The 109,884-nt window shown below is 49.4% G+C and overlaps 6 protein-coding genes across 6 annotated transcripts; 2 read left to right on the top strand and 4 right to left on the bottom strand.

Moving 5' to 3' along the window:
- Positions 1-5,682: 5,682 nt before the first annotated feature.
- Positions 5,683-11,599, bottom strand: LOC102408540 (keratin, type II cuticular Hb1). The gene is made up of 9 exons (XM_025284228.3): positions 11,153-11,599; positions 9,742-9,950; positions 8,923-8,983; positions 8,068-8,163; positions 7,677-7,841; positions 7,292-7,417; positions 6,873-7,093; positions 6,584-6,615; positions 5,683-6,342 (listed from the first exon to the last, which is right to left on the bottom strand). The coding sequence occupies exons 1-9, from the start codon at positions 11,519-11,521 to the stop codon at positions 6,113-6,115; spliced, it is 1,509 nt and encodes a 502-aa protein (XP_025140013.1). The 5' UTR covers positions 11,522-11,599; the 3' UTR covers positions 5,683-6,112.
- An 8,760-nt stretch (positions 11,600-20,359) lies between these two features.
- On the top strand, positions 20,360-27,295 carry LOC102389994 (keratin, type II cuticular Hb1-like). The gene is made up of 9 exons (XM_006058471.4): positions 20,360-20,809; positions 21,553-21,761; positions 22,514-22,574; positions 23,353-23,448; positions 23,678-23,842; positions 24,093-24,218; positions 24,417-24,637; positions 26,383-26,414; positions 26,549-27,295. The coding sequence occupies exons 1-9, from the start codon at positions 20,441-20,443 to the stop codon at positions 26,728-26,730; spliced, it is 1,461 nt and encodes a 486-aa protein (XP_006058533.4). The 5' UTR covers positions 20,360-20,440; the 3' UTR covers positions 26,731-27,295.
- A 7,814-nt stretch (positions 27,296-35,109) lies between these two features.
- Positions 35,110-42,083, bottom strand: LOC102390320 (keratin, type II cuticular Hb3). The gene is made up of 9 exons (XM_006058472.4): positions 41,622-42,083; positions 39,813-40,021; positions 38,660-38,720; positions 38,443-38,538; positions 37,698-37,862; positions 37,299-37,424; positions 36,826-37,046; positions 36,097-36,128; positions 35,110-35,614 (listed from the first exon to the last, which is right to left on the bottom strand). Exons 1-9 carry the CDS (start codon positions 42,003-42,005, stop codon positions 35,427-35,429), a joined length of 1,482 nt encoding a protein of 493 aa, XP_006058534.4. The 5' UTR covers positions 42,006-42,083; the 3' UTR covers positions 35,110-35,426.
- A 14,935-nt stretch (positions 42,084-57,018) lies between these two features.
- On the top strand, positions 57,019-75,049 carry LOC123465693 (keratin, type II cuticular Hb5-like). Its single transcript, XM_045165481.1, has 9 exons — positions 57,019-57,545; positions 60,025-60,233; positions 61,918-61,978; positions 62,900-62,995; positions 63,911-64,075; positions 64,310-64,435; positions 70,230-70,450; positions 73,491-73,522; positions 74,236-75,049. The coding sequence occupies exons 1-9, from the start codon at positions 57,123-57,125 to the stop codon at positions 74,385-74,387; spliced, it is 1,485 nt and encodes a 494-aa protein (XP_045021416.1). The 5' UTR covers positions 57,019-57,122; the 3' UTR covers positions 74,388-75,049.
- Positions 75,050-79,954: 4,905 nt separating this feature from the next.
- On the bottom strand, positions 79,955-87,543 carry LOC123464565 (keratin, type II microfibrillar, component 5). The gene is made up of 9 exons (XM_045165480.1): positions 87,033-87,543; positions 85,102-85,310; positions 84,468-84,528; positions 84,229-84,324; positions 83,405-83,569; positions 83,017-83,142; positions 82,405-82,625; positions 81,645-81,676; positions 79,955-80,962 (listed from the first exon to the last, which is right to left on the bottom strand). The coding sequence occupies exons 1-9, from the start codon at positions 87,450-87,452 to the stop codon at positions 80,769-80,771; spliced, it is 1,524 nt and encodes a 507-aa protein (XP_045021415.1). The 5' UTR covers positions 87,453-87,543; the 3' UTR covers positions 79,955-80,768.
- Positions 87,544-98,235: 10,692 nt separating this feature from the next.
- KRT84 (keratin 84) lies at positions 98,236-105,913 on the bottom strand. Its single transcript, XM_006058468.4, has 9 exons — positions 105,312-105,913; positions 103,893-104,101; positions 103,230-103,290; positions 102,668-102,763; positions 101,596-101,760; positions 101,353-101,478; positions 100,633-100,853; positions 100,173-100,204; positions 98,236-99,384 (listed from the first exon to the last, which is right to left on the bottom strand). Exons 1-9 carry the CDS (start codon positions 105,831-105,833, stop codon positions 99,035-99,037), a joined length of 1,782 nt encoding a protein of 593 aa, XP_006058530.3. The 5' UTR covers positions 105,834-105,913; the 3' UTR covers positions 98,236-99,034.
- Positions 105,914-109,884: the final 3,971 nt, after the last annotated feature.

Genomic DNA, 109,884 nt, shown 5'->3' on the forward strand with positions numbered 1-109,884 from the left:
CTTTCTATTTCCCTGGGTGGAGCTAAGGTGAGTCACTGGCCAGAGGCCCCAGGTTTACCTTTTAAGGTTTGCTAGTGCCAAAGTGTCTGCTGTGTTTTCTGGGTTCCTGCCCAGAGAACAGGTACCCAAAATGCCTACCTCCTGGATAAACAGAGTAGTCTCATGCAAGAGGAATGGGACCAGAACTTGGCTGGCAGCCTGCCATCCACCTGAGGGACAGGGAACAGGGCCCCACTGGACTGATGCATCAGCCTCCTTGATCCTTTCTGACCGACACCAATGGTATAAACCTTTTGACCAACACCTTTTTCAGGTGGATTTTGTGTTCCCTGCATTTTGCTAGGAGGTGATGAGATTCTCTGATATTCAAAGTCAGGTTTTTCCACCTTCTGCCCTGCTGATCATGTCAATGAAGGAAGATTACGGGAAGTACAGAAGGAAGAGCTTTGCCCCTCCCTGCACCCCCCACCCACCCACCCCATGCGCCCTAGGAGCTGTAGGCAGGATTGATGGTGAGCATCCTGCAACCATTATCACTGAGGACTGGTTGCAGACCACAGGTTTTCTTTCCAAATCCCAAGCCTGATGTCAGGCTAGAGACGCCAAGGGCCATGGGGTCAGATTTTAGTCACTTGTTGGGCCCAGGCCAATGCTTGTGGTCTGGGGACCTATTTTCTGAGTGGCTTTCCTGGCCACAGGCCACATTCCAGTCTGGGGCATTTATGGAGAGTCAGTCCTCATCTATTTACAAAGCTTTGTGAGTCGAGTGACTTCTGAAGGGAGGAGGTGTCACCAGTTGCTTCTCATCGAAAGAGATCCTGAGGGGTCAGCCCCCATCTGCCCCCACCCCTGACTCACACTTGATAGCAGCACTTGGAGTGTTGCATGCAACTTCATAGCATCCCTTGAGGACCGTGACCTACCTCATCCATCCATCTCCAGAGTCTGCCATGTAGTAGATACGCATGGGCTGAAGCCCTGTGGTCCTGTGTGGCCCACTCTGTCCTTGGATAAATCGGGCCCTGTTCTCCCACTATTAACCCTAGGGACCTCCTTGGGAGTCTCCTGATGCATCTAAATGCAGCCCTTCCTGATGTGATTCTAGCTACAGTATATCAACCAGTCCAGCTTGGAATAAGAAGCAAGGGCCCAGATTCTCTTTCCAGTCTTGCTTTTACTGCTCTCCGTACACCTAATGAAGATTCATTTATCCCTTGTATTTTTCCTCCCTAATGAATCTCTCTACTGTTGATCTGTAAAATAAGAATAGTACCTAACACAGGGAGGTTTCAGAATTAAATATATTACTATATGTAAAGAGCTGAAAACATAGTAGGCATTCTATGAATATAATCAATATTTCACTTACTGGAGTTCTTGGGGAAAGTTTTGAGTACCTTTGAAGAAGGCTGTCCAACTTCAAGAAATCCAGCTGGTCTCCCTCTGCCCTGGCTGGAGCTGCAGTAATTACAGGGCAAGAGGGGTAGGAAGAGGAGCCCAAGTTAGAGCTAGGGTTCCCCAGTCAGAGGGTACCTCCCCAGCATGACCCCCAGCAGCACCTGCCTATCACCACTCTCGCCATAGTGCGGAGTCCAGTTCTTCATATGTGACCCCGTCTCACCCAAACCAGTCCACCTGTTCACTCACACTGCAGTCATACCCTCGTGCATCCACAAATGTCCTCTCTGCAGCACATATACACAGGTATACACATATTCACACACGTACATCTTTCCACACAGATGCCCAGACATGTACATGTACCTGGATGCGATCATTCTGCTCCACTCACAGACAGAAAGCTACAGACAGTGAGCTGTGAGGGATGAAGCACAGTGTATGGCACCACGGCTCCCTACTTCCCTCCAGCTCCTTGTCCCATCCCACGTCTACTAAAGAATAATAGAGCTTTCACTGATTACACGAGCCAAGACAAGGAAGCAACCTAAATGTCCATCGATAGATGGATTAAGAAGATGTGGCATATATATACTAGAGTATTACTCAGCCATAAAAGAATGAAGTAATGTCATTTGCAGCAACATAGATGGACCTAGAGATTATCATACTAAGCGAAGTAAGACAGAGAAAGACAAATATGATACCACATATATGTGGAGTCTAAAAAACTGATCCTAAGGTCCGTCTAGTCAAGGCTATCGTTTTTCCTGTGGTCATGTATAGATGTGAGAGTTGGACTGTGAAGAAAGCTGACTGCCGAAGAATGGATGCTTTTGAACTGTGGTGTTGGAAAAAACTCCTGAGAGTCCCTTGGACTGCAAGGAGATCTAACCAGTCCATTCTGGAGATCAGCCCTGGGATTTCTTTGGAAGGAATGATGCTAAAGCTGAAACTCCAGTACTTTGGCCACCTCATGCGAAGAGTTGACTGATTGGAAAAGACTCTGATGCTGGGAGGGATTGGGGGCAGGAGGAGAAGGGGACGGACGACAGAGGATGATACGGCTGGACGGCATCACCGACTTGATGGACCTGAGTCTGAGTGAACTCCGGGATTTGGTGATGGACAGGGAGGCCTGGCGTGCTGCGATTCATGGGGTTGCAAAGAGTCGGACATGACTGAGCGACTGAAGTGAACTGAATGAACTTATTTACAAAACAGAATTAGACTCATAGAGTTAGAAACAAACTTGCAGTTAGCCAAAGGGGAAAGATCAGGGGGAGGGATAAGTTAGGAGCTCGGGTTTAAGAGATTAAAACTACTATATATAAAATAAACAACAGGTCCTACTGTATAGCACAGGGAACTATATTAGACAACTTGTAATAACCTAAAATGTAAAAGAATCTGAAAAATAATATCTATCTATATATATACTGAATCACTTTGTTGTATACCTGAAATTAACACAACTTTGTAAATCAACTATATTTCAATTAAAAAAAATAGAACTTTAAATGGCTAAGGGACTTTAGCGTCTATCTGGTCCAATCATTTTTTTTTTTTTTTCCCACTAATGAATACACTGAAGCCCGGAAAGAAGTGACTTGCTGAACGTCACACAGCAAGATGTTTCATTTTCTTTACCATCCTGCATCATGGGCAACATGTATGTGATTCATTCATCCTTGTGCCTCTGCCTAAGCCTGTCCAGGACTGGGAACCTATAGGGAGGTGAGGATTGTGGAGCTGGAGTAGGTAAGAGGTCAGAGCCAGAGGGAGGGTGAGAGAGTGAAGTATGACAAGTCATCGAGGTCCAGCTGAGCTGATGAGACTAGGGAGATGCAGAGGGAGGGGTCAGTTGACGGAGCTGTCTCCCAGGACTGGTGGCTCCTGAACGGGGGTTGGGAGATGGAGCTGGTACTGGGGCCTTGGATCTGGACTCCAGACAAAGTCTACTTCTGAGCTGTATGTTGTCACAGCACAGAGGGCTGGTTAGAACAGTTGTGGATTCTGGAACTCTCCGAGGGCTCTGTCCTCAGAATTCCATTGGAGGGTGGAGGGGACACATTGGTGGTCAGAAGACCTAGGATTAATCCTGTCCTTTAAAAGAGCCTGTGTCCATGAAAAGATGCTCAACACCACTCATTATCAGAGAAATGCAAATCAAAACCACTATGAGGTACCATTTCACGCCAGTCAGAATGGCTGCGATCCAAAAGTCTACAAGCAATAAATGCTGGAGAGGGTGTGGAGAAAAGGGAACCCTCTTACACTGTTGGTGGGAATGCAAACTAGTACAGCCACTATGGAGAACAGTGTGGAGATTCCTTAAAAAACTGGAAATAGAACTGCCTTATGATCCAGTAATCCCACTGCTGGGCATACACACTGAGGAAACCAGAAGGGAAAGAGACACGTGTACCCCAATGTTCATCGCAGCACTGTTTATAATAGCCAGGACATGGAAGCAACCTAGATGCCCATCAGCAGATGAATGGATAAGAAAGCTGTGGTACATATTCACAATGGAGTATTACTCAGCCATTAAAAAGAATACATTTGAATCAGTTCTAATGAGGTGGATGAAACTGGATCCTATTATACAGAGTGAAGTAAGCCAGAAAGAAAAACACCAATACAGTATACTAACACATATATATGGAATTTAAAAAGATGGTAGCAATAACCCTGTGTACGAGACAGCAAAAGAGACATTGATGTATAGATCAGTCTTATGGACTCTGTGGGAGAGGGAGAGGGTGGGGAGATTTGGGAGAATGGCATTGAAACATGTATAATATCATGTATGAAACGAATCGCCAGTCCAGGTTCGATGCACGATACCGGATGCTTGGGGCTGGTGCACTGGGACGACCCAGAGGGAGGGTATGGGGAGGGAGGAGGGAGGAGGGTTCAGGATGGGGAGCACGGGTATACCTGTGGCGGATTCATTTCGATGTTTGGCAAAACTAATACAATATTGTAAAGCTTAAAAATAAAATAAAATTAAAAAAATAAAAATAAATAAATAAAAGAGCCTGTGTCTTTCCAGACCTCTCACTTCTGGTCTCAATTATTTCTATTGCCCTTAGTGATGGAATGGGGACTTCCATTTCTGTTAGCTTCCTGGGCCCGGGTCCAGAAGTTTTGAGATTCACTGTGCTGTATACGTGTACATTCAGGTACTCAGTTCGGTCTCTAATGAAGCTGAGGGGCCATCGTCCCACTCGCACCAGCACTTGTAATATCCTCATCAGTGCAGGGGGGACAGTTCACTGCAGGGAGGAGCTTGATGGCCCAGAAGATGTAGGGATTTCTCTCTATGCTTGCATCTCTGATCACAGATATAAGTGTAATGATAGGCAGGCCATGGCCCTTATCCCAGGAAGGATTTCTATTTTATACTCTGCAAAAGAATACCACTGACAATAAACACATGTTGTGGTGATTTTGTGGCAAGCACTAATTATTTTACATATATTAAATTCTTTCATCCTGCCAATAACCCTAGGAGGTGAAAGAGAGGTGCTCTTTTTATCATTTCACTTTAGATGTATGCAAACTGAGGCACAGAGAGGGTAAGTAAACTGCTCAAAGTCACTCAGCTATGAACAGAGCCCAGTTTTGGACCCATGCAGTCTGGATCCAGGGTCTGTGTACTCACCTCTGGGCCACATGGTCTTTTTGCTCCTTGCTGTTGTCTAGCTTTGAGGTAATTTATCAGTGATGGCAGGTCTCCAAACCCCAAAAGGACTCCATTAAAAAAAAAGGCAGTCATATCAAAGCCTTTTTGAAAGATTAAGTCATGTTCATATATTCACCCCTTAAAGAATTCTCGTGAATTACTCAGGCATGAGTCTTCTCCACCAAAGCCAAGATTGATGTTTCCTTAAGCTCTGAGTGACTGGTGAATCTATTCATAAGTTTACAGATGTGCACAGAGGGAGGCAGTTGTGGTTTAGTGACATGACCACTAAACAGGCACACGAGGTTCAAACCCCAGCTGTGTGCCACTGAACTCAGGGTAGAGGCTGGCCCTGCCTACTGTGGGTCCCTGAGCTCTAGTTTCTTCCTCTGCAAGACATAGCATGAAGGTGGTGTGGATAAAATTCCAGGATATAGTGGCCTAGCACCGTCCTTGGCTAAACCTGAGACTGCTGTGAGCCCAGGGACAGAGGACTCTAGTGGAGACCCCAGATCTGGGGCTTTCTCTGCTTCATGCTTGGGGACTCTCCCAAACCTCGACCCTGAGGAGGATAACATAAGTACAGACAAGGCTCAGGGTTGGCTACATTGGTTTATTGGAAACACAGATCTTGGAAGAGATGAACACAGCAGAGAAGGAAGGGAGATGCTGGGACAGGGTGGGGACTCTGGCCATTGGCCCCACGACAACCCAGAGTGGGGTCTTGGTTCTCCCTGCCCTGGGGTCCCTTCCTGTGGTGGCCAAGGGACTTTTTTCTAGGGTAGCCTTTCCCAGAGCGGGCGGCAGAACCCAGGAAGAGGGCATTACGCACAGACTTGAGAGGCCAGGAGTGGGACGGACCTTTTGAAGTACGAGAGAGGTTGCCTAGGGCTTGCTCCACCCAGAGCGGGGGGGGGGGGGGGGGGGGGGGGGCGGAATGCAGGGGAGGGGGCGGGGCCATGCAGGGAGGGCCCTGTCGGGCTGCGCGGGAGAGATGCGCGGGCGGGGCCTGAGTTGGGAGGCCTAACATTTGCGACAGACTCTGGCGCAGGAACCCACGCCGCAGGAGCCCACGCCGCCAGCGCCCAGGCCGCAAGACGTGACGGAATTGCAGGGGCCGCAGGGCGCGCACAGGCCAGTGCTCACCGCCAGGTTCCCGCTGCAGGGGGCGCTGCAGACGCTGCCCGTCACCGGCCGGGAGCCAGACACGCAGAGGTCCCCGGAGACGACCCCGCCGCGGGAGCTGCTGACACCTGCGAACCCCAAAGACTGAGTCAAAATTCTGGGGGACCGAGGGTGTCACGTCCCCGACTATGACCCTCTCCAAGCATCTTAAAAACTCTAGTCCAAAAGAAGCGGTCCTTCCTGCTGTCTGACCCCAAATCCCTCTTCCTGTGATGCCAGCCCACTCATATTTAGGTGTCAGAGAAAACACTGCTTCCATCCTTTACAGGAAGCGAGTAAACCCATCCACACAGGGCCTAGGATACTCACAGACATTCACGGACCCAACGCCTTCACACAGTCTGAGAGGGAGGAAGAAAAAGGCAACATTAGTGATTGAGCCAGAGCTGCAAACAGAGCTCCACAAATTCTTGGAGTGTGGTCCACGAGTGGTAAGAAGGAGCAGAGTGTCAGAAGGAAGAGTCTTCAGAATACCCCACTTCAAAGTGATAAGTGATAGGGTTGCCCCAGACCTGGCCATTGCTCAGCCAGAATCAAGGGAGGTATTTGTGTAAAGGGTGGGAATGGATAGTCAGGGCCAGGCTGGGATGGTCCTCACCTCTGCTCCTCGCCCTCCAGCAGGCGCCTGTAGGTGGCAATCTCGATGTCCAGGCCCAGCTTGGAGTTCATCACCTCCTGGTACTCCTTGAGCAGGCAGGCCATGTCCTGCTTGGCCTTCTGCAGGGCCTCCTCCAGCCCGGCCAGCTTGCTCTTGGCATCATTGAGGGCTGCCTCGCCCTGCTGCTCTGCCTGGGTCACTGCAGCCTCCAGCTTGGAGTTCTAAGGGCCCAGGAGAGAACAAGGTGGGTTATGGTCTCTCCACACAGCAGGAATCTCTCCCCTTCATTACCTGGATCACCCAGAGTGACCACAGCCTTGGTCTCAAGTCATGCAAATGGACTGCAGCATGAAAGGTGAGATCCAGCTGGGCACACATACTGCCTGTGGGAACCTGGGTGGGCCTCAAACAGCTCCTACCTGGCACTTGGCATTCTCGACCTCAGCCGTCAGCCTCTGGATCATGCGGTTCAGCTCATTGATCTCCTCCTTGGTGCGACGCAGGGTCTCCCCGTGCCGGATCACTGTGGCCTTGATCTCCTCACACTGGTGGGAAACAGAAAGGCTCATGTAACTCAGGATGGGATGTACCACCCACTCAGAACGACACGGATGATTTTCAGGTTGCCCAACACAGCCTGTGAAACCATAATGGCAACCCTGTTCTGCCACTATAACCTGAGAGCTGTCTGTACTTCTTTTACCACCTCTAGGAATCAGAATCCCCAGACAAAAGAAATCTTGTTAATGCATACCTCGCATCCCTTCCATCATGTCTAGAAGGCAGGTGTCCTGGACCACTCACCTTGCTGCGGTACCAGCTCTCAGCCTCAGCCCGGCTGCGGCTGGCGATGTCATCATAGTGAGCCTTGATCTCAGCCACAATGTTGTCCATGTTCAGGTCCCGGCTGTTGTCCATCTTGACGATGACCGAGGTGTCTGAGATGTGGGCTTGGAGAACTCGGATCTCCTGCAGATGGTGGGGCGGGAGGATGGAAGGGTCTTGTTTACACCTTGGCTTCCCCCACCACAGTGTGTACCCGCCTTCTCAGCCCTTCCTGGTCTCTAGCCCTGGCCCCCTCTGACAGCCTCCTGGACTGTAGCTCCTGCCCAAACCCCTATCCAACTCTGATCGCAGAGCAATGCCCTCTCTTCCGGGCCAGCTGCTGCTTTCTGCCTGGACCATAATCACTCACCTCCTCATACAGTCGCCGAAGGAAGTCGATCTCCTGAATCAAGGCCTCCACGTTGGCCTCAAGATCTGATTTGCGGAGGTAGGCACAGTCCACATCCTGGGAAGATGGGGAGTCTTTGAGCAAAGAGGACCCCTGGTGATCATCACCTGAATTCTTCTCTCTCCTCACACAGTACATGGAGGTGAGGAGGAAAGGATTCCCTGTGTTCCTCTTCCTGTCTTATCTCCATGCTGCCCTTCCCTGGAGGCATCTCACAACCTCCTCCCCTTCTAAGAACAAATGCCTTGTGCCTTGGAGGTGGACCACTAGCCTTTCACTCCACCTACCTGAGATCTCTTACCTCCCATGTCTCCTTCTTACCCTAAGCTTGCCAGACTGGCTCCTTTGCTCAACCACCTTGACCCTTCCCTGTTTCCCTGTAGTCCTTCAAAACTCCACCTGGCCACTGTTGGCTCTGCTCCATCCTCCCCCTAGACCCTGGGACTCTGCTCCTCCTCTTAACCAGACTCCTGAGACACTAGACAGGACACCATACCTCAAGAGAGAGACTGAAGCTTACAATGCCTCCATGGGACCCCAGCCACAGACTATCAACTCTGAAGCAGCACAGAACATCCAGAGATCAATTCAGTCATACCCCTGCATCAGGTCAGGGTGCTAGTGAATTTTACAAGGTTCCTGCCCTTGTCAAAGCCTTGAATGTGCCTTTGATGATCTGGTCTATGGGAATTTACCATCTTGACTCAGCAAGGTCACTGCACCCCACAGGGAGGTTGAGAACATAGATCTCCCCAACAAGAGTCTGTCATTCTGATATGCCCTCATGTCTGTGCTTCCCAATCCTGTGTTACTCACCTTCTTCAGAGCCACAAACTCATTCTCAGCTGTTGCTCTCAGAGCGACTTCCTCCTCATACCTGTGGAAAGAGGACAGAGGGAGGTCACCACCTTACAGGAATGAAGGAGACAACACTAAGGACCTCCCCACACAGCAAGATCCCTGGCAGCCCTGCTGGATCCTCCCTGGTTAGACTTGGGGTGTGTCTGTGATTCTCTCTCCACTTGGAATTGAGGGATCCAGGGGGTGACACTTCTGGAACCTCACAGCCCTGCTGCCCAAACTGCTCTGAGGTCACCTCTGGAGGAAAATAAGGACTCAGCACCAGCCAGGAGTGGACAGCAGCCCCTCTGGGGCACTGCAGCCCCAGCCGCTCCCTACCTGAGTGTCCAACCTAGCTCAGCTGGGGGAGGACCTATGAATCTCAGAGGCCATCAGCACTAGAGCAACCTAGACAGTGGAAAACCCAGAGACCTAGGACCTGGCAGCCCTGAGAGACACTGAGATTCATATCACATCCAGGTGCTACAGGTGGGTGCCTGAGGGGCCACACCTGGGAGAATGCAGAAGCCTCCTCCCCACAGAGCACAGGGCACTGTTGCTGGGTGATCAGGCTTCCAGAAGAGAAGCCTGAAGGAGCAGAGAAAGAGACCTCCTAGGGAATCATGGCCCTACTCATAGGCATCTGAGCAACGACTGCCTGATGGGAAGATCCTGCTGCATACCACCAACTTGCCCTGCATGGTCACATCCCCTTCTATGAAATGCTTCAGTCTCATCCAGTGGTTGAATCCATGTCCATTTCCTGTGCCCAACATCACCCCCAGCCACACTCACTTCTTCTTGTAGCCCTCCAGCACCTCCTGCAGGCTGTTGAGCTCTGAGGACAGCCTCCCACTGTCAGCCTCTACGCACTCAGCCTCCCGCCTCAGCGTCTCGATGTAGCCATTGAACAGGGGCTCGAGGTTGCTCTCGCAGCACTGGCGGTTCTGGTAGAACTGTAGCTTGGTCTCCAGCAGCTTGTTCTGCTGCTCCAGGAAGCGCACCTGCCATTTGGGGTGGGAGGAGGGGTCAGATGGCTCCTACTGCCCCAAAGCCTATTTGGGGGATGGAGGGGCCTGGGGAGGGTGCTGATTGCTTCAAGGTAAACTCCAAAACCATTACTTTTTCTGACAAAGGTCCATATAGTCAAAGCTAAGGTTTTTCCAGTTGTCATGTATGGATGTGAGAGTTGGACCTTAAAGAAGTCTAAGTGCCAAAGAATCGATGCTTTTGAACTCTGGAGATGGAGACTCTTGAGAGTCCCTTGGACTGCAAGGAGATCAAACCAGTTAATCCTAAAGGAAATCAACCCTGAATATTTATTAGAATGACTGATGCTGAAGCTGAAGCTCCAATACTTTGGCTACTTGTTGTGAAGAGTTGACTCATTGGAAAAGACCCTGATGCTGGAAAAGACTGAGGGCAAGAGGAGAAGGAGGAGACAAAAGATGAGATGGTCGGATTGTATCACTGACTCAATGGACATGAGTTTGAGCAAGCTCTGGGAGATGGTGAAGGATAGGGAAGCTGGTGAGCTGCAGTCCATGGGGTCGCAAAGAGTCGGACAGGACTGAGTGACTGAACAGCAACAACCCAAACCAAGAGCTCAGCAGAGATTAGACAGAGGGGATTGTGAAAGACAAGGCAACTTCTGAATTTCAAGATAGTGATCATGTTTGGATTTTCCATATTAGGGTGAGAGCAAGAGGTTGGGAAAGATCATTCACTTCTCAGGTCAACTGAGTTATCCTGACCTGCTGAGTCTAGATGGCATGTGGTTGGGAGCCAAGTAGAGCTCTTTTTGCATTTGACTGCCTCATCAGTCCCAGCCCAAGTTTAGTATGGGTGGGTGTGATCAAGGACACCCACTCAAAGGCTGAACTGTGGTCCTGTTCCCATATCTTGTGTGCATTTCTTGAGTCTTGTTTGCATGTATGCTTTCTTCTCTGACATGTGGTTCCAAGCCTTGTCCTTGTCTGTGGGGACTCTGCTTGTCTGGACAGAGGTTGTATATAGTACAGTGCTCTAATCAGGAGCCCCTGCTCTAGACTCATCTCTCTGGTCTGTCTGTGCCCTAGAAGTGTGTCCATCTCCTCCATCAGCCTGGGGGCTCACCTGGCCCACATCTCTCTTGCCCCCATGACTAACCCTTGAGTGCCCACCCAGGAAGGGAAGGTTCAGGAAGAGTGTGATCAAGGACACTCACCTTGTCGATGAAGGCAGCGAACCTGTTGTTGAGACACTTGATCTGCTCCTTCTCCTCTTGCTTCACGCACTGCGCATTGGGGTCGATCTCCAGGTTGAGGGGCGTGAGGAGGCTCTCATTGACTGACACGGTGGTGATGCAGGGAGGGCTGAGGCCGCCCACGCCGCCGGAGCGGTACCCGAAGCTGCGGCCGCAGTAGCCGGCACGGAAGCCCCCGCAGATGCTGCGGCTACCGAAGCCCCCGGTGAGGCCGCGGTAGCAGGAGATGCCGCGGTAGGGGGCGGCCGTAATGCAGCAGCGGCCGGGCCGGGGTCCGCAGGCGGAGATGCAGCTGAAGGCGCGGCCACGGAATCCTGATCCGCAGGTCATGATCCTTCTGGAGGTGTAGGTTGCAGAGTACAGGAGAGGTGAGCTGGAGTCTTGTGGAAACTCCAATGTCCTCCTCAAAGAGCCAGGGTCCTATTTATGCTCAGGTCGGAAGGGGCTTGGCTATGCAGATGCAGTTGTGGCAATTTGTGCTTTATGGGCTTGTGTGGCTAGCTGAGGTCAACGCCTCTCTAGAATGTGCTTTAATAGTGGCCCGCACCCTCCTCTGTGTAAAGGATGCCAGTCCCTGGGCTGTAAGGGACTCGGCATGTTTCATCTTCAAAGTGCCTTGCCAGCTGGGCATGCAGTCATCTGAGGAGACTGGAAAGAGAAGGGCAGGGCAGGAGAGTGGAGGGAGGAGAAGGGAAACCAGAAGTGGCAGAAGCAGGTGACCTGTGTGTGTGCAGGTGTGAGTGGGGGGCCTAGGAGAGACTGGGGTATTAGCAAATAACTTCTGGAAGTTTCCATCCCAGTAGTGGGTAAGGCCCTGCTGTTACATAAAGCTGTATTTTCCCAATCTCCAGTGAGTCGAGTTGGCTGCTGAAAAACTTCTGACTTTCCCTGCCATGACAGCAGTCAGCGGATTATTAAATATTTGTGTTTTATGTTTTCTTTCACTTTTATTATGAGAATTTTCAAAATTAGGAAAGTTGAAGAAATGGTACCTGTATAACAAACACCCTGATGTGTTCTACCCAGGTTCCCACATTCAAGAGTTATTAACATTGTGCCATACTTGCCTTCACATTTGCCCAGTTATTTGATGATTACAGAAAGCTTAGCATGGAACTCTTAAATACTTTAGCGTGCATTTCTTAAGGATAGAGACAGTACCATTTTTCACATGCAAGAAGAAGAATGATAATTCCAAAAAATCATTTCCTATCCATTCATATTAAAATTTCCTAACTGTCCTATGATTTTTAAAAATTGATTTTCTTGATTCAACGTATGGCTATCTCTCTTGTATTTTCTATACACTGAAAATTAACTCTTGAGCTGGGCTGTTCAACATGGTAGCCAATAGACACATGTGGCTATTTAAATTTAAATTAGTTAACATTAAATAAATAAAATATCTAGTTTTTCAGTCACATGCCACACATGACTAGCAGCTACATTATTGACAGCACAGAAACAGAACATTTCCACCATCACACCAGTTTCTTTCAGATAGTGCTGGTCTGGAGGCTTGATTGGGTTTAACTAAAACATTTTTGGGCAGCATAGATCATAAACAATGCTTTATAACTCTTACTGTATCACCCCAGAAAGCACAAGCAAGTTGTCCTATTACTGGTGATGCTAAATCAGATCACTTGAGTACGTTTTCCCCTTTACAATTAGAAAGATCTCTGTAGGGCAATATAGATTCTCTTTTTACTGGCCACCTACTCTGTTTCCAACACTATATGCCATAAATGATCTCTAATTCTCACATCCACCATATGAAGTAGGTATCATTATCCCTATTTTACAGATGAGGAAACTGAGGCTTGGAGAGGTTAAATAACTTGCCCCAAACCTCCCAGCTATTAAGAAGTGGAACTGAGGAGATGCCAAGCCTTCTCACCTATAGGTTATGACAACCCTTGGATTTCCTAGTCCTTGGAGATTTTCAAGAGGGTGGAGAAACTTATTGGGAGAGGGTTTCTGTGGATATAGGGCTCCTCTTGTGGCTCAGTGGTAAAGAATCCTCCTGCCAAGGCAGGAGACTTGGGTTCGATTCCTGAGTCAGGAAGATCCCCTGAAGAAGGAAATGGCAACTTACTCCAGTTTTCTTGTCTGCAAAATCCAATGAACAAAGGAGCCCTGACGAGTTACAGTTCATGGCATCACAAAAGAATTGAACATGACTTAGCAATTAAACAACAGCAGCAATCTGTGGATATGGGATTGAGGAGAGTCAGTCTAAGAAAAATGGGCAGAGTCAGGGGTTGTTGGAATGGTTGGAACCAGGAGGGCCAATGGGCATGCATGTGATACAGGGCAATGAGAGGCTGAGGAGAGGGGATCTGCAGGACCCCGTGGCTGAGAATTGAAGGAAAGGGATGGAGAAGAGCAGTTTTAGCTATTTGCTTGCATCTGGTATATTGTAAGTACCTTGATAAGATTATACTGTGTTCTACATACATGAAACACTCCATTCCAATAGAACAAGACTAGAAAAATGATCCCATAAAAGTACAGGGGTTTGTTTTAAATGGATGGGAAGAAAAGAGAAGAGAAACACTGTAGCTGGCAGCCCAACACTGCAGCTGGTAGCTGGTGTGCTGTAGGGGCAAAGGGCAGGCAAAGCAGCTTAGGGCAAGAGGTGAGGGGGTTGGTAAGAAAAGAGGAGGAAGGAGAAGAAGAGAATAGGATGTCCATGTAGAACATTCAGGAATGGGGACTTGCAATAGGATGGACATGCGGTCATGGACCATGTCAGCAATCTGGCCATCCCAGAGGAGGGTGTGGCTCCTAATGTCACTTTATGTGTTTGGGGACCTGGGCCAGCTCTTCTGAGGCCCTTTATGCCCTCATCCGCCACTCTGGGCACTGCCCACAATGGAGTTGTGGTGCTTCCAGCCAGCCAGCTGGCTGGGTATCCCAAGGAGAAGCCCTGTGAGTCAGAATGCAACTCACACACACTTTGCCTTTTCTACTAGTGTAACTCCCTATAAAAATGACACGCATAAACATAAGCTAATTACTAATGGCTGGTCTTTGCTAAGCAATTTGAAAGAAGCAATTTAAACCAGGATATAAAAAAATTCAAATGTGACACCATTTCATTTAATTCAGGTATTACTAATGGCCGCTAATTTTGAAGACCTAAAAAGACATTGTATCTGTAGGTTTTCTTGGAGTGAAAAAAGCTCTTGGTGAGGGAAGGGGAGTGGGGAGGGGGAAGGGTTGGCAGAATGACTACTGTGTGGTCTTGGCTCTGGCAACGGGAGCTTTATGGAAGTTAAGCCCCGTCAACTGTTCTCAGTCATGTCCAACTCTCTGTGACTTTTTGGACAGTAGTCCGCCAGGCTCCTCTGTCCATGGAATTTTTTCAGGCAAGAATACTGGAGTGGGTTGCCATTCCCTTCTTCAGGGGATCTCCCTGACCCAGGGATTGAACCCATATCTCCTGCATCTCCTGCATTGCAGACTGATTCTTCATCCACTGAGCCATCAGGAAAGTTAACATTGCTTTTATTGTGAAATATACCACCCCTACAAAAGAATGTATAGGTGGTATGCCTACCACTTGTGGGAAGAAATAGAACATATGTATAACTTAGGAACTTCCTCTGAACCTCATTGTCACTGCACCCCCTTCCTTCCTGAACCAGGATGCTTCTCTGGGATTTTGTGTTGAATGATTCCTTTGCTTTTCTTTAGTTTAAGGACCAAGGAATGCATCTCTAAACCATATATTCCAGTTTTTGAACTTCATATAAATGGAATCATATTGTGTGTATTCCTTTGTTCAAAGTTGCTTCCTGTAGCTGTCTTGTGTTCATGTTCACTGTGGATTGTACTCTCTGTAGGAATATGTCACAGTTTATTCATCTTTCCACCTCCAAGGCCTCGTGGCTGTTCCCAGAGTGTATTATGAACAGATCTGCCATGAACATTATTTCCCATGTCTTCTGGTATATCTGTACAAGAGTTTTTCTAGGGTATGTTGTTACTTAAAAAAATTATTCAGGTAGCATATGCTTAGTGTAGAAACCTATTTTATGAACAGTTTTCTAAACTTATAACAACATCTGTTGATGTTCATCTTATTTCATAGTAGATACTATACTGACTGCCCAACTTGCATTAATGCATTTAATTTTTACAAGTTGCCCTTTGATGCTGGTGTTATTATTCTTGTTTTACAGATGAGGACACTGAGGACTAGAGGGTCAAGAGATTTGCTTGGGTTGTAGTTAGAGGCAGAGCTGGCAGTCATAGCCTGGTGTATTTGATTGCAGTGGAAAAGCTTGATCATAGTCCTGTCCATCCACTGTCTTCCATCACTAAAGCATCACATTGTACATGGTACATTCACACACGCTCACTATTCCTCTCCCTCCCATACCTCTTCTGGGTCCTTCAGCATGCTCTCAGGGTGCAGGACCAGAGGGTGAGGAGAGCTCACTCTTATTTGTTGTGAGCTTCCAATTCCAAGGGAAAAGCTGTACATATACCCAGATCATGAACAAAAATGCAAACCCTGCAGCATACCAATGGGTACAAACATTTGATTCATGGCTATATTCCAAGGACTTGGCACACAGTAGGTGCTCAGCAAATATTTGTTGCATGAATGAAATAAATCCCAGATGCACATTAGGTGCTGAGTAATGGAGCCATCAAAGCTTGATGGTTAATTATGCAAAGCTTTTTTTGGTAAGATGGGGTGGGGACCAGATGAAGCAGACCGATGGCGGCCATTCCTAAGGGTGGGGGTGGGGTGGGGAGAGGTTCTTGGCTGGGGCCTGAAGGAAAGATGAAGTGAATGGATGTGTCCTTTACCAAAGCAAACTCCTCAACCTGAGTGATGATGGGAGTGGAAGGGAAAGGCAGACAACAAGGCAAGAATTCTGAAGGCCATGGGCCTTCAGTAGAGATGGGGTAGGGTTGAGGAAAGAGAAGTGGATGAAAGGTAGTTTTCTAGAGGAAAGGAAGAAGAAAGATGCTTGCTTTTAGATTACTACTCTCCAGGGCCACTTGGAAGAAAGATGGAGACTGACTGGGGTGAGGAGAATGGCATGGAATGGAGACTGGTGGAGACAGAGGGGAGAGGAAGGAAGTGGAGGACAGTGGAGGAAAAAGAAGGGCAAGACCCATGGGAGAATAGTGGGGGGGGACACTCCACGATGGAAGAGCAAAGGAGGTCCATGGAGGAAGGGGCACAGGTATAGACCTACTTAAAGGGTAGGCTCCAGCTCTAAATAAATGAGCCCTTATGGGGCAGGGACATAGGCTGGGGGAGGTGCAGGAGCTCAGCCTGGTTGGTGGGAATGGACCTCACCAAGGGTGGAGCTCCTGAGTCAGGCTTCCTCCTCTGCCAGATTCTCTAGGACTGCCTTTGGCCCTCCCTCCCCTGCTGAGTTCTCATGGACAATTGGTCCCTGTCCCAGGCTGTCTTGGCTGAGGGGCAGAGCTCTGGCACACCTCTTGGATACCTGCAAGCCTAGAGCTTTGGTATCTTCCAGATACAGAGTTCACAGGCTGCTTCCCAGTCTGCAGCCATGCAGCAGAATGACATGGGCCCTGCTTTGGAAGTCTCTGTCTCCACTGGCTCTCCACTGTCAAAGCATCTCATGATCCCTTCCTCTTCTGCAAGGAAGAAGAGATTGCCTCAGATTGCTCCCACTGTCTACTCTCTGAAATACCTCCATGCACATCTTTTTTTTTTTTTTACCAACACTGTCCCTCCTGCTGCTTTATGAAGCCTGTCCTCACCCTTTCTAGGGATCCATTCATACCTTTCTCATCAGACTAACTGTATTTCACACTGTCCTGGAATGGGCACTGTCAACAGGCATTGAGCTCCTGAGGATCTGATGGTATAGCTATAAACAAACTCTCTTCAGGCTTCTGCCCTTTCTCATGAACTTCTGAACTTCTGAGTCTGTCTTCCCTGTCAGATCAGGAGTTCCAGAATCCATATTTCCTTCCTTCTCTTAGTGCTTTCCTCTCTCCTTCCAAACTTAAGATAGGGTTCAGCATATTGCAGGGATACATCAATCGCAGAATTCTTGAATCTAGCAACAAGATGTTACCTTGTCTAACCCACGGTCCATCTTGGGGCATCTGCTTTGCAACATCCTTCACAGGAGCAGGATGGACTAGAGGGAGTCTTGAAAAAGAACTTCTCAATGTTAAAATGACCTGATTTACCCCTTCTCTCCAGGCAATCCTTGAAACAAGATGTGAAGAGGCTCTGATCTCCAGATATAAAGGTCTTTTGGTTCACCCTGTCTCCACAAACATGATGGCCACTCCAGAATAAAGAATGTTTCTCTTTTACATAAAGCTCCCCTAAATGGGAGACATAATGCTAGCTCCTTAGGAAGGCATGACTATTTGCCCTCCTGGCAAGTTTTTCTTCAAATCCAACTTCCATCTGTCCAGCCACAGTGGAATTCCTGCTCTCTTTAGAGTTCCATTATACTTGGATGGATTGTCAACCTCAACCCCATGATATCCCTGGGCTACTGATCAATCAGGAGATTTTAGAATTAGGCAAGAATAAATAAATAAACAAAAACTCACCATTAGGCAAGGTGAATGAGCATGTCATTAATTTGTGGCTAAAGATTTCTGATGGTCTGTTAAGGCCAAATAAGGAACACAAATTTATCAATTATAACAGATAACATACTTTTTGGACTGTACAAGCTTTTCTTTTCACCCAGTAGTGTAGTTACCTGAGGATTGGTGACACTTTCCCTTTGCCTAAGAAGAGAGATTTTCATTGGGCCTTCCCTCGGGTAGCTGGGCTTGAGGATGGACCTTTGATTTTGGGTTCTTTTTCAGGATAAAGGAAAGGTCTCCAGTTCTACTTGTCCCTAAGACTAACTCCATGGTAGAATAAGAGTTGATAACATTTATTGAGCACTTGCTATGTGCCAGCTGTTGTGTTAAGAATTATCCATGTATTTTAAAATTTAATCTGTCTATTCTGCCTGCAATGTGGGAGACCTGGGTTTGATCCCTGGAGTGGGAAGATCTCCTGGAGAAGGGAAAGGCTACCTACTCCAGTATTCTGGCCTGGAGAATTCCATGGACTGTATAGGCCATGGGGTCGCAAAGAGTAGGACATGACTGAACGACTTTCACTTCATTTCACTTCATTATTCCTTTAACATAGGCATCATTAGTGGGTATTCTACATATGTGGTTTAGTAATGTAGGTAGGTATATTCCATGAAACCTGCTGATATATCCACAGCAGCAGCAGTAGCAACAACAATAATAACACATATCTCTACCTCTCCATCAAACCTGACATTATAACTGCAGCAGCAGCGACACCTACCACTAATATGGTTACATCCTTAGGAGTGTGTCAGGCTCTATTGTAACTGCTTGACACGGATTAATTCTTTTAATCCTTACAAAAACTATATGAGGTAGGTAGCATTACCCCTATTTTACAAATCATGAAATGAGATAGGGAGAGGTTAAGAAATTTCCTGAAGTTACATAGCTAGAAACTGGCAGAGGTGGACTTTGAAACTAGGCAGTTTGGACCCTGGGTCTGTGTTCTTAACTGATAAGCCATGTATTTTAACTTTTTAGTTCCAATTATAGTAAGAAATAATTTTTCATAGTGATTAAGCACATACATATGTACATATCACATACTATTGAAATAAAAGATCCTGAAGTGTTTTTATTATGTATGCTACACTCTGATGTTTTCTACTATATTCTACTCTACTTGATTTTGTCCTAACCTGTTTCATTAAAATTCTGGTTGCTTCTATTTGTGGGTCATGATGTGAACTCTGAGAAAATGCAGTCCCAGAGCCTCTTGCTTCAATGATTACAACAAAGCACATCTGCACAGTGCTCTGGAGTTTGTTGAGTGCATGCACATCTCTGTAATTTTCCAAGGCAGCCCTGGGAAGAAGATGCTTAGTCCATTTCCAAGAGGAGTGTACTACCTTGCCCCCCTTGATCACATAGAGCTAGTCATGGAAGAGCCCTGGTTCCTACCCAGCCTTTTAGGGTTCAAGGACCAATCTAACTATGTTGGATGGATGGTACACACCAATATGGATTTGTTCTGACAATATGGATTAGCATCTTCTAATGCTACTGACAAATTGCTGTAAATGGAAGGATGTTGCAGGGTTGTTAGAACATGGAAAGCAATATAGGATCAGGGGGGTGATGGCAGGGGGCTGGATGCTCCCTCTATATGGCTCTATCTAGAAAGATTCTCTTGTATTCTGAGCCAAAAGCTATAAAAACTTATAAAAGTTGTGTCTACCCCAGTCCTTCTGTGCCCTGGGGAAATCATGGAGCCTGGAGGTGAAATATAGACAGGCTATCCTTGTTTGGGGCCTTGTTGGAAATGGCTGGGCATTCTGGAGACTGCTGAGCCAAGGTGTACCCCCTTAGGCCTTATGGAAGACTCTGTGGGAGGGAGTGCCTCCTCTCAGCGCAGGCTAACAAATAAGGTCTAAGAAGGGGACTTGTCAGGTGCAGGTGGAGGCAGATGTATGTGTGTATGAGCACGTATGAGTATCTGTGAGATTGTTGATGGGAAGTCCAGCATGTGAGTTCGCAGTGTGTATGTTTGTGTGTGTGTGTGTGTGAGAGAAAGAGAGACAGAAACAGAGAGAGAGACGAGATACAGAGAGTTGGCTGATGGGTGCAGGTGAGGAATCTGGGAGCAGGTGTGTGAGGCTTTGGTGCTGTAAAAACAGCCATCCCTGTGAGGGAAATCACGGAGCCCATCTGTTGATCTTACGCTCTCCCAGTGTTGCAGTGCCGATGTGACCAGCACCACGGACAGCGGCATGAGCACATCAAATGGGTGGTAGGAGAAGCCGCAGCCCCGCCTTCCTCCGCCCTCCTTTCCAACGTGAGTCACCGCTCCCCTATCCTCAAAAACCTTTCGCCAACTGTGTATGAGGAGGTTGGGGTGGGGTGAGGAGAGGTGAGCTGGCCCTTTGAGGACAAAAATTGTGCAGTTTAGGGTAAAAGGCCATAAACATCTGGCCTCATCTGGCACCCAATTAAGCACATTAAGGAAGGAGCAACAGCAGCTAAACAACCCAAGCCCATAAACGTGTCTAATTGCTCCTAACACGTGGATACATCAGGCTCCTCACATATATAAAAGGCCCGAGATGTTCAAGAACTGAACACCTCGTCCACTCGCCCTCCCTTAGGTCGTCTGCCTCCTGAGAGCCTCCCGTGCCCCAAAGAAGCACCATGACTTGTGGATCTTACCGTGCTCTCCCAGCATTCAGCTGCGTCTCCGCCTGCGGATCCCGGCCCGGCCGCTGCTGCATCACGGCCGCCCCCTACCGCGGCATCTCCTGCTACCGCGGCCTCACCGGGGGCTTCGGTAGCCGCAGCGTCTGCGGGGGCTTCCGTACTGGCTACTGCGGCCGCAGCTTCGGGTACCGCTCGGGAGGCGTGGGCGGCCTCAGCCCTCCTTGCATCACCACCGTGTCAGTCAATGAGAGCCTCCTCACGCCCCTCAACCTGGAGATCGACCCCAATGCGCAGTGCGTGAAGCAAGAGGAGAAGGAGCAGATCAAGTGTCTCAACAACAGGTTTGCTGCCTTCATCGACAAGGTGGGTGTCCTTGATCACACCCTTCCTGAACCTTCCCTTCCTGGGTGGGCACTCAAGGGTTAGTCAGGGGGGCAGGAGAGATGTGGGCCAGGTGAGCCCCCAGGCTGATGGAGGAGATGGACACACTTCCAGGGCACAAACAGACCAGAGAGATGAGTCTAGAGCAGGGGCTCCTGAATAGAGCACTGTTATTATATACAACCTCTGTCCAGACAGGCAGGGTCCCCACAGACAAGGACAAGGCTTGGAACCACATGTCAGAGAAGAAAGCATACATGCAAACAAGACTCAAGAAATGCACACAAGATATAGGAACAGGACCACAGTTCAGCCTTCAAGTATTTGTCCTTGATCACACCTGTTTTGAACCTCCTCCCCTCCTCCCATGCCTAAGTCCTGGCTGGGCACTGATGGGGCAGTCAAATGCAAAAAGAGCTCTACTTGGCTCCTGATCACATGCCATCTAGACTCAGCAGGTCAGGAAAACTCAGTTCACCTGAGAAGTGAATCATCTTTCCAAACACCTTGCTCTCACTCTAATATAGAAAATACAAACATGATCACTATCTTGAAATCCAGAAATTGCCTTGTCTCCCACTGCCCCCTCTGTCTAATTTCTGCTGAACTCCTGCTTTTGGAGTTTACCTTGAAGCAATCAGCACACTCCCCAAGCCCCTCCATCCCCCAAATAGGCTTTGGGGCCGTAGGAGCCATCTGACCCCTCCTCCCACCCCAAATGGCAGGTGCGCTTCCTGGAGCAGCAGAACAAGCTGCTGGAGACCAAGCTACAGTTCTACCAGAACCGCCAGTGCTGCGAGAGCAACCTTGAGCCCCTGTTCAATGGCTACATCGAGACGCTGAGGCGGGAGGCTGAGTGCGTAGAGGCTGACAGTGGGAGGCTGTCCTCAGAGCTCAACAGCCTGCAGGAGGTGCTGGAGGGCTACAAGAAGAAGTGAGTGTGGCTGTGGGGTGATGTTGGGCACAGGAAATGGACATGGATTCAACCACTGGATGAGACTGAAGCATTTCATAGAAGGGGATGTGACCATGCAGGGCAAGTTGGTGGTATGCAGCAGGATCTTCCCATCAGGCAGTCGTTGCTCAGATGCCTATGAGTAGGGCCATGATTCCCTAGGAGGTCTCTCTCTCCTCCTTCAGGCTTCTCTTCTGGAAGCCTGATTACCCAGCAACAGTGCCCTGTGCTCTGTGGGAGGAGGCTTCTGCATTCTCCCAGGCCTGGCCCTTCAGGCTCCCACCTGTAGCACTTGGATGTGATATGAATCTCAGTGTCTCTCAGGGCTGCCAGGTCCTAGGTCTCTGGGTTTTCCACTGTCTAGGTTGCTCTAAAGCTGATGGCCTCTGAGATTCATAGGTCCTCCCCCAGCTGAGCTAGGTTGGACACCCAGGTGGGGAGAGGCTGGGGCTGCAGTGCCCCAGAGGGGCTGCTGTCCACTCCTGGCTGGTGCTGAGTCCTTATTTTCCTCCAGAGGTGACCTCAGAGCAGTTTGGGCAGCAGGGCTGTGAGGTTCCAGAAGTGTCACCCCCTGGATCCCTCAATTCCAAGTGGAGAGAGAATCACAGACACACCCCATCTGGCTATGTGGGGAGGTCCTCCCTAGTGTTGTCCCATTCACTGGTAAAATGTGGAGGGGGTTCTGGGGAGACCTGCCCTGCCATGATTCCCCTCTCTGCCCTCTTCCCCAGGTACGAGGAGGAAGTTGCTCTGAGAGCAACAGCCGAGAATGAGTTTGTGGCTCTGAAGAAGGTGAGTAACATGGGATCAGGAAGCAGAGCCATGAAGGATCTCAGAATGACAGGCTCTCATTGTGGAGAACAATGGTTTCATCCTCTTTGGGGAGCAGTGACTTTGCCAAGTCAGGATGTGAAATTCCCATAGACCAGGTCATGAAAGGCACATCCAAGGCTTTGGCAAGGGCAGTAACCTTGGACAATCCACTAATGCCCTGAAGCTGGGGTATAGCTGAATTGACCTCTGGATGTTCTGTGGTGTTTCAGAAGTAGTCTGTGGCTGGGATTCCGTGGAGGCATGGTAGCTTCAGTCTCTCTGTAGCTCATGCCTCTCTCTGAGAGATGGTGTCCTGTCTAGTGTCTCAGAAGTCTGGTTAAGAGGAGGGGCACAGTCCCAGGATCTAGGGGAGGATGGAGCAGAGCCAACAGTGGCCACGTGGAGTCTTGGAGAACTATAGGCAAACAGGGAAAGGTCAAGGTGGTTGAGCAAGGGAGCCAGTCTGGCAGGCTTTTTGGTACAGGGAAGGGGAAAAGGAGAGCTGGAAAGTGAGAGATCTCAGGTAGGAAGGGTGAAAGGCTGGTGGTTCATCTCCAAGGCACAAGGCATTTGTTCTTAGAAGGGGAGGAGGTTATGAGATGCCTCCAGGGAAGGGCAGCATGGAGATGGGACAGGAAGAGGAACACAGGGAATCCTTTCCTCCTCACCTCCTTGTAATGGGTGAGAAGAAAGAGGAATTTGGGGTGATGATGATCACCAGGGGTCCTCTTTGCTCAAAGACTCCCCATCTTCCCAGGATGTGGACTGTGCCTACCTCCGCAAATCAGATCTTGAGGCCAACGTGGAGGCCTTGATTCAGGAGATCGACTTCCTTCGGCGACTGTATGAGGAGGTGAGTGATTGTAGCCCTGGCAGAATCCAGGATCTGGAAGAGAGGGTGTTGGTTTGGGTTCGGAGTTGGACAGGAGTTTGAGCAGGAGCTGCAGTCCATGAGGCTGTCAGAGGGGGACCTCTGGGAGGCCCAGGGAGATCAGGAGGGCTGAGAAGGCTTCTACACACTGTGGTGGGGGAAGCCAAGGTGTAAACAAGACCCTTCCACCCTCCTGCCCCACCATCTGCAGGAGATCCGAGTTCTCCAAGCCCACATCTCAGACACCTCGGTCATCGTCAAGATGGACAACAACCGGGACCTGAACATGGACAACATTGTGGCTGAGATCAAGGCTCACTATGATGACATCGCCAGCCGCAGCCGGGCTGAGGCTGAGAGCTGGTACCGCAGCAAGGTGAGTGGTCCAGGACACCTGCCTTCTAGACATGATGGAAGGGATGTGAGGTATACATTAACAAGGCTTCTTTTGTCTGCCAATTTGGATTTCTAGAGATGGTGACAGAAGTGCAGACAGCTCTCAGATTATAGTGGAAGGACAGGGCTGCCATATATGGTTTCACAGGCTGTGCACTGGGCATCTGTGGTGCCTTGAATGGGTGGAATGTCCTGTCCTGAGCTTCACAAGCCTCTCTGCTTCCCACCAGTGTGAGGAGATCAAGGCTACGGTGATCCGACACGGGGAGACCCTGCGTCGCACCAAGGAGGAGATCAATGAGCTGAACCGCATGATCCAGAGGCTGACGGCTGAGATCGAGAATGCCAAGTGCCAGGTAGGAGCTGTTTGAGGCCCACCCAGGTTCCCACAGGCAGTATGTGTGCCCAGCTGGATCTCACCTTTCATGCTGCAGTCCATTTGCATGACTTGAGACCAAGGCTGTGGTCACTCTGGGTGATCCAGGTAATGAAGGGGAGAGATTCCTGCTGTGTGGAGAGACCATAACCCACCTTGTTCTCTCCTGGGCCCTTAGAACTCCAAGCTGGAGGCTGCAGTGACCCAGGCAGAGCAGCAGGGCGAGGCAGCCCTCAATGATGCCAAGTACAAGCTGGCCGGGCTGGAGGAGGCCCTGCAGAAGGCCAAGCAGGACATGGCCTGCCTGCTCAAGGAGTACCAGGAGGTGATGAACTCGAAGCTGGGCCTGGACATCGAGATTGCCACCTACAGGCGCCTGCTGGAGGGCGAGGAGCAGAGGTGGGTACTGTAGCCAAATTTCTCTCCCAGCCCTGCCTGGGTTCTCATCATGCGGTGTACCTGACTTTCCTACTTGACAAAGCTCCCCATCCTGCAACTGGACAGGTAATTTGAGTAATTTCTTTAGGTATGTTTCTAGCCCCATTTCAGTTTCTCATGCCCACTTAGGTGCTGATCTGGGATTGGTGCTTTGCAAATCTGTTTCTCACAGCCCAGAGTCAAGGTCATAGTAATTGCTGTTCCTGAGTAGCCCTGTCTGGGCTAGGTCGCCTTCCCTCAATAGTGATTCTTCTCTCCTGGCCCTCACTGCACATGGCCCTCAGGGTTCCAACTCTATTCTCAAGCTTGGCCTTGGCTCCAGCCCTGGGAGTTCAGATTTTCTCCCAAATGACAGCTTCAATAGAGGATTTTATCAACACACACTTATATATTCTAACTATATAGTGCCTTTGCCTAAGTGTTCATTGCAGCAAGTGAAATGAAGGGTAGACAGATAACAGGGACTGGTCCCTTGAAGCAGCTGTAGCCTGCTCTGGGCATTTTTACTTGTTGCTTCTTTTGAGGGCGAAGGGAGACTCACTGGTCATTAGCCGTCTATGTTCAGGTGGAGGGCGGCTGAACCGCTTCTGTGAGGACAACAGTCACAGGCTGCACCCTTTGGTTCTTCCCCTGGAAACAGAAAGGTCCATCCCTCTGCCCCAAACACTCTTGGAATGAACTGAGAAGCTTTGCTGTGGATTCCCTAGGAAATGTGGGCCTGGGAAGGTAGATTGTGAGCTGCAGAATCTCCTCATTTCTGAAGCTGATTAAGACAACCCTTTGCTTTGGTCTCTCAGAGGGACTCTGTTTTCCTTAAGGAGACAGCATCGCGTAGGAAGGAAACCCAGGCTGGATGGAGTTAGGTGGCCGGAGTGGCATTGGTTATTTCCTCTTTCTGGGCCTCAGTTTACCCATTTGTTAAGTGAGGGACTAAATGTAGCTAATCTCTGAGTCTGCTCTCAATGTGTTCTAACATCCCATTCATTCATGCAAGTTATTTATTGAGCCAAGCATCATCTGGGGGCACTGTAGATTCTGCAGTGGGGAAAAAGGATAGACAAAAAAATTCTGTCCTCCGGAAGCCCATTCTTTAGTGATACCAGTCAGATCAGATTCAGGAATTTAAATCTGCTGCTCCTCAGATACATTTACAAGTCAATAAGAACGGAAAGAAACAGTAGGAGCTACCATACCCGAAGCACTACCGTTCCTGATGGCAGAAATCAGGCACTTACAGGCATTTTGAGTTCATCCTCGCAAAGTTCAGGGAGTAGATTTTCCCCAGGAGGCTGGCTGTATGTGTGCTAAGTTGCTTCAGTCCTGTCCGACTCTTTCCGACCCAATGGACTGTAGCCTGCCAGGCTTCTCTGTCCATGGGATTCTCCAGGCAAGAATACTGGAGTGGGTGGCCATGCCCTCCTTCAGGGCGTCTTCTCTACTTAGGGATCAAACCCGCATCTCTTATGTCTCTTGCATTGGGCAGGCAGGTAATTTACTACTAGCACCACCTGGGAAGCCCCTAAATCCGAGGTTGCTCAGCTAATAAAGGATAGAGAGAACCCATACATTGACCCAGGGCTAGCGCTTAATGGAGCCTTTCAGGGGCAAGTGCTCAGAATGAGGGCGGGGGACCTCACCCTTCGCCTTGGCTGTGTGGACCAGCTGCTTTTCAGGGCACTGACCTTTCTCTTTTCCTTTCCCCGCAGGCTGTGCGAGGGCGTCGGGTCTGTGAATGTCTGTAAGTAGCCCGCCCCTCCCCATTCTCCAGCCGGGTGGTCACAATGCCTTTAGGGAGGGGCACTTTCGCCGCTCCAAGCCGCCTGGCTGGGGCAGTGTCTGACCGCGTCTCTGCCTGTTCTCCACCCCGTTCAGGCGTCAGCAGCTCCCGCGGTGGCGTCGTCTGTGGCGATCTCTGCGCCTCCGGTGCTGCCCCTGCTGTCACCACCAGCGTCTGCAGCGCCCCCTGCAGCGGCAACGTGGTGGTGGGCACCTCCGACGCCTGCGGCCCCTGCTCTAGGGTGGGCGGCAGCATCCTGGGCTGTAAGAAGTGCTAAGGTTGCCTTCCGGCCCAGCCAGGACGTCTCGCCACCGGAACGCCCCTTCCGTTGCACCCCCGCCCCTCGCCCCCGGGCCGCCCGCTGGCCTGCACGGTCTGCCTTCCCTGCTCCCTCTCTGCTTCCTTTGCGTGCCATCCGCCAGGCACCTGAGCCCCGGGGAGGCTGGGGCGCACCCTGACCTCTTTCTGTAGCCTTTCCTAGTAGTCGTTTTGCTGTCTTGAGGATTCATGCCTTCTTCTGCCTTCTGGGTTTTGCTTGATTCATTGGTCCTGCCTGATCCCCTTCACCTAATCTTGGAGGAACGGGGAACAGGCCCCGGAATCTCCCTATCTGCACATCCTGGGGAATCTGCGAGTGTGCTGGTACCTGTGGCATGGACATGGGGAACGCTGATGGTGGTTTTCCTGTAACTCTTTGAGGGCCGTGCCCTGTGGGAGGGGAGACCATCACCTTTCAAGGATGCCCGCGGAGGCTTCTACAAAGCCAGTGAATCAACTGCCTGCAAGCTCTTTTGTCTTTGTTTCCCTCTTTGTTTCCAATAAACTAATTGTGGCTAATCAGACCTAGTGCCTCAGAGTCTCATAAATGCCAGGGCCCTCCTGAGATAGCTGCTCCCTGCCAGTGATGTCCTCAGGACCTCTCATGCACTCAGTTATTTTTCGTTAGGTGAAAATGATGTGGTAGAAGCTGCCCATCTGGCCTTGAGCCACCGGAGCCTTGAGAAAACGAGAGAAGACCATGGAGATGGGGAATCCCTCCCTGCCTTGTGTGGTCATGGGTTTCTCTAGACCAAGGATTCTCGACATCAACACTACTGACATTTTGGGCTAGAGACTTCCTTATTGGGGGGGCAAGTATCCTGTGCATTGTAGGATCAGGGATTTGCTCACAGTTACTGAACTAGTAAATGACTGACTCAACATTCAAACATAGGTTTAACCAACTCTTTAATACATAATTTTACTTAGGGAGTCAGAAGGGCAATAGACAGCTGAAACCTCCCTATAATCCAATAGGTATCATGATTCCACTTTACACATGAAGAAGCTAAACTTTAGTGAGGATCAGTGACTTGCCCACCGGCCTCTACCCACTGCACGGCCTCTACCCACTCCACCCTCCCCGAGTTGTGACAACCAAAGCTGTCCCTAGACATGGCCAGATGTGCCCTATGGCTTCTCAACCAGCGTGATCCTTCTGTCAACCTGCCAAGGACATTCCTGGAGGGGAAAAGTACATGGGTGAGGGTAAGAATGAAAGGAAGGCGTGAGGGACAACAGTGTGAGGGAGAGGAAGAGCTTCAGGTTGAGGGTCAGGAGAACCAGGCTTCTAATTCAGAGTCCTGACTCTGCCATTTCCTAACTGGGTACTTTGGGCAAGTCACTTCTGCCTTCTGAGCCTCAGTTTCTTTGGCTAGAGAATGAGGGATGGTGGACACTATTCCTAAGGGTCCTTCTGGCTCCCTAAGTGAGGTCTTAGGGAGGACTGTGTATTTAAAGGACTGTGTATTTAAAGGAGTATGTATTTAAAGGAGTTTGGTTAATACAAGCCTATGTTTGAATATTGGTTCAGCCGTTTCCTAGTTCTGTAATTGTGAGCAAGACACTGATTGTCACTGAGCGTCACTGAGCTTTACAGTTTATTCATCTGTAAAATGGAATAATGAGACCTACGGGGTTGTAGGGAGGTTTCAGGTATCTATTGCATATAACATACCACTCCAAAATTTAGAGGCTTGAACCATAATGCTTTATTTTTTCTAATAATTCAATAGGCTTACTGGGCAGTTCGTCTACTTTATGTGATGTTGTTTGGGATGCTAGGATGTCTGGAAGGTCCAAAATGGCCTCATTTCACATGGCTGGATTTGGTGCTGGATATCATGGACAGAGGAGCTTGGCAGGCTACAGTCCATGGGGTCACACAGAGTCGGACACTACTGAATAGCGACGAAGAACACACACTAGCTAGGAGTTCAGCTGGAGCTGTTGGCCAGGACATATCAGTCAGGAGACAATCATTTGAACAGATGAAGTTTAATATAAAGAATTATTAACTGTAATAGGTGATTGAGTCATGAGAGTTTGGCTAGTAAGAAGCAAGAAATCTAAGCATACAGGGACTGCAGTTATAAGGAACAGCCCCTACCTCTAGACCTAAGGGGGTGCACCCAAGGAAGTGGACCCCAATGCCAAGATCTGGACCTCAGATCCAGGGAAAACTAGGGAGACCTGTTCGTGAAGACATGTCTCCACCTCAATACCACCCAAGGGAGATACTGAAAACTGCTGGCCACAGTATACTGCTGACCACTGTGCTCGGCAGCAGTAAAGCCATGGCAACACAGGAGAAGTTCTGGAGAAACTGTGGGTGCTGCAGGAGTCTGCCAGGAGGAAGCTGGAGCCAGGAAGGAAAGCCCCTTCCTCTTGCGCTATCGCTCCATCACCCTCTACTGACAAAGCTCAATCTTGTTCCAGTAAACAAGGGAAAGTATTTAAAGGGCCCCTCTAACTGTTCACAGAGCAGGCCATGACAGGTGAATCTGGAGCTGACAGACAATGCATTGATAACTGGAGTCCAGGGACTTGGTTCTCCTCCATACGAGCCTTTCTCATATAGCTGCTTGGTGGCTGGGTTCTAAGAAGGATGGTAGGGAGCAGAAGCAGCCAGGCCTCTTTAGGCTTGAGCTCAGAAGCTCACTTCCACCATATTCTACTGGCCAGAGCAGTCACAGGGCCAGCTCAGGCTCAAGGGGAGGGGAAGCAGACTCCACCCTATGTTGGCTTATGTGTGAAGAGAAGAACAGAATGGCCAAGTCCTCTTGTGGACATCAGACCCCACAGTGTGCCCTCTGGTCACAACAATTCATGTCCCTCCCAAAAACAACATATGCTAACTCCTCCAAAGAACCCCCCCCCCTCCAAATTTCATCCCATTATTACATCGGCTGGAAATCAGGATCTCACTGGTTGGATTAGATCCATTAACACATGAGACTCTTGGGATATGGTTCTTTTGTTGTAGCTCCTCCATTATTATCTACCTCAGGCTGAAATCTTGTGAATCAAATGGCAATTATTTATGTCCACCACACCTGTAGGCATTCACCATTGCATTCAGTTATTACAGAATCCTAAGTCCCTGGGAAGGAGGTGTTACAATCCCAGAGCAGAGTCCAGAGTCACTTCCCCAAAAGGTCAGAACTGAAAAGGCCCTTTGTAGAACCTCTGGGGTAGGATAGCCACAATCTGCACTTCTGTTTAGAAAGAGGAAAAATTTGACACACAGAGAAATCCCTGATTCATAACAGTTCTAAGTACAGTCGGGCACCCATTGCTAATTCCTCCTGTTGCAGAGACTGGGAGTGTATCTGATTAGTGCCTAGTTCTGCTCCCTGAAATTGGTTCTCCTCTGCCCTTGTCTCTATCCTTTGGAATCTTGGCTTCACCTTCTGTATCATCCTTTCTTTTTCATGATAAACAGCCCATGTGTTCTTAGCCTGCTTCTTGTCTGTAGGAGGTTAGGAGCCCAGAGGCCTCTTTTCACTTTGAATGGTTTCTGTTCCTTGTAGTTAGATCTGCTATAATTCTTTAAACAATTTGTAAGGTGTGAGGTGGGGCTCAGGGCCTCAGGACATGAAGCTCTTACAGAAGTCGAGTGTACAATGCCAGTCCTGCTTGGTCCCTTGAGCTGGTAGCTGGAAGGCAGGTGCCTCACCTCCAGAGGCGTGGGGTGTCCCTGGGCTCCCCCAGGTGGCACCTGGACAACCTCCCAAGCTTATTACAGAATCCTTGCTAAGTCCTCGGGAAGGAGGTGTTACAATCCCAGAGCAGAGTCCAGAGTCACTTCCCCAAAAGGTCAGAACTCAAAAGGCCCTTGTAGAGCCTCTGGGCAGGCCTCAATTTTTAAATATTGATTTTTATGGCAGTATAGTTGTTTCACAATGTTGTATGAGCTTGTAGTGCAGAGGAAAATGAATCAGCCACACATAATACATACATATATGTCATCCCTCTTAGATTTCCCTCCCATTTAGGACATCACAATGCATGAAGTGGAGGTCCCTGTGCTATACAGCATGTTCCCATCAGTTGTCTATTTTATACATGGTATCAATAGTGTATATGTGTCAATCCAATCTTTCAGTTCCTCCCATCCAATCCCTTTCCCCCTTGGAAGCCATTCATTTGCTGTCTACATCTGTGTCTCTATTTCTGCTTTGCAAATAAGATTATCTATACCACTCTTTTAGATTCCACATGTATGCATTGATATACAATATTTGTTTTTCTCTTTTTTACTTACTTCACTCTGTATGACAGTCTTTAGGTCCATCCTAAAAGATGATGCTGTTAAGGTCCTACACTCAATATGCCAGCAAATTTGGAAAACTGAGCAGTGGCCACAGGTCTGGAAAAGGTCAGTTTTCATTCCAATCCCAAAGAAAGGCAATGCCAAAGAATGCTCAAACTACCGCACAGTTGCACTGATCTCACACGCCTGTGAAGTAATGCTCAAAATCCTCCAAGCTAGGCTTCAACAGTACATGAACTGTGAACTTCCAGATGTTCAAGTTTGATTTAGAAAAGGCAGAGGAACCAGAGATCAAATTGCCAACAGCCACTGGATCAGAGAAAAAGCAAAAGAATTTCAGAAAAACATCTACTTCTGCTCATTGACTATGCCAAAGCCTTTGACTACGTGGATCACAACAAACTATGGAAAATTCTTAAAGAGATGGGAATACCAGACAACCTTACCTGCCTCCTGAGAAATCTGTACGCAGGTCAAACAGCAACAGCTAGAACGGGACATGAAGCAATGGACTGCTTCCAAATCGGGAAAGGAATACATCAAGGTTGTATATTGTCACCCTGCTTATTTAACTACTATGCAAAGTACACCATGTGAAATTCTGGGCTGGATGAAGCCCAAGCTGGAATCAAGATTGTTGGGAGAAATATCAATAACCTCAGATATGCAGATGACACAACCCTTATGGCAGAAAGTGAAGAGGAACTAAGGAGCCTCTTGATAAAAGTGAAAGAGGAGAGTGAAAAAGTTGGCTTAAAACTCAGCATTCAAAAAATGAAGATCATGGCATCCAGTCCCACCACTTCATGGAAAACAGATGGGGAAACAATGGAAACAGTGACAGATTTTATTTTCTTGGGCTCCAAAATCCCTGCAGATGGTGACTGCAGCTATGAAATTAAAAGACACTTGCTCCTTGGAAGAAAAACTATGACTAACCTAGACAGCATATTAAAAAGCAGAGACATTACTTTGCCAACAAAGGTCTGTCTAGTCAAAGCTATGGTTTTTCCAGTAGTCATATATGGATGTGAGAGTTGGACCATAAAGAAAGCTGAGAGCCAAAGAATTGATGCTTTTGAACTGTGGTGTTGGAGAAGACTCTTGAGAGTCCCTTGGACTGCAAGGAGATAAAACCAGTCAATTCAAAAGGAATTCAGTCCTAAATATTCATTGGAAGGACTGATGCTTAAGTTGAAGCTCCGATACTTTGGCCACCTGATGCGAAGAACTGACTCATTGGAAAGACCCTGATGCTGAGGAAGATTGAAGGCAGGAGTAGAAGGGGAGAACAGAGGACGAGATAGTTGGATGGCATCACCGACTCGATGGACATGAGTTTGAGTGAACTCTGGGAGTTGGTGATGGACAGGGAGGCCTGGCATACTGCAGTCCATGGGGTTGCAAAGAGTCAGATATGCCTGAAAGACTGAACTGAAAGGTCCATCCATGCCTCTAGAAATGACCCAATTTTGTTTCTTTTTATGGCTGAGTAATATTCCGTGATATATTTGTACCGTATCTTTATCCATCTGTCTGTTGGTGGGCATTTAGATTGTCTCCATTTTATGGCTATTATAAACAGTGCTGCTATGGATATTGAGGTGCATGTGTCATTTTGAGTTACTGTTTTCTCTGGGTATAGGCCCAGTAGTGGGATTGCTAGGTCATGTGGTAGTTCTATTTTTAATTTTGTTAAGGGGTCTCCATATTGTTTTCTATAGTGTCTGTATCAACTTGCATTCCCACCAACAGTATAGGAGGGTTCCCTTTTCTCCACCTCCTGTCCAGCATTTATTGTTTGTAGATTTTTATTTATTTATTTTTTAATTTTATTTTTAAACTTTACATAATTGTATTAGTTTTGCCAAATATCAAAATGAATCCGCCACAGGTATACATGTGTTCCCCATCCTGAACCCTCCTCCCTCCTCCCTCCCTGTAGATTTTTTAATGATGGCCATTCTGACTGATTTGAGGTGATACCTCATTGCAGTTTTGATTTGCATTTCTCTAATGATTAGTAATGTTGAGCATTTTTCCATGTGTTTTTGTTGGCCATCTGTACGTCTTCTTTGGAGAAATGTCTATGTAGTTCTTCCACCCATTTTTTAATTGGGCTGTCTATTTTTTTTATATTGAACTGCATGGGCTGCTTATATGTTTTGGAGATTAATTCTTTGTTAGTACTTCGTCTACAAATATTTTCTCCTATTCTGAGGGTTGGCTTTTCATTTTGTTTATGGTTCCCTTTGCTGTGCAAAAGCCAGCTCTCATTTAAGAGGTGTTCAGGGCTCCCAAGTCAGAGCAGGGGAGGGATGAGAGACACTGAGAGATGGGTCACAGCCAGATACACAGGACTGGCACGTCATGGTCAAGAGTCTTGACTTCATCCACTGTCAGATCTGTGTTTTGGAAAGATGTCTCTGGATGCTGCTCAGTGTAGATTGGAAGGGGAGACCAGCAGGTCTCCAACCAAGACGGTGGTGGCCGAAATGTGGATGGTAGCAGCAGCAGAGAGAGGAAAAAGATGGATGAGAGGAATACTTAGGAGGTAAAAGGAGAGCACTTAGGGGTTATTTGGTTTTGAAGAGGAGAGTTCAGGCCTGGACAGATCATAGAGGCTCAGATTTGGGCAGCTGTGATGATGATCTTGACAGGTGAGGCAGGAGGAGACCTCAGTGGAGGGACTGAGGAATAGTGAGTTCAGCTGAAAGGTCTGTGGGTTGGAAGAGTCTCCAGGACAGCCAAGTGGAGAAGTCTTGGAGGAACTGGGGCGAGTGGGTCTGAAGCCGAGGAGTGAGGTCAGAGCAGCGGAGAGCCATGGGGACTCGAGCTGGAGGACTTGAACCTGAGAGGATGTTAACAGTGGAGGTAATTGTCCAGGGAGCATGCTCCGAGTGCTGAGGGAAGGGCTCTGGGGTATTTTCATGCTTGAGGTTTGCCTGGGTGAGGGAAGTGAGCCATGGAGGAGCTGAGAGCCTGGCCTGCAGAGCAAGGACGTGAAAGGCCAGAGACTCAGAGTTCAAGAGAGGCGAAGGGGGTGAGGGTGACGGGGAGCAAAGGGGCTTGGGTGAGGAGCCAGGGGGGAGTGAGGGAAGGTTCTGGGTCCTCCAGAGATAGTGTGGTGAGCTGGGTAGAAAGGTCAGGGCCTGAGGAAGGACCAGCACCAGGCTCTGGGATAAGGCGAGGCAAAGGCAGACAAGGAGAGGGCCAGTGGGAGGGAAATGGGCGACACAGAAGAGGGGTTACTACAGGCCTGGTTGCTTCCAGAGTGGGGCTGGGGCTCCTCAAGGTCTTCCTCCTAAGACCTCCCAGACACTTCCTGAACAGAGGACATGCACGGTCAGGCCACACCAGGGGCAGGGGAGCCATCTTAGCCTCCAGATTGAAGCTCTGAGGTATGTGGGGGTGAGGGCAGTGAGTGGGGCAGTTGGGAGAGTCAGTAGACAGTATCCCCTTACTAGTTACAGGGCTTTGCAGGGAGGCTGTTCCAGGTGCTGGGGGGGGGGGTGCGTATGGGGGAGGGGCCAGTGTCAAGGGTCTCATCTCCCCTTGTCTGATGGACAGCAGTGGGGATGAGGTGGGGTGGGGTCCAGGCTGACACAGGGTGGCCCCCTGAGGTGGCTGTTGGCACTTGTGATGGTTACTGCCGTGGTGCATTGTGCGGTGGAGGTGGGACAGCAGAGTGAAGGTGTGCCCAGAAAGCATGGTGGGTGGGAAGGGGGCTAAAAGTGTGCACACAAGTGTGCGCGCACACACACACGAACACTCACATACATAGCCTTCCAGCAGATTCCTGTGCCTTCCTTTGGGTCCCTTCAAAACCAGTCAGAGGAATAAGTCCTCAGCTACCCCAGACCCAGAGCAGCGACTGAGGAGGAAGGTCAGCACTGCCTGGCCAGGGGGAGGCTGGCAGCGTTCGGGGACAGGCCCTGCAGGAGCACAGGCTGAGGGCGGGCCCAAAGCACTCCAGTCCTCAGGCCTTCTCCCTGGGCTGGGGTGCTCACCAGTCAATGCATGGGGCTCATTCCCAGAAAGCCAGACATCACAGCACAGAAAGCGGGTGCCTCGGTTTATTGGAGAAATGGAGGGGGAACAAGAGGCCAGAGAGTTAGGGGACATGGGAAGGAGCGCTCTTCTTCCTGGGCGAGGCCAGAGGCCAAGACAGCCGAAGGGAGGAGTCCCTCCCCAGGCTGCATCCCCTTCAGGTGCGACTAGACGAGCAGAGCAGAGCAGAGGCTGATGGGAAGGAGGGCGTGGTGTATTCTCAGAACACGAAGGGGCCAGCTACCGAGGCGCTGCTGTTCTCAGGCAGCAGTGGGGGCGGTGGCACTTCTGGCAGGCCGAGGGGCCTCTCTGGCTCTCCCCGGGGCCGCCTAGCACCTCCCCAGGCTGCAGGAACCCCCTCCGCAGGTGGTGTTGAGCTGACCGCAGGGCGCGCACAGGCCGGTGCTCACCGCCAGGTTCCCGCTGCAGGGGGCGCTGCAGACGCTGCCCGTCACCGGCCGGGAGCCCGACACGCAGAGGTCTCCGCAGACGACCCCGCCGCGGGAGCTGCTGACACCTGCGGGGACGAGGGCGGTGTCAGGAGGCCTGCTAGTGGCCACCGCATCTGGCCACCTTCGTCTGGCCTCTCTTATCTGTTCAGCCCTCCCAGGAAGGACACAAAGATTCAGTTGGTGTTCTGAAGGTGTGGATGGAAACAGCCTGCAAATCAGGAGCCCTGGCTTCTGGCCCCGGATCTCCTTTGTGACCTTGGGCAAGTCCCTTCCTTGCTCTGGGCCTTAGTGTCCTCACTATACAAGGTGAGGGTTGTACTGTGCGACATCTGAGGTCCCTTCCTGCAGTGATCTTTTTCCAATCTCATTCATGCTGTGAGGGTCTTCCTGTTAGCTAATCTCAGTCTCTCCTACTGTATGACTAACCTACTCCCATTTACTGAGGGAATTATTTGAAACACTCCTCCTGGTATCCCTATACACTCATAGCCAGGACACTCTTATTGCCCAATCTAGAATTTTCCTTTTCATGGCTCAGAATACTTACAGACATTCACAGCTCCAACGCCTTCACACAGCCTGAGTGGGGAAAAGGTAAAAAAGGGAAAGAGAAAACAGGTTAGAATAAGATCCTCAAGTTTCCCCTGGGTGTCAGGATGGGTCAAATGGGCTATTTCTGGCTTATATTTATGCCCTTGTGTTAACTTTTATAAAGTGATGTTCTGGCAAGTTGCAGCAATGCCAGGGCACACTATTTAGCAAACAGAGTATATACTGAATTTCAGCCTCACTTGCCCCTCAGTTGGCTGCTTTTGTGCAGTGCACAGTCGGAGCAACAATACCTGGCATACCTGGCTGGGCTCAGCTTTAGGAAGAGGAAGTTTCCTTTGGGGAGTCACATGAGGCCAGGATCAGAGTTTGGCCAGCATCTCCACCCTAGGGCAGGATGACTGCCAAGAAACCTGGCAGGGAGTGGATCTTGCAAGAGCTGAGGATGGAATAATTTGAAGATGTTCTGAACTGGGAGGTAGGGCACCTCGGTTCTAAATCTAGGAAGGCCCCGGGCCCTCTGGGACCCTGGACGTTGCAGTGGCACTGGCCCTCACTTCCTCTCTGTATGTTATTGACCATGTTCCAGTCCTTTGAGATACGGGCCTCAAAGACCTCAGAGTCTAGCTTGGGACCACTTCTTAGGACTGAGACTAGAATGAGGAAAAATCAGAAGTGGGCAGACCTATGCAAGTGGAGTTCATGCGGCAACTGAGATGATCCTCACCTCTGCTCCTCGCCCTCCAGCAGGCGCCTGTAGGTGGCGATCTCGATGTCCAGGCCCAGCTTGGAGTTCATCACCTCCTGGTACTCCTTGAGCAGGCAGGCCATGTCCTGCTTGGCCTTCTGCAGGGCCTCCTCCAGCCCGGCCAGCTTGCAGCGGGCGTCGTTGAGGGCCACCTCGCCCTGCTGCTCTGCCTGGGTCACTGCAGCCTCCAGCTTGGAGTTCTAAGGGCCCAGGAGAGGATAAGGTGGGTTATGGCCTCTGGGTCTCTGTGTCCATTTCCTGGATGTGTCCAGTCTCTCCACCCAGATGAGATCACCCCAGAAACAGACCTCTCCCTTTTATCACCTAGGGCTCCCTGAGTGGCCATAACCTAGGACTCAAATCATCCAGATGGGCTGGAGAGTGAATGGTGAGATCCAGTTGGGCACACACACTGCCGATGGGACCCTGGGTGGGCCTCAAATACTCCTTACCTGGCACTTGGCATTCTCAACCTCAGCTGTCAACCTCTGGATCACGCGGTTCAGCTCGTTGATCTCCTCCTTGGTGCGGCTCAGGGTCTCCCCATGCCGGATCACCGTGGCCTTGATCTCCTCACACTGGAGGGAAGCAGAAAGGCTCATGAAGCTCAGCATATGACATTCCACCCACTCAGGACAACATGGATGATTCGCAGGCTGTACAGTGCTCAGCCTGTGTAACCATACACTGCAACTCTGTCCTGCCACTATAACTTGAGAACTGTCTGCCCTTCTGTTATCATCTCTAGGGATCAGAATCCCTGGGGAAAAAAAAAAAGGTTCTTCTAATTATATATACCTCAAGTCCCTACCACTGCTGTGTCTAGGAGGCAGGTGTCCTGGACCACTCACCTTGCTGCGGTACCAGCTCTCAGCCTCGGCCCGGCTGCGGCTGGCGATGTCATCATACTGGGCCTTGATCTCAGCGACAATGTTGTCCATGTTCAGGTCCCGGCTGTTGTCCATCTTGACGATGACCGAGGTGTCTGAGATGTGGGCTTGGAGAACTCGGATCTCCTGTGGATCGGGAGTCAGGAAAGAGAAAGTATAAGCAAATTATCTGAGCTTTTCCTCACCCGCCAATGGCTGTAATCTCTTTGGTCCATCTGGAGCCAAAGTCTCGTTTGGAGCAGACAGTTCCCTGATGAAATTGCATCACTTTCCATACAGATAAGAAATCCCATTTAGAAAAAAGTGTAATTACTTCTCAAATGTTTGCTTTGGGGATTTTTCAGGCCCCTGAAAATCTTGTCCCTGCAGCCAGCATGCTGGGGACACTTCCTTGGGGTCCAGGCCCCTGTGTGGAGACCCATTTCTTGTTCTCATGGACCAGCCACAGGCTTCTGGCTGCCAGAGAAAATCTGAGCTAGAGAAAGTGCGGTCAAGGTGTGTGCCTGGGCTTTGGTTTCTCAAGGCACAGCTGTCCTAGAGGTTGTCACCCTTACTAATTCCGTGCCCCTTGCTAATTCTGTCCCATTTTGCTTCTCTATTCCTCTGCCTAACCCTTCAATCTCAGCCTGTGTTCCCACATCAGCCGGCCAGTGGGAGGGCTGGACAGGGGCTCAGGGATGCCCACCAGGACCAAGAACCCTCTCACCTCCTCATACAACCGCCGCAGGAAATCGATCTCCTGGATCAGGGCCTCCGAGTTGGCCTCCAGGTCTGACTTGAGGACGTAGGCGCAGTCCACATCCTGTGTGGGGTTCAAGGGGCTGTGAGATTCAAGGTCACTCTGCGGGCTTGGCTGCAGCATCGCAGGACAGAGAGGACAGGGTGGCCAGGGGCTCAGGGAGGAGCTTAGCTCAGGCACTTACCTTCTTTAGAGCCACAAACTCGTTCTCCGCTGTGGCCCGAAGAGCAACTTCTTCTTCATACCTGAGGGGTATGGGGAAAACAGGGCCCCTTCTGAGCGACTCTAAACTTGACCATGAAGCATGCAAGCAAATAAGCCTGATTTCTAGCTCCCCACCTCCACTCATTTCCCCACCTCCAAAAGAAATGGGGTGGGACCAGGGTGGTTCAAGCCTCCTGGGATACATGGGACTATTGAAACACCCATCTTCACATCACCTCTGAGCTCCTCAGTGGGGTGGGCGTGGAAGGGGGGCCGGGGGCAGGATCTAGAAGCTGTGTGAGTGCGAGTGTGTGTGTGCACGTGTGCGTGTGTGTGTGGCTGGGGCTGGCAGGTGCCTTCTTTTCTCACCCAGGTCTGCATTTCCCTTTCCTCTGACTCCTCCCCTTGCCCCTGGCTTTGCTACAGGTGGTAGGATCTCCCCTCTGTCATCTTCCTCCTGGCTCAGCCAAGAGATGTGGAGCCTGCTGCTTCCTCCTGCTCTGTGGGCAGGCCTGCTCAGAGCTAGAGGCAGGGAGCATGGTGGCCTGGCAGTGCATGGCTAAGAGTATAACTGAAGGAAGGTGGCCAGCTCTGGAAACCAGATTCCTTTAGAGTACCCAGTGTGTGCTTTCGTGTTCTGTGTCACTCTTTGTCATCTGAGGTCTCTGTCTGTGACTCTGCCATCTCTGCCTACCAGGGGACTGTAAGCCCTACAGAAACACGAGCTGGGTCTATCATTTGCCCCTGGATTGCTATCACCCTGTCCGATCTGCCTGGTGCCTGATAGGTGCTCAAAAAGTGTTAGCTGAGTGAAGGGGTGAACTTCAAAAGAAGGTCCAGGACTTTGAAAGCTAGACTCAAAAGGATCAGCAATGTTAGTTTTTCTGGGGTCCTAAGAGAAGATCTATGGGTAGAAGAAAGGGAGAGAACATCATTTCCCTGACCTGCTGGTAGGAAGTCAGGCTGAGCTCTGTCCCCAGGGGGCCAGGACCCACCCATGTACCTCGAGGAGCAGCAGAGAGCACAGGCTGTTCCTGATCATCAGGCAGAGACCCAGCCATAAGTCTGGATGCTCCCCTGTGCTGGGAGCCACCTTCAAGCCCTTCCCGGAGCTGGCACCTTCCCACACTCACTTCTTCTTGTAGCCCTCCAGCACCTCCTGCACGTGGTTGAGCTCCGAGGACAGCCTTCCGCTGTCAGCCTCCACGCACTCGGCCTCCCGCCTCAATGTCTCGATGTAGCCCTCGAACAGGGGCTCGAGGTTGCTCTCGCAGCACTGGCGGTTCTGGTAGAACTGCAGCTTGGTCTCCAGTAGTTTGTTCTGCTGCTCCAGGAAGCGCACCTGCCGCACAGAGGCAGAGCCTGAGAACCTCTTCTTGTAGGACCAGAGGGCAAGAGTGGGGAGGGTCCCAGCACCAAGACCCAGGATCCCCAGCTCTCTGACCCAGAGTCCTCAGAAGCATTATGTCCCCTCTCTTTAAACCATGTTAGGGCCTCAGTGGCTCTCCTGGAAGTCCTTCCTTGGAGCTAATGTCAGTCTCTTCTAAGGCAGTGTACCTACTGTCATGGAAAGCACTAAAGCCATGCAGAATCCAGACCCTACTGCTCTTGTTAATAATGTGTCCTTGGGCCCAGCACTTAACCCTTGTCCTGAGTGCTTGCCTTGCTAAGAGTTTAATGAGCCCTGTTGCAGAAAAGCACCCGAATGCAGAATGTCTACTATTCCAAGACAGGTGTGACTGTCAGTGTGCAAATGAACAGGTCAACCTTTTTAGAAAGACCAACTGTAAAAGTTAACAAATAAAGTATGTGCCAATAATCAAAATCCTACGACAACAATGCAATTAGGATAATAGTCACCTGGACTATTAGTGCAGGGATGTGGTGTGTGCCAACTCCCTTGTTTTACAGATGAGGAAGTTTTATAGGATTGAGAGGTTCCCTAACTACCTGAGATCTCATAGTGGCAGAAGAATTCAAACTTTGATCTTCTGCCCTGCGGGGTGGGGGTGGGGTGGGGGGAGCCAGCTTCTCTTACTACAATAATTGCTGACAATTGTGCCCAAGAGAAATTTCACATCCATTCTTCCTCCATGAGGTTGGCCCACCACCCCATTCAGATCCTTTTGTGTAATAACTTTGTTACATCCCTGGTAAGTCCTTTCTTGTGCTACTCTTGGTCTCTCATGCTCTTAAGAGCTCCAGATCCTTTTGGCCCTTCCTGGTGGGTATCCCTGTAGCATGAATTCTCACAAGTTTGGCTCTAGATAACCTTCCCTGGCCCCAGAACTTCTTCCTCAATGAAGCCTTCTCCCCTGGCCCCTCGAACCACTGCCTCATGGCAGTTGCCTGGATTCAGTGGAGGAGGCTTGAGCTGGACACTGACATCTGCAGATGGTTTCAACCAGACCACATGCTACCTTCCTCTCCACATGGCCAAGGAGAGCGGGGACCGAGTCTGTTGCTCACCCCTGGATCCCAGGCACAGAGGCATGGACAAGTCACTCTGGGCCCTTCTCAGTGGCCAAGTAGCCACTGTTATATAAAGGGCTCTGTGTGAACCAGGAGATTCCTTCTGGGCAGTCTTCCAGTATTGCAGTCACCAGCCCTGCTTGGACATGGAGAGTACCTCCTTACCAAGTAAGCAGCTGCTGGTCCTCAAATGCATTGAACACCCACAGAGCAGCCCTTTGCTCACAAGATGTTATCTCTCAGCACTAGCGTTTCTGCCCCTAGTTCTGTTTCTGTGTTTTCAGTTTGTCTCCCCCATTAGACTAGGCAGCTTCTGAGCCTATTCTTGTCTTTCTGTGTTCAAGAGGTATGACTTCCTCTCCTTTTGGCCTGAGGGCTTCTGTGGGCATATCTCTGACTCCTTCCTCAGTGCCCAGCTGGGGTCCTGAGCATGGGTGGGATTCAGGAAAGGCATGATCAAGGAGACTTACCTTGTCGATGAAGGCAGCGAACCTGTTGTTGAGACACTTGATCTGCTCCTTCTCCTCTTGCTTCACGCACTGTGCATTGGGGTCGATCTCCAGGTTGAGGGGTGTGAGGAGGCTCTCATTGACTGACACGGTGGTGATGCAGGGAGGGCTGAGGCCGCCCACGCCGCCTGAGCGGTACCCGAAGCTGCGGCCGAAGGAGCCAGCACGGAAGCCCCCGCAGATGCTGCGGCTACCAAAGCCCCCGGTGAGGCCGCGGTAGCAGGAGATGCCGCGGTAGGGGGCGGCCGTGATGCAGCAGCGGCCGGGCCGGGGTCCGCAGGCGGAGACGCAGCTGAAGGCGCGACTGCCGAGTCCAGAGCCCACAGTGCTGAAGCCACAGGTCATGTTGGAGACAGGGAGGTGTCCGAACAGTGGAGAAGCTGGCAGAGGACTGAGCCAAAGGCCTGTGATCCCTGAGCTGTGGCAGGCCCTTTTATGCACCAGGGCAGCTGGCAGTAAAAGGGGCAGCAAAGAGAAAATAGCTGCATTTTATTGGCTTGGCATCACCCTGGCCTCTTAAGAGCCAACTGTTTGCCTATTCAGTAGAGCTGTGTCAACAATCTCGGCCTCAGGCCTGTTTCATCTTCAAAGCCGTTTATGAGCTTCCTCATGGCCTCTCCCCGTCCCATTGCTACTGGAAGTGGAGACCTCCTAGAAGTATCTAGCTGGACTCCATGCTCTGAGTGCAGGCAACAGTTGCAGTGAACTGGGGTAGAGCCTGCTCCCCAAATCCTTTCCTGGAAGGCACAGGGCTGGACTATGGGCCCTGGACCTATGACCTGGCTTTGGGGTAGAGTGGTTGGCCTGTCCCATGGAGGGGTTGGCTTGTCCCACACAACCTCTCGTTATGGGCCTCTTTGCCTTTATCTCTTAAAGTATGTCCCATTCTTCACCATCAAAATGAGCTTCTCTTAAGCTATTCCTACCCAGAGCCTATTCAGTGATCGGGGTTGGGGGAGAGATTTGGGAGAGAGCATGGCCCCTGCACTTTGGACATTCCTAGGAAGGCAGGAGCCATGGGGCATCCACTGGGACACAGGAGAACCTGAGTCAGAGAGTTCAGGAGAGAACCAAGGTTGTTCTTCGGAGTTCTAGGCATCACTACTGGTGGGCTTCCCAGGAGGCGCTAGTGGTAAAGAACCTGCCTGCCAATGCAGGAGACTTAAGAGATGCAGGTTTGATTCCTGGGTCAGGAAGATCCCCTGGAGAAGGGAATGACAGCCCACTCCAGTATTCTTCCCTGGAGAATCCCCATGGACAGAAGAACTTGGCAGGTCCATAGGGTCCAAAGGGTCACAAAGAGTCGGACACGACTGAAGCAGCTGAGCACACACTGGTGGGCCAGGGGGCAGGGGTGAGAGTAGAACACCCCAGAGCTGCAGGATTAATCCAGGGAGCATCCTTGGAGGTGTGTTGAAGGAGGACCAGGGTCGGGTAAGGCTAGGGTTGGTGGGAGACAAGGAAGGAGTTCAGTTCTGATTTGGAAACTGTGCCATCACTAATTCTTTCATTCATTTGGTACATTCTTATCCAGTGCCAACCATGCACCTTGCTAGGTCCTGGGAATCCAGCAGAGACTGGAGGTATTCGGAGGTAGGAGAGGGTTGGCGTGGACACAGGGATGCCAAGGCTTGTCCACTGTGGGAAGGGGAGAGGTCACAGGTAGGAGGAAGCCCCTAATGCCCAGGTTGAGCTGGGGTCAGATGTTGGTGGGGTGGAAGTCCTTCGGTTTCCTAGCAGGGAAGCTGAGTGATGACTGTTGGTATGTATGTGCCCACTCGGAAGAGTGAAAGGTGTTGGAAGTAGGGGAGGTCACCAGAGTTCTGAAATGGTGTCACTTCCTCCCTCAGAGGATCCTTGGGTGAGCAGAGGTGGGGGTTCATGTGGCTGTCCTGAAAGCCAAATTCCCTTATTTTGCCCCCCTCATTTTGAACCTGGACCACTGATGACTTTGATGGGTGGACTATGGGACTGAGCCAGGAGGTTTCCCTAATCTGAGACTTTAAGCCTATAAACCCTTCCAAGCGTATGTCTCTTGAGCACCTTTGTACTTGAGGATGACTCCTCTGATGAACCTGTTTCCTGACCCACTGCCACCAAATGCTGACCCAGTCTGGGCTAAAAATAGCCTTCCAAGCATCCTCCCAGAGCCTCACCTTTTGCCCTCCCTACCACCTCACAGGTGAGTGGTCAGTTATGTCCCAGGGAGGGGCCATCTTTTCTGGGAGGGCAGGGAATGGGTGGACTGTGGAGATCTGGCAGGGAGCTGGGCAACACACACATGGAGCTGAAAACAGACCTTCCCAGCCCCTCCTCTTGAGCCCTAGGCACAGATATCCACAGACTCCTGTGCCTGGAGTGGGCTCTGTGGGATAGGGGCGTCAGCTATGAGAGACACAGGAGGCAGCCTGGGAGTTTGGGGGTGACTGAGTCCAGCTGAATGGCCTGTGGGACTTTGGGGGCGCTTCTGTGGGAGGCATGCTGGTTGGTACTTTCTTGCTCAGCCCTTGCCGGCTCAAACATCTGCCAAGACAGAACCAGATATTTCTCTCCTCTTGTCTCAGCTGGAACTGGTGAGCTTCTGGAAGTTTCTCACTGTATGTCCAGTGGTTATGTGAGATTAATTCTTGGTCAAATGCTGTGGATCCTCCATCTGTCGCCGCACTCCTAATTACCTCTGTCCTCTGATCCTACTTACCTACCTGGATCTAGTGGGCTCGGTATCCAAATTGGACTCTTCACTGAGGGTCTCTGTGTAGACACACCCATCTCCTTGGGTTGGGGGAGCCATGAGTGTTCCCAGGTCCCGGTCCTGATGGGCACGTAGACTCTGGAGATGAAAAGCATGGTTGGAAGCTCGGCTCTGCCACTTACTAGCTTTGTGACCTGTGATAAGTTATGCTTCCCCAGATTCCTTATCTGTAAAATATGAATGCAATCCAGACCTTGCTGGAATGTTGGGAGGATGAGGAGCGTGCCCGGAGGCAGGAGGTGCTCTCCCCTACCCTGGAGGCAGGAGGTGCTCCCCCCTACACTGTATACTAACAGGGGCCAGCAGGACCTTGCAAAGGGTCAGTGAGCATTGGCTGTGAAGTGTCATCCTTGTGTGAGCAGAAAATAGCCAGGCAGCTTTATGAGGCAATCAAGGCCACCCCAGCAAGCTTTAATTAAAGCACTTATGTGTCAGTGGTCCAGAACAAAGAGAACTGAGCCCTGGTGATCCCCTTAGAGAGGAGGCTGACAAAGGGGACAGCAGAATCCTGCCAGGCTGCTTCCAGCTGGGCTCCAGGCTGGACTGGGCCCCGCCCTTACCCTGGGCTATAAAGGTTCTGGCCGAGTCCCAGGCTGGTTCAGTCGCCAAGGCTTGTGCCCTGTGTCTCCCCTTCACACAGCTGGCCTGGGTCCGCCTGGGGACTGATCTGCCTCTGCTGTCTGGAACTGCAGCTCACCCTGTAGCTCTGATTCCTGCCTACCACCCTGGGATGGCTAGCATCACCCAGCCTTATTTATAACTGTGCAGTTTTCTGGTGGTCACCTGCTTGTCTGCCTGGCCTTTGACCCATGGATGCCCTGACTTTGGTCATTTCTTCTTGCCTTTATACCCATGAGTCCTTTAATTCTTTTTACTTTAGGTAAAATCACTAGGCGCAAGAGGACCATCCTGGCTCGGGCTGTGCCTGTGTGCTGCCGGTCTGGAAGCGACGAGGCTGTTATGGTGAAGCTGAGGATGTGAGAGTCAGGAGATGTGGATACAAATCCCATCTCTGCCTCTGACTAGCTGTGTGACAAGTAAGTCCATCTGTGTGCCTTGTTTCTTCGTCTGTAAAGTGAGGATTGGAATGCTGGCCTCCTAGACCTCCCTGAGGATGAAACGAGATGGTCTCTGTGAAAGCCCCTGAGGCTAAGCCTGCATTGCCTGCGATCCAGGAGGGAACTGCGTCCCCTCCCCTTTGCCTGCTTTGTTCTCCAGTCTTGCCGCCTCCAGTTTTGCCTTCCGGCCTTGAATTTGCAATACACTGAGGCAGAGCGGCTGGAGCTGATAAATCGTGGCACCATCACAGACTCTACAACTGTTTATTCAGTGAGTACTGTGTCCTGTAAGAGATGAGGAGACATTTTCCGTACTTCCCTGTCTTCCAAAAGCTGACTGTTTAATCAGGTAGGTTTGGAAATAAGTACATGTTAAATGGATAGTAGATATAGTCCTTTTCCCAAGGCAGTTTGCAATCGATTATGATTGATTGTCAATTGCCTGATAAAGTGCGTCTGTTTCAGGGACTGAGCTCCCTGTAGGCTGGTGCAGTCAGGGCGGCTCTGTGGGAAAGGCCAGACTTGAGCTGGGTTTTGAAGGGTGGGTAGGGCTTGGGGCAGTCAGAATGGTAGAAAACGGCAGAAAAGCACAGAAATATTCAAAGAGCACTGGTGGATCTCAAAGGGTGTCATACCTAAAGGGTGAACTTTGGGCTCATTCCAATGAAGGTTGGGAACAAGACAAGGACACGGGCTCTCAAAGCCATGCTTACTTGACATACTGGAGTTCCTGGCCGAGAAAATAAATATATGCAATTAATGTAGAAGAGAAAGGACTGGTATTATCTGTAGACAGTGGGATCAGCTGTGTAAAAAACTCAACAAAAATCAACCAAAAAACTCTAGAAATGACAGGATGTGTTGAGCAGTGCTGCTGGTTTAACAAGATCAACTTACAAAAATTAAAAGTGTGTTTCTATATCAGTGTCACTAATGAGAAAATAAATAGAAATTAAAGACACCATTGTGAAGAGGGATAAAAACAGCGCAGTAGTTGCCATGTAACAATAAACTATTCATACAATCTTTATGGAAGAGGTTAGACTCTTATAAAAGAATACAAGAAAATCTAAGTAGAATTATATCATATTCAGAAATAATCTGACCTAATATTTTAAAGATATCAATTCTCTCTAATTTTAAGTATAATGCAATATAATTCCAGCTGAATTTCTTTTGAGGGGCTTGATAAAATCAATCTAATTTTTATGCAAAAGAATAAAGTCCATTTACAGTAAAGTTGGTTATGAAAAAAGGAAAGTAAAGAGAATATCTGAGGATAGAGAGTCACAGTAATTAAAAAGCCTAGTACCTGTGTAAGGGCAGGTAAATGAACCATTGGAACAGAAGAGAGAGCTCAAAACAGGCCCTTTAATGTAAGATAAATTTGGTATTTGATGATGGTGGCAACAAGAGTTATTTATTCAGCTGGTGAGATAAGTAAAAATAGACCCACTACAGGGAAAGCATAGAGCTGGTGTCCAGTTTGTAGTATATGCCATGGGAGACCTCATTGAATGTAAGGTCTGGACATGAAACATGCAAGTATAAAGCAAACAGAAGATATAAAAGAAAATCCTTGTAACTTAGGGGTGGGAAAAGACTTAAGCAAACTTTAAAAGTCAAAATCACACAAAAAAAGAAAAAATCAAAACAACAGGAAAAAGTTTGATATAATCACATCAAAATTAAGAATTCTACTTCAATGAAAGACTATAGAGAAAAAGTGGAGAGCCTGGGAAAAGCTTAATATCTGCAATATATAAGGAGCCCTACAGAACAACAAGTGAAGGACAGGAAATCCGATGGAAAGCTAGCCAGAGTCTGCACAGACAGCCCCCCAAAGGGAAAGACCAAATGACTTTGAGGATGCTCCTGCCAGTCCTTAGAGGATGCAGACCAGAAGCATGAGATATCCTTCTACCATCAGAATGGCAAGGGTTAAAAAGCAGGTACTACCAACAGTGAATGGAGAGTTGGGAGAATGGGGACCCTAGGGCACTGGGGGTGGAATAAGAGCTGGTGCAGGCATTCTGGAAAGCAGGGTAGCACTGTGCATGTATTTAGGCACGTGTAAAGCCTAGGACCCAGCAACCCCACTTCTGAGGGAAGTCCGACCCCACATCTGAGAACAGCCCCTCTGCCAGCACCAGACAATTCATGGTGGCCTTGCTTGTAGCAGAAGGAAGTGGGAGTCAGCCTAGATGACATAAAAGGTGATAAAGGTGTATTATGGAAGTTAGAAGCAACAGAACTGATGTACTTACAGACAACACAGTGTTGAGTTAAACAGTGTCAAAACCATACCATTTATGTAAATAAAATGTACACTGTCCAGAAGCACTGCTACTTACTTCACAATGTGTGTGTGTGTGCTTAGTTGCCCAGTCGTGTCCAACTCTTTGCGACCCCATGGATTGTAGCCCACCAGGCTCCTCTGTCCATGGGATTCTCCAGGCAAGAATACTGGAGTGGGTAGCCATTCCCTTCTCCAGGGGATCTTCCCAACTCAAGGAGCAAACCCAAGTCTCTGGCAACACAGGCAGATTCTTTATCATCTGAGCCACCAGGAAAGCCCCACTTTACACTAATAAGGCTATAATACTTTATACAATTTGGAGACATCATCACATGCATTACAGTGGGTGCCTTGGTGAGGAGAGTGAGAGGAGGGATAAGAAATGAGGGGGAACAGATGAGTAAAAGAGGGAAGAGCCTTTATGGGCTGGTGAAGACACTCTGCCAAGAACTGGGAAGTGTGATGGACTCAACTCTGGCCAAGAGGTCTAAAAGAAAAACCAGAAATGAGACAAAGAAAGCGGGAAAGACCTCGGAGATAAGAAAGAGAGCTTCCTTGCGGCCAACCTGAGCTGGGCTGAGGAGCCTTCAGACATCTTCTTCTGAGCCTTTGGTGCCTAGGCAGATGTGTCTTGGAAGCAGATTTTTAAGGAGCTGAAATTGACAAGGCATAGGAAGGACCAGAGGAAAGAGGCCTGGTACTCAAGATCTGTTCGAAAGTTAATATGTCAGGGTGATGACTGTGGGTTGTCCAAGGAGGTTACACCATGAGGTACTGAGCACTCAGAGGGAAGCTTCTGGGAGAGTGAAAAAATCCAGGCTGGGAAGAGTCAGGGAAGCTGCACTTTGTGTCCATCTACCTTTGAAGGCTTCATGGAGGAAAATGGCTTTTCCCCAATCATGGCATTGGGTGCCTTTGGTAGCCAGACTAGGATGCCCTCTAGTGGGGAAGCATGGCAATGCCGGCAGTCCAGAAGCATCTTCTCTAAGGCACCTCAGGTCCCAGGGTGGGACTCATGCATCTCTGTCGGATGGTCTGAACCACAGAACTCAGAGCTGTGAAATGGATTGCACATCAGGCTAATATGATGCAGCTGGATGAGAGGCTGGAACTAGATAGGAAAGGGCTAGTTATAAGTGTTTCTAGGCCAATTTTTTTTTTTTTTTTTTTTTTTTGCTCCTGAAATTTCTCCTCTGGGAAGCCTCCTGAGCTGTTGGGGTTGGGGAACTCCGGAGGACACTGAGTCCCACCACATCCTTCAGGCAGCTAGCTCCTCCCTGTCTCATGACCAGCTTGAGCAACCCTGGAAGCGACCCCTAAGTGGAACCCAAAGCTGGGTCCCCTGTCACTGCAGCCCCCTGGGTGTCCTCACCTCTTTGGGAACCAAAGCATCAGTCCTGTCCCCTAGTAGCCTGACAGCATCTGTGGGTACAGCTGCCTCTCATGTCCCCGTCAACTTTCCCTCACCCCAACACAGACACCAAACCTCTTCTTCTTCAGGACTCCTCAGTTGCCCTCGACCCCCATGGGCTGCTGTCTTGGCCACCACTGTTCCTCCAGAAGCAGCAAGGGGGCTGAGACTGGGCTCTCTTCCTCCTGTGTGGTCTGAGCAGCAGAGGGCAAGGATGGCTGCCACTTTGGGCTCAGAGCATCCGTGAGTGCTGCCTGAGAATTCGGGAGCTCCTTGAGACAGAGCGTGAGCTGACCCTGCTGATTACTGCCCAGACCACAGATTCATAAGTAAAACAAATTTTGGCTTTTAAAACTGCTGTGTGTTAGACCTACAGATTTTGTGAATAAGCTTATGGTTGCTGGGGGTGGGGAGGATGCAGGAAGGGATAGGTAGGGAGTTTGGGATGGACATGTACACACTGCTATGTTTAAAATGGATAACCAACAGGGACCTACTGTATAGCACGTGAACTTTGCTCAACATTAAGTGGCAGCCTGGATGGGAGGGGAGTTTTGGGGAGAATGGATATAGGTATTAATATAAGTAAGGCTGCATCCCTTTGCTGTTCAACTGAAACTATCACAGCATTGCTTGTTAATTGGCTATACCTCAATACAAAATAAAAAGTTTTTTTAAATGCTCCTATGTTTTGGGGTGATTTACTACACTGGCTGGATTCCATAATTTGCAACCACTCTTCATGATTAGAATCATCTCATTTCAGAATTTAAGATATTTTAAATTCATTTTAAGATTTCGGTTTTAAGCTCTGCTTAAACCTATTCTCTCACTCCACTTTTAAACCGCCTCCCCAGGGCCCAGCCAGTCTGCTTACAGCTATAACGGCTTGGCTTGGTGGGGCAGGTCTCTCATAACACACCTCCACCTCCTTCTTTGAGGAGATTTTCAATGTGTGTTGCATCAAGGGGAAGCACTGTTGAGCAGGCCTCTGCCTAGGTGACAGCTGGTGGGGTGCGGGCTCCATGGTCGCCTACAGTTGAGTAGCAGTCCCACAAGCTCGTTGAGGGTTGATTCCTGTGAGGTCCCCCAATACTGGTGGGAAAACATTTGGCCACACTTTGCCTTCCGTGCTGCTGGGCACTGGGAAGACTGTGGACTTTCCACCTCAGCTTCCTCCCAGAACATCTCTGGGGCCTGTGACCATGAGGAGTAAAGGGCAGGTCCAATATGCAGCTCTCTTAGACCTTGGGGACTAACATCCTTTGGTGCTGAGCTTTGGGACTTGGCTGCCATTCTGGGGTCTCTGGAAAAATCCCCTGGATCTCCATTCCTCATGCAAAACCATAATGGACAACTTAGTTTTTTGTACATCTGAATCATAGCTTTTTAGCAGCTATTTCGCCCCAGCCTGTTTCTCCCTCTGGCATCAGATTCAGGAGACTCAAAGCTGTTCCCCCAGGTCCCATCCTGTTTTCCCCAGTGATATGATGTTCTTCTGATAACCCCGCACCTCAGAAACACTGCTCCTGCCTTCCACCTGCCTAGGGCATGAGCGGGCCATGCCCTTCTTGTCCTGGCTCCAGGCTCTTATTCTGTGCCCGTCTGCCTGTCCTCTCCCTATCTCAGCAACATCTCATTTAGCTTGAAAGCCTCTTAGAAATAGGGATCTAATCCGCAAACAGGAACCTTCTGCTGACCTGGGATTGTGAGGGAAGGAGGTGTTACACTTAGTAAAACACTAAATACTTGAGGGTTGACCGAAAGCTTCTGCATGTATGGAAGGATTTCTAAATCTGTTACATTAAAGTCTATCTAGGGTGATGTGGGAGAAGGCAATGGCAGCCCACTCCAGTACTCTTGCCTGGCAAATCCCATGGACCGAGGAGCCTGGTAGGCTGCAGTCCATTGGGTCGCTAAGAGTCAGACACGACTGAGCGACTTCACTTTTACTTTTCACTTTTATGCATTGGAGAAGGAAATGGCAACCCACTCCAGTGTTCTTGCCTGGAGAATCCCAGGGACAGCGGAGCCTCGTGGGCTGCCGTCTGTGGGGTTGCACAGAATCGGACATGACTGAAGCGACTTAGCAAGGTGATGTGAGGTTGACCCAGCCCAAGGCCAAGATGGAATCGGAAATGCCCTCCAGGCTGTGAGGTCAGGCCACCTCATTTCACATCGGGCAGCAGGAGTGACTAGTGACTGTATTCCTTGGTGATTAATCCAGCATCCAACACCCACATGTCTCAGCCAGGCGAGAACTGCAACACTGATCAGAGCCTGGGTCTCTGAATTCCTGTGTGGAGGGCTATCCTACGGACCGGGTTACACCCTCCATGGTGCTAAGCGATCAAGGAATCAACTCTTACTGTATTTGAGCCACTTGGTGATGTATGGGGTGGGGTGAAGGATACAATGAGACTGATCTCCCCTGGGTGTAGGCCATAGGGGTGCATTTTTTGGTAAGGAATTAAAAAACCAATAGTAAAACTGACTAAAAATCAGCTTTTCTTATCATCACCAAGCACGAGCAATTCTAAACAATGTCAGTGACAAAATACTCTTCCCCACCAGAGTACACTGCTGCCACTCGCCGCCCACCTCTCACCTTGGGGATACATCACTGGCATGATTATACACATTTCCCTTCAGCCCCGGAAGCTAACCTTCTTTACAATACAGGATACAGGAATGCACCCAGTAATCCTGGAAGTTCTGCCTTCCCTGCCTTTAGGTCCTTCTGGGGCAAGAAGGATCATCTCCTGTGTCCTTTGGCTGCAAGATTAACGAGATTAGGTCAGAATTTGTAATTGGGCCAAAGGTATCATATATCAGGGAGCAAGCCAGGCTCCATAAGAAACTCCGCCCAAGGGATGCTCCATGTGAGATGCTGATGAACTAACCTAATCTTCTCTACCTTTGAGAGTAAACGCGTGAGGCCCCCAGAGAGAAGGCAGCAGGGACCACTTCTGAGATGCCATCATGCCTGGGTCACCACTGGTCCTGAACAGTGGGAAGCCTTCTGCCCCGAGTCCCTGCACACCCCAGAGCGACTCGGTGCCACTGCTGACGTGCAGCCTGTCCCCCTCTAACGTCCTCCTAGGAAGCCACCATCGCCCAGACCGCCGGGACACACATTTTCCTTAAATCCTGAACAAGCACAACAGATGCAGAGAATTAACTTAGAGGGAATGTTAACAAAAGGAGATAATTGTGAGTTCACCAATTGTTGGGATGGAACTAGGACTTAAAGGGCAGTGGAAGAAACAGCTTTATATGGAAGAAACAGCTTTAATGTAAAGGGAGGAAGTCACACTGTGCATAAAGCATTAAAAAACTCCTTGGAGTTAAGGAAGGATGTATTTCAGTGAAAAGGAAAGAGGAAAAGAAGCAAAGCTGGATGGAACCAGCCACTTCATCAGATGGTGGAGACGATGCTTTAAAAACACAGATGGAAGGATTTGAATATTGTTGAGTGAAAAATTTCATGTGTTGGACATCAGCCAGGTGCATGAACACAGATGCTAAGATGAGAGCGTCTGTGATTTTTGGGGTCCCTCCTCAACAGTTCTGTCTCCAGAGGGTAGAGGAAACCATAAGGCTTAGTTTTCTTGATCTGGGAAGCCCTGGTTGGTGTGTGAACAAAGCTAGCTGGAAGAGATCTTGTCCCTTGCCAGTCCATGATAGCAATGGAAGGACTTTTTTTTTAAAAACACACGCATCATTTAACAAGGATCTAGAAAAGTATATTGTAAAATTAAATTTCAAGAAATTATTGGTATGAATACATACTCAGAGCCCAAAGAAGGACTAGAAAATGAAATTCTGACAATATTGTCACGAATAATGTTAATGAAAAGAGACAGAGCTAGGCATTCAAAGAAATCAGTGTTGCTAAAGAGAGAGGTATTCTAACTCAGATTTTTTCATGTTTTTATTATTTATTTTTTGCATGAGATGAGCTGTTTTTCAAAAAAAACACTTTTTATTTTATATTGAGGTACAGCCGATTAACAAACAATATTGTGATCATTTCAGGTGAAACTTAGATTTTAAAAGATTAGCTTCACAAAGGTTTGAGGGCAGGTCACGTGGTTTCAATTCCAAAGACGACAAAGTAGGTTTGCTCTTGTTTCTCCCAAGCAATGCTTGGGGCCAGAAGCAGCTCAGGTGCACACAGGTAAGGGATGGGACACGGCAGAAACAGGCCTGTTGGCTGGAGAAGAAGCCTCTTCTTCTGCCAACAGACAGACAGATGATATCTATCTGTCTATCACCTAAGTATTCATTATCTATCTACTTATCTATCATCTATCCAGTGTACTTAGCATGGGCCCTGTGGAATGATGAACTCTAATGGATTCCCAACAAAACTGAGATCCCAAGGCTTCCCTAGGAAATGTTGAAGGCCATCCAGTCTGACCCTGGCATGCTCTGTTGGGAACACAGGGGACCAGATAGGGTGGGTGACTTGTGCCAGGCTATAGCGTCAGCAGAGCCAGGATGAGTGTCTGGGGCACTGATCTTGGCATTTTTCTCACTGCTTCACTGCTTTTCTTTGTTGTGGAGACAGGTTTGCGTGCACATGAGCTCAGTCACCTCAGTCGTGTCCGACTCTTTGTGAACCTATAGACTGTAGCCCGCCCAGTTCCTCTGTCCTTGGGATTCTCCAGGCAAGAATATAGGAGTGGGATGCCATGCCCTCCTCCAGAGGATCTTCCTGACAAAGGAATCAAATCCACGTCTCCTGCACTGTAGGCGGATTCTTTACTGCTGAGCCACTGGGGAAGCCCAGGAACAGGTTTACCCCACCTGAAAACATGGAGACATCTTTGACTCTTCCCTTTCTCTCACATCCTGAATCCAATCCGTCAAGAAATCTGCTTGGCTCTTTCTTCAGATTCCACCCAAAGCTGGCCACTTGCACACTCTCCGGGGCTTCCTCCCTGGCACGAGGCTCTGCTGTCTCCCAGGGGTCCCACTGACCCTTCCCCCTCCTTCCTCCATTGCCTCCCTCTGCAGTCTGCTTTCCAGGCTGCCATCATGTCATGGAGGTCATCTAACACTTCAGCTCATGTCCATCAAGCCCCCCGGCTCCACATTGCCCTCGATGGGAGCCCACCGGCTCCATGATTAGGGTGGAACCCTCCGCTCCCTGTATCTCCTAGGCTTGCCCACACTCAGAACTTGCTCCTGCCCCTCAAACCACACTGGTCTCCTTGTTCCTGGAGGGAACCAGCCAGGCCTGTTTGCGCCTTGAGCAGCTGCCCTGGCTCTTCTTCTGCCCTCGTGGCTTACCTCCTCAAAACCTTGGCTCAAAGTCACCTTCACAGTGCAGCCCACTCAGACCACCCTGCTGCGAACGGCCCTATCTTTCTCCCTACTCTCCTGATTCCTCTTGTTTTGTTCTGTTTATTCTTTCCATAAGACTTATCATCATCTAGGGTAGTCACTCAGTTGTGTCTGACTCTTTGCGACCCTATGAACTGTACCCCACCAGGCTCCTCTGTTTATGGAATTCTTCAGGTAAGATACTGGAGTGGGTTGCTATTCCCTTCTCCCGGGGATCTTCCCGACCCAGGGATCCAACCCGGGTCCCCCACATTGCAGGCAGATTCTTTACCATCTGAACCACCAAGTTTATTGCCAATCTCTTTCCACGGAATGGAAACTTAAAAAAAATACACGTTGTGGTGTGCTTTATTCACGGGTGTATCCCAAGTTCAAAGAATGGTGACTGGCACTGGTGCTCAATAAATTCTTGCTGAATGTGAGAAACATACAGAGACCAGCATGAGACCCTTCCACAGCATCCGTGTTATATTGCAGTTTCTATTTTGTTTCGCTTAATCGGCGAGTCCACATGGAGGAGCAGCCTGGCCTTCTGGCCCGGGCAAGTCTCCTCCCACCAGTCAGGGTTGGTGCGGGAACTGTGCAGCAAGTGGGGAGGGGGAGGCAGTCTTGTGGCCACAAGAGCAAAAGACTGGAGTCCGTTGTTTCTGTAGGAATTCAGTTTGTAGGGTCTCCTTATCCCATCACTGACTGGGTTCACCCTGGGGACTCTGCACCTTTGCTCCTGGGGCACGAACTGCTCCCTCTGGATATATCCCTGTGCTCCTCACATAGAGTAGGACTCTGCTTCCTGCTGTGCGGGGGGGTGGGGGTGGCGTGTGTGTGTGTGTGTGTGTGTGTGTGTGAGGGAGAGAAAGAGAGAGAGCAGAGAGGACTCCCCCCTTATTCTCCTTGTCCTGTTTCTCTTATGCCCCTTCCCCAGGCCTGCTTCCTGAAGGGGGTGTTCTGGAAGGTTAGTCCTTGTTCTTGGCTTTGTGCATAGGGATTTTTGCAATGAGTGTTTTACTCAAGACCCTGGTGAGCTGAGGGCTTTGGCATCATAGCAGTCGGGGCCGCCAATGGCACTTGATCCAAGAGGCAGGCACTTCCCCCCTGGGCCCATTTCCCCACTGTTCTTCTGGGAGGTGGCATCTTATGAGGTGGGGATGGGAGGCCAGGGCTGAAGGCCTTGGTTTGTCGAGGGGCCTCAAGTACTGGGCAATTTCTCTGGGTGTCTGGCTTGCCCAGTGCCTCTGCCTGGCACCCCTGCCTCTGTTCTCTCTGCCAAATCTTACTGTCTTCCAGGACCTGCCTTGGCTTCCACCTCCTTTGTGATTCCCCCACCCCACCCCAGCCTACCATAAGTATATGGCCCTCCTCAGAACGCCAGGAGCACCCCCTTTGCCTGATCGATCATCTTTCCCTCTCTTGCCATCCGTCTTTCCTGCCTCTCTCTGGTCTTCCCGTGAGAACGAGGTTCCTCAAGGCAAACTCTGTCTACTCTCCTTATGTCCCACAGCATCTAGACCGGGGTCCTGCTCTGGTGGGACATCAGCACTCACCCCCAAGAAGGAAGGCACCTCCTCCAGGCTGGCTCCCAGGCTTGGCACACGGTGGACTAGATGGAGGAGCTCTCCACACATTGGCCCTTCCCTCTTGTGTTCGGGCTATTCAAGCAATGCTTCCTGAGGAGCTAGTATGTGCTGGTTGCCATGAGGGCTATAAAAGTGGATAAGGCATGATTTCTGAATCGAGAGGCCACTATTAGCTTCAGTAACTCTAGTATAAGACGGGATGTGGTTGTGCACTGAATGACCTGCATGACCCCGCAGTTGTCTTCCTTATGCCAATGGAAGGGATTAGTGACTGGCCAGCCAGCAGCACCTAAGAAGAGAGGCCAGCACCTTCATCCATGCCGGGCTTCCCTGGTGGCTCAGCTGGTAAAGAATCCACCTGCAGTGCAGGAGACCTGGTTCGATCTCTCTAGGTTGGGAAGATCTGGAGGAGGGAATGGCTACCCACTCCAGTATTCTGGCCTGGAGGATTCCATGGACTGTATAGTCCATGGGGTCACAAAGATTCGGACATGACTGAGAGATTTTCACTTTCATCCATGCCAGGGAAAGGCTCGAAGATGAGCCCTCACCCGCGCTCACCCGGAAGGATGCTCCAGGCATCGCGTGCTCTGCTGGGAAGGACAGGCCCAGGGACCTTAGTGGGACGTGGGACCCTTCGAGTCTCAAGAATGCACTGGTACAGGCCTCCACTCGCCCATGTGGGATCATGATATCAGGTCTGATCCCAGGGCTGCAGGGGAATTAGGGGCTTCATGGATGTGTCTAGGCCTGTGGGGCTGAAAAGGCAGGGGCAGGTTTACTGTGATGCAGGGTCTCCTTGATACATCTATTAAGGGAGGCAAGTTTCAGCTTTCTTCTCAGCCTGCCTAGCGGGAGATTCCCACGCTCGTAAATGATGTTAATGACTTTCTCCTGACTTTTATGTTGTCTGGAGGCCTGCTGTCTGCCTGATAAAAGGCAGGAGGGGTAGCGGGTCCTGGCATCCTTGGATTCCCCCACTTCCCCATCCTGGCTCTGGCCTGGCAAGCAGAGGCATGGCGAGCCATTCCTACCGCAACAGCTCCAGCTACAGGGTCAGGGACTTCAGCTCCTGCTCAGCCGTTGTGCCCAAGCCTGGGGTGCATGGCTTTGCCAATGGCCTGGCCTTCCACGGGGGCAGCCCCGGGGGCCCGCACTACCGGCGTCTCGGGGGCTTCAGCAGCCGGAGCCTGTGTGCAGTGGGGTCCCCGTGGATCGCAGTGAGTTATGCATGGCCCCTCCGAGGAGGGGGCAGCTTTGGCTACCGGGCAGGGGGCCTCTGCGGGCCTACCCCACCCTGTATCACCACTGTGTCGGTCAACGAGAGTCTCCTCACGCCCCTCAACCTGGAGATCGACCCCAAGGCGCAGTGCGTGAAGCATGAGGAGAAGGAGCAGATCAAGTGTCTCAACAACAGGTTCGCTGCCTTCATCGACAAGGTGGGTGTCTGGGTTGTCCCCTGGGCTGCGGCTTAGGAAGGGAAAGGTACTTGGAACCTGGTGACAGACTGGGTTCAAATACCTGGGGACTGCCCTGTTCTGAATTAGCACATGACCCTGAGAACATGACTGAATCAGGGTCTCAGTTTTCAAATGTTGCCATGAGACTCCAACATAATCATGGATGTGAAATCACCAGACAGAAAAGGAAGGTTTATTGCTGCTGCTCACCTGGCCCAGCAGGAGCTGACTGTGTGTCTGGGGCCCCATCTTCTGGATCTCAGCCATCAAGGGGGCTGGGCGGGGTGGGCCTCTCTACTGAGGCTGGTGTCTCACCCTCTCCTAGAGGAGATGCTGCCATCTCCCTCGTGGACAGGGGAGCCACGACAGAGAGAGAGGCCAGAAGCTCCTGTCCTGCTCCTGTCTGGTGGGCACCTGGTGGGAAGCCTGGGAATTTCTAGGACTTCAGGCCCTGATGCACTCCCCTACTCAAAATATGCACAGATTAAAGACAGTGAGGTGAGAAACAGGAGATCCATGGGGGCCAGGTTGGGGCATGTAGCGTGGTGCTCTTCCGATGTTGCAGTCTCCAAGCCAGCCTTCTGGTTGGATATGTAGCTCTGGTTTCTCAGTGAAGCTCCCTCTGTGAGTCTGATGGCTCTGGGAAGGACAGCCACCCATGTCCATTGGAGGAAAGCCTCCCTTTCCAGGGTGATTCCTGTGCACATCTGCACCTTGGACTTTGTAGTAAGGTGCATTCCAAGGGGATGGGGGCGGGAGGGGTGGAAACTTTGTTCTTAGACAAATGCTCTCATCAGGAATAGGCATGCCTATAAGCAAAAGTGCTGGACACCCGTTCTTTACATGCTGTTGGCTGTCCAAACCATTCTTCCCTCACATTGGCAAAATGAAGGTGACGTTGGATCATGCAGGTCACTCTTTGCCCAAGGCCACCCACCAGGGGTTGGGCAAGGTTGAAATCCAGCTCATACCCAGCATTGTCCAAGTTTCACAGCTGTTAAGGTGAGGTAAAGCCAGATTCTTGCCCCAAATCACTCTCTTATTAGATGCTGGTGATGAATCGAATTTCTATAAAACAGTGTGAAGGCCAAATAAAACATGCCTCTGGGCCAGATCGCACCTGGGGGCTGCCAGTGTGCCATTGCTGATGTGTTCTCACTGCCTCAATTTAAAATGAGGCTCAGAGGACTTCCCTGGTGATCCAGTGGTTAAGAACCCGCCTGCGAGTCCTGGGGACAGAGGTTCGATCCCTGGTCCAGGAAAATTTCACATGTCTCAGCACAACTAAGCCCGTGTGCCACAACTACTGAGCTCAGACTGTGGAGCCCATGCTTTGCAACAAGAGAAGCCACTGCAAGGAGAAACCCACACACCGCAACTAGAAAGGAGCCTCTGCTCAGCACAACTAGAGAAAGTCCTCGAGCAGCAGCGAAGACTAAAGGCAGCCATAAATAAATAAATAAAAATAAAAAAAATGAATTGAGGCTCAGAAAAAATGAGGCACAATGACATGGTGAATGGCAGAGTTAGGCAATGAGAAATCTTCAAATTCCTGGTCCAGTCCCTCTGGACCCCTTGCCTTGGGGTCAGAATGAAGGAGAGTCATGGTGGTTGCATTTTTGAATCACTGCCATAAAAATGTCCACAAACTTAGCAGCTTAGAAGAACACAAACCTATTACCTAATGAGGCCAAAATCAAGGGGTCAGTAGGGTTGTACTTCCTCTGGAGGTCCTGGGAAAACTTCCTTTCAGGGCCATGCAGACGCTGTACAGAATTGAGGTCTGTGACTGGAGGACTGGGGTCCCTGTTCCTTGCTGGCTGACTGCCAGAGGTTGGTCTCAGTGTCTAGGGGCCGCCATATTCCTTGACTCAAGGCCTGATCTCTATCTTCAAAGATGATAGTGGTCCAGAGCTTCTCATGGTTCAAATCTCTCCTCTGCTTCCTTCTTTTGAGGGTATCTTTTACTCTTCTGCCTTCCCTTCCAGTTTAAAAGGCCTGTGTGACTATCTTGGGGCCACCTGGATAATTCAGGCTAATCTTTTGATCTTCAGTTTCATAACCTTAATTCCACCCACAAGGTCCTCTTGCATGTAATGTGACCTATTTATAGGTTCTGAGGATTGAGACATAAACATCTTTGAGGGGTTATTTTTGTCTTGCCACATGAGGTCTGGGATATTTTTGCAGGATGAGAAGTTATTTCATTCTGTGCAGAATAAATAAGTCACAAATAAATTGTGTATTCTTTCTGGAAGGAGGGATGGAGTGAAGGGAAGTTTTTTGGGGGAACAATTGTGTCTTGCATTTTCTGACTTGGCCAGATCATTTGGCCTCTGGGGGAAGGTCATGGGCTGCTGCGGGTCAGGGATCCATCCCCAAGGGCAGAGGGAGCTCTAGGGGACCAGTCACCTCCTGGGGCTCCTCCTGAGTCTCTTTCTACCACTCTGGATGGCAGGTGCGCTTCCTGGAGCAGCAGAACAAGCTGCTGGAGACCAAGCTACAGTTCTACCAGAATCGCCAGTGCTGTGAGAGCAACCTGGAGCCCCTGTTCAATGGCTACATCGAGACACTGAGGCGGGAGGCCGAGTGCATGGAGGCCAACAGCGGGAGGCTGGCCTCAGAGCTCAACCACGTGGAGGAAATTCTGGAGGGCTACAAGAAGAAGTGAGTGTGGCCAGGCTGGGAGTGGTTATAGGTGTGCAGTGGGTCTTGACTGAGTTCATACAACCTTCCCGGAGATGGCGGTGGCTAAAGATTAGGGTCATCCCAGCCTACTTACCAAGATGGTTCTGCTTTATTAGTCTGCTCTGTCTTGTCTCAGCTCTCAACACTTGCAGCCCCAATCTGGGAAAGGGGGAAAGCTTTGCAGGGAAGAAGAGCTCCCAGCCTGGGAGAGGTGGGCACACATCCAGAGCACAGACTGACCCAGAGAGGGAGAAGGTGACAGTGAAAGTGTTAGTCACTCAGTCGTGTCCAACTCTGTGTGACCCCTGGGCTGTAGCCTGCCAGGATTCTCTGTCCATGGAATTCTTCAAGCAAGAATCCTGGACTGGGTAGCCATTCCTTTCTCCAGGGGATCTTCCTGACCCAGGGATTGAACCCTGGCTTTCTGCATTGCAGACAGATTCCTTACCATCTGAGCCACCAGGGAAGCCCAAGAGAGATGGAGAGTGAGGAACAAAGGAAGCAGGAAGATGGAGAACAGACACTTGGGAGCAGTCAGTGCTAGGACGGGAGGAAAGGAGAGGTCTCTGGGGAGTTACCTTGAAGATGATTTGGCAGATACCGTTCAAGTGTCTGATGAGCTTGTATCATTCTTCTATTTATTCGGCAGATAAGTTATCAGCTTTTGTTCTGCCAGGCTCCACAATTCAAAGGTCCATGTAAATCTTTTGTTTTAATTCAATTTATTTAGTCCGGCCATTACCTTGTTTAAACTTACTGGGTCACTGTTAACTTGCTCTTCTTTACTTGGTAGCTATGGACAGAGTGATGAGTGATTTTGACATAATCGGTGCTGGTAATTTCACTGGGAAGTAATTGAAATTCTGGTCTTGGAAGATCAGGCTCTACCATCCAGATGGATCCAGCAATGGGTTTTTAAACTTTGCCTGGGGGGATGCAAATGCAGACACAATTGTGTTTGCAGGTGTCAGGGTCTGTCTCCCACTTTGGGGGTGTGAGGGCGGGTAATTATAGAGCTCAGAGTTTATAGCAGTCCCAATTACCCTGTCATTAAAAAGTTGTGAAAACCATATTCTGGGAACTCTGGTGCTCCTTGTCAGGTTGGGGCAGGACTGCTCCAGGGATAAAATCTCACAGGCAAGAGAGAGAGACTAGACCAGGCTGGCAGAGGAAGGCTGTGGAAATGCTCCCAACAATCTGGGCACCATAGGTGGCTTCTCTGATTTCAAGGTCTTGGATGGTGGGGAAGGCGGGAGAGAATGGCCTCCCAGGTTGCTACATTTTTTACAGTTTTAGAGTTGAAAGGCCACCTGGAGCATCTTTCATTCATTTGAAATGAACAAATAATTACTGAGTACCAGATCACACACCAGGCAATTTAACCCAAGACGCAGAGAGATTCAATGACTTGCCTGAGGTTTTGCAGCAACTTCAGCCCAAACTTGGACCAGAAATCAGGTATCTGGACTCCATATCCGGTGTCCTTTGGTGGGTTCTTTGTGGCTGAGAAACAAAAGTATAGAGAGGCCCAGACGCTTCTCCTAAGACACACAGAAAGTCCAGGGCAGGATCAGGGAGTTTTGATAACCTAGGACTTGGCTGGCTAGCCCGAGGCCCTTACCCCTTGGGTGGGGGCCTCTCTAACTGTGCTGTCTCTCCTCAGGTATGAAGAAGAGGTGGCTCTCAAGACTACAGCCGAGAATGAATTTGTGGTGCTGAAGAAGGTGAGTGACTGGTTGCACCTGGAGAGGAATTAAATATTGGATGCTGCATGCTTGGACACTGGGCGTCTTGCTAATTTCGAGTCAGTCCAGTTGTGGTGGTCAGACCAGGTTCCTCGGCAAACGGAGGCTTGTTGGTGGGTCAGGCTGCCAAAGCCATCTTGGTGCCGTGCAGGAACCCAGCCTGTGCTGATGGAAGCTTCTTAAAAAGAGACCTCATCATGCTGCTGTTTGGCTTTTTGTAAACTTCCCGAAAGCTGAAATGGTCGCTTTCTAATCAGTTTCACTCTCCTATGGCCTTTGCTTCCCAGATCGGGAGGTATTAGTTCTCAGCTTGCTAGTGACTATGGGAGCTGTGGTCCTCGTTCAGTGCAAGTGGAGATGGTGGAAAAACCAGGGGAGAAAACTATTAACGATTTCTCTTTGATTTCAAATTGGTGAGTTGAAGTGTATGCTAATGCTGTTCATAAATACTGTGCTTACCTTACGCACCTCATTTGTTAGTAATCACGGAATGGAGAGAGGGCTGGCAGAAAATCTGCCAGGACAGGTGTGGCCTTGGTTTCAGATGGGAGAGCCAGCTGCTTGGGTGTTGAGTGGTGCCTGACCTGGGCGCCAAGGACCACCCCTGGCTCTGTGCTCACCACACGGCCATGCTCTAGGGACCAGTTTGGCTTGGCGGCTGCAGCCTGACATGTTGGGTTGTCATCTTAGGCTACCTGCTTCTGCGGGATCCCTAGTTCCGGAGGAAGTGGAAAGAAGTCTCTAGGACTCTGACTCCTCCCCACTTCTATCCCAGGGGGTCCCACTGATGTTTGTGTGATGGGAAAGGGGTGGGCTGGGAGATGGCCTCAGGGCCTCCACAGAGGCTGACGGCTCCCCTGGGCCACTCTCCTGTCCCACCCTCCCGTGTGTCTCCACCAGGACATTGACTGTGCCTATCTGCGCAAGACTGACCTGGAGGCCAATGTGGAGGCCCTGAAGGAGGAGATGAGCTTCCTGCAGTTGCTGTACGATGAGGTGAGCCTCTTCCCATCTCCTGAAGGGCAAGGGAAGGAGAGAGCAGAGGAGGGTTTTCTAGGTTTTCTGTCGCGGTTCCTTGGTTCTAGGAAAAGCTATGCATTCCTTATTCTTCTAGGGCCTCAATATCCTTTCCTTTTATGACAAGAGATCTTTCTCTTGCTCAGATCTTTCAAAATAGAAATGAGTAGTGCCCTTCCTTTTTGGAGTGAACAGATATACACTACTATATCTAAAATAGATAACCAACAAAGACCTACCGTAGAGCACAGGGAACTAAACTCAACATTTTGTAATAACCTATAAGAAAAAAAAATCTGAAAAAAGATATATATGTATGTATAACTGAATCAGTTTGCTATACATATCAAGTGATCATAACATTGTAGATGAACTATACTGCAATTAAAAAAGACAAGAAACAAAAAATAATTTGAAAGACTGTGATTCATTGTTTATCTACACAGCATAACATGGAGATCTGACACTGTAAGTTTAGGTATATGAATATAATAATCATCTTATTAATTCAAATAGTGTGAAAGCCCAATTAGAAAATTCAGGACTCTGAACCTATCTGTAATCTGGTGGATTAGGTTTATATAGACAGTCACAGCTCATCTGGGTAGTTGGGGCCCCAAGTGGAGTGACCCAATTTGACGCTATCCACAGAAATCTACTTCTGTTGATCTAGGCATTAATGAAATTCCACCTTACTCACTGCCTTGATATTATGATTCAAATTTTAGCCTTTTATTCTTAAAGCAGCACTTAAAAAATTTTTCCTGACTTGTCAGAAGTTTCCTAATTAATTTTATAAAATTTCAGAGTTGGGGTTTGTGTTTTGAATTACCTGCAGAGAGGAGAATCGGTGAGGGCTTTGGAGATGAGGGCAATGGTTGTTGTCTCCTACAGGAAATCTACTTCCTTCAGTCGCAAATCTCTGACACCTCGGTGGTGGTCAAGATGGACAACAGCCGGGAGCTCAACATGGACTCGGTTGTGGCTGAGATCAAAGCTCAGTATGATGGCATCGCCAGCCGCAGCCGGGCCGAGGTTGAGTCCTGGTATCAAACCAAGGTGAGCTGAAGGGCAGACTTCCCCACTGGGCAGAGAGGACCACTGGAGCTGGAGCTTCCCTGGAAAATGCACCCATGCACTCAGAGGGGCTATGGTGGAGGTCCACACAGAGCAGGGCAGGAGGTGGGACAATCCCAGAAGAAATGTGGGTTGACTCTGAATGACAACATCTCAGTACCTGCAGCCACCTTGCAGTCATTGGTCCTTTCCTCCTGTCTGTCTCCCAACCTGCAGTGCGAGGAGATGAAGGTCACGGTAACACAGCAGGGTGAGAACCTCCGCAGAACCAAGGAGGAGATCAATGAGCTGAACCGCGTGATCCAGAGGCTGACAGCCGAGGTGGAGAACGCCAAGCAACAGGTCGGTGGGCTGCTGCTGGGATCTGCTCTCTGCTTTCCTCCCGCTGCTGCTAACTTTGGAGGGGCAAAGCCTATATACAGGCTTTCCAGGTGGCGCTAGTGGTAAAGAACTCACCTGCCAAAGCAGGAGATGTAAGAGATATGGCCTCGATCCCTGGGTTGTTAAGATCCCCTGGAGGAGGGCATGGAAACCCACTCCAGTATCCTTGCCTGGAGAATCCCATGGACAGAGGAGCCTGGCAGGCTATAGTCCATAGGGTCGCAAAAGAGTTGAACTGAAGCAATTTAGCTCACATGCACAAGCATATATATTTCATTTCCATTGTGGTTTATTAAAGGATATTGAGTATAACTTCCCGCACTATTCAGTAAGACCTTGGTGTTTATCTATTTGATACACAGTTGCTTATATCTGCTAATCCCAAACTTCTAATTTATCCCCTTCCCCATCCTCTTCCCTTTTTGGTAACCATAGTTTGTTCTCTATGTCTGTGACTCTTTTGTAGATAAGTTCACTTGTGTCATATCTTTGATTCCACATGTAAGTGATATCATATGGTATTTGTTTTTGTCTGACTGACTTCACTCAGTACATAGCCTCTAAGTCCATTCATGTTGCTACAGGTATTATTTTACTCTTTTTTTTATGGCTGAGTAATATCCCACCCCTCCCTTTGTATGTATGCCACATCTTTATCCACTCATCTGTCGACGGACATTGAGGTTGCTTCCATGTCTTGGCAATTGTAAATAGTGCTGCAATGAATATTGGGGTGCATGTATCTTTTCAAATTAGGGTTTTCTCCAGATATATACCCAGGACTGGGATTGCTGGATCACATGGTAACTCTATGTTTAGTTTCTTAAAGGCGTCTGCACACTATTTTTGGGCTTCCCTGGTGGCTCAGCTGGTAAAGAATCTTCCTGCAGTGCAGGAGTCCTGGGTTTGATCCCTCGGTTGGGAAGATCCCCTGGAGAAGGGAATGGCTACCCACTCCAGTATTCTGGCCAGGAGAATTCCATGGACTGTTTAGTCCATGGGTTGCAAAGAGCTGGACACAACTGAGCAACTTTCACTTTCCTTACTGTTTTCCATGATGGCTGCATCAACTTACATTCCCACCAACAGTGCAGGAGTGTTCTCTTTTGAAGAGGCTTGTGTTTTAACAACCTGCATCTGAATGACCAAGAGTGCCCAAGACATTCAAAGAGAGGATGCTTGGTCTCCCTTCTCTGAATTCTGTTCTCATTGCCCTCTATATCCCTTCACAGTTCCTCTCCTCTAAACACGTACCTTAGACAACACAGTCTAGTGCTGTGCTTGCCTCCTGCTTTTTCTGTCTCTCCCCACTTCTCTTGCTGGACTTGGGGTGCGCAGGCCTGAACTAGCGACACACCACTCTGTTCAAACGGAGCACTACCACCCTCTGCGCATTTCTCTCATTTAAAACTGTCCATCCTTTATCTTCAGTTCCGTTCCCCTTCATCCCAGCACTCATTCTCATGCATTTAATATAGTTCTTTATAGTCTCTCTTTCATCTATATATTTCATATGTATATTAGATTCATTTAAACCTCTTAGCATTTTAAGTTTACAAAATGATATTATACCATAAATCTCATTCAAATTCTGCCACTTGCCAGTTGGAAGTTTTTGAAATCCATGCACATCACTATAAATTGTCTGTTTCATTATTTCTGTCCTATTTATAAACCATGGTTTCCTATCCATTCCCTTATTGATGGATGCTTGCTGAGTTTGCCTCCAAGACTTTGCTGTTACATTCAGTTGTATCATGAACATTTATACATATCTCTACAGGTTTCCATGTGTAACCACATGAGGGATGTTTTGAAGGTATAAAGCAAGAAATGGAATTGTTGAGTTGTAAGATATTCACTAATTTACTTTCCATAAGTGCCCTCGGAGTTCTGGGCCAGAGTGTGCTCCCAGTATGGGCAAGCGAGGACTTCTGTTTCAGCATTTGCTGTTACCAGACTTTGGAACTCTTGTGGATCTAATAATGTGTAAATGGCATCTAACTGTCAATTTTCATTTCTGTCGTTAACTAGAATGACTGTCTCTTCATTTACTTACTACTCATTTGCATTTTCCTTCCTGAGAGCTGCCTGTTCAGATCATCTGCCCATTTTTTATTGTGATTTTTTTTCTTCTCAGTGATCTCCAGTATTTCCTTGCCCATTCTATGTAGATGTTACCCTTTATATTTATACATTTTCCAGTTAATCTTCCCTCAACCTGTCACTTGTCTGTTTTGCTCTGATTTCCTTCACTGAATAGAAACCTTTAAACTGGATGTAGCCATATCCATCACTTTTTGCTTTAACAGTTAATACTTAAAATGTTTGAGGTCATAGAGACCTCCTGTTACAGTTTTGTCTTCTACTGATTTTATACTTTTACTTCTCAGATTTAGTTCTTTAATCCATCTGACCTTTATTTTTGGTATATACAAGGAGTAGGTTTTTAATTAAATTTCTCTACATATACTAAGAAAATGTGTTCTGTAATCCATTTCTTACTCACTGGTTTGTGATACCACCTGTATCATAATACTGAGTTCCCACATATTCCTGGTTTAAATTCTGTCCTCTCCCCTTGGTTTAGCTGTTCTCAGCCACTGAGTAAGAGGTATCAGAAGTAATTTGTTACTATTAGTAGCCAAATAATGGAATATGAGAATGATTTACTTTCCAGAAGTGAAGTTAGAGAAAGTTAGAAGTTTTCCTCGCTTGCATTCTGATATGCTTTTAAAAAATATTTATTTTAATGTGGTTAGAATAAAAATTTATAGGTTTCCGGAAAGCTCAGATGGTAAAGAATCCATCTGATATGCAGGAGACCCTATCTGATTCCTGGGTGGGGAAAATCCCCTGGAGAAGGGAATAGCCACCCGCTCCAGTATTCCTGCCTGGAGAGTTCATGGACAGAGGAGCCTGGTGGGCTACAGTCCATGGGGTCACAAGAATTGGACATGGCTGAGTGACTAATAACAAGAACACTTAACATGAGATATATCCTCTTAACACAATTTTAAGGTGTACAATACATTATTGTTGATTCTAGGTACAATGTTTTATAATGGATCTCTAGAGTTTATTTGTCCTGCTTTATGCCCTGCTACTGCTAAGTCACTTCAGTCATGTCCGACTCTGTGTGACCCCATAGACGGCAGCCCATCAGGCTCCCCCATCCCTGGGATTCTCCAGGCAAGAACACTGGAGTGGGTTGCCATTTCCTTCTCCAATGCATGAAAGTGAAAATTGAAAGTGAAGTAGCTCAGTCGTGTCCGACCCTCAGCAACCCCATGGACTGCAGTCTTCCAGGCTCCTCCATCCATGGGAATTTCCAGGCAAGAGTATTGGAGTGGGGTGTTATTGCCCTCTATGCCCACTGATTTGTAATTCCCTATTTCCTCCTCCTCCTAGCTCCTGGCAAACATCACTCCACTCTTTCTTTTTTTAATATGTATTTATTTGACTGCTTTAGGTCTTAGTTGCTGCATGTGGAATCTTCGTTGCCTCTTTCAGGGTCTTGCGCTGCATGGACTCTCTAGTGTGTTTTGCAGGCTTAGTTGCTCGAGACATATGGGATCTTAGTTCCCCGACCAGGGATTGAACTCGCTCCCCTTGCATTAGAAGGCGGATTCTTAACCGCTAGACCACCAGGGAAATCCCCACTCCACTCTAATTCTATGATTTGACTATTTTAGATACGTCATATAAGCTGAATTGTGCAGTGTTTGTCTTTCTGTGTCTGGCTTATTCAATTCAGTTCAGTCACTCAGTCGTGTCCGACTCTTTGTGACCCCATGAACTGCAGCACACCAGGCCTCCCTGTCCATCACCAACTCCCAGAGTCCACCCAAACTCATGTCCATTGAGTCGGTGATGCCATCCAACCATCTCATCCTCTATCGCCCCCTTCTCCTCCTGCCCTCAATCTTTCCCAGCATCAGGGTCTTTTCAAATGAGTCAGCTCTTCACATCAGGTGGCCAAAGTGTTGGAATTTCAGCTTCAACATCAGTCCTTCCAATGAACACCCAGGACTGATCTCCTTTAAGATGGACTGGTTGGATCTTCTTGCAGTCCAAGGAACTCTCAAGAGTCTTCTCCAACACCACAGTTCAAAAGCGTCAATTCTTTGGCACCCATTACACTTAGCATAATGTCCTCAGGGTTCATCCACATTGTCACACATTGGAGAATTTCCTTTTTTTAAAAGGCTCAATAATATTCCACTGTATGTATATATCACGATTTCTTTATCCATTCACCTGTTGATGGAAATTACACTGTTTTCGTTCTTGGCTATTGCAAATAATACAAACATGGGAGAGCTAATATCTCTTTGAGATCCTGCTTTAGATTCTTTGGGATAAAACACCCAGAAGTGCAATTGCTGGATCATATGATAATCCTATTTTTTTAAGTTTTTGAGGAACCTTTAAACTGTTTTCCAGAGCAGCTACACTATTTTGCATTCCCACCAAAAGTATACTAGAGGTTCAATTTCTCCAAATCCTCATTAACACTTGTCTTGATTTTCTGATAATAGCCAAACTGACAGGTATCAGGTGATTCTCACTGTGGATTGGTTTGCATTTCCTTGATGATGGGTGATGTTGAATGTCTTTTTCATGTATCTATTAGTTATTTATTAGTCTTGTCTGGAGAGATGTCTCTTTATGTCCTTAGCCCATTTAAAAAATTGGGTTACTTTTGTTTTCTGCTATTGAGTTGTAGAAGTTCCTTATACTTTCTTAAGTTGGACAAAAGGAAGGCGCTATAGTTAGTGGACAAAAGCATTGGAATGCGAGCTTCTTCCAGCATGCTGATCTCAGGGGACCCAAGAATGAGATTCCCATACAGCAGCCTCTGAAAATCTGGGCTGCTGCTGCTAAGTCGCTTCAGTCGTGTCCGACTCTGTGCGACCCCAAAGACGGCAGCCCACCAGGCTCCACCATCCCTGGGATTCTCCAGGCAAGAACACTGGAGTGGGTTGCCATTTCCTTCTCCAATGCATGAAAGTGAAAAGTGAAAGTGAAGTCGCTCAGTTGTCCGACTCCTAGTGACCCCATGGACTGCAGCCTACCAGATTCCAATGTCCATGGGATTTTCCAGGCAAGAGTACCGGAATGGGTTGCCATTGCCTTCTCCGGAAAATCTGGGCTTGGCCCTCACTAGTTGGGTAGCTTGGAGCAAGTCACAGCCTCTCCGACTGAGGTTCAATGTCTTCATCTGAATAATGGAAATAACCACACCTGTTCTGATAAGCTCAGGAGTAACTTCAAGGTCAAATTAGATACCATCTGTGAAAGTGACTTGTAAACTAACAGCAGTATAAAAATGTGAGATAATTATCTAATATTAGCATTAGTCTGATAAAAAATGAAGGGAGAAAGCTCCAAATGGCTGTGATTTCCCTGCCTAGTTAATTTAAAAATTGACCATTTTGAATTGAGGTAAACAGTCCATGGGGTCTCGGAGAGTCGGACACGACTGAGCGACTTCACTTTCACTTTTAACTTTCACGCATTGGAGAAGGAAATGGCAACCCACTCCAGTGTTCTTGCCTGGAGAATCCCAGGGATGGGGGAGCCTGGTGAGCTGACGTCTATGGGGTCGCACAGAGTCGGACACGACTGAAGCAACTTAGCAGCAGCAGCAGCAGGATGACCAAGGCCATGGGAGACCTTAGTCCTCACAGAGACCCAGAGTCCCCACAGCCTGCACTCTTCTTAAGCTCCTTTTCTCCTTTCCTCCCCACAGCGCTGCAAGCTGGAGACCGCCCTGGCCGAGGCGGAGCAGCAGGGTGAGGCGGCCCTTAACGACGCCAAGTGCAAGCTGGCTGGGCTGGAGGAGGCCCTGCAGAAGGCCAAGCAGGACATGGCCTGCCTGCTCAAGGAGTACCAGGAGGTGATGAACTCCAAGCTGGGCCTGGACGTGGAGATCGCCACTTATCGCAAACTGCTGGAGGGCGAGGAGAGCCGGTGAGGACGGGCCCAGGGCTACTTCATATCACCACATGGGGCTAGAAGAGTGTCTCACTGACTCACCTCCAGGCAGAGAGCGTTCAAACTGGCCAAGTCTCTAGAGACCTAGAGAGACTAGCCATTGTCCTATTCCCAGATAGGGAAACTGAATCTCAGGGAGGAGAAAAGCTTATCTAAGACCATAGTTTGTTGTTGTTGAGTCGCTCAGTCGTGTCCGACTCTTTGCGACCCCATGGACTGCAGTATGCCAGGCTTCCCTGTCCTTTACCATCTCCAGGAGTTTGCTCAAACTCATGTCCACTGAGTCAGTGACGTCATCCAACCATCTCATCCTCTGTTATCCCCTTCTCTTCCTGCCTTCAATCTTTCCCAGCATCAGGGTTTTCTCTAATGACTCGGCTTTTTGCATCAAGTGGCCAAAGTGTTGGAGCTTCAGCTTTAGCATCAGATTGCAGCTAGTTAATGGCTAAGCTAGAACTACACCAGCCTCCTGGCTAGCACTCCAGTGATCTCTCTCCCTTCCTGTGCTTCCTCCAGTACAGCTCAGTCCCAGGCAACTTTTCACCTGTTGGGTGAAAGTGTGTTTTTGAGGTCATATCTCTGCTGCTGCTTCTGCTAAGTTGCTTCAGTCGTGTCTGACTCTGTGTGGCCCCATAGATGGCAGCCCACCAGGCTCCTCTGTCCCTGGGATTCTCCAGGCAAGAATACTGGAGTGGGTTGCCATTTCATTCTCCAAGTCATATCTCAGTGGGTTGTGAAAGCTGGAATCATTCAGAAGCTTTGTTAAAGGCCATTCCACTCAGTTTGGGATGCACAGAATGCAAGGAATTCTCTCAGCCCAGACAGTCTGGTGTTCAGAACGGCGAATAGAAGCAGCACTGTGTCCTTGCCCAGCAGAGAAGACAGGGGCAGGCATGCATCCACCCATCCTCTAGGTGACTGGGCTTAGTGTCCCAGGAAGACTATCAGAGGCTTCTCAGGGGAGGAGGCAGAGGAGCCGAGGCGGGGCAGGAAAGGGATAGGTCACCTCAGGCGGTGCTGACAGTTTGAGCCAAGAATTGGGGCCAGGGGGTGTCAGCGTGGGGGGGAGCAATGCAGGTTTACTTCTCAGGTGGTACAAGGGTCTCTAGCCTTGAGATGGCCACGTCACCATTGCCTCTGTGCTGGGTCCCATCGTGGGGAGCAGGCCAGACTGGGGAATAGAGTGTAGAGATTACGATAACAGGCTGTGAGCCAGACCACCCGGGTTTGGATCCCAGCACTACACGTACTAGCTTCAAAATAATGTCCTAACCTGTAAAGCATATAATCATAAAATCCACTGCTTCAGGCTCTCGCAAAGATTCAACAGGTAATGGAACGCAGTAAGTTTGTGCAGGAAGAAGTTATTATCAGAATTAGAATAACTCTATGGTGGGGTGGCCCGACAGGGCTGCACCCATGGAGAGACTCCATATTAACACTGTTAGTGTTAGAAATCTGACAAGAGTGGCACCCAAGGCATCTGGCCATGCCTGACCAAAGCTGGTAAATTTCCTGTCCTTTTCTGAGGTCTTTGGGTGAAGCCAACTGTGCTATCACCTCCTTTGCAGTCCCTAACCCACTTGCTAGCACTCAGTGTGCAATGTGAAACTTACTTTCATTATGGCAATCATCAACCGTCATTAGTGTGTTGATAACTCCGTCATAATAAATGATGCACTGTTCCTTACACATGAGCTTTTAAAAGGTTGTTTAGTGTATTCACGTATGGTGGCCATTGTCCTTTTGATAGACTTTCTTCTCTTACATATGGGGCTTCCTTGACAGCACAGATGATAAAGAATGCGCCTGCAATGTGAGAGACCTGGGTTCGATCCCTGGGTTGGAAAGATCCTCTGGAAAAGGGAATGGCAACCCATTCCAGTATTCTTGCCTGGAGAATTCCAAGGACAGAGGGGCCTGGCGGGCTACAGTCCATGGGATTGCAAAGAGTCAGACATGACTGAGCGACTGGCACTTTCACTTTCCTCTTACATATAACGTATGTAATTAGATTATATGCTCATTCATTGCAGAAAACACAGAAAATAAGAAAATAAAAGCAGGCCTAATTACTCAATTTGGAGAGAGTTGCTGGGCATTGGCTAGAATCTTCTGGAAGGGCACAATTCTGACACTGTAGCAAAGCCAGGTTCATGCAGCAGGAAGGTGAGCTGGAAGCATATATCCCTTGAGAAGACAAGGAGTGGGGAAGGGTTCTGAGTCAGGCAGAGTGAATCCGAATAGAACATTCCTGGAGAAAAAGTTTTGAAGTTGGGAGTTTAAAAAAAGTGAAGGAGACACAGAACAGAAAGTACAGGTGTTTATGAAGCATGCAAGGTCCTGGTATAATGACGCATCGTAACGAGTGTTCAGCAAAGGGTACTGAAAACCCTTACATCAGGTTTACTACGTGCCAGGCTCTGCCTGCAGATGCTTTACACACAGAACTGATAACAGTCTTATTAGAGCTGAGGAAACTGAGGCTTGGAAAGGTGAGGTGACTTGCCCAAGGTCATCCAGCTAGTAACTGGTCCAGCCAGCTCTAGGGTCCAGGCTCTTAACTACATACCCTCCAGCCTCTCTCTGAGTTTATCAAGTCAGGTGTAGTGTCTGGGGTAGCTTTTAAGAGTGTGAGATAAAAATGGATCCATCCGGATGCTAGGCAAGCTTTTTCCCACCCAGAGGTGTCCAGTTAGGCAGTAGCTGCTCCCATCACCTATTTTTTGGCTTTGCCGGAATTTTAGCAGGGGGATAAGAAGGGTCACCCCACCCCTACTTTTCAGTATCCCAAGTTTCCATAGCCTAGAAGCAAACAGGGAATAAAGTGGCCTTTTGGATCCTGCAAACTAACCTCCCCCAGTCCTTTCGGGATCCCAGGGAACAGTGCTAGCACGGCTGCCTCTGCAGAAGGGCCCGCCCCGCGTCTCTCTTCCCTGCCTTCAGGATGGAGAGCAGGCATGCCGCAAGCGCAGAGCAACCAGGTTCTAACTGCCTCCTCTCCTCTCCCCTGCAGGTTGTGCGAAGGTGTGGGCTCCATCAACATCTGTGAGTTTGAGGGTGTGGGTGGGCGTGCTTCTTTGGGTATCTATGGTCTTCATGGATTGCTTCGTAGGTTGCTTGTGATAGGGGACTGAGCCTCTGTCCATAGTACACTGAGTGAGAGGGATAGGAGCTGAGCGACCTGGATAGCCCCAAATAGCTGACCACCACCCAAATATGGACCCGTCTGGAGCATTCATGAAGCTTAAGCTTATGCCTGTGGCAAATTCGGACCTGCTAATTGGTTCTTTAAAAGTTACCCAAGTCTTTCAACCATACAGAATACGCCTCAGGTAGTACAATGTTTCATGAGAAAACAAACAAACAAACCATGAGCTATATATTCGGATCAGCTGGGGCTACTGAAAACATCTCTTAAATCTGTGTCTTAAACAATTCGACGTGTATGCCGCCCCTAGCCTAGATGTCATCCGTTCCCCTCACCTTTCCAGCAGCATTATTTCTAGATGATTCTGTGCTCAATCAGTTTTTGCCTAAAGATTTCAACATTGCAATGTAGACAAGCAGAGTTCGGTGTCCAACTTGCTAACCATATTCCTTCAGGAAGATGGCAATGGGATTAGATTTTCCTGTAGTTTAAAAGGATTCATGTCACTAGTCCCTCAGTGTGTAAAGAGAGTTAATCATTGGTTCTAGAAAAATTCTGGGTCATGCCATGTCTGAAATGGAGAGAATTCTGAGTTGGTATCTCCTTACAGGTGTGAGCCGTTCCCAGGGAGGCGTGATCTGCGGCGACCTTGGTTCCACTGTCCCACGTGGCCTGGGTGGCACGGCCATCAGCAGCAGTGCTCTTTGCTCCCCCTCTGTAGGGGGATTCTGTTCCAGTGTGAGATCTGTGAGGTTTGCATAGTGGGGGTTAGGACTCTGGACAGATGGTGTCTGAGGGGGCCAGGGTGGAAAGTGGGGAACAGGGAAAGCTTTTCTGTCTCAGGCCCAAATATCAGTTTAGTGACTGTCCCTTACTGGGGAGCCAGAACTAACTCTCCAGGTTCCTCCTCACTGGAGTTATGGTTTACTCTTTGAGTCTCAACCCTGGGTTTGGCATTCTTGCTGCCTCCATTGATTCTCCCCCCTCCCTGTGGTCCAAGAAAAGATGTAAAGACTTTTTGATATAAACTGCTTAGTCATTTTCTTCCCTAATTTCAGGTTAGTAGACATTTACTAAGAACTGACCATGTGCCAGGCCCTCTGGGCAGGGGCCCAGGTAGCAGGTGGCAGGGCATGGATGCACCCTTGTGCTTTGCCCTTGGACAAAGGACTGTTCATGGCTCATCAGCACTGAGAGGGCAGCAGAGGGAGTGGGGCTGGGGCTCTGGGAGTCCCCTCACTTGATCTGAGAGATTGTATGTTCCCAGAGCATCCCTCAGCCATGTAGCGGTCAGGATGGAAAGACTGAGGCTAATCCTCCCAGCTTTTTATTGTTGGTGGTTTGTAATTTTATTGTAGTGGGGTGATTCCTATATGGCTTCTTCTCTCTTTTGGTGTGCATGATTAAATGTCATGGTAAACGTTTTCTCCTGTAACCAAGTCAATGCCTGTACCCTTCCTTGTTTCCCCAATTGTTTCAGTGGTTCTCCAAGTGTGGACCATGGACCACCATCTACATCAGGGTCCCTGAGGAGTGGGGGATGAGGGGATTGTTAAATATGCAGATGTTGGGCTCCATCCAGAACCACTGAATCAAAAGTTCTGGAGATGAGTCCAGGGATCTGAATTTAAGCAAGCTCCCAGGTGATTCCCATAAGAATTAAAGATCAAGAGTCACTGGTTTGTGTGGGTGGCTCAGATCATTCTGGCCGTGGAGGTGACTTTCCCTCTGATTGTCACAGGATCAGATTCAACTCTTTGCCTTTCTCCTCTGACTTTGTTAAAAGATCAGAGCCAGTCTGGGCCACCCACAGTGGGTGGGGTGGGGGCAAAGGTAAAAAAGAGGAGGAGGGGGAGCCTGTGTTGACTAGCACTGGTTAGATGTCTGGAACATCATATATGTATTTCATTCATTGCTTACAGCAACAGTATTATACTGATATGGAAATTAAGGCCGTGAGAAGTTGAGTAACTTCTCATACAGCTAGTCCAGGATCCAAACTGAGGGCTATGTATGTTAGTCACTCTGCTGTGCCCTACTCTTCATGACCCCATGGTCTGTCCATGGAATTCTCTAAGCAAGAATACCAGAGTTGGTTGCCATTCCCTTCTCCAGGAGATCTTCCAAACCCAGGGATCCAACTGGAGTCTCTGGCATTAAAGGCAGATTCTTTACCATCTGAGCCACAAGAGAAGACCCAATAGGGAATGTCAATGCTCATAGACTTTCTGCTCCCTTGCCTCGGTTTTTCCTGAAGAATAAAATCATGGCCCATGCCGTTCTAACTGATCCTACCTTACTGACACTCCAGAGAAAAGAGAAGGGAGGTGACATTAATGAGCCTCCTGGAAGTGTTTGTAGGAACATCTCCTCACAGCTTCTGGTCTCTAAGAATCTTGGACAGACCTTAGTATGGGGCAATTAACACAGGCCTCTTACGTGGGGATCCAGAATGAAAACTCAGACCTCTGGTCAGAGGACATTTGCCCCGATGGCCTGGACAGGGGCAGTGGGCTCTGTGGGGACCTCTGGTGTTGCTGTTGTTTAGTCACCAAGTCATGTCTGACTGTTTGTGACTTCATAGACTGTAGCCTGCCAGGCTCCTATGTCCATGGGATTCTCCAGGCAAGAACACTGGAGTGAGCTGCCATTTCCTTCTCCAGGGGATCTTCCCAACTCGGGATTGAACCCACGTCTCCTGCATTGGCAAGGTGATTCTTTACTGCTGAGCCACCTGGGACTCTCTCGCCCAACTATTCCTGCACTGAGAACCCCCAAGAAGTGCCCCCAGGGAAGTCGGTTAAGAGTCCCCTCAGATGCGAGGGTGTCCTCCCTGGATGTGATGAGATGGAGAGAGGGGTTTTGGTGGATGACTTTCTTTCACTTGTTTTACAGGAAGAACACATTTCTCACATCTTACATTATTTGGGATTTTTAAAAAAAGATTTAAAAAAAGACCCAATTGGGTAGAAGATACCTTGCCCCAAGAATACATATTTGATCTCAAAATACAAAGACCTTTGAGTAGTTCTCCTTGGCAGTGCCCTCCTAATGCCTTTCAGAATGTGTCCCCATGAGACTCACTGGTCCCTGGGAAACCTGGGAGGACCCAGATCTTTTTTAGTGTGGTGGCCCCCTGGTCTCTCCTCCTGGGCTTAAAGGGTCTTTCAGGGGCTTCATCTTGGGCACTTCCTTGGTCTAGAGTCCACCAAGTCTGAGCAGGGGAGAAAATTGGGCTCAGGGAGCCACTAGATCGCCTCTGTGAAGGGAAAGGAGTTGTACCAGGCCCCTTCTGCCCCAGAATGGGGTAGGGGAGTGGGGGAGGGTGGCAGAAATGGGGGAAGCTCTGCCTTTCCTTTCGGAGCGTGTGTATATGCAGATTTGTGCCTCCAGAGTTTCCTTCATTTTCAATGCAGCAGCTCATCCTCTGAGTGCTGCCTTGACCCGCTCCCTTCCCTGGCAACTGACCTCTCACCACTGCTGTCCACTGCCCACTGAGGGACTAAGAGCGGGGCATCCAGTCAAGGGGTGATTCCCAGAAACGGTCATTTCTCATGTCCATGTCCATTCCAAAGAGGGTTAGACTTTGTGATTTCCTTGGTCATGTGGTTAATCTGCTTTTCTCACCATGCTTGGCTTCAGTTTCTGTTTCCCAAGATCCCAAGGACTGAGGCCGAGAGCAGTTGGTGACATTGGGGCTGGGAGGAGTGGCCTGGGTGTGGGTGTTTGTGAGGATGGCCCAGAGCAGAGAGGATTTGCGACTCGGTGAGGAGCGCTTGTGGCCTCCAGAAGGGACAGAGAAGACCCCGAAGTCTAAGCAGACCTGAAATTTTTTTTTTTTTTTGACCTGATTTTTTTGAAAGCACTAAAACCTATGCATCCTCATCCTTTGGAGAGCCTTTGTATTTGAAGGAAGGGCATTGGATGTTTGAATAAGAGTAGAAAATGGACAGAAGGTCTGATTTTCTCTTGATGGAGCTCTTAGCTTTTGTGGAGTTTAAAAAAAAAAGTGGGGGAGGGGAGATTCCAGGAAAGCTCTGGAACCACCCACATGGGCCTGCTTTATTGTCTGGGCCTCTTGCTCTTCTGGCTTTTTCTTAATCAAGAGATTTAGATCACTTGACTTTTCCTTAAACTTTTTTTTGTAATGAAACTTTAATCCTCAGTTACTCTTGGAGTGTATCCTTGACTTTCTGCAAGGAATAGCTCCTTTGCTTTGAAAAGAGGAGAGATGGCTCTGCATTTCTGCTGTTGAATGCAAGGGCGGGGGAGGGGAAGTTTCATCTTCATAAGCTGATGGCACCTTGGGCTGCTCTGCACAGAACATGGAAACTTATTAAATAGCTGCTAACTCCCAGATTCTGGTTGTTTGACTTTTCAATGCATGATGTTATATTTTTGTTTATCAGATTTAACTTTTTAGTTATACTTGGGCCAGACCCATGGTAACATCAAGGCATTTTTCCTAAAGCACAGGCTACGGCAGAGACCCAGAACCACAGGAAGTGGCAAGGCTGGAAAATGCTTATCTCACCCACCCCCAAGCTGATGCCCAGAGCATGGAGGCCACTTCTTGCACAGCATCTTACTGAGACATGGCAGAGCTGATGCTCAAATTTTGATCTCCTGACATTTCAGCCCTGGTGACTTAACCTTTCTTGTAGATGAATGACGTGCCCTAAATTGAATGTTGGCCTACTGTGACTATGACCATGCCCTTGAGACCCATAGAGGTGGGAGAAAGAAGGTGAGGGGGCCAGAAACTTGGAGGAGGTGTCTGGTATCAGCCAGCAAACCATAAACAGCAGCCGCCTCGGCACTCAGGAAGGGCCAGCAGTCTCCCTGGAGTTGCAGCCCTTTGGGCCTGAAGTGAGGATTCATCAGAATGCAGGGGACCTTAACTTTCCTTCCAGGGACAGGCTAGGGGATGGGGCAGCAGAGGAGGCCAGCAGGTGGAATAGTGACGGCTAATCTGTTCTCTAGTGGAGAGATGGAGATGAGTCCAAGAGGGCTGATGTCTACACCTCTGCTCCACCAGCCTGAGTTCACCCAAACATCCTAGGCCTGACATGTTCTGGAGTCCCATCTGGAACTTAGTTGGGGGCAAAGCCAGGAAGAGAAATTTCCTGGAACTTCTTCCAGAAACTTCCAGCTTGATCTAGTGTCCAGACACACCCAGTGATAGCCGTGGTCTGAGCCACAAAGAGAGTCAGAAGTCCTCAGGGTTTGAGACACTGTCGGGCAGGAAAAGGAAATGTGTGTGTGTGTGTGTGTGCGTGTGTGTGTGTGTATGAAGCAGGAGGGAAGGTGGGCAGAGGGAGCACTGAGCAAAGGCAAATAGGAAGAAGGGTGTGGAGTAGCTGATATGTCCAGGTGGGATGGTCCCTGGAGGCCTCAGAGAGCAGACTTTCCACAAAGTAGAGCCTGCATCTGAGAAATTGAGCATCCGGGTGGAGGGGTTGTACAGGACTGAGGAGCAAGTGTGGGAAGACGAGCTGGAGGAGACTGTGTCTGGCCTAAGGAGCACGTGCATATGCTGGGAAATTGTTTGAACCAGGTGGTAGGGGATAAGAGCCATGAGTTTGGGATTCTGGCTGCTGGGGGGAGGTGTGTGTGAGGAATGGGGAGAAAGTGGTCATGTGGGAATCTGGAGCTGTGGTCCAGGACTGAGGGGTCTGAGCTGGAATCAGGCTATGGAAGTGGAGAGGAAGAGGCAGCACCACTGGGGGGCTGGGGCTGGAAAGGACTGGTCAGCTAGAGATGGAGCAAGTGGGAGCTGAGTGTCAGACATGTTGGAGAGTTGGATGTAGTGGGAATTCCTAATAATGTACTTTCCCAACCTTGAGAAATTTCACAGAAGTAGCACTTGGAAAAACAGCAAATGTTACAAAACTGTGTTATGATTTTTCTTCACATTTTTCTTAGAATAATAGCCTTGTTACAAACCCCAAGGCCAGACCCAGAAGGGAGTATGACTGGAATCATGAAAGCATGGACCTTGGAACACCAGGTCAGCGTCAGATATGAACACTGCCTATGTACTCGCTGACTGTTCCTGAGACTATCCTAGAAGGGAACAGCCTGGGGTAAAAACAAGGAGATGTGGACTATGTCACAGTAGTGTCTTGGGGAAGAAAGATCAAAGAAAGTTTTGTAGTCTGCCATTAGAAATAAAAGCTGGACTCAGAGTGGACTCTGCACCTCAGTCCAATAGAGGCTGCAGGTCCCCTGACCCATTACACCAGATTTTGTGTTCTGTCTTCATTCTCGTTGCTCACTCCCAGGCCATTAGGGCAACAGTCGGAGACATTGCCATTCACAAGATCACATGTCTTTGCATCGCAGCAGCATTTATTGAAACACAGATTGAGACAACCCAGAAGGCACGGCACCCACAGACAGTCATAATAAGAGGGAGACCCAGAAAGTGGCCTCCCCTTCTCCAGCCCACCTGCTCTGGATTGGACAGATTCCCCCTGCGCCGGCAGGGGGCGATCTGGAGCAACCATGGCGTTTTCTTTGAAATCTGTTAAGGTGTATTGAATAGCAAGACCTGTCCAAAGTCAAAAGAATCCCCCCCACAATAGGCCTCTCAACTGGGAGGTCACAGGAGGATTTTGGCTGGAACAGGTTAACCCAGAAGAAGGCAATCAGTTAGAGAGACAAGCAAAACACAAACTCAAATGACCAAGGGGCAATTCCTGCCTCTGAGAACTTCCCAGCCAGGACAAGGGATCTGCTGGAGTGGGGGCGGCTTCCTCTCTGATTCTAAGGTTGAGGGAGACCTGACTGGATGGTTAGGCTTATTTCTTGTGCCAGAGGAAGACTGAGTTTTCATGATGCCCAGCTGCCCTGGGTGATTGGTAGGGTCCCAGAGAGCTTGGTGAATAACACAAATTAGCCACGGGGATTTAGCAGTCAAATCGGAGTTGAGTGAAAGGGCTGGGAATGACTCTTTCTAACTGAAGCCTGTTGGAGAACCAGGAAAACAACTCCCTAAAAGGAGAAGGTGGCGCGGAGAGCGGCGGAGGGTCCTTCCCTTGTAGGAACACATGAAAGATTCTGGAAGCAAGCACACAATTTTTTTTTTTTTCCATTCACACACCCTTCTGTGCTGGGGGGATGCAGGCGGAGCCTCTGCCTCTACGCAAAACGGACAGACCGGCTGCTCCCGCAGCTGAAGCTGGAGGCGCGGGGCTGACAGGGGACGCAGGAGTCGGGCGCCAGCACTGTGATGCTGCCCCCGGTGGCCACGGGGCCCGAGGCGATCTGGCGGCCTGCGGTGGTGCTATACGTGAGGCCCCCACAGGTGACTCCACCGCGGGAGCTGCTGACACCTGTGGGAAGAGAGGGGACAGGGAGGGCTGAATGGACCGCAGTGATGTCACCAACCCCAGGACAGGCCCCAAAGGGCTTCTGCATGCATGAGCTTCCTCCTCCCCGATGAGTTTAGTGGTTCATAACTCAGACCCTGTTCTCAGCACCTCAGCCTTCTCGGGCACCCAGGCGAGAAGGAAGCGAGTACCCCCAGACTCAGTGGCAAAGCTGAAGTGAAGTCGCTCAGTTGTGTCCGACTCTTTGCGACCCCATGGGCTCTAGCCTGCCAGGCTCCTCTGTCCATGGGATTTTCCAGGCAAGGGGCTACTGGAATGGGTTGTCATTTCCTTCTTCAGGGGCTCTTCCCAACCCAGGGATTGAACCCAGGTCTCCCGCATTGGAGGCAGACGCTTTGCCATCTGAGCCACCAGGGCAGCCCAGGGGCAAAGAGGCTGCACTCTTATTTCCCGGGGAATGCAGTTCACACATTCACCAGTGGAGGGTGCCCAAAGATGCCTTTGCTTAGTGCCTCCAGGGAGAAGGTAGGGGGTGGTGGCGGGGCGTAGCCGGGGAGGGAGCAGGGGGCATGAAAGGCCCCCTCCCAGGTCTGGAACTGTCCAGGTCCTGTAGGTTAGGCTGTCCAGCTCAAATCTGCCCATCAATAAAGCCAGTTTTCTAGGGGGGTTTCAAGCAGGTACTTACAGACATTCACAGAGCCCACTCCTTCGCACAGCCTACAGGAAAGAAAAGTCTAATTAATTCCAAGCACTGAGCTGGATTCCTTGAGGCAGCTTCCTTGAAGCTTAGGCACAGAGAGGGCCCTGCTGTGTATAGATCCAATTCCCCAGAGGCAGGAAGTGCTCCCTCGAGTTTGCCTTAAATGCTCACGCTCCTTTAACTATTGACTGACCACAGAGACAAGGCCTTCTGCTTTTCAGCAGAAGTGAGTGAAGCTATGAAATCCACGTGCTGCTTCCAATCGGAATGACTTGGCCCACCCTGGATAGTGCTGATCAGGCTTACAGAAAGCATGTGAAAGGGCCTAGTACCAATGAAGAGCTACAGCATAGACTGCATCGACCTTATAATGTACCCGCTTCCAGGGCAGGCCAAGCGGCAGCCTCCTGTAGGAAGCTACTGGAAGAGAGTGGATTTCAGAGCCACAAGTCTTGAATGAGGGTCCTGGCTCTTCTGCTTATTAACTGTGTAGCCCCGAGAAGGTCACTGAACGCTGGGCCTTATTTTCTTATCTTTGGATGGGAAAAACGATACCTGGTTTGTGAGGATTAAAATGAGCACGGAGCACAGGCCTAATAAAGTGTTCATAAATTATTATTACTATTGAAGCCTGAGCTGTACTAGCAGTGGGCAAAGATGCAGTTCCCACTTGGGTTCAGGGAAGTTCACCCCCAGAGGACCAGGGCCGCCTCCTTCTAGACTCCCAAGGTTTCCTCAGCCTCACCTCTGCTCCTCGCCCTCCAGCAGGCGCCTGTAGGTGGCGATCTCGATGTCCAGGCCCAACTTGGAGTTCATCACCTCCTGGTACTCCTTGAGCAGGCAGGCCATGTCCTGCTTGGCCTTCTGCAGGGCCTCCTCCAGCCCGGCCAGCTTGCAGCGGGCGTCGTTGAGGGCCGCCTCGCCCTGCTGCTCAGCCTCAGCCACTGCGGCCTCCAGCTTGGTCCGCTGTGGGGAAGGAGATGTGAGGATGGGGAGGTGCAGCTAGGCTCATCTGAGCCAAGGGAGCTGGGGCAAGGATCCCAGAGAAAAGTTAGGTTAACCTCCTATGAGCAGGTAGTTAATGGGACTATGAACACAAAGGAGGTGATGGACACTTTTCATCATTTCTTCTTGATGGTGCTGCAGGGTGGCCAGAAGGGGAACATCAGTGATCTGGCTCATCTCAGCTCCTCTGCTATGTGAAGTGCCAGGGCCCCAGCCCCCTCTCTGGGCCCCTGCTTCCTCACAGGCACACTCTGAGGCTTGATTAGGGCTAGACCTTTGCACTTTGGCAGGCAAAGGGCCTGGTGCTACAGTTTTCCTGTGTTGGGTATTCAAGCCCTCCCAGAACCCATACCTGGCACTTGGCATTTTCAATCTCAGCTGTCAGCCTCTGGATAATGCGGTTCAGCTCGTTGATCTCCTCCTTGGTGCGGCGTAGGGTCTCCCCATGCCGGATCACCGTGGCCTTCATCTCCTCACACTGGGAGGAAGCAGAGAGGCTCCTGAGGCTCAGGATGGGACAGCTCATCCACTCAGGACAACTTGGATAATTGTGCAGGTTGCACAGTGTTCAGCCTGTGCAACTATACATGGCCCCCTTGCTCTGACACCCAAATTGAGATCTGTATCTTTCTCGCCATCCCTGAAGATCAAAGTCCCCAGGCAGAAGAAGCCCTTTCTAATCCACACTTCATATCTTTTCCAGTGCCATGTCTAGGAGGCAAGTGTTTTGGACCACTCACCTTGTTGCGGTACCAGGACTCAGCCTCAGCCCGGCTGCGACTGGCAATGTCATCGTACTGAGCCTTGATCTCGGCGACAACACAGTCCATGTTCAGGTCTCGGCTGTTGTCCATCTTCACGATGACCGAGGTGTCTGAGATGTGGGCATTGAGGATCTGGATCTCCTGGGGGGGGGCCGGCAAAAGCCAATGCATTTGGTTCTGGTGTCTGGTCTGGGTCACATGCTCTACCCCTGGGGGCTGTCCACTCCCTGGGGGACCCACTGGTCATGCATGATTCATGACTCCTACTCGCCTTCATTCACACACAGGTACATCATCAGTGAAGCTGGAAGGGGCTCTAGAGGTCAGCTGGGGACAGACTTAATAAATGGGGAAACTGAATCCCAGTGTATGAAAAAGGCCTGACTCAACATCATTCAGCAGGGAAGCTGGGGTATGAATGCCAGGACTAGTGATCTGTCCAGGAATTAAGACCCCTCTCTCACTGGAAGCCAACCCTACCCACCCCCTGCACTCTCCTCCCCACGTATACACTTTCATATCCATGTAGAGACCTACACTCACTCAGACCAGCCACAGGCACACACACGGCAACACCCAGAGACCACAAGCACAGAGAAGCCCAAGCACGCACGTGCTCCACAGTCCTTGGTGCTCACGTGCACGTGTCTGTGACAGCCTCACAGTACGCCCACTTGCATGTGTGTGCGTGTTCCTTACATGCTGTCATCCCTCAGGGGGTGAATGTGCACACAGTCTCCGCTCTGGGTCCCCTCACCTTCCCTCCCCTCTTCCAGGCTGGTTGGCAGGGGCCCCCTCACCTCGTCATAGAGGCGCTTCAGGAAATTAGACTCCTCCACCAGGGCCTCCACGTTGGCCTCCAGGTCTGACTTTCGCAGGTAGGCACAGTCCACATCCTGGTGGTGGGGTGGAGAGGAGGGGGCGAGCGTGTGGGAGGAGGCCCCGGGAAAGTGCTCTGGGTGGGTGTGGCGACCCGTCCCACTGGAGGTTGTGCGCACAGAGGTGCCGCTCCCTCCCTCCCGGAGCCCAGCCCCTTTACCTTCTTTAGAACCACGAACTCATTCTCCGCTGTGGCCCTCAAAGCCACCTCCTCTTCATACCTGCGTGTGAGAGAGGCAGAGGCTGGAGCTGAGGAGTCAGGGTTTGGCAGCCATCCTGGGCAAGCTCTTCTGGGAGTCAAATGGGGTGAACTCTGCAAATGTCATCCCGTTCTCTCCCCATTCTATTTGTGCATTGTTTGTGGGCTAGCCCTGTCCCAGCCTGGCTCATTCCACCTGAGTCCTGCTGCCTCTGGGATGAGATCAGAGAATGCACATTCCATGCCCAAGTCTACAATCATCTTTCCATCCATCCTAGATCCAAAGACAGCTGGTGCCACGGGCAGAGAGGATGTGGAGCCTGGGTCAGGAAGGGGAGCAGGAGGAGCAAGAAAGCCATGGAACCCCACTGGGCTTCCTTACTCCTCTGAAACCATCTCTAAGACCCATGGGCCTCCAAGGAGTTGAGGTGGAGCCAAAGAATCTGAAGAAACCTAGGCTCCTACTGCCCATCCTCTTGGGTAGCAGGCAGCCCCTCTTGGCAGACAGGCAGGAACCTTAATGAAGCTGCTTCTAGAGGGTTGTGGGCAGAGCCTTCCCCCTTAACCCTGTTACCCCAGGTGGTGCCACACTCACTTCTTCTTGTAGCCCTCCAGCACCTCCTGCACGTGGTTGAGCTCTGAGGCCAGCCTCCCGCCGTCGGCCTCCACATGCTCAGCCTCCCGCCTCAGCGTCTCAATGTAGCCATTGAACAGGGGCTCCAGGTTGCTCTCGCAGCAGCGCTGGTTTTGGTAGAACTGCCACTTGGTCTCCAGCAGCTTGTTCTGCTGCTCCAGGAAGCGCACCTGCCGCCCAGAGTGGGAGAAAGAGACTCAGGAGGAGCCCCGGGAGGTGTCTGGTTCCCCAGAGTTCTCTCTTCCCCTGCCCTGGTGCCCGCTGAACAGCCGGGGCCAGGCAGGGGTTGAGCCCTGGAATCTCTGCGACTCAGGGGGCCTTGCTCCCAGCCCCCCAGGGAGGCACTGTGGGTGGGAGTGACCCAGGCTTGAGGCCAAAGGCCAGATTCACATCCCAGGTCTGCCACTGTAGTGGCAGCTGCCTCACCTCTGGGTGCTTGTTTTCTCACTCCAAAACAGAGGTGATAATAGAACCTTCCTTAAAGTTGTAAAGATTGAACAAGTTGCTACATGTAAAGTGTTTAGAAGAGTTTCTGACACACAGGAAGTGCTCAACCAATTTAACTATGACTTTAACTACAAGTTCTTCATTTATTCATGTAAGCAACAAACATTTATTGAATACTTACTGTGTGGTCCCAGGGCTTGTGCTAAGATACACACACACACACACACACACACACACACACACACACACATCTTTATCTATGACTGCACCTACCAATCAATTTTATTCAATTCTCACAACCCTATGGGGGGAGATCTTATTTCCCCTATAGTACAGGAGGGGAAAAGGAGACCCCAAGGTATGAAATGACTAACTTATCATCTCATAATTAGTCAGGAGTCAGGATCCTACGTTCCTTGAGCCTCCTTCACCTGCCTGTCACCATGATTTATCTAGTTCAGTTCAGTTGCTCAGTCATGAGAACCCTATGAACAGTCTGTCTAAGCAGCTCCCTAAGCGCTCAGCTTCAATTTGTTATTAAAAAAATTAGAGATGATAATATCTACTCCAGTGAGTCATTTCAAGGATTAACTGAGATCACTAAAGAAAGTGATAATAAGAAGGTCCCCCTTACTGTCCCTTCACCCCAGGTCCCAGACCTGAGTCTGGTCCTATCTCCTCTGCTGGACTAAGGCCCCATGGACAGAGCCCACACGAAGGGAGGTGCAGCGGTGACCTTTCTGGGAGGCAGCCAGAGGGCAGCTAGGGATTTCTCAGCCTCTGCACCGGTGGGTCTCTTCTCGCCAGTCTAGTGGCCTCCCCTCCTCCATTCCCAGCTCTGCACCCATGAAGCAGCCTGGCAAGCCTGGTTGGTTGCCTATCACATCTCCTCGCCCACTACTGTCCTTGGAAGAATGCTAACAGCTAACATTTATCACTTTCTATGTGCCGGCACTGATTGCACAGGAGCCCAGTTAATCTTCAAAGCAAACATATGAAGCCGGTTCTATCAAGGGCACAAGCAACAGGCCTGAAGATTTGCGCTGTGAGCAGAGGCGGGGATGTGGGGAGGCGGCAGAGCTCTGAGCAGAGCTCCAACTGCTTCCCAAGCTGTCCCACCACAGGCCTTCTTTTCTCCCCACTGCCCCTCTGCTCGTCCAGCACCCAGTGCCCAATGTTTCCGGCAGCTCGGATATTCCCATGTTGTCTTGTCTCCGGAAGCGCAAACCCTTTACAGCACAGACTCAATTTCTGGACCATGCTGGGCTGCGGGTATAGATACACTTTGCTGGAATTACACGAGAAAAATAAATCCTTCTGTGAAGATCGGCCTGCGTTTCCCTCCGGTGGCTGGAAGCCATACGCTGGCTCCCCTGAAGACTGGGACCTTCCCGAGGGGAAGGCAGGGCCGGGGCCATCTCTGGACCATCCCAGGCCTCACTGACCTTGTCGATGAAGGCAGCGAACCTGCTGTTGAGGTTCTTGATCTGCTCCTTCTCCTCGTGCTTCACGCATTGCGCATTGGGGTCGATCTCCAGGTTGAGGGGCGTGAGGAGGCTCTCATTGACTGACACGGTGGTGATGCAGGGAGGGCTGAGGCCGCCCACGCCGCCGGAGCGGTACCCGAAGCTGCGGCTGCAGGAGCCAGCACGGAAGCCGCCCACCGCTATGCGGGGCCCACAGGAGCCCAGGGCCGAGACGCTGCGGCTGCCGAAGCCTGTCAGTCCCCGGTAGCAGGACACGCCTCGGTAAGGGGCGGCGGTGATGCAGCAGCGGCTGCCCGTTTTGGGGGCCACAGCCGAGCAGGAGCTGAAGGTCCTAGTGACGGAATATCCTGGACTGATCCTGTAGGAACGGCACGACATGGTGTGGGTCTGAGTGGATGGAGCTTTGAACAAGGGAGTGTTGAGAGCGGCGGGTGCGCTCCTAGGATGCTTCTGGACCCTCTGATCCTCCTCCGTCCTTTTATTGGTGGAGAGAGCTGGGGTTGGCTACATGAAAGAAGTGAAAAGTCATTTTATGTTGTTTATTGGCTTGGGGAGTTTGCCAACAACTCTCCAAGGACTCGTCTTAAAGGTGAGCTCAGCAGTGACTCCCGGCCTCCGTAAAAGTATTGAAGATGTTATTAGGGACACTGTGCGTTTGCACTTTTCATCTTCAAAGCTCGTTTACATACATTAGGGTAATTAATTTTCCCGCAGTCTCCTTGTGAGATGGCCTCAACCCACACCTGGAGACGGGTTTGAACACAACATTCTTGAGTGGCTGAGTGTGGGGTAGGGACTGGGGCCACCATCTCCAGGAAGAAGTTCTAGGGCCCCAGGTTGGGGGAGACCACCAGAGATCATCACCTCTGTCCTCGGGGCTCCATACAGGATACATTCTCAGGTATATCGTTGTATTTCAGGGGCAGATAGATCAAGAGAGCCCAAATCCACTCAAGCAGCATGGCTTGGAGGTGGTTCAGGTCCAGAGAGGCTGTTTTGATCATGCTTCCTGCAGGGCAGAGGGTTGAGCCCATGGTCTCCTAGAACCTTCTGGATTCCAGCTTGAAAGGTTCTGTTCCAGGGCCTTCATTTCTCACCCACAAAACTACAAACCACTTAACTCTCAGTGGCTACAATAATGGCCTCTTGTGGATAATGGGGAGACTCCCTTTAGATACTTTCTCCCACTTGACTGAAAGGATGGGAGTACCCAGTTCCGGGAAAGCCTTGATGCTTCGAGCTTGCTCTGGACACTATCTCTTGGCTATTTAAGAAGAAACACATCCTGTGAGTCCCAGTTCCTTCCAAGACCACCAGCCAGGGGAGGGGCTCACCCTGTTTGCCAGCCCTGGAATTGTCTCTCCTGGAAGAACATTCAGAGACTGCTCTGCGCAGAGACGGGGGAGGAAGGTGGCTTTTCTTATTCGAGGACACTGTGATTTCTGGCTCCCACGGGTTCTGAACTCTTGGTTCTTTGCAAGGTCCCCACTTTCCTATGTGTCCTGGGGCCACTTATTAACATAATGATGGCTATTCTTTAACGTTCATTGAGTACAGACCTGGGGATGTCGTCTGTACCCCCAGGCAGGCTCGCCAGGCCCCTGAGGGGTTAGGAACTTCAGGAAGAAGGGCGGAGGAGCTTCCTTTGAGGGTGGCAACTCCTCCAGGGAGCCTGCCAGGACCGAGTGCTGTCCCGTGCGGCCGTTCCTGGGCCCTCCGTGGACGCCCCATGTTCTATCCAGGGTCTGCCCTTGTCTTCACAGCCAGACCCACTGCAGGTCTTTGCCCAGCACCAGGCTAGCTGGTTTCTATCTCCACATCCCACACCTGTCCTTCTGAGTAGGGCAGAGGCCTTGGGGAAGCCAGGAGCAGGTGGCCTCAGCTGGCACCAAATAATCTTCAGATCATAGTCACCCATGGTGAAGCAGCAGCTATTTAGCAACCTGGGCAAGGGAGTCCAAATCGGAAGACCTGGTTTAAGTGCCAGCTTGGGCACTTCCTAGCTGTGTGGCTCTGGGGATGTTCTTAACCTCTCTGAGCTTCTGTTTCCTTGGCTGTAATGTGGAATTCATTCTTATCTTCCAGGGTTGTTGGGGGGATTAAATGGATAATACACAAGAATGTACTTTGGGGACCAAAAGGGTCTGTGTAAGGGAAAGGGACTCTTGCTTCCTATCAGAAATACCCCTGCTGCCCCGCCCCACACCCTCTTACTCAGCAGAGAGTGGGCCTGCTGCTTGCCCCACCCACCGGCTTCACTTCTTCTGCACGTTTATGATTTCATAATCCTTTCAAGTCTGCTTTTAATGTTTTCTTTAACCTGATTTCACTAGTGTAAAAATTTGAGGTGGAGTCTGGGGTGGATAGAGGAGGCCATACTGGGGATCAAAGAGGGGATGGTTTCCCAGCCACCACCCCTTAAGCGGGGGTCCTGCTGGCCTGGACCCAGGGATGTATTCTTGTGCCTTGGCCAGATGGTGGTGTAGACCTGGAGTGGCGGGGTGGGGCCAAGAGCATTTTGGGTCCTTTGAAGGGGAGGAGGGTTGGAGCCGAGCATGGGAGATGGAGGATGGGTGGGTCCTCTGCTCTGTCAGCCTGGACAACCCATTAAACCTCACCTGCTGTAAGCTGAGCTCTCCTCAGCTTATTGAAGAGGATGGAAGACCCATTTCTGCCTCTTGGCAGCAGGATGGAGTGGTGGCTTTGGTCCAGAGGGAGATGCCTGTGTCAGTGGTACCCCATGCCCCCAGCACACACACACACACACACACACACACGCCTCCACCTCAAATTGGGCCTGGGCACTGAGGATGGGAAAGGGGAACCAGGGACTCAGGAGACCTGGGAATGCCACACTGCCTTCAGAAATAAGAGACCCATCCAGGACCAGCAGGACCACTCAGAACAAGGGTGAGAGTCCCTGGGCGGGTGTGCTGGGAGTGAGGGCAGGCCCTGCCAGGTACAGGGATGTGCCTGTGGCTGCTGGGTGAAGTTTGCATTACTGCAGGCGGCAGCAGAGCCCAGGGCTGGTGGGGTCTGCTCAGGAAGTCCATCCACATGGTGCTTTAGACTGAAGGGACTGGGCTGGAGGGGGAGGCTGAGTCCTTATGGGACTGTTTCAGGGTCATCCCAGGCAAGTGAGAAACTCACAGATCAGGTCAGTCTGGCACAACACCCTGGGGAGTTTGTGGAGACCCATGGGGAAACAATGGAAACAGTGGCAGACTTTATTGTTTTGGGCTCCAAAATCACTGCAGATGGTGATTGCAGCCATGAAATTAAAAGACGCTTGCTCCTTGGAAGAAAAGCTATGACCAACCTAGACAGCATATTAAAAAGCAGAGACATTACTTTGCCAACAAAGGTCCGTCTAGTCAAGGCTATGGTTTTTCCAGCAGTCATGTATGGATGTGAGAGTTGGACTATAAAGAAACCTGAGTGCCGAAGAACTGATGCTTTTGAATTGTGGTATTGGAGAAGACTCTTGAGAGTCCCTTGGACTGCAAGGAAATCCAACAAATCCATCCTAAAGGAGATCAGTCCTGGGTGTTCATTGGAAGGACTGATGTTGAAGCTGAAACTCCAATACTTTGGCCACCTAATGCGAAGAGCTGACTCACTGGAAAAGACCCTGATGCTGGGAAAGATTGAAGGCAGGAGGAGAAGGGGAGGACGGAGGATGAGATGGTTGGATGGTATCACCAACTCATTGGAGATGAGTTTGGGTAACTCTGGGAGCTGGTGATGGACAAGGAGGCCTGGAGTACTACAGTCCACGGGGTTGCAAAGAGTTGGACATGACTGAGCGACTGAACTGAACTGATCGGACCTGGGCCTTTGCCATCTGATTCTATCCCAGGGAGGGCAGAGAATCCATAGAACCACACCCATCTCTACCGTCCCCCGAAGCAGTTGGCTTAGTGAGACCAGATCCTTGTCTGGGTGCTGGGGTGGGAGCCAGACCTCCTTTTACTGGCCTTCTCCTGCCTTACTGCCCACATATGCCCTATAGTTTTCCCACACCCCTTTCCCTATCTCCAAGCTTTCTTCCCTGTCACACCTTTGCCTGAAATGTCCCAGAACAGCTGGCCACTTCCTCCAGGAAGCCGTTGGGGACTCTTCAGAGGGAGGCTGTGATTTCTCCCCCTCTGTCTCCACAGCAGTGCACCAGTACCCTTCCTGGGGCTCCCCAGGTAACTGCAGTTACTCTCTTGCACAGCCTTTTGTCCTGGGTGCTGGCTTTCACTGGCCCTTCAGTTCTGTCCCCTCCTGCACTCACGCCTTGTGAAGGCCACACCCAGTATCAGGAATGTCCATTTGAGAACCCATGGCCCTCCCATAATTTAAAATGCTCCTGAGAGGCCACTTCTTCCAGGAAGTCTTCAAGAGCTAATTGGGTGAGAGGTTTTCTGCTCCACCCTGGAGTCCCTGGCAGCTTCCTCGACTCTTGAAGTCCGTCTCCTGGGCTTTCCACAGAGGCGTCACTGCTCAAACTCACACCCGCCACAGATGCTCCGTCTTCCTCTCACATGTTATCCAAGCTTGGATGCTTGCTGGGGGACACACGTGCTGTTCTCCATACCAGGAGTCATGACCTCCCTTCCCTTCTGCTCTCTTTCCTGTGCTTACAATTCCCTTGCTGCTAGGAGGGCTTCCTGGACTTATCCAAAGATAGAGGAGTGCTGATACCTTCTCATCTTACCCTGTTTGTCCTAGATCTATCTGCCTGTTGACCCTTATAGTTTCATATATGTATCTGCCGGGGTTCTCAGAGACCATCTCACTGTTCTTGGATAGTGGGATTCTCTGGGATTGATCCTGATGGCTGTGATGAGCAAGGCCTTGGTAGTTTCCCACTCAGATAATCCACCTTGGGCATTGCCCATCATCTCTGCTGGTCTTCTCCACACTTTTATTATGTGTCCAGATCTACGCCACCTCCTGGTGCTGGGACACAGTTCTGGGAGGGTCTTTTGGCTCTAGGAAGGTTTCTCTGGCTTTTGCAAGACCTGGGTGTCACTCAGAGACCCTCTGTGAGAGGAGTGAGGCCAGAGCAACAGGAAGGCATTGGATGAATGCCAGACCCTCCCCAGTGCATCTGGGGCTGGGCGCTTCATCCAGCTGGCAAAGCTGCTCTTTGCACCTCCCCGTCTTTCCTCTGATGGGCTTCCCTGCTAGGAACTCTAGACTTTTCTCCCAAACCCTGTCCACATGCCTTCCTGCAGGCAGCTTTCTCTGGTGGCTTTACTGTTTCCCGATGGCTACTTTGGGTCAGAGCAGATGCTCAGTAAACACAGAGCCTCGAATTTCAAAGCTGGACCACATTAATGGTTTTGAAGTTTTCTTCCTCTCCTCCTCCTTGTCCTCTTCTACCTCCTCCCCATCCCTTTCCCCTCTCCTTCTCTTCCTAGTCCTTCTCCTCTCCTTCTTCAGCTGTAGAATCACTTCTCTAAATCTTAGGAGGAAAGCAGCTATATAAATCTCTCTCTCTATTTATCTATTCGGTTATAAACACAGGTAAGATGGACATGCTGATCTCTTTGCTTGCTTTGGCCCCCTCTACTTCAATGATCCCCTTAAGACATTGAGCTGTGTCACTCCTCTGCTCAAATGCCCAGATAATTCTCCATTTCACTCAAAGTAAAAAGAGAAAGAAAAAGTCTAAGGCTGCACTGCTTGTCCTTGTTATTACAGTTCTCAACTCATGCCCTTGTTCTGGGCACCCACTCTGGCCTCCCTCTGCTCCTCAGACACACACACTGCCTACTCCTGACCCAGAGCCTTTGCACTAACTGGCCCTTCTTCCCTGAATGCTCTTCCCTCTGCCACATGGCTTGCCCTGTTGCCACCTGCATTGCGGGTCTTTGCTCAGATACAGCCTCTCAAAGAGGTTTCTCTGGCATTTCTTTTAAAAATGGCAGCCTGCCTTTCCCTCTAGAGCATTCTCCACCCAGCTTATCTGGCTCTAATTTCTTTTTTCTGTAGCACTTAACACCTTGTAACATACTGTAATTGACTTGTTTATTCTATTTCTTGGTTATTGTCAGTTTCCTCTCACTCCAAAATAAACTCTATGGAAGCAGGAATTTTCAGTCTTTTTGTTCATTGATGGTTCCCAAGCACTTAGAACAGTGTTGGGAACATAGTAAGTGCCCAATAAATATTTGTGGGCTGAGTGAATGTGCAAATGAATAGATGTTTTGGATACTTTGAATATTTTGTGCTTGGCAGAAAATGCCGCAGACGGGAAGCGCTGGCCCTTGAGCCCCAAGGAACATAGTTGGTATGAAAAGCATGGAACTCAGAAGCCTCCATGGCTCTCTTCTGCCTCAGGGTTGTGGTTTTCTGAGCATCTGTGAGAACCAAGACCGACAGAGACACAGCATGGTGAAAGAAGCGCTGTGGTGGGCTGGTGAATGGGGGGTGGGTTCCTTTCCTTAAAGTTGCCATTCAGAGTTGCAGTGTTTGTGTTCTAAACACAATTTTGGAAGAAAAAAAATTTTTTTAAAAGACTTCCCTCTGATAACACAGGGAACTACACTCAACATTTAGATGGGGAAACAATGGAAACAGTGGCAGACTTTATTGTTTTGGGCTCCACAATCACTGCAGATGGTGACTGCAGCCATGAAGTTAAAAGACGCTTGCTCCTTGGAAGAAAAGCTACGACCAACCTAGACAGCATATTAAAAAGCAGAGACATTACTTTGCTGATGAAGGTCGGTATAGTCAAAGCTATGGTTTTCCCAGTAATCATGTATGGATGTGAGAGTTGGACCATAAAGAAAGCTAAGCGCTGAAGAATTGATGCTTTTGAACTTTGGTGTTGGAGAAGACAGACTCTTGAGAGTCCCTTGAACTGCAAGGAGATCAAACCAATCAATTCTAAAGGAAATCAATCCTGAATATCCAGTGGAAGGACTGATGCTAAAGCTGAAGCTCCAATACTTTGTCCACCTGATGTGAAAAACTGACTCATTGGAAAAGACCCTGATGCTGGGAAGGATTGAAGGCAGGAGGAGAAGGGGACAACAGAGGATGAGATAGATGGCATCACTGACTTGATGAGCATGAGTTTGAGCAAGCTCTGGGAGTTGGTGATGGACAGGGAAGCCTGATGTGCTTCAGCCCATGGGGTTGCAAAGAGTTAGACATGACCGACTGACTGAACTGAACTGAATTGCTAAGGGAAAAGACTCTGAAAAAGAATCTGTCTATCTGTCTCTCTATATTGTGTGGTGTGTGTGTGTATGTGTGGTGTGTGTGTGTGTGTGGTGTGTGAGTGTGTGTGTGCGCACGCTTAGTTTGTCTGACTCTGCAACCCCATAGACTTGTAGCCTACCAGGCTCTTCTGTCCGTGGAATTCTTCAGGCAAGAATACTGGAGTGGGTTTCCATTCCCTTCTCCAGAGGATTTTCCTGACCCAGGAATTGAATCTGGGTCGCCTGTATTGCAGGCAGATTCTTTACCAACTGAGCTACTGGGGAAGCCATATATATGCATATATATATATATATGTGTGTGTGTGTGTGTGTGTGTGTGTGTGTGTGTATACACACACACACACACACATAAACAAGTTGCTGTGCTGTATACCTGAAACCATTGGAGAAGGAAATGGCAACCCACTCCAGTATTCTTGCCTGGAGAATCCCAGGAACAGAGGAGCCTCGTGGGCTGCTGCAGTCTCACAGAGTCGGACACGACTGAAGCGACTTAGCAGCAGCATACCTGAAACCAAGACGATATTGCAAACCAACCATACTTTAATTTAAAAAATAAGCGTAAGGAAATTAATAACAAAAGGAGAAAAAAAAGACTTCCTTCTCTCTCTCCATAATACCCTGCCCTGGGAATGCTTTGAAAAGGCCCCAGGGAAGTTGGTGGCCAGCAGAGGGCAGCAACGCCCCACAGGTAGCCAGGCAGAGGCCCAGTCCAGCTTGCAGGAGCAGGAAAGGCTGGGGAGCCGCCTGCCTGCCTGCAGATCAGGGCTGAGGGCTTTGCGTGCAAACACTGACAACAGTCTGCTGACCCTTGGGCATCCACCCATGTTTGGTAATGGGGTGACTGAGCTGCTGAACACAGCTCTTCTCCATCAGCAGTAGAACTAGACCTGCCACCACCATCACCATCAAAACAATAGCAACCATTTATTGTGCACCACTGTGTACCAGGCTATGTGCTAAGCACTGTAGTTATGCCATTGTGTGTAATTTCCACAACAACTTTTTGATATAGAAGCTATTTTCCTATTTTATAGATGAGGCAAGAGACAGAATAAATGACAGATCGAACAGCGTGGTGGTGATGAGTGTGGGTTCTGCACTCAGAATGCCTTTGCTTTGACCACTGGGCCTTGGTTTTGTCATCTGTCTAAAGTGCAGTTATTAAGGTGCCTACTGCATAGGATTGTTGAAAGAATCAAGTAAGTTAAAACACACAACACACTAGAAACCCTACTCAATGCAATCTATACTAACTATCATTCTTGCCTGTTATTACTTTTGGCCACACAGCTATTAAGTAGAGAACCTGGGATCTGAACTGGGGTTTGCACAAATCAGAGTTCACAAGTTTGATTGAACCTTGTGTCATCTTTGTGGGAGAATCAATGTCTTAACGATATTGAGTCTTATGATTCAGGAACATAGTATATATCTCCATTTACTTGCTTCTCTGATCTCTTTCATTATTGTTTTATAGTTTTTAGCATATTGATTCTTTTTAAAGCCTTATGCTTAGGTATTTCTATGTTTGGGTGCTATTATAAGTGATACTTAAAATGTTTAATTTCTAACTGTTTTTGCTAGAATATAGAAATGCAATTAGTTTTTGTATATTGACCTCACATCCCTTAATCTTACTAAACTCACTTATTAGTTCTAGCAGGTTTTTTAAAAAGAGAAATTCCTTGGGATTCTCTACGCAGAAAATAATGTCTTCCAAAAATAGAAAGAGTTTTATTTCTTCCTACCCAACCCATTTGACTCCCCCGCCTTTTTTTATATGACTTTTAGTTCTTCTTCTTGCCTTAGTTCATCGGCTAGGCCAGCTTGTGTCATACTGACTAAACATGATGTGAGCAGATACCCTTATCTTTTCCCAGTCTTAGGGAAGACATCATTCAGACTTTCACCATTAAGTAGGTTGTTAGCTATGGGATGTTACTTTGTTGATGAATTTAGTAGATGCTATTTAGATTACTGAAGTTCTCATCTATTCCTAGTTTGCTGTGAGGTTTTTTTTTTTTTAATTGCAATCAGATGTTGAATTTTGTCAACTCCTTTTGTGTGTCTGTTAGGTAGTCATGATTCTTCCTTTTCAGTCTGTGTGGGTTTTTTTTTCTTGCTGCACTGGGTCTTTGTTGCCGTGTAGGCTTTCTCTAGTTGTGGCGAGCGTGGGTACTGTCTGGTAGCGGAGTGTGGGCTTCTTGTTTCGGTGGCTTCTCGTTGCGGAGCATGGTCTCTAGTGTGCAGACTTCAGGAGTTGCAGCTCATGGGCTTAGTTGCCCTGTGGCATGTGGGGTCCTGGTTCCTGGGCCAAGGATTGAAGCCACGTCCCCTGCACTGGCAGATGGATCCCTAATTACTAGAGCACCAGGGAAGTCCCCCTTTTCAGTCTGTTGATATCATAAATTACATTAATTACATTAGGTTTTTGAAAGTTGAACCAGCCTTGCATTCTTAGGATAAACTCTACTTGTCATGATGCGTTATCCTTTTCTTTGTTGCTGTATTCAATTTACTGATATTTTATTTTTTACATTAAGTTTCATAACATGTATTGATTTGTAGGGTTTTTTTTTCTTATTATGTCTTTGGCAGGTTTTGGTATTAGGGTAATGCTGGTCTCATGAAAGGAGTTGGGAAAATTTCCCTCCTCTTATGTTTTCTGGAAGACTCTGAATTTTTCCTTAAATGTTTGGTAAAATGCACCAGTGAAGGTATTTGGGCCTGAAGTTTTCTTTGTAGGAAGATTTTAAACTGCACATTCAATTCCCTTAGTAGAAATATAGCTATTCAGGTAGGATTGGCTCTACAGTTTATGGGGCTTAATGTAAAATAAAAATGCAGAACCCCTTGTTAAAACTATTAAGAATTTAATGATGATGAGAATAGTCATTAAACCTAGTGTGGGGACTTACTATGGTGTGGGATCCTCTGCTGTTGCACAAGACACACACTAAGAGTTCTGGTCACGGTTCCAATGTGTGTGCATGTGTGTGTGCACACACACACACAGGCACATGGGGTTTCTTGTACCAGTAAGCAGCTGGGTGTCCTACAATTCAACTCAATTCTGACACTGTCGACCTGGAGACAGCATCAGATTCCACAGGTCAAGGGTTCAGTCCTGCAAGACTGCCCACCCCAACTCTGCTTTAGATGCTAGTTGCAAACCCAGGTTATCACCCAGACTTCTGATCAACTGGTTATAGATTGAAAGTTTCAAAACCTCTCGTTGGGTTTGATTACTTTGCTAGAGTGGCTCACAGAGCTCAGAGAAACATTTTACGTAATAGATTGCCAGTTTATTATGGAAAGATAAAACTCAAGGTCAGATGGGAGAGATGTATAGGGCAAGGTGTGGGGAAAGGGCCTGGGGGCTTCCATGGTCTCACCAGGCACACACCCCCGCCCCATATCTCCACATATTCACCAACCTGGAAACTCTTGGAACCCCTAGTCCTTTTGGAGTTTTTATGGAGGCTTCATTACATAAATCATGATTGATTGATTCAACCTCCAACCCCGCTCCCCTTCCTGGAGATCAGGGAGGGTGGATTGAAAGTTTCAACCCTCTAACCACATGGCTGGGTCTCTTGGCCCCTACAATGATCCCAGAGGAACTGGGGGTGGGGTGGGACCTGGGAAACAAATGGAAGGGTTTGCCTTGGTGGGAGGAGGGTGGAGGGCAACACACGGAGAGAAGTGGGCTGCTTGGCATTCTTTTTCAGAGCTTTTGCTGTATGTCTCATCTCCCTTGCTGAACTATGTGCCCCTCCAGGGAGGGGCCTGAGGGCTCTTTTCTTAGTACGTCCTCTGTCCCAGGACACCAGCCTCTGCCCTTAGCAAGTCCCCGGGGGAGTGAGCTAGTGGAATCTAGGAGGCAAGATCCCCCACCCCCAGCATGACTGGTAAAGAGAGGCCAGAGTCCTAGACATGTTAGCTTGCAAGTTTATTGAAATTCCAGCAACACAAACAGCAGTACAAACAGGCACCCACCCCAGCCCAGGCCTCCTTGGAGCTTGCAGACATAAACCCTCTTGCAGTGGAAGGCTGGATTTCCCTCACAACACCAGCAGGGGCATGGAGTGTTGCAGGGACTGCCTCTCCACCAGTACCCATCCACCTCGTGGACTCGCATGCCAGAGTTAAACCAACACCCCAGGAAGAGCAGCAGCCAGGACCGATGCCACTTGGAGAAGAACCATCTCTGGGGACTCAGGGATCCCTTGGGCCACTGAAGATCGTGGCTCCTTCTGGATCAGGAAGAGGAGGAAAGAACCTTCTGCCAGGGAAAGTTAGGAGAGGGAAGCAGAGGCTGGTGGGCTGAGGACCCCTGCTCTGTGGACAGCCAGCTCTCCATTCTTGAAGTTAATCCAAAGTTAGGATGGTGATGGCGCCCAGGCACATTCTTTCTGGCATTGAACTGGTCCATTTCTCCCCCAACATACTGGTTTTTGTACTTTCTTTAGGCTGTTGGGCTGGGTGGTGAGGAATGACCCAAAGTTAGGAAACTGGGAGTTAGGGGGAAAGCCAGTCTGGGGCCTGTGGATGGAGCATCTAAGGGGTGTAAAAAATCCCCCCAAAGGACAGAGACCAGGCAGAGCAGCCCGTGGCTTCCCAGCAGGAGGGGTACCTAGAGCACCCTCCAGCCTGACTCAGGGCACCCTGGGGACAGAAGCAGAAGGCGTGGAAATGGTTCTTCTGAGAGCGGTGGCTGGCCAGCGCTTGCTCTCAGTGCTTGGTCCGGTGGGAGGTGGTGGTGGACACGAAGCGGACGGTGGAACTGCGGCTGCTACGGCCGCCACTGCAGCTGCTGAAGCCGCCCTCGGTGGGCAGTGGGCAGGGGACGCTGGGAGCGCAGACTTCGCCCACCAGCATCGAGCCCCCTCGGGAGCCAGCGCCCAGCAGGTCCCCACCGCCCACGACCCGGGCCCCGCCCACGCTGGAGCTGCAGAAGCCGCCGGACCGGATGTTGCTGCTGCTGCCGCTTCCGGAGATGATGACCCCGCCACGGCAGAGGCTGGAGCTGCTGTACAGGGTCTCGGGCCCGCACACCAGGCCGCCCCGGGAGCTACTCACCGCTGCAGGAGGAAGAAACCCTCAGAGAGGCTGCCTCACCCTCCACGCTCCCTTTGTGGGAGGGGAGAGGACAGGCAGAAGTGGCCTGGGCCCCAGGGGTTCCTACTATCTACGTAGTCAATACCCACTTTTCTGTCCTTTTGCCTGGGTGACTCAAAGGTTGTGACTTCACTCAAGTCCAAACGGACTTTGACTTTAGTGGAGTCACTCAAGTGACTAAAATGGAACATTTGGACTAAAATGGAAGAGTTCAGCCAGTTCCCCAGGTGTTGGCATACAGCGGTAAGTCCACTGTTATTTATATATGGCCAAAGTCTGGTTGGGTTGTGTGAGGGTGCTGGTGAGCTGAATTATCCAGTAGCCTCCATAATAAAGCCACAGGGCTTCTTCCAGTTACATCTTGCCCCTTGGAAATACCCACATTGCCCACCCCTAAAGAGGGCCCGTTTTCAGTTCCTCCCGACTCACTAAATGGCTGTGCTCTCTAGCCCTCTAGTCTCCACTGGACACACCTCCATGACCCAGGTCTCTAGTCTGATTAAGCTTTACTTAGCTCAACCCCAATTGGTGATTGATTGCTTAGCTCTGGGGAGGCAGGCTCTGGGGATGTCTTAATACCTAAGTCAGCTAAGGATATTCTCAGTCCAAGGGCCAGATGATCCCTGCTCCCCTGGCTGTCATGGCCAGTCCAGCCATGGGCTCCTGACCACAATGTGGGCTTGAGTTTAAAGGAAATTTGAAGGGTTCTAGGAGAGACATGTGTGAAGAAGAAGAGACTGAAGGGTCTTACCTATGTCTACTGGTCCAACACCTTCACAGATCCTGAAAAGAGAAAGAAGCAAGTCAGTTCACAACCATGTTGTTCTCTGAAAACCTCCCTGCTATGAGAGGGCTTTTTTGGCTGTGTGGACAGTGGTTCTCACCCATGTCTGCATAAGCATCTGGGGAGTTTTTAAAACTTACATGTCCCTAAACCCTCCAAAACTATTGAAGCAAAATATCTGAGAGAATGTCTTCTTTTTCTTTTTTTAAACAAGCTAACCAATCAAGCAGAGCTCTCTATGATTTGATGCAGTCTGTCTACAAGCTTGCACTTAGAGGCACAAGAACTAGAGGCATCTTCTAAACCCCTGCCAAGGGCAATCCATTGAGGTTTGTAGGAAAAATTGTTCCTGGTTCCTTCCCCCACCTAGACTTTCTATAAGCTAGAAGTCTGACCTCACTCCAGTTGCTGCACCGAGAGCACTCACCGGATCTCCTCGCCTTCCAGCAGGCGCCTGTAGGTAGCGATCTCGATGTCCAGGGCCAGCTTGACATTCATGAGCTCCTGGTACTCCTTCAGCTGCCGTGCCATATCCTGCTTGGCTTGCTGCAGCGCACCCTCCAGTTCTGCCAGCTTGCATTTGGCATCATTGAGGGCAGCTTCTCCCTGCTGCTCAGCCTCAGCCACGGCGGCCTCCAGCTTGCAGCGCTGTGGGGAGGGCAGTTTGCAGATGGGCTCTGGCAGGAACTAGGGGATCCTCAGGTTGGGCTAGAAACACTGCCCCTGTCTGTGGGGACACAGCCTGGTGCCAAGCCAGGAACGGAGCCCATGGAGGGGCTTGTCATCCTGTAGTTTGATGTCGCCAGGGAGTGGAACATTGCTTTTCTGCCATTTTCATCCTCACTGATTTTGCACTTATTGATTTCTGTTGCTCTTAAGACCCAGGGGGTCCAGAGAATAAAGCCATTCTTTTTGCCTTGCCTGCCCCTTTAAGTGAGCCCAAGAACTTTCCTTCTACGTTTTCGGAGATTAAGAGTCTCTCCTTTCCTTCTACATTTTCCTCCTCTAGGAAGTCTTCCTGGACCAATTCTTCCCATCCCTCTGTTTCTGGGTCCCAGTTGCCTCCCCTACATCATCCACCTTGGGCTCCCCAAAGCTTGGGGCTCTGCCTGTCTTCCTTATGGGGCTTTCTTTTTCCTTTGCCCACCTGAGCCTTGGCATGCTCGATCTCTGCCTTCAGCCTCTGGATCAGCCGGTTCAGCTCATTGATCTCATCCCGAGTGTTGCGCAGGTTGTCACAGTGCTGGCCAGCTGTCACTCGCATCTCCTCGTACTACGGGTTGGTGGGAGAAAGGGATGATTCGAAGATTGGGTCAAGATCACAACCCACTTTGTCATCTTTGTCATCCCAGGGCTGCCTGCACCCCTTCCCCAGCACCCTCCTGCCCACCTTGGTCTGGTACCAGGCCTCCGCATCAGCTCGACTGCGTCTGGCGATCTCTTCATACTGGGCTTTGATATCGGCGATGATTCCGTCAACATTCAGGTCCCGGCTGTTGTCCATCTTCACAATGACTGATGTCTCTGAGATGTGTGACTGTAGTAACTGGATTTCCTGGGTTGGAAGATAAGTGAGACAGATGGACTGACTCCCATCAATGGGTCCCAGCAATGCTGGGGCTTTGTCACAGGGTCCCTAGAACTTGGAGTCAGGAGACAGAGCATTGCTTATTTCTTCAGGGCAAAGCAACAGAGCAGATCATGCAAACTGAGGGCAAAGAAGAGGAGGTGACCCCAAACCGTTTCAGCTTGACTTTAAACCCTTGTTGTATACTAGGAGACATCCCTTCAACACCCTAATTTGTTTAGGTGACTAGTAAAACTGGTGGGGGGGGGCGCTAAGGATTTGTGGAAGGGAGTAAGAACCATGATAAAGCTTAAACATTTCTTTGGCTTAGCCACACAGTGACTGTGCCAGTCGTGGATCATTGAGAGCTGACAACATTTTAGAACATGATGATCTAGGAGTTCCTATATCCCAAGTCCTTCAGAGACTTGGCAGTGGGGATGGGAGAGGGCTGAGAACTGGTCTGCAAGGCAATGGCCTCAAAGGGAGATTTCTTCAGCCTTTCTACTCAGAGCCAGACATTCAGTTCTAAAATTAGGTCTATCCCAGACCAAAAAGACCTTATGAAGCAAAAGATAGCTAGTTCATTTGACTAATTAGCTAACACATCTTACATGTCCCAGCAAGTCAGTTTTCCAGAGTCTTCTCATCAGAAGATAGAAGTGACATTCCTAGACCCAAACCTTTCCTGGCCATCAGTAGATTGACCAAGGAGTTGATTCATAGACCTGAGTCAGGCTCCCCTTACCTTCTCCACTTGTATATTTATCAGCATTTAGAGAATATATTTTTGATGGGAAGAAAGATGTATGATACCAATAGTCCAATGAATCCCCCAGGAAATCCAGGCCACACAATGATCTCCTTGGATGGCTCAGAGGGGATGAGCCCTTACCGCCTCATACAGGGTTTTCAGGAAGTCGATTTCCTGAATTAGGGTATCCACATTGGCCTCTAGATCAGCCTTGCTTAAGAACGCTGTATCCACATCCTGCATCAAAGAGAGAAGAATAAAATGCTCATTATCTGTGTACTGTTTAACCTCCCCACCTTGGCAGGGTCTGGAGATGGGTGGGAAGATGAGACTAATCTCCACAGGGGCAGGCCAAGTGGGACAGGTGGGAGAGTCATGGGGTGGAAATACAGCTTAATGACTCTTGTTCTCCCTTGGACAACGTAAAACCCCCAGGGATGCTGGACCTTTCTCAATGCTTATTTAGAGGCAAGAAGAATCTGGATAATCCAAGACTCCTAAAATGTCATCTCTTCAAACCTCTCTTTTCATGAAGACCTTAAGTCATTGGAGACCAAATCAGAACTTTGAAGGGAAGCAGTTGTGACCTTCGGGGGTCCACTGTGTGTGAGTAGTCAAAGGGCTGCCTGGGCAGCATCCTGGGATGTGGAAAACATTTGTCTGTCTGGAGGGAAAGTCTGCCTGTACCTGTTATTCTCCTTACCTTCTTCAGAGCCACGAACTCATTCTCAGCACTGGCCCGAAGACCCACTTCCTCTTCATACCTGAGTGATAAAGATGAAGAGGGTGCGTTCTACCCCTGAACCCAGAGCTGATTACTCCCAGCTGCCCAGTTATCACCTTTTATGACCTCTCTTGCCCCAGCCAGGAGCCTGGCTCCCTGTTTCCATCCTCATGTTCTCCACTCTGCCCCATCTTTAAGACCTTTTAGACTTTGGTTTCTCCAAATCCCTTTTACTTTCTCAAATTGGGTGTGGGGTCTGAAAATCTGAACCTTGGCTGTGGTTCTCTGCTGGAAATGCTTTAGGGTCACTGCACTTGACCTTAGAGGAAGTAGCATCCTGCTTGTGGCTGGACCTGGGCACTGTTTACAGAACCAGGGGTTTCCTTTTTTGGGGTCAACTCACCCATGTTCACAGGCAGGATTAGGAACAGGCTGTGCCCAATCCCAGGTCTCTTTATTCCTCAGGACCTGCAGGGGCTTCACCCTCCCGTACATATCACTGCCCTGCCCCTGTCTCCAGGCTGGGAATTGAAACCAGCATTCAACTCTGATCCTCGCAGGGGCTCCCATCTGAGCTTGGCTGCTGCACTGGGAACCAGCCCTATGCCCATCCTTGGTCCATATGGTCCAGATGCCACTCACTTCTTCTTGAAACCCTCAAGGACATCCTGCATGTGGTTCCTCTCAGCCTCCAACCGGGCCTGATCACTGTTCGCTACCTCCAGCTGCCTGCGTAGGTTGGTGATGTAGTTCTCGAAGAGGGGCTCCAGGTTGCTCTTGGCACATTTCTGCTCTTGGAGGAAGTTCCACTTTGTCTCTAGGAGCTTATTCTGCTGTTCCAGGAACCGCACCTAAATCCACAGAGGCAAGGACATGGCAATTGAGTGCTCAATATGATCACCTATGTATGGACTAGTTGCTCAGATGGTCAGAGGTGACAACCTCGTGGTGACCATTGTTCCCTTTTTTGTTTGACTTTAAGTCCTTCTAACTCAGAAGAATCTGGCAGAGCAGGTCTGGGACTCCTCCTCACACTCAGCCAGGCTGAGCTACAAACAGAAGCTTTGAAACCAAAATCTTCAACCATTTCCCCTTTAACACTCAGAGGGGAGGGCCAGCTCACTGGGAATTCAGAAATCGATTCTACCTGAGCCGAGTTGGCCTGCATCTGAAAACCAATTTCAGTTATCTCTGGCAGGGAATGAAGAACAGAGTAAAGTACATTTGGGCTGGGATGTGGCTTTAGGAGGTGGGAACTCTCAGGTCGTAGGTCATACCCATCACCCCAGATATTCCATCAGCTGAGACTTACAGAGCTGGAGGAGAATGCAGAGACCATTTACTCCAACCCCTCATTTCACATGAAATGAAGCTCACAGAGGTAAGTTTACAATCTCAGGCACAATCAGAGAATCCCCACTTCATGGAGACATAAATCCCCGCTTCTGGGATGTCAGTTCCACCTCTTTGTTCCTCTCATCAACCTGAAGATCAGTGACCACCAGTGATCATTCCCTACTCAATCTAGGCTACTTGGCTGAATCTGGCTATCCCTCTTGGGGGGAGGAGTATGAATTCCTTGTTTTGTATAAATTTTGTACAAATTACTCAACTCCATTCTCCTTTTCTTTAAGCCTGAACAGGTGTGGCCACTCATCCTCAGAAACCATTGAAAACTTCAAAGAGAGCATGAGGATATCAAAGGACAAAATCTTTTAAACCTGTCCCAGCCAACACCTGGCGGAGGTGTTCATGTTTCTAACCTGTTTGGAAGATATTTCTAAATGACTAGGTTGTTCAGATCCCTTTAGGCATCCAGTCAGTGGCTGGATGTTCCACCACCACCGTCAATCTCTCCCTCCATGTAGTGCTTCCTCAGGCTCATCCTTGCTCTGCAGCAGAGCGACCCAGAAATCGTACTGCATGCCTTTGGTTGATCCCAAAGGATGTGGGGTCAAGATCTGTGTCCTGGGTCTAGATCAGTTCCTCCTGAGGGAAAGTACACCTCAGTGCATTTAGCTCTCATCATCCCAGACCCAGAGGCTGAGCTGTCTCAAGTACCTTGTCGATGAAGGAGGCAAATTTGTTGTTGAGGGTCTTGATTTGCTCCTTCTCATCCCTCTTCACTCTCTGGGCATTGGGGTCAATCTCCAGGTTGAGCGGGGTCAGGAGGCTCTGGTTAACAGTCACTGCTGTGATGGATGGGGCTGCTGGCCCTCCAATTCCTCCAACTCGGTAGCCAAAGCCGGGGGTGCAGAAGCCATAGCCAAGACCACTTCTGGCTCCAAACCCCAGGCCAACACAACTGCCGGCCCCAAACCCTAGACCAGCACCACTCCCATCACCAAAGCCAACTCCATAGCAGGTGGGTCGAGGGCACACAGCTGCTATCCGGGGTGAGCACGATCCAAAGCTGATGACGCTCCGACTGCCAAAGCCGCTAAGACCCCTGAAGCTGGGCCCACTCCTGCAGGAGACAGAGCTGGCCCGGAAGCGGTTCAGGTTCTGAGGTGTCACTGCTGAGCAAGAGCTGAAGTTGCCCACACAGCGACCAGAGCTGACTCTGTAGGAGCGGCAAGACATGATGGTGTCCTGGGCAAGAGCAGAGCAGCAATTGCAGAGCGGGGAGAGCTGGAGCTGAGAGTCCTCTGGGGCTAGTGGATCCCTCTCATCCCTTTTATGTGTGTGGGGATCTGAGGATTGGTCCCATAAAAGTGAAAAAAGCCATTTGGAAGCATTTATGAGCTTGGGTAGTTAGCAGAAACTCTCTATGCCTGTAACCTCCTTCACAGTGAACTAATCTCAGACACACCTATTCCCCTCAGAATCAGAGCCATAACATCAAACCTATAAACATTAAAAACACATAAACACATAAACATTATTGTCCTATTTTCCCCGCAGGTCCACCATAATTGCCATTATGGGGACATTAATTTTCTTTGGTCTTAAATCCAATAGACTTTCCATTGCAAGTGTGGCTAACCACCAGAAAGTTAGAATGGTAACAACTCCAGCAAGAGGCTTGCAAGGAATGCAGCTACACAGATAACCCCTAAATAGATGAGGAATGTATAGAAGAGAGGCAAGGTCTTCATAGCTCTGAGTAAGAAATGATATGGTGAGAATACAGTTTACTGCACCCCTGCAGATGGACTAAGCAGTCCAAAACCCTTTTGCAGTGTTTCATATATCCTCTGTAATCTGATTTGACTGTTCACATAAGAATTGAATCATCAGTGAAGCTCATCTGGGTTAATGTAATACATGTCTGATTTAAGACTCTCAAAGGACATTGATTTCATTCATTCATTCAGCAATTACCAAATACTGTATCTCAGGTAATGTGCTTGGTGCCGAGGGTATAGAGATAAAAAAGATGGTCTCTGTATTCCTGCTGGTGTGGGGAGATTATCTTGAAGACTTCCACCAACCAATAGTTTTGTGACATAATTTGAGGCCAAAACATGCCAATGATTTGGCCATGTATCTGTGTGGAAAGTTAACCACATGATTTTGAACCCCTAAAATACACATTAGGGATATCTGTAGTAGTACCTATGCGGATTCCTTACATTATAGATGGAGAGACAAATGTTGACCTTTTCTGTTCTAGAAAGTGGCATGATTTGTCCTGCTTGTCTGGGTCTGGGGGAACTTGTGCTTGCTTGGATGCTTACTTGGGGTTCTATCCATACTTTGGAAGGGAATATGAGCTTTTGACTAGAGCCATCCATCTCAGGTCTTCACTATTTCCTTTCTTCTGGTCTCTATACCTTTTATTTCTTTTTCTTGTCTTACTGTATTAGCTAGGATACCCAGTATGATGTTGAAAAGCAGTGGTGAGAGAGGGCATCTTTGCCTTATTCCTGATTTTTGGTGGAAAAGCTTCAAGTTCTCACAGTTAAGTACAATGTTAGTTGTAGGTTTTCTGCATATATAAATTTTTTATCAAGTTGAAGACGTTTCCATCTGTTTCTAGTTTACCACTGTGCTCCATAGATCCAGGTATCAGGTGCATGTCTCAAAGGGAGAAGTAGAAAATAATAATAACACAGTAGTTCTTGTGAAGATTGCCAGCAACCTCCATGTTGCTAAATTCAGTGGTCCATTCTCAGCTATTATTTAATTTAGCAGAATTTGACATAGTTGATCATTCTCTTTTCCTTATAATAATTTCCTTTTTTGGTTTCCAGACACCCATTCTCTTGACTTTCTTTACATATTATTGACTGCTTCTTTTCATTTTTCTCAACCAGTTTATCCTCATATCCTTGATCTGCACACATCACAGCATCCTTGGGCTCAGCTCTTGTACCTGTTCATGTCTTTACACTTGTCCCCTTTGTGACATCATACAGCCTCATGACTTTAAATACTATCTGTCTGTTGATGGCTACCAAGGTGTATCTCTATCCTGAACATCCCTTTGAATGTCCCTTCTGTGCCCCCATGCATGTATTTTGATCAACATCTCTATTTGGATATCAACTATGTATCTCAAATTTAATCTGTCCAAAACTGTTCTCCCGATTGCTTGTTCCTGTGAAATACATTCTACTTGCCAGGCTTACTATCTCTGTACTGGCTCAGGCCAAAAACCTGGGAGCCATCCTTTGTTCATCAACTTTTTCCATATCCCACATTCAGCCCATTGACAAGTCCTACCTTCAAAATATACCTGGAGCCTTATTACTGCTCACCACACCATTGCTCCCATATTGGTCCAAGTTCACCACTCCTCACAGGGTCTATTGAAGTATCCTTCCAGCTAGTCATCCTGCTTCCTCCTCTGCCCCCTCTGTCTTTCCTTAACACCATGCTCAGAGTGGTCCTTTAAAAACAAAACATGTCAGATCATGCCATTTCTAAGTTCAAACATCCAGAGTAAATGCCATACAGGACTCTGCATAGTCTGCCCTCCTCTTTCATTGACCTCCTTTCCATCTGTCTGTCCTTTGCTCACTCTGCTCCAGCCACTCTGTCTGCCTGTATGTCAATCAGACAGGTAGGAGAGCTCCTGCTCAGACACTTTTCGCATTTACTGTTTTTCATTTGTGCTGGGAAATCTTTTTTCCTCAAATGGCCGCATGGCTGGGTCCCTCAACTCTTCCAGGTCTTTGCTCATAGGTCCCTTCTCTTTAAATTCCCCTCCTCTATGTACTCTCCATCTCCTCTCCCTGCTTTCTCCTCTCCCTAGGAATTCTCACCATCTGAGGTCCTTGCCTGCAAGGATTTGCTGTTTAACATCATCCCAGGCTGTAATGTAAGCTCCAGGAGGCAGGCACTGGTGTGTGTGTGTGTGTGTGTGTGTGTGTGTGTGTGTGTGTATGTGTGTTTCTCCTCTTCATCCCTCCTTAGGAGAGTGGAGGCATGTGGTAGGCAGGCTGTGTGTTTTTGCTGAATGAATGGAGACACTGGAAAGATTAAAAGCAGGAGGAAAAGGGAGAGAGGACAGGAGGTAAGATTTTATTATCACTGTGCAAACACTCGCCCTCCTTGGTACATAAATGACCTGGGGAAATTGTCTAACCTCTCTAGCCTCAGTTTCCTCATCTGTAACATGGAATTATACCTACTGCATAGTATGTGAAGGACACATGTGGAAATGTTTGGGTGGGGTGTACGTTGTGTGGAGCCTCGTGTGGTTATCCATTTCTCTGCTCTCTTCATCCCCTTCTTTTCATCTCTGCCTCTTTCCCCCTTTTTTTGCCTCCCTTCACCTGTAAGCTGTCATTCCTGGTGTGGTCCAGAACCCCACCTCATTCCTGCTCCAGTGGTTATGGCATCATTACCCCATCAGTCATTACTGGGGCTGACCCGTGTCTCAGCTTCCTTCAACCCTAACAGCCGGGGCGGGATGGGGGTAATTGAGACCAGTCATGCATGACCTCTGTTGTGAGATGAGCTGTCACCATTAGCAGTTTATAGTTCTGAGGCCTTATTTCACCAGACGATGCAAAATACAGTCCTCAGCCATTTTTAAAGGGTAGCAGGTGGGGAGAGGGGAGGAGTAGCCCTGGAAACTCTGGGCTGGGGCTTTTGCTGCTCTGACAGTTTCTTCTTCCTGTTGAGAGTTGGTCTGGATGTAATCCTGAGATCTGCTGGCTGAGCTAGTGTAGATGGATTGCTGGCTCATCTTGATGCTAATTGCCCTGGGAGGAGGGGGAACTGCTGATGAGGGAGGGGGCCATGCTGGTTGGCTGTGCAGAGCCTGGGAACCCTGGCTGCTCTGTGTGTGTGTGCATGCCTGTGGGTGGGGAGGAGGGTGACAGGGAAATCCCAGAGGATGAGACGACTTTCTAAAGCCACCGCCTCCTTCAGAGTGTTTCCATTCTGCCTGGGGACAAGTCTGCACTGGAGAGAGGCACTCACTGGGATGTGTTCATGCTGAGACCTGCCCCAGTGGAAAGGGAGACTCAGGAATCTCCCTGCAGAAGGAGGGGGCGATGGGAAGGAGCCGAGGCCCTCTAGCCCTCTGTCCTGTCAGGTTAATGATGCTGAGATAGAATCTAAACACCTCTCAGGAGAGACAAAGCACCCCTCTTACTTGAGCCCATCCTCACCCTTTCAAGCAGCATGGCTTTTCTTTTTTTTTTCAGGTTTAGCCCCAATTCCTCACTTGCCCACACAG

This window comes from Bubalus bubalis, chromosome 4, assembly GCF_019923935.1.
Source record: "Bubalus bubalis isolate 160015118507 breed Murrah chromosome 4, NDDB_SH_1, whole genome shotgun sequence".
Classification (NCBI taxonomy): Eukaryota; Metazoa; Chordata; class Mammalia; order Artiodactyla; family Bovidae; genus Bubalus; species Bubalus bubalis.

Bases quoted from the DNA above. Each gene is read 5' to 3' on its own strand.
- LOC102408540 (XM_025284228.3), bottom strand. From the start codon at position 11,521: ATGACCTGCGGATCAGGATTCCGTGGCCGCGCCTTCAGCTGCATCTCC. The intron at 7,418-7,676 runs GTGAGTGGTCCA...GTTTCCCACCAG, and splicing joins AGAGCTGGTACCGCAGCAAG to TGTGAGGAGATCAAGGCCAC. The intron at 7,094-7,291 runs GTAGGAGCTGTT...CTGGGCCCTTAG, and splicing joins TCGAGAATGCCAAGTGCCAG to AACTCCAAGCTGGAGGCTGC.
- LOC102389994 (XM_006058471.4), top strand. From the start codon at position 20,441: ATGACTTGTGGATCTTACCGTGCTCTCCCAGCATTCAGCTGCGTCTCC. The intron at 20,810-21,552 runs GTGGGTGTCCTT...CCCAAATGGCAG, and splicing joins TTGCTGCCTTCATCGACAAG to GTGCGCTTCCTGGAGCAGCA. The intron at 23,843-24,092 runs GTGAGTGGTCCA...GCTTCCCACCAG, and splicing joins AGAGCTGGTACCGCAGCAAG to TGTGAGGAGATCAAGGCTAC.
- LOC102390320 (XM_006058472.4), bottom strand. From the start codon at position 42,005: ATGACCTGTGGCTTCAGCACTGTGGGCTCTGGACTCGGCAGTCGCGCC. The intron at 38,539-38,659 runs GTAAGTGCCTGA...AACCCCACACAG, and splicing joins AGTTTGTGGCTCTAAAGAAG to GATGTGGACTGCGCCTACGT. The intron at 35,615-36,096 runs GTAAGTATTCTG...TCGTCCCCGCAG, and splicing joins CGTTGGAGCTGTGAATGTCT to GTGTCAGCAGCTCCCGCGGC.
- LOC123465693 (XM_045165481.1), top strand. From the start codon at position 57,123: ATGGCGAGCCATTCCTACCGCAACAGCTCCAGCTACAGGGTCAGGGAC. The intron at 60,234-61,917 runs GTGAGTGTGGCC...GTCTCTCCTCAG, and splicing joins CTGGAGGGCTACAAGAAGAA to GTATGAAGAAGAGGTGGCTC. The intron at 61,979-62,899 runs GTGAGTGACTGG...TGTCTCCACCAG, and splicing joins AATTTGTGGTGCTGAAGAAG to GACATTGACTGTGCCTATCT.
- LOC123464565 (XM_045165480.1), bottom strand. From the start codon at position 87,452: ATGTCGTGCCGTTCCTACAGGATCAGTCCAGGATATTCCGTCACTAGG. The intron at 84,325-84,467 runs GTAAAGGGGCTG...CCCCACCACCAG, and splicing joins AGTTCGTGGTTCTAAAGAAG to GATGTGGACTGTGCCTACCT. The intron at 80,963-81,644 runs GTAAGTACCTGC...CTCTTCCCACAG, and splicing joins AGTGGGCTCTGTGAATGTCT to GTGTCAGCAGCTCCCGCGGT.
- KRT84 (XM_006058468.4), bottom strand. From the start codon at position 105,833: ATGTCTTGCCGCTCCTACAGAGTCAGCTCTGGTCGCTGTGTGGGCAAC. The intron at 100,205-100,632 runs GTGAGTGCTCTC...TTCTCTTTTCAG, and splicing joins CTGGAAGGCGAGGAGATCCG to GATCTGTGAAGGTGTTGGAC. The intron at 99,385-100,172 runs GTAAGACCCTTC...TTCCTCCTGCAG, and splicing joins TGTTGGACCAGTAGACATAG to CGGTGAGTAGCTCCCGGGGC.